Raw genomic sequence first — 144179 nt, 5'->3', positions numbered from 1 at the left:
CAAAGTGAGGGTGGTCGTGAGACCTGGACGACTCACTGCACAGCAGTGAGACTAAAGCAAGTCTGAGCTGCTACAGTGGGAACACAAGGCATTCCCATACCATGTGGATGGGTCACGTTTCTCATCTGCTGTCTTCAGAAAAGCTAAGTATAAAAGCAAGGCAGGAACAGCCCTGGATGGGAATGCAGTACACACGACCTTTGAGGCCCTGTCAGATCTGCAACCACAACCCTGAGCCAAACTCCTTATGCTTGACTTCCCAAATTAAAACACATTTGGCAGACCAAGGACCACCTAGCAATTAGGTGAGAAAACTGTTCAACATATTAACAGAGTGGATCTGTAGATTAATTGAGATCTGAATCTAGTATACTCCCTTTTTTTTGGAAAATAATAGAAAAAAAGCAGAGTTCCTATGATTTTTTTTTTTAAGGCCCAGAGTGGAACAATTTTTTTTTTTCTTTTTTTCTACACAGGATTTCTCTGTGTAGCTTTGGAGCCTGTCCTGGCACTCGCTCTGTAGACTAGGCTGGCCTCGAACTCACAGAGATCCACCTGCCTCTGCCTCCCGAGTGCTGGGATTAAAGGCGTGGGCCACCAAGAGTGGAACAATTTTTTAAACATAGTTTTGTTTTTTTTTTTTTTTTTTTTTTTTGTGTGTGTGTGTGTTCGTTCACATGTGAGCATGCATGCCAACTCACATGTGCAGATCAGAGGACAATTTGAGGGAGTTGGTGAGTCCTATGGCGCAAACTCAGGTCATTAAACTTGGTGGTAAAAGCCTTTACCCACTGAGCCATTTTATGAGCCCTGCCTAAGCAAACTTTTTTTTTTTGCAAATCTTTTTATTTGAATTACAAACAAGATTATTTTACATGACAATCCCAGTTCCCTCTCCCTCCTGTCCTCTCCTACCAGCCCCTCCCAACTAAAACCCTACCTATTACATATCCTTTCTGCTCCCCCTGGATGGTGAGGCCTTCCATAGGTTGTCATCAAAGTCTATTATATCCTTTGGGATAGGGCCTAGGCCCACCCCTGTGTGTTAACTCAGGGAGTATTCCTCTATGTGGAATGGGCTCCCAAATTCCACACCTATGCTAGGGATAAGTACTGAGCTACTACAGGAGGTCCCATAGATTTCCGAGGTCTCCTCACAAAAACCCATGTTCCTGGGGTCTGGATCAGTCCCATGCTGGTATCCCAGCTATCAGTCTGGGGAGCAAGAGTTCCCCGATGTTCAGGTCAGCTGTTTCTGTGGGTTTCACCAGCCTGGTCTGGGCCCCTTTTCTCTTCACTCGTCCCTCTCTGCATCTGGATTCCAGTTCTGTTCAGTGATTAGTTGTGGGTGTCTGCTTCTACTTCCACCAGCTGATGGACGAGGGCTATCGGGTGGCATATAAGTCAGTCATCAATCTCATTATCATGGGAGGGCATTTAAGGTAGCCTCTCCTCTGTTACTTATATTATGTATCTCACAGAGATCCACCTGCCTCTGCCAGATTGTTAGCTGGTGTCATCTTTGTAGATCTCCAGACCTTTCCCTAGTGCCTGATTTCTCTGTAAACCTAAAATGTCTTCCTCTATTATGGTATCTCCATTCTTGTTATCTTCTATTCTTCCCCTGACTCAACCTTTTTGCTCCCTCATGTCCTCTGCATCCCTCCTCTTCTCCCCTTCTCATTCTCCTAGCTCCCCCCCCACCCCCCGCCTGAGCAAACTTTTAAATTACTGTTATATGACATTGTGATATTTTGATTGTGTTCAGACAAATAAAGCTTGTTTGGAATCAGATGGTGGAGCTAACCACTAGCTGACCAAAACTAACCATAGAGACTGGGAGGACCGTAGACAGAGAGGAGAAAGGAAATAGTAAGGCAGGGTGGAGGGAGGATCTTGGCCTTTTTGGAGGAAGAAACAAACAAGGTAGGAGGCAACTGGTGGCTGTTCCCCTGCTTCTCTGCTCTTTCAGGATCTTACTCCCGATTTTTTATTGATAAAGAATAATTAGTTAAGCCTTAAAATTTCCATTTTACTAAGATCCACTCTGGTGAACTTCATGATGCAGAAAATGGGGCCTATCACAGAAGAGGACTCTCTAGGAAACCAGACAGAATTGAGAACTGATGATCAGAAGCAGATGGAGGAATGGGCCATAAAGAATAAAATGAAAAGTGAGAGATTCTAAGGAAGAAATTAAATCTCCCAGATTAATTCTGAGTCTGGTAAGGAACTCATGGGCTGAAGGGATACTCATAACCACCTACACAGATAAGGAATTTGATTTCATTTCTGTTCTTCCAGCCCCGGGTTTATGAACAGCTCACAGTGGCACAAACGTAATTTAGAATGAGTGGTGGGTAAATCAGCACTTGCTTTGTGGTTGCTGATCTAGGAAAACTGGCTGCTCAGAAAGTGGTACCCTCTGGGTCTCAGCTGTTGGTCCAGGCTTCAACAACTTCTCACCTGCCCTTTCTCTCTGGGTTGTCACTTTTGCTCTCTCCATCACTCACTCTACCCACCCAGTGGGCTTCAGACTCACACCACCAAAAGTCTGCCCATTGTAGTATAACCAGGTATGTCCAGGAATTAGTAGGTCTCCAAGTTTAGGACTTTTCTGTGGAGGAGAGGTTAAGATGGTTTTGTATAGCCCAACCTTTCCTTGAGCTTGAATTCACTCTGTAAATCACAATTGCCTCAAACCCCTCAATCCTCCTGCCTCTACCTGGAAAGACCTGGGATTACAGATATGTGCTCCCAAGGCAGTGTTAGGTCACAGACTTTCAACACTAACACAAAAAGAAGCACAAACAAACTGGGACAAGTTTGTCACTTTGCCCCAAACCGCCACTCTGCCTGTATACTCATGAGGCACCTGGCATCTAACATGTCCAAACCAGTTCATCTCTTTCCTTTGACATGGCTTCTTCCCCCCACCCCCAAACACACACAACAGTGCTGCCTACACATCTGCATGTGAAAGACCTTGAAATTGTCCCAGGTCCCTCCTCATGCTCATTCACATCAGTAGCTTGTCTTCAGTATGCCTCTTTTGAAGTGCGTCCTTTAGTTCCCTGTATTCTCTTGCAAGAACTATTGCAAACAATGAAACGTTTAAAATATCATTAACATGGTGGAACTGGAGACATGGCTCAGTGGTTAAGAGCACTGGCTGCCCTTGCAGAGGATCCAGGTTTGGCTCCACAGCATCCACACGGCAGTTCACAACCTTGTACAACAGGCGCATAATACTGAAGGAACCGGCTTCCCTTTTGGCAGCCATAACAGCCGAACATGTGCTTGCCATAAACCTGCCTTGGTCACTTAGAGGTCAGATGCCTGTCTTGTGACAAGGAACCAATCAGAAGTTAGCTGGTGGCGCTATGCTTTACGACCCTGGGTGTGCTTTACGGACAAGCGCACGACAATGACGTAGAGAGCATAGCAACCACCCTGGGAGGGCCTATGAGCCATAACAACCAGTTGACCAATCAACACAGGGCAAGTCCTCCAAGCCTGGAGGCACACCAATCATGAGCCTGTGCGTACCCCTAGACACTCCCCTTACGCTGCCCTATAAGATCTTTGGGGAGACCTTAGGAGCCGTCTTTTCTAGCCGTCAGCCATGGCGGGTGGGTGAAAGACCCGAGCTAACATGGGGTTAGTTCGTTAAATTACAATAAAGCCTCGTGCAGTTTGCAGCAAGCTCTCGAATCCGCCTGGTGATTGGGGTGACCGCGAACCTGGCCTGAGACCCCGGATACTTGAGTTTTCGGGGGTCTAACATTTTGGGGGCTCGTCCGCGATTTGCGACCACCCTTCACCTGAGTGGATTCGATCTTGGAGGTAAGATGATTCGAGCTCGAAACTTGTATATGTTCAATGTTCTATGTTTCTTGTTTTGTCTCTTGCTGTTTTGTTTGGTGCCATGATTTGTATTTGATCTGCGCAGAATTTGTATTTGTAATTCGGACTTCTGGGGAAGACCCTGAAGTCCTGCCCTGGATGAAAGTCCGAGGGTTGCTTGATTTGATCTGCGCAGAATTTGTAATTTGTATTTGATCTGCGCAGAATTTGTAATTGAACCATAGGGTAAGCAGACTTGCGAGAACCTTGGTTCCACCCTGGATGAAAGTCCAAGGTTTGGTTGTAATTTTGGTTTGGGGCACCATTTCTTTGCCGCGGTTTGTCCTGTCTAATGTTTGTGCTGTCTAATGTGCTGTCATTTGTGTTATGTGTTTCTTAAGCATCTCTTTCTGTCCCACATTGCCCATGCACGTGGCATGCATGGGTCAGGGGGTCAGGGGTCTTTTCTTCTCTGAGCACATGGCGCCACCTCAACTGTGATCGGCAGATGCGCCGGAGGACAGACTGCCACTCTGAGGACACCCAGGACCCAGGAGGTATGGACTCGGGCCAAGGACACTTGGACCCGCCTCAGTTAGCTGCCGAGTTCTGCCGCCGTCTTCCCGGCGCCATTGCCTTATGAGCAGCATGGGCGGATTGGGTTGGCGTCTGTTCTTTCCTGTCTATTCTGTGTTATCATCATTGGTTTTCAATTCAGGATCCACCACAACACCCCCTTTCTATCTAAATGGCCTTAAAGTTATTAAAAACTATAAAAGGGACTTTGACAAAATTTTTATGTTAACTGAAAAAAAAATGTAAAAGACTTAAATAATAAAAAAAAAAAGAAAATTTGTCTAAGAATGTCTAAGAAAGTCAGAGAAATAAAATAAAAGATTATAGAGAGTTAAAACAAATGGTAAAAGTTATAGAGGGTTAAAGCAAGTTGTTGGAGGTCAGAGAAAAAGATTGTTACAGAAAGTTATAAAGGGTTAAAATAAGTTGTAAAAGGTCAGAGGAAAGTTATTAAAGGTCAGAGAAAAGGTTGTTACAAGTAAAAAAAAAATTGTAAACTGTGCTATGGTTTCTCATGTCTACAAACAGTAAATTTTAAAAATGGTAATATAAGTTAAAATTTTAACCATATTAAGCTAATTCTGTTTTAAAAAGTCCTGTTTATTTCTCAAGTAATTTATATATATTTGTTTTAAAATGTTCTGTTTCCTGGTTTAGCCAGCACATGGCCAACTGGTCACATGACTTGACTAGTCGCCATTTTGCTAAAGTTAAAAAAGAATACTTAAACCGCCATCTTGACTAAAGATGACCGCATGGAAATTAGAGGTACCATCTTAAAAACAAGTTTTTCAATTAAGATTTAAAATGTTAATGCTTCTATATATTACAGAAAGACCTTAAGGGAATTTAAATTTCTTTTTAAAACCAGTTTTCAAATGTTTGTTTTTATTAATGTTTGTACTTAAAGAGCTTCAATTTAGAATTATTTTTAAGCAAAGCCTGACAATGTAAAGTTCTTGTTTTATAAAAGATGCTAATCTGTTACAGTTTGTGTTTTCAGAAGTTAAGTTTAGGGTGTTGGTAGCACACACCTTTAAGCTCAGGGTGTAGATGGCACACGCCTTTAATCCCACCATTCGGGAGGAAGAGGCAGATGGATCTTTATGAGTTCAAGGCCTGCCTGGTCCGGCAGATAGAATTCTAGAACAGGCTCCAAAGTCACAGAAAAACCCTGCCTCAGAAAGAAGTTAAGCTACTGTTTAAGAAATATAAGATAGCTCTATATAGTTTTAAGTTCAGCTGTATTACAGAAGTAAGACTTTACCTAGCCACCTGTGTGCTTCTTGTATGCTTAAGGCAAGTAATTAAAACAGACCTCTAATGCTTCAGAGATCTTCAGAATATGGCATTTAAATTGTTATCTTTAAAGTTTATAATGTCAGACAGACCGCCAGATCCGGACAGTGACCCAAAGTCTCCAAAGAAGATTATGAGGCAACCCAGTTCCTGCACCTGGACCAGTGAGCAAGATGCTCAGATGTGATACCTGCCGCCTGCCAGAACCTAGCCGAGACTGTGGACAAAGCTGCTGGACACTGGAAAATTGATTGCACCCCTTTGCCTAGACAAAACAAGGTCAGTCTTTTCCATGTCCCTCTTCCACAGAGAGGAAAAAACTCTCACAGTATAGGCCTGGCGAGGATTGCTGGTCTTTGAGACACCTGCCTCCAGCGGTAATGGAGAAACTTGGGTTTGGCTAACTGTATATAGACTGGCTTCTGTCACTTTTTAGTAGATTCGGACAAGATATACCCTTCTCAGATCTCTGAAATATTACTGGTTGTCAGCTTGACAGCATCAGGCAGTCAGGTCCACTATAGACTAGTCAGTATGTTAGCTAATAAAATAGTAACTATCTACTGTTCAGGCACGAGCTCAAAGTTTTTAAGTTTATTTTGGTTGTCATCTAAGTACAAACTTAAAGGGCTTTTCATCAGGCCAAAGGCACCTCTGTCCAATCCATACCTGGCTCTCTGGACAGAAGAAAAATGTACATGCTTATATCCCAAATCTGCAGTTTTTGCTAGGACTCAAAGTTATAAATATGTTCTTGCTGTTTAAACAGATATCCAAATATCTGCTTTTTCTACACTGTGGGCTTCAGTAAATAAGTTTTAACCTCTGTTCCTAGTTTAAACATGTCTTAAACAGGTTTCTGCTTCTGGCAGACATCTGAATATCAGTTGCTGACTACAGACTGTTCTAAGACTGCGAGCCCTAGACTTGCTGTGGATGTGAACCAGTTCAGCTGATATGGACACCCCCTGTCTCTGCAACAGTGTCTGCTACCCAGAAGCCCCTGATGAATTCCCCATTGCCTAAATCCCTTTTTGCTTTTGACTAGCATTTCAACCTTCTGGGGTCCCTAACTTCGTCCCAAAGTCAGCAGGAAGCAGTTTAGAAAAGAATTTCGGCGTCCATTTTCCCTGGTTAAAATGCTAAGTCAAAAGGAACTCCCTTACATGGGGATGCCAATATCTATCACTCCCTGATGGGGATGCTAGAGAGACAGCAATTCCATGATTGGAATTTACAAAAAAGAAAATGGGGGAATGAAGGAACCGGCTTCCCTTTTGGCAGCCATAACAGCCGAACATGTGCTTGCCATAAACCTGCCTTGGTCACTTAGAGGTCAGATGCCTGTCTTGTGACAAGGAACCAATCAGAAGTTAGCTGGTGGCGCTATGCTTTACGACCCTGGGTGTGCTTTACGGACAAGCGCACGACAATGACGTAGAGAGCATAGCAACCACCCTGGGAGGGCCTATGAGCCATAACAACCAGTTGACCAATCAACACAGGGCAAGCCCTCCAAGCCTGGAGGCACACCAATCGTGAGCCTGTGCGTACCCCTAGACACTCCCCTTACGCTGCCCTATAAGATCTTTGGGGAGACCTTAGGAGCCGTCTTTTTCTAGCCGTCTGCCATGGCGGGTGGGTGAAAGACCCGAGCTAACATGGGGTTAGTTCGTTAAATTACAATAAAGCCTCGTGCAGTTTGCAGCAAGCTCTCGAATCCGCCTGGTGATTGGGGTGACCGCGAACCTGGCCTGAGACCCCGGATACTTGAGTTTTCGGGGGTCTAACAATACAATGCATGTCTATATGGGAAGGCAAAATTATCATACATATAAAATAAATCCTTTTTCTTTGGCTTTTTTTTTCTTTTTCAAAAAGAACGAAATATTTCAAAGTACTCCTCCTCACTACTTATAATCAAATTTCGTTTTCTGGTTAATAAAAATTATTAGAGATAGGTGTAGTAGCACATACCTTTTATCCCAGCACAGCACTCAGGAGGCAGAGGCAGGAGGATCTCTGTGAATTCAAGGACAACCAGTGTTACATGCAAAGATATTGTCTCAGAGAGAGAGAGAGAGAGAGAGAGAGAGAAAAGAAAAGACAATTGCATGGATAAATATGGTCTTTGATCTTTGCACCCTCAAAATTTCAATAACAACAAAACATTGACAAAGTAAGACTAGAATTGGGTAGGTAGCTTAGTTGATAGAGTATTTGCCTAGTATGCATGAAGTCCTTGGCTCATTTCCCAGCATCACATAAACTGGATGAAGTAATTTAGTCCTATAATCCCAGTACTTGGGAGGTGGAGGCAGGAGGATCAGTTGTTTAATCCTTGACTACATAGTTGTGAGTTGGAAGCCAACATAGGCTATATGAGGTCTCAAAAAAAAGAAAAGGAAAGGAAAAAGAAAAGACAGAAAGTAAGAAAGGGGAGAAAAGGAAAGAAGGGATTAAAAACAAATAATAAACCAGGCAGTGGGTTGGTGGTGGCACACACCTTTAATCCCAGCACTTGAGAGGCAGAGGCAGGCAGATCTTTGTGAGTTCCAGACCAGCCTGCTCTACAAAGAGCTGGTTCCAGGACAGGCTCCAAATCTACACAGGGAAACCCTGTCTTGAAGAAACAAAAAGAAAGAAAGAAAGGAAGGAAGGAAGAAAGAAAGAAAGAAAGAAAGAAAGAAAGAAAGAAAGAAAGAAAGAAAGAAGGAAACCAGGCAGTGGTGGTGCACACTTTTAATCCCAGCACTTGGGAGGCAGAGGCAAGTGAATCTCTGAGTTTAAGGCCAGCCTGAGAGAGAACAGCCAGCGCTATACAGAGAAACTCTTGTCTTCAAAACAAACAAACAAAAACCAAATAATAAAATAGCTGGCAGTGTTAGGTAGAATGTGATCAGCATGTATGAGGCACTATCCCCAGCACCCAGAAAAACAAAGAAAAATAACAATGAAAGAGGAATCAAATGAAAATCAAGCAAAGGGCAGACATTTGGGTGTCTATAAGCACTGGTAACAATTGGTGAAACATTAACTGGTGACTGAGAACTCAGGTCCTAATTGTCCACATCAGGCAGTGTGCTCAAAGGTCCCTTTCATCCAATGCCCAACACAAAGAGGTGCTGTGGGGGACCATTCAAGGCAAAGCAATTAAGATCTAAAGTCCAGTGTCCAGTCAACATTCAGTTACAATGCTAAAGGCTTTGCAGAAAGCCCCTTTCTGGGATTGGGAGGTAGTTCAGTGGAGATGCACTTGTTCAGCAAATTCAAGGCTTTTCCCTAATATCAGGGAAAAAAATGTATGCAATAGCCAGAATGCATGATGATCACACACACACACACACACACACACACACACACACACACACACACACACACACACACACACACACTAATTCACTCTGTAGAAGAATCTGACCTTAAACTTGTGCTGATCCTACTGGCTCTGCCTCTTGAGTGCTGGGATTACAGGTGTGCTCAGCCCTAGCCAGTTTATGCCTCCTTGTCTTTGCTTGTAAATTGCTTCCTCTGGATTCACTCTTAACTATGAAGCAAATGAAAAACATCACTTCAAGTTTATCCCAGATGTCCTCTGACTTTTAAAACCTTAGCTGTACTCTTTTCTCTTGCTTCCTCCTAAGTGCTGGGATTAAAGGTGTGCACCAGCACTGCCTGGCTGCTTCCTAATACAGGACTTTTTGATTTTGGCTTTGGAGACATGGTCTCCTGTATCCCAGATTGGGCTACAACTTTCTATTTTGTTTGAATCTAGCCTTGAACTCCTCATCTTCCTGATTCTACCTCAAGAGTGCTGGGATGACAAGCATATGCCAGCATACCTGATTTCATATAAGACATTATGAAAAATTTTAATATAGTTTTATTTTTGTTTCATAATATGGTTAGTTGTTATCCTTGCTATCCTTGACAATCTGGCTATGGTGGTTTGAATAAGAATGGCCCCCACAGGCTCGTGTAGAGGCACTATTTGAAAGGATTACAAGGTGTGGCCTTCTTGGAGGAAGTGGGAGGGGGAAGGGGGTGGACTTTGAAATTTCAAAAGCCCAGGCCAGGCCCAGTAGCTCTCTATCTTCTTGCTGCCTACAGATCCAGGTGTAGCACTCTCAGCTATCATGTCTGCCTGCATGCCTCCATGCCGATAGTGGACTAAACATCTGAAACTGTAAAGAAACAAAAAAACAATTAAATGTTTTCTCTTTACAAGAGTTACCTTGATCATGGTGTCTCTTCACAGCAACTGAATTGTTCTCCTCTCTGAGGTTTGTGCTACATTTTCTGCTGATGGTGCTCTGAAAGACTTAAAAATTAGCAAAGAAATTTAGCCCAGAAACTGACCAAGGCTACTACTATGACTTAGTGCCTGTAATTTACCAGCCACCAGCAATTACTCCCTTACAAGGCCATAAGATAACTGGGTACCAAGAATTCCCAGATGGCCACCCTCCCTGAGGGACTCATGAAGGAAACAGATTGTTCCACTGGCCAATGTGTCAATAATTAACAATTAAGGGTCCCTGTGAAACAAAGAGATAGCTACCATTAGTTAGCATATCCTGAGGTCTGCAGGTTTTACAACTGGTGGGGTCAGGAGGCTATCTGATTCCCAGGCCTCCCCTCAAGACAAAGAGCCTGCTAGGAACCCATGACTCATGGGTTCAACGGACAGAGAGTCAAGGCCCCTCCCTAAGCTTATGGTTTTTGCCTTTAAAAACGCCTGTGCCTGGGGGACCGGACTGCTCTCTAGCCTGCATGCTGGGAGAGCCCGTTTGTACAAACGTCCACCTTTCATTAAAGCCTCTTGCTGTTTGCATCAAGTTTCCACCCCCTCATGGTGATTGGAGTGACCTGGGAAAAGATTCTGGAGGCCTGAGCTTGGGGGGGGGGGGGGATCTTATACTCGAATCCCTTACAGCTCTGCCCTCAGCTCTGCAAAATGTCTTGTCTTCTCATCTTCAGCGTGTAGTTTTATGTAGTGGCCCGGGCCGTCTCAGCCCTAAGCCATGGAAGCCATGAGGTTCGGCCTGAGTGGAAGAGTGTGGACTTGGAAACTCCTAGCAACCCAACGGTGATAAAGACCAAACACAGGCATCTTGTCACCTCAGGAGGGCTCTCAGCTGATGCTGAGAAGCCATGGTTTTTTGAGAAATCCATTTAAATAGTTTTCCAAGGGCAGGGGCAGCATCAGGAAGCATCTATTATGATGTATATAGCCAATATCAAGTGATTCTACTAATTCAAGCATTACCTAAACAGTTCCTAGTTCTGTAGACAGAGTTCTCAGCTCAGGAGCATCACCTAAACAGTTCTTAGTCATGCAGAGTTCTCAGCCCATGCGTGGGCCTATTCAATGCTTAGGCCCATAGAGATGCAAACTAGGAGGCATTCTACACTGAGGCCATGGTAAACAATAGCAGACCTGCTGGCATTAGCAATACAATAGTGGGTCAGAGTTCCTGGTGCTCCTGTTTACTGAACCCGGAGGCTGGACATTCCATAATGGAACTATTTTGGTCCCCAACAGTTTTACTAGCTTCCTACCCCTGTGTCTTAGTCATTGTTCTATAGCTGTAATGCGACCCCCATGAATAAGACAACTTTTACAAAAACAAAAAACAAAAAACAAAAAAAAAACACATTTATTTGGGGCTGCTTTCAAGTTCAGAGGTTTAGTCCATTATTGTTATGGCGGGAAGCATGGTGGCATGCAAGCAGACATGGTGCTCGAAAGCTTGCTGAGAGTTCTACATCCAAATCAGCAGGCAGCAGGAAGGGAAAGACACTGGGCCTGGCTTCAGCTTATGAAACCACAAAGCCCATCCTCATTGACACATTTCCTCCAACAAGGCCATTCCTCCTAATAGTGCCACTCCCTTTAGGCCTATGAGGGCCATAAAGATCACAATTCAGACATCAAACCCTGAATCACATAGACAGTTGGGGAGGAAGCAGGTAGCTTCATAATTCCCTAGGGGCTGTTTATAGCACAGCCAGGGGTACCCAGAATGGCATCCTTAGCTTTGACTCACTCAGCCCAGTGATTATTTTAAAACTTACTTGTTCACACATATACAAATGCAAGACATATTTCTCAGTGGCATAGCTGTTGGTATGCCACATGCACATTTGCCCTTGCACAAATAAATAATAGACACCAATACTGTCACTCAAACACCTCTAATTAAATACAGGGGGAAACACCAAAGAAAGACACGAAAATAGAAAGCATATAGGAAAGAGTTTGGTGGGAGGAGAACAGGAATAATACATGGGGTGGGGGGAGGACTGGAGAAATGACTCCATGGTTAAGAGCACCAATCTTGCTGGGCAGTGATGATGCACAACTTTAATCCTGGCATAAGCAGGTGGATCTCTGTGATTTGGGGACTAGTTTGGTCTACAGAGCAAGTTCCAGGACAGCCAGGGCCACACAGAGAAACCCTGTGTCAAAAAAATCAAAAAACAAATAAACAAGAGCACCACCATCCAAAGGACTTGGTTTGATTCCCAGCACCCACATGGTGGCTCACAAACATGTTAACCCCATTGCCAGAGGATCTGACATCCTCTTCTGGCCTCTTCAGGCCCTGCATCACATGGTGCATATGAAGGAACCGGCTTCCCTTTTGGCAGCCATAACAGGCGAACACGTGCTTGCCATATATCTGCCTTGGTCACTTAGAGGTCAGATGCCTGTCTTGTGACAAGGAACCAATCAGAAGTTAGCTGGTGGCGCTATGCTTTACGACCCTGGGTGTGCTTTACGGACAAGCGCACGACAATGACATAGAGAGCATAGCAACCACCCTGGGAGGGCCTATGGGCCATAACAACCAGTTGACCAATCAACACAGGGCAAGCCCTCCAAGCCTGGAAGCACACCAATCGTGAGCCTGTGCGTACCCCTAGACACTCCCCTTATGCTGCCCTATAAGATCTTTTGGGAGACCCAAGGAGCCGTCTTTCTGGCCATCCACCATGGCGGGTGGGTGAAAGACCCGAGCTAACATGAGGTTAGCTCGTTAAATTACAATAAAGCCTCATGCAGTTTGCATCAAGCTTTCGCCTCCATTCTGTGTTTGGGGTGGCCGCCGTCCTGGGCTAAGATTCTGGAAGCCTCAGCTTTCTGAGGGTCTTACACATAGACATATATACAGTTTAATACCCAGGAGCATAAGTAAATATTTAAAGTGTTTGATGTGTATCCTTTCATTTAAAGGAGATAATGGGGTGATTGTGATCAAATCATATTATGTGTGTGAATGAAATGGGCAGGAATTAGTAAATAATGAGGGAGGGGTAAACATGATCAAAGTGAAAATGTCATAATAAAACATATTATATAATAAGCTAATAACTCAAACCGTACAGGATTTTGGTAGAATAAAGAATGTGTTGGTGCTTGGGTAAAGGCACTTGCCACCAAAACTGCTTGAGTGAACCTATTGATGCTTCCCTACTTCACTGTGCAGTGACCACCCACTTCCAGTGGTCAGGTGATAAATACCTGCTGATTAATGAACGAGTTGTGATTGGCTATCTTTGAGGTTGTTGTATGTCACAGTGATTTGGGAATTAGATTTGGATTTCAATATTCATTCAGGTTGACTGTTTCTAATTCATTGCAGACAGTTAATGAATTGGCTTAAGATTTACTTCCCACATTTGTGAAATAGAAACAATTCGTGGTTTTGTGGGGCTCCTGAGGATTCAGTCAGATAACAAACACAAAGGGTCTGGAACAGTTTAAGAATTTAATAAACAACAGAAAGTGCTTTCGTTCAATGGCTAGGAAAAGTGGCTATCCACTACTCCCAGGGCAGAGTTGTTCCTTGGGCCCCCCACCCCCAAACTCAAACACTCCTTCAATTGTAACTGTGCAAATATCCATGCATTCCATTCCATAGGACCTCATTTCTGACCTTTTGTAGAGAAAATTCCTACATCACAATGAGCCTTGTAGACCACCTTGCTAGTGACTGCAAGGGAGAGAGATGAGCAGAAGCCAAAAACCAGAATTTAACTCCAGTCTCTACTTTTTAAAATTTTTATATACATCTATTATTTATTTATTTATCGTTTGTTTGTTTGTATATGCTTACATCCACACATGCAAACCTCTGTGAGTGTTTGTGTGTTAAAGTATCTGTGTGTGTGTATTGAGAGACCCCCGGAAGCTCAGGCCCTTGAGAGACACCCCCCCCCCAAGTTCAGGACCCAAGGATTTCAGCCCAGGACCTCAGAGACCCCAATCACCAGGCAGAGGTGAAAGCTTGATGCAAACAGCAAGAGGTTTTATTGCAGTTGTTTAACGAGCTAACCCCATGTTAGCTTGGGCCTTTCATCCATCCACCATGGCGGATGTCTGGAGAAAGACACCGAGAAACCACAGGACAAAGATCTTATAAGACAGTGTAAGGGAAGTATCTAAGGGTATGCACAGGCTTAGGATTGGTGTGCCTCCAGGCTTGTAGGACTTGCCCAGGGCAACCGCACTAGGAGGACCTATGGGCCATAACAACCAGTTGACAATCAACACAGGGCAAGTCCTCCAAGCCTGGAGGCACACCAGTCCTGAGCCTGTGTGTGCCTCTAGACACTCCCCTTATGCTGCCCTATAAGATCCCTGTCTCAAGGTTTCTCAGGGTCTTTTCTCCAGCCACCCACCGTGGTGGACTTGAAAGGCCCCGGCTAATGGGGTTAGCTTGATAAACAACTGCAATAAAAGACTCTTTGCTTTTGCATAGAAACGGGCCTCTTGGTGATTTTGGGGTTCAGAATTTGGGTTAATTCAGCAAATGGGAAAACTGTCTCAGTCAGAGGAAACGGTAGGTTCTGGGACCTTGTTTAAGTATGGAGCACTGAAGAGATATCTCAAGAGGTAAGAGTTCTTTCTGCACGAGTTTGAGGGTCTGAGTTCAGATTCCAGCACCTATGTAAAAAGCTGGTCATGGTCACACACACCTGTTACCCTAGCACTGTGAGGAACAGACAGGAGGACCACTAAGAATTGCTAGGCACCAGTCAGCTCCAGATTCAGGGAGAAACCCTTCTAAGATGTGATGGAGAGAGTGGTGGAGCAAGACACCCAGCATCCTCCTTTGGCCTCTCAGAGTGTGTGAACAGACACAGGTATGCACACCTGCAGGTGCACACACGCACATACACCACACATACACAATCTCTTACACACACAATCAACCAATCAATCAAAATTGGAATTTTAGATGACCGAATTTTAGCAACTAAAGCCAGGAGTTGGTGGTGCGTGCCTTTAATTCCAGCACTCGGGAGGCAGAGGCAGGCGGATGTGAGTTCAAGGCCAGCCTGGTCTTAAAAGAGAGTTCCAGGACAGTCTCCAAACTTAGAGAAACCCTGTCTCAAAAAACAAAAACAAAACACACACACACAGAGAGAGACAGAGACAGAGACAGAGACAGAGACAGAGAGAGGATTTTAGCAACTAAAAATAACCATATGGCTATGGAATCTAACCAAGGTATTGAAGATGGACTGAAAATCGAGATCCAAAGGACAGCCTCCAAAGCCAGAGAGAAACCATTTCTTGAAAAAAAAAAAAGAAAGAAAAGAAAATTGAGATCCAAGACCACCACCTTTACTCTCCACCACCAACATAAGATGATTCAGAAAAAAAAGGTATAAATAAAAGCATGGTAGCACACCTCTATAACTCTGGACCTTGAGAGGTAGGGGCAGAAGAATCAGGAGTTCTAGGTCATCTTTAGCTATATAAAAAATCTGAGGGTAGTCAAAAAAAAAAAAAAAGTCTATGTGTTAGTATTCAGGCATTATACTGGCCTGCACCCAGTCACCTAGCAGGATGCTCTTGTCAGTACTCAGGCAGTTCTCTGACATGCTCAGGGTCCTGACGATGGCATCAGCTACATTGCTACAGCTACACCCCTTTTAAAAAGTGGGGCCCTGTAACCAGAACTCTCTCTCTCTCTCTCTCTCTCTCTCTCTCTCTCTCTCTCTCTCTCTCTCTCTGCCTCTTGGTGTCTGTCTCTCTGCCTGTCTCTTTGCATCTCTGTATCTCTCTTCCCAGGAGACTGCTCTGCACTCCCTGTCTCTCCCCCTGCCCCTCATTAAACTCTCCACATAAGCACTGTCTGTATGGCTTTGGTCTCTCTCAAGCTGTTTTACAACACTGTGAATATATTCAAAGGGGCACAATTAGGGAAGAGCATCGCTGCTCTTCCAGGAAGCCTGTGTTTGATTCCAGCACCTGGGTTGGGTGGCTCATGACACTGCTAGTCCTGCTCCAAGGGATCTGTTGCCCTCTTCTGGCCTCTATGGGCACCTACATATGACATATACTCACACAAAACAATTTTTAAAAAAGTTAGCTGGACAGTGGTGGTGCACACCTTTAATCCCAGCATTTGGGAGGCAGAGCTCCAGGCCAACCTGGGCTACAGAGATGAGTTCCAGGACATGCAGAGCTACACAGAGAAACCCTGTCTCCAAAAACAACAAAACAGTAAGTAAACAATAATAAAGTAAATCTTATTTCTATATTGTACTATCTAGAAGTTGTAGATGTGGGGTAGCCCACACACAGAGAGAAATGTAACTTGGGTGTCAAGTGCTTGAAGAAACTGTCCTTGAGACCTGAACTTGAGCTGCACTCTCGAATGTTAACAAGAAGTAACTTCCAAGCCTAGGAGTGGTGGCCTGTGCCCTTAATTCATTCCAGCTCTTGGGAGGCAGAGGCAGGCAGAACTCTTAAGTTCAAGGCCAGCCTGGTCTACAGAGTAAGTTCCAGGGCTATCCAGAGAAACCCTGTTTTGAAAAACCACACACACACACACACACACACACACACACACACACACGCACGCACGCACGCACGCACGCACGTATGCATGCACATAGGCACAAAGAAGAAGAAGAAGAGGAAGAGAGAAAAAGAAAGAAGGAACTTGGCAGTCATCCACCCTTCTGAGTCTCTGCCACCTTTCTCTTCAAGACCTGAAGCACCTTCCTGCTCACTGTTAGCCTGGCCCCCATATTCTCCTTAGTCCTTCTTGAAGAGTTTCTGCCTCTCCACCACAGCGATTCAAATCAGACCAAATCAAACTGAATTAGAAAAAGCCTACATTTCATGGGCACAACACTCCCAGATGGCCTACCAGTCTCCCTTCCCCACCCCCAGAGGAGATGGGAAAGAGAGACCAGAAAACCACATGTCTGTTTCTGGGGGACAATTGAAATACCCTATGGGAGTGGTCTTGAGCATCTCTGGGGGAGGGGTCATCATTTGGTGGGCTTTCTGAGAAGCAGCAGGGTTTGGAGACAGATTAAGTGGGGGAGGTTCCCGTCGAACTTCCACCAGAACACTCCAGACTCTTTGGGTATATGGGGCTGGGGTGAAGCTTCCACAAGAACACTCCTGTTTGGGATGTCACTTTTTGCTTTCTGTTAAAAGCGAAATGAAGAGAAAGTATCCTGCCCACCCCATGTGGGTTTCTGCTTGCTGGGTGGGGAGGTCCCATTATTTCCTTATCTCCCTCAGACACATTTAGAGATGAAGCTGCTGAAAGGGAGGTTAGTCTGCCCACCTTACAGGAGGCTTTTGACCTGGTACCACCTGAAAGCCAGCCCAAACCCACAGTCATGGCTTGAGATGGAGTGTGAACTCGGCCTGTGTGAGGTTCCCAGTTCAAAGTCGGTACCAAAAGTAAACAAACAAACAAATAAATGCACATAACAAACACCAGACCAGTTTGCAAACCTTCCCTGGCATCGAAATAATTTACTAAAACCCTCACAAATGCACCAAGATATTTATTGTAGCCAAAATAGAATGAACTCAATTTTAAATTTGTGGCACTAATTTATATTCCTTCACAATTCAGTAATTACTACCTATTTTCCCACCCCACACAACCACGTGTCCCCCCTTATTCTTTCACTGAATTTATACTACAAAATAAACATAATTAATGTGTATTTGACACATTTCTTCTGTTGTTTGAATGAGCAGCTGTAAATGTAGAAGAAAACAGTAGTTAATTGATATAAAACCCTTTCCAGGCTGAGTTTTCCAAAAATAACCCCCTGACAGAAGTTAGCAGCAGGGTCTTTGTTGTCGAGTGTTCTCAGGACTAACACCTGAGGGAGACAGGGCTGAGAAGCAGGAGACTAGGACCTGCCATACAGATTCAGCCAGGACCTCAGCTGACACTGGGAGCTATCATTCAGGTAGATCAACTCCAGAATTGTCAAAGCTGAGGACAAGGAGTCTGGACTTTATCTTCCAACATTTGTCAGTCACTAGTGGCAAACCAGCCCCCATAGGACAGGGACATAGGAGAGGCAGTTCTTTCCAGTACAGAGGTCAAAAAGAGATCGGCCCTCAGAGTTCCTGGCCATCAGGGGGATTGGAGAGGCACCTAAGATCTTCATTCCTGACCCAGGATCTAGGCAGAACATGACTGTCCCCCATAGCAGCTACAGGCAGAACATGACTGTCCCCGATAGCTGTTCCTCAAATGTAACTCATTTAGTTTCCAAAATCTAAGAAAGGTCCCATCACTGCCTCTCCTAAGCCACACATGTCACTCTTCAAGTCAAAGGACCTCCCCCCATCCCTACTAAATTATTCTGAGATGGAGGGGGGGCGCAAATACTAAAATGCAGCTCATCCCTGAAGCAGAAAGAAACATTTGACTTGGGCTTAGCACAGGCCAATGAAAGAACCACAGAAGAGTGGACAGAGGGTCTGACAGGACTGGACATACACTGTCCCAGTTAGCTCAGGCTGCTACAGAAAAGGTGAACTGGAATTCTGGGAAGAAGCAGAGTCCACACTGAAACCCCTGCAGGGCATTAACAGGACACAAAGGCTGGAGAGCATGGTTCTCAACCTTCCTAGTGCTGTGACCCTTCAATACAGTTCTTCACGTGTGGTGACCCCCAACCGTAAAGTTATTTTTGTTGCTACTTCATCACTATAACTTTACTTCCGTTAGGAATCGTAACAGAAATATCTGATACACAGGACTGAAAAACATTGCTATAGAGAAATGGAGTATTGTAGGTTGAAAACCAAAATTACCTTGGGATATCACAGACCCTTTAAAATAGTCATTTACCTTAACTTTCATATAACCTTGAAGTCTCCTGACTATTATATAAACTTCTCCGATTTCACTTAGTTTAGCATCTGTACTCTCCACCAACTCAAAAGCTAAAATGCTGTATAGATTTGGTGGCCAGCACCAAGTTCACAACCTTCTGTAAGTTCAGTTCCAGGGGATCTGATGCCTTCTTCTGGCCTCCTCAGGGACCATATGCACATAGTGAACAGATATACATGTGGACTAGTATTCATACACATAAAGTTTAAAAAATCTTAAAAAAAAAACTTCAAAAGAAAATAAATAAAGCCCATGAAAAAGATGTCATCGTGTAGCTAGCTTTAGCCCACCTGTTCAATGACCTCCCCAAGTAACCTGGTAAGGATATTGATCTACGACTTTTTGACTTTTTTTTTTTTTTTTTTTGCCATATGACAATAAATCACATAACATCTTCCTAGTGACACTTGTCAATAAGGATAACTGGAAGCTATGCACTAGAGCCATGTTCACTTGTACTTTGCTCAGAATGAGTGGGGCAGGGGAGAGACGGAGACAGGGTCTCACTGTGTGTAGCTCTGACTGTCCTGGAACTCACTATGTAGATTAGGCGTGCGCGCGCGCGCACACACACACACACACACACACACACACACACACACACACACACCTTGTCAAGGTATGTTAAAACAAGTGTCCTGCTCTATCACACTTCACTCTAGTCCCTTGATACAGGCTCTTTCATTAAACCTAAACCTTCAGTTAAATTGACTGGCCACGGCAGCTTAGCATCTGCCTGTCTCCCTTGGCCCCATGCACTAGGGATACTGGCACCACAGGCCATGCTTGACTTTTTGTTTGTTTGTTTGTTTTGTTTTTTCAAGACAGGGTTTCTCCGTATAACAGCCCTAGCTGTCCTGGATCTTATGTTGTAGACCAGGCTGGCCTCGAACTCACAGAGATCTTCCTGCTTCTGCCTCCCGAGTGCTGGGATTAAAGGCCTGTGCCACCACAGCCGGGCCATGTCTGGCTTTTTTGACACAAGCGCTGGAAATTCTAACTCAGGTCCTCATGTTTGCCGAGCAAGTGGCCTTACCTACTGAGCAACTTCCCCCAACCCGTCAAAATTACTTCTCAGTAGGCCAGAGGAAGCAAATGAAAAGAAGACCCTGGAGAAAGGGGGTCAGACTGAGCAGAGCCTAGTCTAAATCCTCAGGCTGCCATCCCTGAGGCTGTCTGCAATCTTCTTCCTCAAACAGGTGGGGGCTTTTTTTTTTTTTTTTTTTTTTCTTTACCAAAAATTCATTCTGCTGTAATGAGAATCACTGGATGTAAGAAGGGCCGGGCACTGTTGGCGTACGCCTTTAATCCCAGCACTCCGGAGGCAGAGGCAGGCGGATCTCTGTGAGTTCGAGGCCAGCCTGGTCTCCAGAGCGAGTGCCAGGATAGGCTCCAAAGCTCCACAAAGAAACCCTATCTCGAAAGACCAAAAAAAAAAAAAAGAATGTGTATAAAGGTGTGAGTAATTCCCCATAAAATTTAGAAGCTGACTAGGAGCAGGGGCAAAGGTGCCTTCCGAGGTCTTCAGTTAGGGTCCATCTGCAGAGACAACATCATTGTTTTTCCAGGAGCCCTGTCCTTGCTCTTATCTGGGAGGCCAGCAATCTCCTTCCCAGCTGTAAACCCTGGTGTTTATCCACCCCCCACCCCCTACCCTGTGTTCCCAACCTTGCCCTTTTAACTCAACCTTTAACACTAACAATTTAGACAACGGAGCATGACTTTTCACAGTTCTGGATGCCAGAAGGCTGAGCTCAGCAAGGCAAGCTTCTTCTTCAGACACGCCTGTCCTTGGCTTATAGACCGCCTTTTTTTTCTTTTTTTCTGTCTTCATATCACCTCTACATCTGTGTCCAAAGTTCCTTGGCTAACAAGGACATCAGCCATGTTGGATTAGAACCTGTCCTAATGACTTCAACTGAATCACGGCTTTAAAAATGTCGGGGGGCGTTGGTGGCGCATGCCTTTAATCCCAGCACTCAGGAAGCAGAGGCTGAGTTCCAGGCCAGCCTGGTCTACAGAGCGAGTTCCAGGATAGGTCCCAAAAGCAATACAGAGAAACCCTGTCTCGAAAAAAGGAAGGAAGGAAGGAAGGAAGGAAGGAAGGAAGGAAGGAAGGAAGGAAGGAAGGAAGGAAGGAAGGAAGGAAGGAAGGAAGGAAGGAAGGAAGGAAGGGGGGCTGGAGAGATGGCTCAGAGGTTAAGAGTACTGACTGTTCTTCCAGAGGTCCTGAGTTCAATTCCCAGCAACCACAGGTTGGCTCACAACCATTTGTTATAAGATCTGGTGCCCTCTTCTGGTGTGCAGATATACATGGAAGCAGGATGTTGTATACATAATAAATAAAATCTTTAAAAAAAAAAAGAAAGAAAGAAAAATTTGGTCTCCAGCTAACACTTCAATTTGCAATTATTTGTGTGTTTTATTTTGTTTTGTTGAGACAGGGTCTCAAACTGACTAGAACTCTCAATACATAGCCGAGGGTGACCCAGAACCACCTTCTTCTTCTTCTTCTTCTTCTTCTTCTTCTTCTTCTTCTTATTATTATTATTATTATTATTACTATTATTATTGGTTTTTTGAAACAGGGTTTCTCTGTGGCTTTGGAGGCTGTCCTGCAACTAGCTCTTGTAGACCAGGCTGGTCTTGAACTCACAGAGATCCTACTGCCTCTGCCTTCTGAGTGCTGGGATTATAGGTGTGAGCCACCACTGCCAGTATTTTATTTTATTTTTTTATTATTATTCTTTTTGTGTGTGTGTGTTTTGGTTTTTCAAGACAGGGTTTCTTTGTGTAGCCTTGGCTGTCCACACATGACTGATTGGTTGCTAAGATAGAACCCAAGGCTTTGTGTATGCTTGGCAAATATTCTACCAATGTAGATCTACATTACCAACCCTATTTGGAGGGTTTTGTTTTTGATTTTTTGAAACAAAACAGAGTAGCCCAGGCTGCCCTTAAACTTGATGTGTAGCTGGACTAGCCTTGAAGTCCTAATCCTAATCCTCCAGCCTCTGCTTAAGTGCTGGGATTACAGGCTAGTGACACCACTCCCAGATATATGTTTTGTGGGAGCAAAATTCATGCCATAGCAGTGACTTTAACCCAGGTGCCTTCAATACGAAACTCTTTGGTGTGCCAAAGTGGAGAAGTCAGTCTTAGGACGGAGGTCCAGCTGACATCTTTCCCTGCCCCACCTGTGCTCAACTGGTTTCTTTCTTTTTCACAAATATGCAGAGAATGTATTTGCAAATATATTGTATATGTTCAAATACAAAAGAAGCTTCCCCTACCTTTATTTCTGCCTTTCTTTTGTTAAACAAGCTCTTACATAGTAGCCAAGGCTAGCCTTGAACTCATGGTGATTATCCTGCCTTAGCATTTTGGAGTACTGGTATTACAGGTGTGAGCCATCATATGCTCCCCCCACACACACTTTTATGCCTAATAGTGGATCTGCCAGAGAAAGCACAGCCTGTGATCTATCTCAGAAGACTGAGACATGTCACCATGCCTGACAGAGTCCTCTGAGTTTCCAGTTCATCAGAACACCATTATAAATGTACATCGGTAGTAATTATGACTACTGTCTGTCCCCTGGTGGTCTTTTCCCTCATAACCACTGAAATCCCTTAAAACAACTGACTTCATAACTGCTTGGAACCCCACCTCCAGGGGATCTGATACCCTCTTCTAGACTCCTCCAGCACCTGCATTTACACATGCACACATACAACATAAACACAGGCTTTAAAAATAAAAATAAATCTTATTCTTAAAAGCCTGCCTGCATTCCATCAACCCTGCCTCATTAAGAAGACTACACGGGTGAACACACACTCACAGGGATACCCAGTGTAATTTTCTTCTTATTAATTTTGTCTATTGTCAGTTCATCACAGTGACTTTTCAGAAGGGAAAAGGTAAGCTGTTGCCTTGCCTTTACAGTAGAATAGGTTTACCTAATATCAGGTGAGTATTAGAACACACACAAAAGTTAAGGTAAATTGCCATTTAAAGGCTGGAAAAAGCCCAAGAGAATTTGAGTTCTCAACCTACAACATTCTCTTTCCCCAGAATTGTGATGCTCTGGGCAACCAAGGGCAATAATCTTCAGGCTTCTTAACACAAATGTAGCTTCTCCAGAGACCTTTAGGTCATAGCAGACTCCCAAGATACCAATTTTATTTTTTTAAGATTTAATTTCATTATTTTTTAATTATGTGTATGTACGTCTGCATGTGGCTGTGTGCACTTGAGTGTCTGTGAGGTCAGAACCTCTGAAGCTGGAGTTGTAGACAGTTGTGAGCCATCTGATGTGGGTACTGGGAGTCAAACTCAGGACCTCTGTAAGATCAGCACATGCTCTTAACTGCTGAGCCATCTCTGCAGCGCCAAAGTGCCTATCTTGAGTGACAAATATAACTTCCAAATGGAGTAGGCATTAACACTGTTTTGTCAGAGTGCACTGGGTCTTGAAAAAATACATGTGTATGAGTAAAATCAGAAATTAACCACAGAGTGAATGTGGAATTAGAGCAAGAGACATTAGATGGTTTTAGAAGATACAACCATCTATAAAAAAGGCACGTATCTATCAAAGGCACAGGCATCTAACTGAATTTTACAAGTCCCCTTAGTGGGGTGTGCCCTTTATGCTGCTCAGAAATGATAACACAGTATCCATGTTAGTCCCCAAGAAGACAAATATGTCTGCACCCTAACCCCGAGCCTCATGGGTTCAGTGTCTGAACAGTTTTTTCCATTAAGGCAATTAGCAGTTACTTGTCAAACATTTCAACCGGTTCTAACATTAACTACCTGGGTTCTGGTGATCCAGACTTGGATCCTCTGCTTGTGTGCCAGACACTTTGCTCATGGGTCCATCTCCCTCACCTTTATTTTTTTGCATTTATTTATTTTATGCATATGCATATTTTGCCTGCATGCACCACATGCATCCCTAGTGCCTGCAGAGGTCAGGAGTTATCAGATCCCCTGGAGCTACATGGTTTTGAGCCATCATGTGTGTGCTGGAAACCAAACCTGGGTTCTCTGCAAGGGAAACAAGTGTTCTTAACCACTGAGCCTCTCTAGTCCCCTCTTTTTATTATAGCAATTCCACTATACAGAAGAGAAGGAATATATGAGAAACTGGGTACAATTACCTGGACTCTGTAGTTAGCAACATTTTGCTCATCTTTGCGTTATTTACTTTTTAAAAATCTGATTTTTAAAATTTAGTGTGTGCGTGCGTGCGTACATGTGTGTGTGTGTCTGTGTATGTGTGTGTGTCTGTGTGTGTGTTGTGCCCAAGTCACAAGGATCCCCCAAGAGACTAGGGAGACAGACCACTGGTGCAAATGCACGAGGTTTATTGATTGTTCTGTCCTACCTCGGGAGGGACCCATCTAGCAAACTGAAGCAGCAGCCTCCAGAGGGGGTGAAGTTCCCTGTCTATTGCTAGGTTTTAAAGACAAAAGTTACAGGATTACATCAGTAGGTACGGGCTGTTTTCTGATTGGTTGACATTTGGGAACAATCAGAAGATTTTCTCAAAGTCATATTTTGGCATGAAATACCTGTGCATCAATTATTTTCATTGGTCAGTGCTGAGAGAGAACATTCTGTGGTTTCTATGGCTTTGTCTTGTACTTGCAGATGGCCTGTTGTGCATTATATACCAATAGTTTTCAGAACTGTATCCTGGAGACTACAGGGGAGGTTTTGGTCTCCCCTGGAGTTCCTTTTGTGGCCAAACAGTTCCCAGGAACCACGTACCTAGGAGGCTGCAGGGGAGTGTGTGTGTGTGGGGGGGGTGTCTGGTGTGTGGAGTTTCTTTGTGTTCAGTTTTGGCCCCAGGCTCTGAGAGGCCAGAGGATCTTGAGTTTCCTTGTGTCAGAGGCCTACATGTCTTTTCTGTAGTGGCTGCTAAAGCAGGGGCTGATTGAGGTCTGGCCCCTTCATTTCTAAATTATTAGAAGTGAAGCCTTTGAGTTTAGTTTACCCCTTTCAGTATGTCCATGTCTTGTCTGTTTGTGTATGTCTGTCTGTCTGTCCGAGTGTACATATACATTAACACTGTGGCACTGGTATGGAGGTCAGAGGGCAACTCCATGGAGTCAATTCTCTCTTTCCACTTTTACACAGGTTCAGGCTTGCACAGCAGCCACCTTCACCCTATGAACCACCTTGCCAACCCCGCACGAAGTGTTTTTCAATATTTGTATTAATTGTTAATAATTAAGTGTCAGGAACATTTAAAGAGGCTTCATATTTAAGGAAACATACAGAACTGGTCAAAGTGATGAGAATAAGCGACTGTTTACCACTCAGCCGTAAATGGGACATCTGTATCATCCTCTCCGAGGCTCAGGGAACAACATAACAGAGCAGAAGGAATGTAAGAAGAAGAGTGCTGTGAAATATTTTTTTCTGGCTATCACACGGCTGTGATTATCCACATAAGGCCTGCACAAGATGGCCCCCAATAACATTGCATCATGGAGTGAAGGGATTCACGAGGCCCAGTCTGTACTTGCTGTAGTCAGCTAAGGGTTGAAGGTCGAGGGAGGGACATTTTCTTCAGTGGTGTAGCAACTGAAAAATGCCCAGACTGATGCAGACTGCCCATCACCCATGACATGCAAACAACCTTAAGGAAGTCAACGGGCCAATTTAAAAAAAGATATGAAACTAGAAAGATGATTATCAGGGAAGAAAAAAAAATGAAGGAGACAAAAGAGAGTAATGGGAAGATACTGTGATAAAAGACACATGCCAGGCAGTGGCGGCGCACATCTTTAATCCCAGCACTTGGAAGGCAGAGGCAGGCGGATCTCTGTGAGTTCAAGGCCAGCCTAGTCTACAAGAGCTAGTTCCAGGTCAGACTCCAAAGCTATGCATAGAAATCCTTTCTCAAAAAAACAAAACAAAACAAAAAACCCAAAAAGACAAAAAGAAAAAAGAAAAGAAACCCTGTTTCAAGGGAAAACAAAACAGCCAAAAAAAATTATATACATGTGAAGATAATGAAACCCATTATATGTAATTAATATATGCTTGAAATTTTTTTTAAAAAAGCACAGAACACTGAGCAGTACTGAATGGCAATTACTGGTGAAACGAAGAAACTTCTAGCAGCTCAGCTAATTCTAAGAAATAAGATGATTACTCTCTGAGCTCTCCATTTGCTCCTTCCATGGAAGTCAAAGCATGAATCCTGTTATGGGGATCTGGATCACCTGTTCACAAAAGAAGTAAAAGTAAGGGCTCACACAGAGTTTCTAAAGACCAAGTTAATTTTATTCAGAGCAAAGTGAAAGTTTAGATTGTGGAAGGATGTGCTCTCAAGAATGACAGAAGGTTGTCTTAGTTATGGTTTCTATTGTGATGAAACAGCATGACCAAAAAGCAAGTTGGGGAGGGAAAAGTTTGTTTGGCTGACACTTCCACATCACTGTTCATCACTGAAGGAAGGGACTCACACAGGGCGGGAACCTGGAGGCAGCAGCTGATGCAGAGGCCATGGAGGGTGCTGCTTACTGAATTGCTTCACTTGGCTTGCTCAGTCTGTTTTCTTATAGAACGCAGGACCACCAGCCCAGGAATGGCACCACCCACAATGAGGTGGGCCCTCTCCCATCAATCACTAATTCAGAAAACACCCTACAGGCTTGCTTATAACATGATCTTGTGGAGGTGTTTTCTCAACTGAAGTCTGTCCCTGAACAGCAGGGAGCCAAGAATAATTTAAAATGACAACATAAGAAAACAACCAAGTGGATCCCCCAAGACACACTGGGGCTGTCTCTTTTAATTGTGACAGCAAAGTCATGTAAACCTTGAGTCACTAAAAAATATCAGCCTTTGAAATGAAATCCAGTATCTCTAACTTAAAGATCTCTTTCCCCTTGGAGGGGGAGGTTCTCAGATGCATTCTAGATACCATCACACCACTTGCATTCAAGATTGACTTCAAATGAAGGTTTTAGTGCCCCCAAGAGCCTCCTTGGGTCCCCTGGAAGGCCACACTCCTCAGGGTCAGGGCCGACTTTGAAATGCTCACTCTAGGCTGGCTGGCAATCCTCTGCATTAAATAGTAAGCTCACTCCTCATCAGCATGCTATAGGGACCATTTTTGGACACTGGGAATGCTAAAGATGTCCTTTACCCAGGTCAGGACCTGTCAACACTTAAAAGAGACAATAGACAGGTAGAAAAATAGACAGACAGACGGTCAAAGCCAACTGTGGTGGCACATGCCATTAACCCCAGCACTCTGGAGGCAAAGGCAGATGGATCTTCTTGAGTTCCAGGCCAGCCAGGACTACATAATGGAGACACTGTCTTAAAAAAAAAAAAAAAAAAAAAAAAAAAAAAAAAAAAACTAGAAAATCTACATATGAATTAAATGTTCTTTCTTAGATTTGAGTTAAAATAACCACACACAGCCATGCATCAATGCATGCATACCTTCTGTTTCAAATTCTGTTAACCAATATGAAATCACAGATATGCTCTGACATGTCTTCTGGAGACCTGAATCTCTTAGATTTTCTACCAACTAGTGCATTCTGGATGGAAACGGGGTATGAGTTGCCTTTTCAGGGTCAAATGGCTTCTTAGAGTTGGGGCTAATCGTCTAAAGTCGGACATAGCTGGATTCAAATCCTACTCAGTAATTGACAGCTCCTGTGACCGTGGGCATGGTACTTAACTAGTGTGAAGTTTGGTGCCTCCTCTTAAGCCAGGACTAGAAATGATTCCTGCCTCACAGATTCATGAGTGGAATTTTGATTATAGATGACTACATGAAAAATTTCCTACAAACCTAGTGACTCCAAACAGTTTATTTACTCACAGTTCTGTGTTCTGGGCTGGTGTAGGTTGGGTGATTCCACTCAGCTTGGGGTTCCTAGGCAGCTGCAGGCATGAGCAAACTCAGCAGCTAGCTTGATGATTCTGGTTTACTCACAGCTGGACTGGCCAGAATACTTTGGCACTGGCTGGTTCAGCCTCTTTCCAACTGGTTTTTCCAGTGGGGTAGCTAGATTGCTTACACAGAAGATTAGGGTTTTTCCAGTGGGATAGCTAGATTGCTTACACACAAGTTTAGGGCTCCCTTGAATGGAAAGCTTCTGGGTCTTTGAGTTCTGAGCTCTGGAATCTACACGTTACTTTTGCTCTAATTTATTGGTCTATGGGTCATAGTTTTGTCTGACTTCCTGTTTGTCAAAATGACTGAATGTGGCATCGAGCACAGCACTCACCATTGCAATGCAGCATTGCAATCAATTATAATGACACAGTAAAGGGGAAGTTCTGCCTGGCACTGCACCATGACCATTGGACTTTCAGACTTCAAATTTATGTTGATTTGTGTGTGTGTGTGTGTGTGTGTGTGTGTGTGTGTGTGTGTGTGTAGTACAGTATTATTTGGTTTTTCAAGACAGCATTTCCCTGTGGCTTTGGAGGCTGTCCTGGAACTAACTCTTGTAGACTAGGCTGGTCTCTGAACTCACAGAGATCCACCTGCCTCTGCCTCCTGAGTGCTGGGATCAAGGTGTAGTGTGCACCACCAATGCCTAACTTAGATTCTATCTCTAATTATGTGCACATGTGTGTGGGAGTGAGGTATGTGTATGTGTGAGTACTGGTGCCAGAGAAGTCCAGAAGAGGACATCAGATCTCATATTGCTGGAGTTATAGGCGGTTGTGAGCCACCAAACACAGGTGCTAGGAACCAAACTTAGGTCCTCTGCAGGAGCAATGTGAGCTCTGAACCAGAGCTATCTCTTCTCTTCAGTTCATTAAAAAAAAAAAAAAGTACCTTTTATCCATTGTACTCACTGAGCAAACTCCCTTTTTATTATTATTAGTTTTTTTTTTTTTTAATTGTGGTTCTGGGGATTAAATCTACAGCCTTGTGTATGCTGGGCCCTTGTTCTACCACTAAGTCAAGTCCTTCAAATACAAATTTTTATTCCTTATATAAAACATAGAAGCCCTTTTTTAAAGATTTTATTTATTTATTATGTATACAACATTCTGCTTCCGTGTATATCCATACACCAGAAGAGGGCACCAGATCTCATAACAGATGGTTGTGAGCTACCATGTGGTTGCTGGGAATTGAACTCAGGACCTCTGGAAGAGCAGTCAATGCTCTTAACCTCTGAGCCATCTCTCCAGCCCAAACATAGTAGCTCTTGTTGGAGCCCATTTCCAACCTAAAGTCCAGATCCAAGTTTGCATATTCAAATCCACACAAATGTTCAACAAGACACAAAAGCTTTTGTTTCTTAGTCTTTATACAGACTCCTTCAAAAGTCATTGTGATTGACAGCTTTTTGATTGACAGCTTCGGGCTGATGGACTGGGGTAGGACTCAATAGTAAAGTATTTGTGAAGGCCTAGGTTGGATTCCCAACACACACACACACACACACACACACACCTCTCTTCAATGTACAAGATAGGCAAAGTGAGATTTATAGGAAGCTACCATGAAGAACGCAAACTGGAGAGTAGGGCATCCCAGGGCATGGGTTTACATTTGTAGATCAAGTGTCTGGTAGTTTCCATCTGGGGGCTTCAAATTTAGACAAATCCAGTTTCTAAGGAGTGTGGCATATCCAAAGCAAACACTGGGACAGAGTGTGTGGATGCTTCTGCTCTATGACACAGGGTAAAGAGAAAGGGTTCATTCTGGATTACTGTTTCAGAGGCTTCCGTCCATGGTTGCTTGGCCCCATCTCTCTGGGCCTGTGGTGATACAGTACATCATGGATGTCTGTTACAGTAAAGAATGCAATCTGCCTCTAGGAGACATGCTATTGTCTTCTTTCTTAAAAATTAATCCAGGTGCCCCATAGGACCACCTGTCAGGAAGTCAGGTCCACCTTAAATTATGTTACAGAGATGGGAGCAACAGTTAGCCTTTTAATGAGATAATGTGCTTTTCTTTCCCAGAATTCCCACCCCTAGAGCAATCTCTCCAAAACCCCATGAGCTTCTGCTCTGTCTGACTGTCTTGTCTTTCAGGGTCCGGACGAACAGCACCTTTCCCATTTCTTCTCCTTTGTCCTTTTCTTCTAGATGCTGGCCAGAGCTTAGCGTGCTTTCCCTAACACTGGGGGTCTTTATTCCTTCTCTAAAGAATGCGGCTGCTTGTGCTCCGTGTGGCTAACCTCCATTCCTGCTTAATTCAAACGCCATGCCAATTTCTCTTCCTTATTTCCAGCTTCCTCCTTGGAGCAGCTGCTGAGATTTACAGCTTATTGCCCTGGGGGTTTTCTTTTTAATTTAAATTTAATTTTATTTTATGTGTATGGGTGTTTTGTCAGCATGTATGTCTGTGCAGCACTTGCATGCCTAGTACCCATGGATGCCAAAGGAAGCCATTGGATCCCCTGAAACCAGGCATTGCTTTCTGTCTTTGTTCCTTTTTCAATTTTTTAAAAAAACTTTTCATTTGTATGAGTATGTCTGTGTACCAGTTGCTTGCCTGGTGCCTGCACAGGCCAGAACAGAGCATCGGATCCCCAGGTACTGGAGTTATAGACAGATGTGAGCCACCATTTGGGAGCTGAGGGTTGAACCCTAGTTCTCCCTCCGGAAGAGCAGCCTCTTAACTGTTAAATCACCTTTCCAATAAGCTTCATATACACTCACACACGTGTGTGTGCTCGAGGCTGCTTAGAGATGGCTCCACAGTTAAGAGTGCATGCTGTGGGGGCAAGGAGGGGAGGTGTTAAGTTTTCTGCAGTGGAGTGTCACTGAGTGTGACAGCCACACTCCAGGCCACACCCCATATGCCCCATGCCTGGCAATTGTTGGCCAACACAAAATGAACCCGTGGTTCTTCATTGTTGTTCTAGACTTTTAGTTGTGTGTAGATCTTTTGTTTTTGTTTTGTTTTGTTTTTCTCTTATTGGTCTTTTGCTTGTTCCAATTTTCATTATTTTTAGTATGTATTTTGTTTGGGTTTTTTTTTTTTTTTTTTGAAACAGGGAAAGAGAATTAAGTTTGGGTGGGTGAGGAGATGGGCCAATTCTTGGAGGAACACATCCACACACCTTGGCACTCCCCAGTAGTTTAGGATATTGAGCTTCCCTTTAATCTCATACTAGCCAGGTTGCTGTCTAGCCTCCTTTTTTTTTTTTTTCCCTGAGTGCTGGGACTAAAGGCGTGCAGCACCACCTCCGGGCCTCTGCTAACTTTCATTCTTTCCTTAGCAAGTCTGATTTCTTCAGTTCCCATTCTGGTCTCTGTAGAACTGTCCCCATGGGCAAGCAGCCTTCCCATAATCATGATTGACTGACTTGTCTGTGGCTTTTCTTAACAATGCAGGCAGCTCTTGGTTGCCCTCTTTTGGGGTTAGGTCCCCAAGCCAGCCAGCCCTGTTGACCAGCCAACCCTGAGTTCCAAGGGCCCAGTGTTCAAGCGTGGTGTCTTAGGGGTTGCTCTTTATTGCTTCTGTGGGATCCAGGCAGGGCTATTTTACCATGTCTGTTGTTTCATATCTCTCTGGGTTTTTGTTTGTCTCTGTTTGGAGACAGGGTCTTGGTTTGTAACCAAGACTAGACAAACTCTGGATCGTCCTGTCTCAGACTCCGACCGGCTGGTATTACAGGCATTCACTCATGCCAGGTATTTTTTTTTTTTAACCTCATAAATGTTGTAGTTATTTTTACCCACAAGAAACAATTGAGGAGGGAAGCAATGCTAATGCCTTTCAGATAATAAAACTTGAAGTGGATTCAATAAAAACAGATAACAGGCAGGTGTACACATCAGTGGACCCATGGTATCCAAGGCTAAGTAGGAGGCTAAGGATTTGAGGCCAGGCTTGGCTACAAAGTCAATTCAAGAACAGCCTGGGAAGAGACCTTATCTTAAAAACAGAAACAAAAAAACCGCAGAATAGCAGCCACAGCTAAGGAACAGATAACACTTGGCCCTGTTGGCTAAATTGCCTTTTCTGAAAATGTGAGGAAATTAAATGAGCTGGGTACAGTTTGGGGGTGGAGGCAGGAAGACCAGGATTTCAAGGCCTTCCTGGCTCCTTGACACCTTGTCTCAATCTCTTCCACCACTACCCTCAAAAACAAAAAATAAATGTAGGGGAAATGGGGATAAAGTGTATCATTATCAGGGGTTTCTTTGTTTGTTTGTTTGTTTTGAGACAGTGTCTCCCTAACCAGGCTGGCCTCAAACTCATGAAGATCTACCTGCCTGTGCCTCCTAGTGTTGAGATTAAAGGAGTGTACCTACATGCCTAGCCTTGGCATCTTTAATAAAAGAATAACAGACTTAGAAGGAAGCAATCTTATTAGAGCTTTAATAGAGTGGGCAAGCTTTTACCTTGCCGGGGGGAGGAAGGTGGGAAAAGCAAAGAGAAAAAGTCGTGCTGCTCCAGTTAAACTGGCATGGAGGTCAGCCACCAGGCAGACAAGCGGCTACACAGGGAGAGCATTAGACAAGTAGTATTAAAAAAAAAAAAAAAAAAAAAAAAGGCCCAGATACAGCATACTGAGGTGTGTGCCAGCATCTGAAAGAAAAAGACAAGAGAGAACAAGAGAGAAGAGAACGGAAAGTTATCCCTTCCTGAGCCAGGCCCTAGAAAGATGGGCAGAACCAATAGAACCTCCTGGCATGGAGTAGGAGTTGCACCATTGCACAGGAATCGTGAGACTGAAAAACACATTATCTCATTACAAGGCTAATCATTGCTCTCTTAAGTATGGCATTCTAAGGGGTGGTCCCTGAGACAGAGCATTGACCTGTCCAACTAGACTATTAGGTCCCCAGCTTTAAGCCGGGTCTGGTGAAACCAACAAACTAGACCACACCAGGAGTAAAAAGAAAGTTTATTTTATTGAGGGTCAAACTGCCAAGGCTATGGGCGGGAAGCAGGAAGAATATCAAAATGGTGGACAAGCAAATAAATTTTATGACAGTCAACAGGATGGGGGTCTTTGAACTGATTCAGGATTTTTGGATTGACCTGGGGCTAGAAATTCTTGCCCAAGGTAGCTGACCTTTGAGTTTGGATTAAGGAAGGCTCATAGTAAACAGAAACCCACCTTAGGCCTCTGTTTGTTCAATAACAATCCTTTTGTTTACCCAGCCAAAGTCCTTCTGTTTAGGACTTTGTCACCAGCACGGTCATGGGGGGCCTTTTTGGACCGAGCGCTAGCCCTGCCAGAGATCACATCTTCTTGACCAGAGGAGTTCTTCCATAGTAGGCCTTTACAGCTACTTTCTTCAAAAAAGAAAGAAATTAAAATAAAAACACTCCATATAGGTTGCATTCTTTAACCATTAATAAATATATTAAATGGTTTGTCTACGGGTTGGAGAGATGGCTCAGCAGTTAAGAGCACTTGCTGCTCCTGGAGAGGATTGGAGTTCAATTCCTAGAATCCATGTCTGGTGGATCTGACACATTCTTCTAGCCTCCAGAGATACCCACATGCATCTGCATATAGGTACCCACAAATATACACAATTAAAAATAAAGTGGATTAATAAAACCACAATTAACATACTTTCCAAAAAAAAAACTAGAATCTTTATGTAGTAAGAAACAGCCTTATGTTCACAAGGTAGATGTTTTTCTTAGAAGCCCACAAGTAGTTAAACATTTTTCTTTGTATTAATTTTCCTACCATAACATCTTCACCCCCAGAGCAATGATTCTTTTATTACTGATTAACAAAGTTTTAAGCAAGCCAAGTGTATTCCAGCCAGTTCTTTTGTATCGGCAGGCAGCTGTTTGTGGTTTCAGTGTAGCAGATTCCTAAAAACTTTACTCAAGTGGTCTAGCTATCTATTTTTCTTTACACACAATAGGGTCATTTAATTTCTTTTCACATCTTCGTTTTTTCATGGTGCATACCGAAATCTGTGATTAATTCTGTAAGCTACATGACCAAGGAAGTCAGGCCTATCCTTGGGTGTAGGGACATAATTGCTTTCTTTGATCATCAGCCTGTTTTTCCACAGGCAAAATTCATGCATCTATAATTCATGAAACTTCCTTGTTCTTATTTTCCATCTTCTGCAAATCTTACATCTAACTAAGGGACAGGTAACTTTTAAACTATTTTTGCCTTTTTTGTATCTCTCTTTCTTTTCTTTTTCAAGACAAGGTTTCTCTATAACAGCTCTGGCTATGCTGAAACTCACTCTGTAGACCAGGTTGGCCTCGAACTCACTGAGATCCACTTGCCTCTGCATCCCCAGTGCTGGGATTACAGGTGTGTGCCATCACCGCCCAGCTTTTGTATCTCTTATTAGAGCAATTGGCAGAATAACCTAAACCATTTTCCCTAATCATCTTTACTCTCTTAACCACCTGTATCTTTTAGGCTAATTCAGAAAGTTCAATTAAATCACAAATCTAACAAATCATCATTGAGCTATAAAAATCATCTTCATTATGATCTGCAAGTAAATTGCCCTGTGGGGGGGGGGGGTTTCTCATGGAACAGTCACACTATCCTAGATCCTTTCACAGAATAATCACACCATGCCAAACACAGCAGGAACAAGGCAGCAGCAAGCAGGAGGAAGCAGGTCAGAAGCAATGGGAATTCTGAAGACAGTCCCCCTCAGGGCTGGGGCTTTGCCTCTCCAGTATTTAGCTTTGCTTTTTGGTGAATTGAACTCCATAAGCTCCATTGCTGACTGGGGCTCCCCTGACTTGGCCACCGACACTGACTTGAAATGAAAAGGACTGCCAGAGGTAGAAGGGTACAAGGAGATGAGGAAAGAATCAACAAAAAAAGTTATGTGTGGAAAACAACTGCAAAAAAAAACCTATTACGAAAGAAAGAAAGAAAGAAAGAAAGAAGGAAGGAAAGAAAAGAAGGAAAGAAAAAAGGAGTTAAAAAGTGAAGGATGCTGGCTGTGGTAGTGCACACTTTTTTTTTTTTTTTTTTTTTTTTTTTTAGGTTTTTCGAGACAGGGTTTCTCTGAAATAGTCCTGGAACTAGCTCTGTAGACCAGGCTGGCCTCAAACTCACAGAGATCCACCTGCCTCTGCCTCCAGAGTGCTGGGATTAAAGTCGTGTGCCACCACCACCCAGTTTAATAAAATACATCTTTTCCTTTCCATCTTTTCTTGATACAGGGTTTCTCTGTAGCTTTGGAGTTTGTCCTAGAACTCAGATCAGTAGACCAGAGATCCATCTGTCTCTGCCTTCCCAGAACCCTCAAAGCCCGACCTCATAGCAACACACTTTCTCCAACAAGGCTACACCTCCTAATAGCGCCACTCCCTGTGAATTTATGGGGATTCATACATTCAAACTACCACACAGTTAAAGCTCACCAGCAAGAGCATCTCCCTAGTGTTTCACAGTCATCACTTAACCTGAGTGACTTACTCTCTAGACAGAAGTAATCCTAGCTGTAAGGTTGAGAAGAGGGGCGAGTGTTATTGGATGTGTACCGCCATCCTTAACTAAGAAGTTGTAGTTTCTTCTTCTTTTTTTTTTTTCTTGTAGTACTGGGGAACCAGACCTGTGGCCTGTTCGGCAGGTGCACCACTACTCAGCTATCCTAGTCACATGTTTAGCAGTATTAAAAGAGACTGCAATGTATGTCAGTGATAAAGTGCTTGGTTGGCTACTTGTATACATGAATACCACCCTGGGTTTGCCTTCCAAACACCCAGAGACATACATGAACTCAAATAGAAAGTTTTAATATAAAGATCTATTTTGTTTTTTTAAAAAAATTATTTATCTTTACTATTTTATATGTGTCGGTGTTTTGTCTACATGTATTTGTGAGGGTGTCCAGATTCTGAAGTTACAGACTGTTGTGAGTTGCCATGTGGGTGCTGGGATTTGAAGCCAGGTTCTCTGGAAGAGCAGTCAGTGCTCTTAAATCACCGAGCCATTTCTCCAACCCCTCTATTTTGCTTTTATTTGTGACCCTAGAGTTAGGCCACACACCATTCTTCAAAAGAGTGTGGGTGCCAAGAGGTGGTGGCAGCGATGCACACCTTTGATCTCAGCACTCAGGAGGCAGAGGCAGGTGGATCTCTGTGAGCTCAAGGCCAGTCTGGTCTACAAGAGTGAGTTTCAGGAAAGCCAGGACTACTCAGGGAAACTCTGTCTCAAAAAGCAAACTAATAAATAAATAAATGGATTTGGGGGTCTGTCGAGATCGTTCAGTGTGTAAGGACACCTACCACCAAGCCTGACTACTTGAGTTTAATCCCTGGGAACTAGATAGAGGAAGGAGAGACCAATTCTTACAAACTGCCCTCTGTACCATGGTAAATGCCCTGGTCATATACACATAATCAGACAAGTAGTTATATTGTGGGTCAGTATAATACATTCAGTTTTACATCTGCTGTTTTTCAATGATTGCAAGATGTCTAACCATCCCATGTGCTTTCTGATGAAACTGGCTAAGCATGTTAACCTAGTTTACTAGTCACCTCTGGTTTATCATAGTATTAATACCCATAGAATGGGTATTAAAGGGAGCATTGGATCTGTAGACTTGAGACCCACTGATCCAAAGTAAAAATGTTTTGAACCAGCCTAATGAGTGGTATATACCTGTAAATCCCCACACTCCGGAGGCTGAGGCAGGAGGATTGTGAGTTTCAGGCCATTCTGTGAGACACTGTTTAACAAAGGAAGCAAAGAAACAAACAAAACAAAATGGCTTTTTTGTTTGTTTTTTCTTTTGTTTGTTTTTTGAAACAAGATCTCATGCATCCCCTTGATATTGGCCTTGAACTCAAGATGTAGACTTTTAAGCAGGGCGGTGGTGGCACATGCCTTTAGTCCCAGCACTAGGGAGGCAGAGGCAGATGGATCTCTGTGAGTTCGAGACCAGCTTGGTCTATAAGAGCTAGTTCTATGACAGCCTCCAAAAGCCACAGAGAAACCCTGTCTCTACCCGCCCCCCCCCAAAAAAAGATATAAACATTTAACCTGGGTTACCTTAAAGTTCTGTTTGTCTTCTCTCTACTTGCTGAGTGCCACTGTGACCTGTGTAGACGATTCTGGGAATGGAACTCAAGGACTTCACTAATAGTAGGCAAGCACTTTACTGGCTGATCTATATCCCAGGAACACCTCCTTTTATACATTAAATATGATTATATTTAATCATAAATATTTTTGTAAGTAGCCCATGCTTGTACTGTAGCCTCACTCAGGAAGGCTAAGTAGAAGATGAGGTCAACTTTACTCTTCCATTGTGTCTATTTAAACCCCTGTGTAGAATGGCTCCTATCTGCCTGGGACAAACAACTGAGTATAGTCCACAGTATTTGCTGCCACTTTCAGACAGTCTGGGAATAAGATCTGTCAGGTGGGTGATCTGTATTCAGTTGCTCACTGTCTCCCATTCTCCCCTCTTGAGTCCAGATATTCTGTTTCAATCTTTTTGTTTTTTCAAGACAGGGTTTCTTTGTGTAGCCCTGGCTATCCTGGAACTCCCTCTGTAGACCAGGCTGGCCTTGATCTCACAGATCTGTCTCCCTCTGCCTCCTGAGTGCTGGGATTAAAGGCTTGTTCCACCTGTTTCAGGCCTTTAAGGCTTGGCAAGGGAAAGAGATTTTTTTACCCATTTTTCTGTCCCATTCCCACTCCCAACGTCAAGGTCATATTGGCTCCTAACGTTTCACTGAGAGGAGGATGCAGAGAAAGAGAATTGTGAGAAGAGACATAAAGCTTCACAGAGTTTTAGCCTGCTTCTGGTGCCCTCCAGATCCTTTCTTTTTTTTTTTTTAATCTACACAGGGTTTCTCTGTGTATCTTTGGAGCCTGTCCTGGCATTCACTCTGTAAGCCAGACTAGCCTAGAACTCAAATAGATCCGCCTGCCTCTGCACTGGGATTAAAGGTGTGCACCACCACCACCCAGTTTTTTTATTTATTATGTCTACAGTGTTCTGTCTGCATGTATCCAGGACAGCCAGGACTGTTACACAAAGAAAATCAGTCTCTAAAAAGCATTAAAAAAAAAGAAAGAAAGAAAGAAAGAAAGAAAGAAAGAAAGAAAGAAAGCAGGTTGAGTAAGCCATATGAAGCAAGCCAGTAAGCAATACCCCTCCATGGTCTCTGTACCAGCTTCAGGTTCCTCCTATTTGGGTTCCTGTCCTGATTTCCTTTAGTGATGGACAGCAATATGGAAGTGTCAGACAAATAAACCCTTTACTCCCCAACTTACTTTTTGGTCATGATGTTCCACTGCAGCAATAGAAACACTAACTAAGACAAAGCAGACATCATTCAAGGACAGGCTGACACTCCACACAAGACCCCTTCTCCAAAAGCCGAAACTAAGCAGCAGAGAAACTATTTGAACAGCAATGGCTTTGAGAACTGCATGCCTGATCTTTCACTGGCCCCTGGTCTTCAGTAGTTCTAGTGTCCACTGTATGCTGGAGTCACCACATCCTTGTAAGTGGTCATCTTGGAATAAAATAAAAACTTGTTTCAAAAAATAAAACAGCCAGGCGGTGGTGGTGCACGTCTTTAATCCCAGCACTGAAGAGGCAGAGGCAAGCAGATTTCTATGAGTTCGAGGCCAACCTGGTCTATTGATCGAGTTCCAGGACAGGCTCCAAAGCTACAGAGAAACCAGTCTTGAAAAGCCAATAATAACAATAAAATAAAAAACCCAAAAGTATTCATTGAAAGGGGGAAAAAAAAACCCAGCATGCATCCTCTAAATCAACTTTTTGGTGTAAGTCAAAACAAGTCACTACAGCCTTGAGAATTCCAAGAATAAATTATGAGTCTTGTATTCTCAAAGCTCCAGAAATGTGGAGCTCTCTGAGTTGTCCTGTTAACACCCTTTGCATTGGTTTGAGGACAACTCGGTGTTGTTCCTTCTTACTCACCAAGAATGTGTGGGTAGAGGAGAGGTGATCTGTATATTAGTTATTTTTATATTGCTGGGGTAAAAGTATCATAACCAGAAGCAACTTAAGAAAGAAAGTTTATTTTTGCTTATGGTTCTGGGGGTAGAGTCTGCAAGGGGTGGAGATGGGGGAGACATTGCAATAGCAGGAATCTGAGATCAGATCTCAACTAGTTTAGGAGGCAGAGAAGAGAAAGCCATAGGCACTCAAAGACTGACCAGGGGAACATGCTTCCTCCAGCAAGGCTCCATACCAGAAAGGTTTCATAACCTCCCCAAACAGCATCACCAACAAGGGACCAAGGGTTTGAAGATGTGAGCCCATGGGAGGCATTTCTCATTCAAGCCATCATCAGAATACTATTGTTGATATTTAATAGTTATCTCTCTTTCCCCTCTAGAATCAGACTTTTACTTTTATAAACATTGATGGAGATGTAAATACCTTTTTTTCCCCGTCAAGACAGGGTTTCTCTGTGTAGCTTTGGAGCCTATCCTGGCACTCGCTCTTAGACCAGGCTAGCCTCGAACTCACAGAGATCTGCCTGCCTCTGCCTCCTGAGTACTGGGACTAAAGGCATGCGCCAACAACACCTGGCTTAGATGTAAATATCTTTAACTCCCTGTTGAATTCCCAGTATTTGCTCTGGCCCCCAAATCAGAGTAGACCATCAGTCAGTGTAATGGGTAGATGAATGACTATAACATCACCAAATGAGTCATCTGTATATTAAGTTAAAGCAAGAAACAACAGAGAATCTGAAGAAGATTCTTGGGGCTAAGGTTTCTCCTCCTAACCCTCCCATTTTAATTTCTCATTCTTGCTCTCCTCTCAACCTTTAACTCACAACTTCTTTTGCCATCAAAGCAATTGTTGTTTCAAAGTGATTGTTGTTTTCACTGATTCATTTTCCACTTCTAGAAGTTCAGTTGAATTTGTCCTGTGCAGCAGAGAAGGGGGTGAGGCAAAGGGAGATTTCCAGAGGTCTCACTCAGATATTCTCCACTCTGCTAAAGTGAAAGAGCTTGCGCCCTGGAAGACGGGAAAATTTTGGAGGAGAAATTGTTTCCTTTTCAATTTCCTTTCCACAAAAGGCAGCCTGCTTTGAGGAGAAACTTCTTTACACACAGAATAAGTGAATTGGCTTCTCCTTAAGGTAGCCATATAGCTGACACAAAAAGGGAGAAATTCCAGAGGAGTTGCACACACCTTCCGTTGTCTCAGGTGACCAGACCCTTTACCAAAAGCTCAAGGTCTTCCTGGATTCACTCTGGATGTCACAGAGGAAAGAAAACATTGCACAGTGTCAGTCACCCTCAAACAAGCTCTGTGTTCACAGGCACTCCCTGGAATGAGGGTGACAGAAACTTAACACAAACAACAAAGCAGACTTTGTTTGCTTGGATCACTGTGAAGTCCAGAGGTCCCTGTATCAGGAGGGACTCCATCCAGTTGCTAAGAAGATGTTAAGGCTCTGACGGTGTCTGAGGATTGCACAATGGCAGAAAGAAAAATTCCAGTTTTTTTTTTTTTTCCCTACTGGAATTTCCAGATTTTTTTTTTTCTACTTTAGTGACTATTTCTTTTGGTAGCAAAAGAATGGCTCCTCAATGGTCTATATGGCAAAGCAATAGAAAAAGTTTTGATTGGTGTAGCCCAAGTCATGTGCCTCCAAACCAACATTGGTGCTGTGGAGATGTCCTGTTTTGGTTAGCTGTTCTAATGCCCCTTTCTACACCTGGATCAGTCAGATGTGGGAAGTCCCACTGACAACTCTCAAAACGAGCTCCTCAAGAATCAAGCATGCTAGTGCCTGGGAAGATGGCTCGGCTGTCGAGAGGGCTTTCTTTCTGTCCTTCCAGATGTTCTGGGTTCTGTTCCTAGCACCCAGTCAGACAGCTCACAACTGTCTGCAACTTCAACATCTTTATTCATGTGTTCCCACATGCACACCCCCCCCACACACACACTCAGGAATGCACGCGCGTATGCACACACACACACACACACACACACACACACACACACACACACAGAGTAGAAAAATAAAAATAAATCTTTAAAAACATTCTAAAGTCATGCATGTGGTACACACATAATCACAGAGGCAGAGGCTCCCTGCAAATTACCTCCAGCTGTACTGAGAGTACAACTTAGTGGTAGAGAGCTTGCTTAGCGTATGTAAAGCACTGGGTTTGATACCATTGGGGGTGTTGGAAGAAGAGGAGGAAGGGAGAGAGAAGAGGAGGAAGGGAGAAAGAGGAGAGGAGGAAGGGAGAGAGAGAGGAGGAAGGGAGAGAAAGAAAGGAGAAGAGGGGGAAGGGATAGAGAGAGTTCATATTTTTATTTCTAATCAGAAACTCTAATGTATTTCCTTTAGTTGGAATCTTGACAGGGTTGTAGAGGCACCAGGCTATCTGCCCTGTGATACAGATGTTAGACTTTGCTTTAATAATGGTATGGCTTGGAAAGAGAAAACTAGAGAGAAAAGGGAATAAAAAAAAAAGAAGAAACACAAATAATTAGATATGAAATAGCTGTACAAATGAAGTGTGGTCCTGAGGCAACCTCAGTTACCTCTGGGGTGAACACTGACGTCCACGGTAACTGAGTCCTGTTGGAGGCATTGCCTAATTTTCCCTGAAACAAGAAACAAGATATCGGAAATGCACAGACAATGCAAGCATTCCAGTCCCCTTGTGCTTCCCACTGCTTTCTCAAGCGTTTCATCAACACCGTTGATAAGTAATAACATTATTTTGGTTGAATTCAATTCCTGTTCTTGTCAATTTTGAAACAGAATTGCTAATAAAACCTGAAGTGTCTGGAAGTTGGGCAAACAAAGCAAGTAACAGCCAAGAAATTTAAGTCTTCATCAAATGGCTTATTGTTGAAAGAAAAAAAAAATCAGTAGAGTATATCCCCAGAACATTCATAAAGAAAGAAAACTCAACTGCACAAGGTTGTCTACTGACCTTCTTCATGAACACCTGTATAACACACACACACTTTTAAAAGGCAAAGGCTCTACCCCCTATATCATGCCAAGCATGCACACTATAGTAAGTAATTGATAAGGTAAAAAAAAGAAAGAGTATGTATGGTAACATTCTTCAAGGAGAATTATGGTTTTTAGGAGAAATGGAGATATGGTCCCAGCTTGGATTGTTTTTCGTCTTGTTTACTGAAACTCTTACATTCTTTCTCTTTCTTATCTCTTGTCAGAGGATCACAAGAAAGCCCTTCCTAAAGTAGGAATCCAAAGCACAAGGCTAAGCAGCTAATCTCCCCAGCAGTGTCAGCTCAGGATATGATCTCTGTCCTCCAGTCTTGGTTCCGGGAGGTCAGGAACCTTGGTGTGGGCAATTGCTTCTTTTCATCCGGGGAAGGCCTTTGCTCTAGCTTGTTTTTATCTTTGCATCTTTAGTTGTGCAACAACCTCTATTGGGAAGGAAGGCCCTTCCCCTGGAATTCTTTTCAAACTGCCAGCCTCAACTTTACTGGCTTCCTCTTAACTACTACTACTTTTTTTTTTTTTTTTTTTTTTTTTTTTTTTGGTTTTTCGAGACAGGGTTTCCCTGTGTAGCTTTAGAGCCTATCCTGGCACTCGCTCTGGAGACCAGGCTGGCCTCGAACTCACAGAGATCTGCCTGCCTCTACCTCCCGAGTGCTGGGATTAAAGGTGTGCGCCACCGACGCCCGGCCGTGCTACTACTTCTTAAGGGTTCCAGTGAAGGATCTTTGGATTAATAAAAACAGTGGGTCACTCTTGAAAGAAGAATGCCAATTTTATTTAGAGGGGAGTTGACTTATATACCATCAGCAGGACCCTAGGAAATAACTCAGATCAAAGTTCAGGCTCTTAAGCCCCTGGCAATATGCAGATAATCTACAGATTTGTAAACAGGTCTTGTTGGCAGGAGGGAAAATGAGGAAATAGCACCTATCAGCCAGTAGCTCCCCAAGGGTACTGTGGATCAACCCTAGATAAGAGAAGAAAAGCAGACTCCCATGGGTCCCCCACACTTGGGCTCTAGTCATTTGGAGGGTGGGACCTATGTCTCCATCATTTCTATATCTCCAACAGCTAGCGCAGCAACAGCATCTAAGTCTGAACTGAATTGAGCTAAAATTCAAGCTCAGGTTTATCTGCTTCGAAGTCCATGATCTTTCTATATATCTATATCTAAATTAAGATGTGTGTATCTAAATTAAGATGAGTCCATTAAAGTGAAAAAATGGTAACATATTAGTTGGGCAAAGGGGGCACACACTTGTAATCCATCATTAGAGTGGCTGGAGCAGGATTTAGGGTTGTAGGCCAGCCTGGGTCACATAGTGAGGCCTTTTCCAAAATAACAAAGGTAACCCAGTAGCTTGGTATGGGTATTACAACAGTATTTCAGAGGTGGAGAGAGGACTAGGAGCTCAAGGTTATATTCTGCTATGCAGGCAGTTAGAGCCCAGCCTGACATACAACACATAAGCAAACAAGCAAGCTAGGTATGTGGCTCATGGCTGTAATCCCAAAGCCAAGGTGAGAGAGAAAGGCAGTTTGCCACGGGTTGGAGGCCAGCCAACCTGATGAGTTCTAGATCTGTCTGGGTTACAGAGTGAGGCCCTATCTCAAAAAATCAAATAAAAACAAAACAGGGAGGATGGGATTATTAAGAAAAATGAAAGCTTGGAAACAATTTCATTCATAACTACTATAAAACAAAACAAACTGTATAATAAAGTGAGAACATGACTGCTCCAAGTTGTGGTTGAGGAGAAGGTTTTTGTTGTAGGTATGAGGGAGAGTATTTTTGCTTATGTTTGGGTATGGGGCACATGCTGTGATGTTTGTATGGAATTCAGAGAAGGTTTATGGGAGTAACTTTTCTGCTTTCACCATGTAGGGACAGTGATTAAGTTCAGGTTGTCAGGCTAACGGCAAGAGCCTTCCTTGCCTTTCTGCCTGCTGAGCCATCTCATCTCCCCTTCAAAGCAATTGCTATCAAAATGGCATTCTATACACACATACACACACACACACACACACACACACACACACACACGCACGCACGCACATACACACCTTCCCACAGTGTGTATATAATCACAAGGACTGGCTAGCAAGAGCAAAATGAACAAAGCTAGGCACAGTGGCACACATCTTTAATCCCAGCACTTGGGAGGCAGAGGGAGATGGATCTCTTTGAGTTTTAGGACAGCCAAGGCTATATAGAGAGACTCCGGATCAAGCAAAACAAAACAGAAGGTACTGCTCTGAATGTATAAATATAGCTTACTTCCATACAAAATAATAATAATAATAATAATAATAATAATAATAATAATAAAATATAACATTGAACTTCAGAATAAGCTACAAAAGTAAACATAGGCTGCAATAGTTTAACTTTGTGGTTGAGTATATGTTTAACATGTGTGAGGGTCTAAGTTTAATCTCCTACACTATATACACACTCAAACAATCGTACATACACACATATGAATACATATACACATACATACACATATACATACATAGGTACATACAGATATACACATAATACATACATACACACATACAAATATACACACATATGCACACATACATACATACATACATACATACATACATACATACACACACACACACACACACATACACACACACAGACAGGTGAAAAAAAAGCTATAAAACTGAAACAGTGGGAGTTGGGTGATGGCATTGGGAAAACAGGAATAGGTGCTTTTCAGTTCAGTCTGAGTTTCATCTCTGGGACCCACAAGGTAAAAGGAGAGAAATAACTCCATAGGTTTTTCTCTGACCTCCATATGTCATATGTGTGTCCCCCAATAAATAAATGTAATAAAAAATTAATACCTGAAATAGCATGGCACTGGAATAAAAATACACGCAGAAACTGAGGGAACAGAACAGAAAACCATGAAATAAATCCATTTATTTACAGCCAATTAAGATAGCAGCAAAACCCTTTAGAGAAGGAAGATCCCTCTAATAAATGGTGTTGGGGGTGGGCGGTATGTGTGGCAGATGACTCAGCTGGCAAAGGGCTTGCTGCACCAGCATGCAGACCTGAGTTCCCAATACCCACAGAACAAAACGCCAGAGGCGAGGGCCATGGCCTCTGCCTACAATCCAGATAGTGGGAGGTAGAGATAAGGAGGGGCTTTGGGTCTCACCGAGCACCCAGCAAGCTCCAGCTTCAGTGGGAGACTCTAACTCAAAAATCAATTCGGAGGATGACTGAGGAAGACTCGGGGTAGCAATCTCTGGCTTCCTCATGCACAGGCACCTGTACGTACATTTCATGCACGCGAATACGTATGCACATGCACACAAGTATATAGACACATAGACACAATATAAATAAAAAATGATAAATCGTGCTGAGAAGACTGGATACCAGTATGTAGAGGAAGTCAGAGCTCTCTTATCACATTAAAAAAAATCAGCTCAAAATGGATAGAAGGTGTAACTGCAAGACTAGAAACCATGAAGCTATAAAAAGAAACAAAGGGGGTGCTTCTGGCCATTGGTCTGGACAAGGTTTTCTGGGGAAGAGTCCAAAGCACAAGTAATGAAAACAGGCATTGACAAATGGGATTATATCAGCTAAAAAGCATCAGCTTGTTGTCACCATGACAAAATACCCCACAGAACAACTAAGGGAGGAGATTTTGTGGGTTCAGGGTTACAGAGGTTCGTCACTGCAGGGAGGACAGGGCTGAGCAGAACAGTTTGCATCCTGGCAGCTGAGGAGCAGGGAAAGGGAGCTAGAGAGACTGCTCAGCAGTTAAGAGCACTAACTGCTCTTCCATAGGACCCTGGTTCGATTCCCAGCTCCCCACATGGGATTCCCAGCACGCACATGGCAACTCACAACTATCCGTGACTCCAGTTTTAGGGGATCCAACATGTTCAGGCAAGGCAAAACACAAATGTACCATGAAATAAAAATAAGTAATAATAATAAAAAGGCAGCTGGATATGGTGGATATGCATGTAATCCTAATCCCAACAGTTTGGAAGCTAAGGCATGAATTTTATGAGTCCAAGGCTAGTCTGGGGTATAGAGTGAGACCCTTCCTCAAAAGAGAAAGACTTCCAGAAGGCCAGAGGAGTGAAGGGACACACGCTAGTGATTCTGCTGCATCCATCTCCACAGTAAGTGCCCCTCAGGAGTGAAGATGCAGCATGCCAAACTGGACATGAGTAAGAGCCTGCATAGATGAAGGGAAGGAAAAAAGAAGGCAGGAAGGCTCCAGACCCTTTGATTAGATTTGGGAGTAGTTGGGAAACAGAGCTATTCTGTAAGAAAGCAAAGAAGCTGAATATGAAGTCTCCTCCAAGGGGGAAAGATCCGAAGGGCATCTAGAGCTATCCAGAGTCTCTGTCAAAGGGGCATAAAGAAGTGGTTGTTTCCACATGTGCATGAGACTGCAGGATTCTGGACAATTCCTCGGAACGAAGGGAAACCCAGGAATGGAGGACCCCTTGATTTGTCCTTAGGGAGACACTCTGCACAGATTCTGGGGACAGTGACTTCCCAGGTCTCCTCTGTGATGGTCCTGTGTACCAGACCCAGGACTGTGGAAGCCTCATTCTCTTTGGGGATAGGCAATGAGCCTATCACTTATGCTCATCATGGAGGATCCTCGCTTCCCAGGCAGTTCCGCACTTGCTTCATGCCATTGACCCAGGAGACTCCAACCTCCAGCAGCACAGTTCAGCCTGTTACTGTCATCAGGCACCTCAATAATGACAATATAAGACTCAATATAAGACTTATAATGACAATATAAGACTTCAACAGACTCACTGTTGAAGACAACAGACTCATTCAGTGTTGTAACATGTGGCTCCTTTTCCCACCTCATCTGAGTGTGAAATGTGAAATTAAATGAATGGCCCTGGAGAGAGGTCGGGGGAGGGGAATAGGATTAGGGTTGTAGCTCAGCAGTACAGCACTACTAGTTCAAACACTCCAGGCCCAGGGTTCAATCCTTGGCACCCCACCAAGAAGAAGTAAATAAATAATAAATTCTGGTGAGGGGAGCTCTAATGCTATAGTATTTTTGTAGATTTATTTATTTTTTATTTATTTATTTTTTGTGTGTATAGCAGTATTTTGCCTGCTTGCATGTATGTGCACTGCATGTGTCCTTGGAAGTCAGGAGATGATGTCAGATCACCCGAAACTGGGGTTATGGAAGGTTGGATGGTTGTAAGCCACTGTGTGGGTGCTGGGCAACAAACCCACATCCTCTGCAAGAGCAGTTAAGTATTCTCTCAACTGCTAAGTCAACCCCACAGCCCTTCTCGTACGTTTTTGATAATCATGTACATTAGTATCATTATTCTGGAAAATGGTATGGAAGTTGAAGAAACTGAAAGAGATGAGGAAAGTCTCCAGCCTACAGCCCCAGTGCTTGGGAGGTACAAATGGGAGAATCTAGAGCACAGTGTTCTCTTTCACTGCTTAGTCAGTTCAAGGCTAGGCTGGACCACTGGGAACCTTATCTGAAAAACAAACCACACCAAAACACAGCAAAACTCTAGAAACAGAACAGCTATATATCTAGTAATTCTACTCCAGGATATACATCCAGTAAAAATGAAATGAGTATGCTAAAGAAACACTAGCATATATGAGTTTACTGAAGTGTGATTCACAATGGCCAGAAAGTGAAACAGCCTATGTGTCAATCAACCGAAGAATGGATAAAGAAAATGTGCACATATACAACGTAATACAATTCAGCCAGGAGGAGCGAAGTCCTGTCACTTGTTGCAACATGGTTGGAGACAGTCCATCAGTGAAATAGGCCAGGCACAGAAAGACATGTGACATCTCTCCCTTACGGGAGCCATGGAAGTTGATCTCACATAAGTAGAAGGTACAGGGGAATGAGAAGTTCTGGTGTGGCAGCTCACAGTGCAGTGGGCATACAGAACTATGTAGTACATATTACAAAGGGTAGAATGGTTCCATCAGGAAATGATGGCAGTGGCTCATACTGGAGAGGTGCTTGCTGCACAAATCTGGTAGCCTGAGCTTGCTACACACATACAGATGGCTATCCTCTGACCTTCACACATGGACTTTGGCCCTTTCTCTCTTTCTCATTCATAAAAGTATGAAGTTTAAAAGAAAGAAAAAAGGAAACAACAAAGGTTGCGAGGAGATATTGCCATGTTTTGAGTAGTGCTGTGTGTGCATGTATTGTAATGCCACTGTACAATTGCCACATGCCACTTTTAAAATATATACATTTTATATTTATATATAATATTTATATTAACAAACACACACGTACACGTGATTAGAGAAATGGCTCAGGGGTTAAGATCACTGGCTGCTCTTCCAGAGGATCCAAGTCCCGTAGTAGCACCCAGGTCAGGCAGCTCACAACTGCCTAGAATTCCAGCTTCAGGGGATCTGATGCCCTCTCTTGGCATCTATTGGCACCTAAACAAAGTGGTAGATATACAAACACAAAACGTAAACTAAAATAAAAATAAACACTAAAAGCATAAATATGGAAAAGACAAATTGCAAAGTATTTATTGTATATACTATATCACAATCTTCCTGAAATATACTTCTATGTGTGGATGACACATACCTGCTTGAGGAAAAAAAATCTAGAAGGGTCACAACGAATCTATAGAAATTTAATTCTGAAGCATATACTAAGACATTACTTTCCTACACATTTTTTTTTTCTTTGAGCCAGGGTCTCATGTAGCCGGGGCTGTCCTGAAACTTTTTACTGTTCTGCATCCCAAGGGCTGGGATTATAGATGTCCCTACAACACCCAACACATTTATTTTGTTTGTTTGTTTTTCTTCGAGACAGGGTTTCTCTGTGGCTTTGGAGGCTGTCCTGGAACTAGCTCTTGTAGCCCAGGCTGACATCGAACTCACAGAGATCCGCCTGCATGTGCCACCAATGCCCAGCCTCAAGTAATAAATTTTAAAACTTATTTTAAAAAGGAAAGAATAATGATGGGGAATGTACTGCTGTGTATGTTTATCTTATTGATTGTTAAATAAAATACTGTTTGGCCAATGAGACAACAAGTTAGACGGAACTAGGAGTCAAAGAGGATTCTGGGAAATGTAGTAGAGAAGTGCTGATCCAGACAGGAAGTGACATAACAAGGAGACTCATATTTAAGCGAAGGAGAAACAGGAAGCGTCCCTTTTTCCCCCGTTCGCCTCCTCCAGCGGCAAGATGTGATCCACCGACAAGGAGGGACGCCAATAAGGTGTCCGATAAGATAAGTCTTATAAAATATATAGATTTATGATAATTAAGACTGAGCTAACAGATGAGAATCCTAGTCATTGGCCAAGCAGCTTTGCACCTAATACAAGTTTCTGTGTATTTATTTGGGCCTAACTCGGGCAGGCTGCTGGCATAAAGCGTACACATGGCGGTGGGGCTCAGCGGCTTTTGGCGGAAAGATTTATTGTAACAGAATAACAATTATTTAACCAAATTTCATATGCTAGAAGCTTTCAGAAATGAAAATCCAAAGACCTGGGGAAATTGTATTTTTTCCTTTATGTTTTATGTGTTTTGCTTGCATGTGTGGGCAGTGGAAGCAAGAAGAAATCATCAGATCCCCTGGACCTGGAGTCACAGAGTTGTGAGCTGCCATGTGGGTGCTGGGAACTGAACCCGGGTCCTCTAGAAGTTCAGTTGGTGCTCTTAACCACTGAGCCATCTCTTTAGCCTCCTAATAATGATAGTTAAAATGAAACCCCCAAACCACAACACCTCATTCCTGAAATCATTTTCTTAAAAAAATCTTAAATTGGGTTTGGAATACAAATTAGTACTAAAGTATTTGCCGAGTATGCATCAACCCCCAGAACTGCTAAATAATAACACTTTTAAACCATTCACTCTTTTTTTTTTTTCCCTTCTCAAGACAGGGTTTCTCTGTAGCCTTGGAGCCTGTCCTGGCACTCGCTCTGTAGACCAGGCTGGCCTCAAACTCACAGGGATCTGCCTGTCTCTGCCTCATGAGTTCTGGGACTAAAGGTGTGCGCCACCACCACCTGGCCAACCATTCACTCCTTAGAGTAATGCTTACTTCAGACCAGCCTTGGGCTGGGTGCTGGGCATGGATACTGGAGTAGGCAAAGCATGATAATTCACTTGTGAGGTCCTTTGAGGGGAGAGACTCATTAACTAGCAGCACATATCTGTGAAACTTGCCAGGAAGCAAGAGGGATGTGACTACACCAAGGAGAAACTATGTTTCTGATTTTTCTCCAAGTAAAACATTTGAGCTTCAATTTGAATTAACTGTGGAGAGGTAGAACCCTCAATAGTGATAAGATGGGGAGACTTCTTTGTATTGCACCTTGGCAGTGACCTCAGAGACTGGTCTGCTAGTGACAGAAGAGCTGTGTGGGCACCATGGCTTCTGTCACCTGACTAGTAATATCATACTAAGGGTGCGCCAAGCCTCAATAAGTAATAAAAGTCATTAGTCAGGAATGGGCAGGCGGGTCATGCTTATAATCCTGGCACTTTGGATTGCCTAGTAAGATCATGTCTCAAGAAACAATTTCATTTTATGGAATTCTACTATGGGCTGAACCCTGGCAGGGCAAGGGGGTGAACAGAACAATGTCCCCGAAAGCTGGACATAATGAAACATGTCTATAATCTCAGCACTTGGGAGGCAGAGGCAGGATTGTGACGAAGGATAGCCACAGCTACATAGCAAGAGCTTATCTCCACAAACAAACAAATAAAAAAGGGTATGGGGGAGGCCAAGAGATTAAAAAAAAAGTAAAAAATAAAAGAACAGTGTCCCAGAGACTTGTCTATCAGGAAAGGTTGCAAAAGAGGACAGATAAAACATGCCTAGTTTCAGAGGACAGTCAAGCTTTATCTTAAGCAGTATTGCTTCAGCTGGGTCTTTGAAGATAGTAAGACTTTGAGAATGAGAGCCGGCAAAGAATGGAAACAATTCTTGGTTAGACCTTTCAAGGGTAAAAGAAATCCTGAGGGAAGATAGTAGGCAGTTAACACAAAGACGAAAGGCAGGTGTGTCAGTTTCTGCTGTTACCATTGCTGGGCAGGAAAAGGGAAATCTTTATTTGGGCTTCTAATTTCATCACTGAAGGGGGCAGGCAAAGCACAGCAGTTTATCATATTGGCTGCGAAGCTAAGCAGGAGAGACAGGAAAGGGATAGGGCAAAATGCAGCACACTGGGACATGTCCCTATTTCCTACCTTTCACCACCTCCCAAGAATGGCGCTTATCCTATTCAGAAAACCATCAATGGTTAATCCATTCATTAGGTCAGAGCCCTCTTGATCTCCCTAATTGCCCTTACAGACATCCTCAGAGGTGTGCTTCATTAATCTTGTAGGCGGTCTTCAGTTCAATCAAGTTGGCAATTAAAGTTAATCTTCACAGTGGGAAGCCATGCATTCAACAAACATTCCTGGGGAACTGGTGGCACGACTGAAATTGTACTGGTTGCTGTGGATAACACTGAGAGGTAATACTGTTTCTAAAGGTCTTTGAGTCCAAGTGATAAGGACAGGTAAAAACTCAGCAATTAGGAGCTGGAGAGATGGCTGGAGCTTCAGATCCCTTACTGCTCTTGGAGGGGACCCAGTTTCCAGCCCCCCCCCTTTTTAAAACCATGTCTACATATGAAAGTAGACAAGGAATTTACAATGAGAGCACAGAAGAGGAATACCAGATTAAAAGGATTTTTTTTTTTCCCCCTGAGACAGGGTTTCTCTGTGTAGCTTTGGAGCCTATCCTGGCACTTGCTCTGGAGACCAGGCTGGCCTCAAACTCACAGAGACCCGCCTGCCTCTGCCTCCCGAGTGCTGGGATTAAAGGTGTGTGCCACCAACACCTGGTGCAATTTCAAGTATTTTTAAAAGGTTTCCCATACAAATGTTTATATCAAATATATATTTTATTCCTTTTAGTTGTTGCACACTTTAGGACATTTTAATTACTTTTATTGTGTGTGTGTGCATGAGTGAGAGAATTTGTGTGTTGGTTAGAAGACAACCTGTAAGAGTTGGCTTCTTTTCTTCCACAACATGGGTTTCAGGGGTTGAACTCAGGTTGGCTGCAGGAACCTTTATCTGCTAAGCCATTTCACCAGCATGGCAATTAAGCTTTAAGCATTAATTATAAAATAGCATATTCAAATATATACTACTTCATGTATTCAAATATATGCACAGCAATGTATAATGCAAAAAAGCCCCCCCTTTTTTTGTGGGGCTGGGGATCATACTGATACAGTGACTGCAAAGTTCCATTAAGACAATTAGTTTTTCATGGTCAAGGAGAAAGGTTCTGGACTGGGGATGGTGGTGCAAGCCTTTAATCCCAACACCCAGGAGGCAGAGGCATCTCTATGAGTTTAAGGCCAGCATGGGCTACAAAGCTAGTTCCAGGACAGCCAGGGCTACACAGACAAACTCTGTCTCAAAAAAAAAACCAAAACAAAATAAAGAAAAACAAAACAAAACAAAACAAAACCAACCAACCAACCAACCAAACCAACAATAAAAAAGAAAGGTTCTGGTAAAGAATCTCTGGCTTCATTGGAGACCTAACATTTTAAACTACTCACAACATGGTAGTTACTTCAGCTATGAAACCACGGGAGAGTGAGACAACCACTAGGATGGGCTCAGTTTAAACCATGCTGAAGACACCGGTGGGATACTTACCCCTTTAATGAGTTACTGCCCTTTACTTTTTTTACCCAGGATTTACCCAGAATCCCTACCCCCTAGAACTCTTCCTAGGAGCCATGCTTTTTCTGGTTTTCTGAGCTTTCTTATTCTTTCCCTGGAGTTTCCTCTCCACCATGTGTTTGACTTCCATGTTGGCTTAATTGAAAAAGCATTCCTTTTTTCTTTTCAGTTCTATTTTCCTCCAGGCAGCTGCTGAGATTTACACTTTACCTTCCTGGAGGTCTTTCTCTAAACCCTAATAAAATTGTCCTCTGAATAAATGTTGGCTTTGCTTGACTTCCAAATTTCTGCCTTTTAAACCTGTGATTAGAGGAAAAAACAAACCCATTTTGTGGCCCTTCAGAGTACCAGTCCCCAGGTCTTGGATGTGCTAGGCAAGTGCTGATGCACATTTTTTATTTTTTAAAACCAGTTCTCAGTGAGTGGACATTTCGGTTTCTCAGTTTTCACTCATACCTGTAAGTTGGGGAAAAATTTATCATAGCCTATACAGCATAGCATACTTGGGCTATATTAGTTGATGTATGAGGCTAATTTCTATAAAGTTGCTGAAAGAGCTAATTAAAATTTTTTCTTTTTCTTTTTTTTTTTCGAGACAGGGTTTCTCTGTGTAGTTTTGTGGTTGTCCTGGAACTCACTCAGTAGACCAGGCTGGCCTTGAACTCACAGAAATCTGCCAGCCTCTGTCTCCCGAGTGCTGGGATTAAAGGTGTGCACCACCAACGCTCAGTCTAATTAAAATTTCTTGCAAACAAAAGAAAAAAATTCTTGTAGAGAGCTTGGTTACAGAAGTGCATGTTCTCTTCCCTCAGATGGTATAATGTTATGCTCATGTATAGCTTAATCTAGTATGTGATGTGCCTTGTGTAGACTTCATTAAAAAAAAAAGTAAAAGAAAACAATGGCAAGTCTGGTATAACTGGTAATGGGTTCTTGTATTTAACTTTTTTCTCTTTTTTTTGTGATTAAAAGTGCTCTTACCGGGTATAAAGAATAATTTAAAAAGCTTTTATTAGTCTGACATCCAGAAAAGTACTTTGTTTTCCCTTAAACATTTGCAACTCTTTTATCATTTTGATGCTTTGAAACAGGGTCTTATGGCCTTGAACTACAGATGTGCACCATCAAATCTCAAACTTTAAAACTTAGCTCTTTTGGTTTCTGCCAGAACTGCAGTGGCAAGCTGACTAAGAGATAGCCTGTACTGCAATAGTAGCCAGAGTAACTCTCTGTAGGGACTCCCTTATGGGTAATGCTGGCACCTCTGCCTCACTCCAGAAAGAATTTCAGGACAAGACAATATGAAGTGGAGTTAGAGTATACATTTATTTTGTTTATTTGCTTGTTTGTTTATTTTTGTATAGATTTGCTCACAGGGGTGGGTAAAAAGAGAGGACTCAGAGAAAGAAAAACACACTCAGGAGCAGGGGTAGTCTCATTATTGTCTTTACAGGTTCTCTATATAAGATTTTGGTGTGTTTTGAGGTTAAGCTTAAAGACTTGCTACGGAATTTAAATAAGATCACAGAGTGGTTCTTTGTTTTTCGAGACCGGTTTTCTCTGTGTAGCTTTGGAGCCTATCCTGGCACTTGCTCTATAGACCAGGCTGGCCTCAAACTCACAGAGATCTGCCTGCCTCTGTCTTCTGAGTTCTAGGATTAAAGGCATGTGCCACCACTGCTCAGTCCACAGAGTGGTTCTTGAGATGCACTGGGCAGTTGAAAAGTTAAAACGTCAAATCACTAGAGTTGTAAGGGAAGTTAGGGAGTTATCACTAAGAAAAAAGTAAGCTTTGTTTCAAATTTTTAGAAAATATCTGGGAAAGGAGTAAGACCACACCCAACGTTACCAGCACTGAGCCCTTACACATTCATAGTTCATTGCTATTTTAATTTTCTTCTTTTAAGTCTGAGACAGGGTCTTATTTGTAGCCCTGGCAGGCCTGGAATTTAACTATGTTGACCAGGCTAGCTTGGAACTCATAGTGATCTGCTTACAAAATGCTGGGAGTACAGGTGTGACCCATGACTCCAGGATACTTTTCTCTTTTGGTTTTTGGAGACAGGGTCTCTCTGTGTAGCTCTGACTGTCTGGGAACTCACTCTGTGGACCAGGCCTGCCTCCACCTCCCCAGTGTTGGAATTAAGGCATATGCCACCATCACCCTGCTGACTCCAGAGTATTTTAACTTTCTTGGGATAGTTTTCTATAAAAAGGTAAACTTCAAGGCTAGTGATGTTCCTTGCACTGCAATTCTTGGCTCTCAGTGAGAGAGGCTCCTTTTTCTTCTCATGTCCCCATAATTTCCACCTTTTTTTCTATTCTGTCCAGAACCAGGAACATAAAAACCAGGTGTTGTGGCTTCAAAGGGATAAGGAGAATTCCGGCCACACCTTAGACATTGGTACAAGATTAAACCAGATAGAATTCAGTAAGTTTTAAATCCTTTCCCAGTGTATGCAGGGGACATTTATTAATTGCCCAAGGTGGCAATCTCAATGATGAATAAAGGTTGAAGTGCAAATTAGGGTGAGTTTACATTGCAGCAGCCTTTTGGCGAACTTTTGGGAGCATTGTACCAAACTACAAACCCCATAATGTATATAAAAACTTAGTTTCTACGATATGACGCTCCCGTGGCTCGGGCGAAGGTAGAGGCAGATATTTCTCTCGTTAAGACGCTCCCCCTACCCTCTTGTTTCTTTTAAACACATGTTTCTTCTCTTGGAATGAGAACGTCACCTTTTTCAAAGTGAACAACCTTCAGTTACCACGTTTAGGGAAGCTTAATGCCATAACCTTTAATTTTTCTCCTCCACTTTTTTTTTTTTTTTGTCTGAGACATGGTTTTTCTGTACCTTTGGAGTCTATCTATCTATCTATCTATCTATCTATCTATCTATCTATCTATCTATCTATCTACCTACCTACCTACCTACCTACTTAAAACAGCAATGGTTTGTGCTATGCGGATTCCCAGGATAACTGCTGGAAAGAGCCACCTACTGAAACTGTTAGAAAACACGAGTATTAGTGCGACGCCACCTAGCAGCCCGCTCGCACTCCAGGGAGAGCCGGGCTCCGGCCAAGCCTCGCGTCCCTAACTCGGCTTCCGCGTGTTAACGTCCGGCACGCTCCGCGCGGCGCCCAATCACTCGGGCCCTGGCTGGGCCGGCTCCGCCCACGCCGCGTGAGTGCCCGTGCCGAGCGAGGGGCGAGCTTGTGGCCGAGCGAGCGCGGCTCGCCACGGCCGTTCTGGGTTCCGCCGCCCGGCAGACGCAGGAGCGCCGCGCACCCAGCGGGCTCCCTCGCTCGCTGGCTCCCTCGCTGGTTCGCTCGTGCCCTCCCCACCCCACCGTCCCGAGCTCGGGGAGGGCCCGCGGCTGGAGAGGGGCGCTCCTCGGGGAACGGCCGGGAATTCCCCCTTCCTCCGAACGTTCGGGATTGTTCACCGTCCTCACGTCAGCAGCAGGGGGTAATCCCCGGCTCCAGCTGCTCCTGACGTCACCGCGCCGAGCCTCCGCCCCCCGCGCGGCCCAGCCTCCGGGTCTTCCTCAAAGCCCCGCCCCCGAGCCGGCCACGCCCATCCCCTCCCCCAGGCGCCCGACGTAGAGGGCGGAGCTTCTCTGACCGGGGCGTGAGCGGTTACTTGGGCCAGAAGGTTCTGTAGTGGAGGCCCTCCTCCTGCTGCCCCGCCCAGTGGGTTCGTTTGCACGGCTCCTTCCACACCCTTTCTTCCTCCTCTTTCCCCCTCGCCCCGCCTTCCTTCTCTTTACTTCTCAACCTCTCCAGTTCCTTCCCCGCCTCGCCACCTTCCACGATCTCGCGAGACTTGGCCCAGAACATTGCGGATCGGGTCGGCGCCATTTTGGGACTGAGACTGGTTGTGGGGGAGGGAAAAGCGGCAAAAGGGGATTATTCAAAGTACCGAAAACCTCCTCCCGGGATCGAGCGCAGCGGCACCCCCAGGCCAGGGGCACCTCTGGTGGGGCAGAAGGTAACGCGGTCCCCGGGGCCCCGTGGCGGAGTCCCGGGGACGACGGGGGGGTGCCCGTGTCGGCGTTGGGGCTGGAGGGGTCGGGAGCGGCGTTGGTGGCGCGAGGCGTGAGGCTGCGGGCGGCCGGGGGGCGGCGTGGGGCGCGGGGCGCCCGCCCTCGGCGTTGACTCAGCCCGGCGGAGCGGAGGCGGCCGTGGGGAGAGGTGGGCGGCGGGCCTCGGGGGCCGCGGGGTGCTCGGCGGAGGCCGGGAGCGGCCGGGGCGCCCGCGGCGTCGGGCTGCCTCAGGCCCCGGCACGCGCCGGCCCGGGCCCCAGCGAGCCGGCCCGGGGGCCGGGGGAGTCGCGGCCGAGCCGGGGCCTGCGGCGGTCCGCTCGCCCGAGCTTCGCCCTCCCCGCCGCGCCCGGCGCCCGGCGCCGTGGCAGTTGCTGCCGCGGTAGTCAGGCGCACTCCGAGGCAAGCAAGCAAGCAAGCAAGCCAGCAAGCCAGCAAGCAAGCAAGCGCTCCCTGCGCTCCCAAGTCGTGTGGGCTCCGGGTCCGACGGGAACCCGGGGGTTTTCGGGGAGAACACCGTCCCTAACGCGGTGTCCGAGTGGGGTGCCGAGTCTCCCACACCTGGAGTTCGGACCGAAACCTGTTTGCTTAATTCAAGGAAATGGGGATTTTGCACCTTTATCCCCCTGCTGCTCCCTGAGGCCCGGAAGTCGCCTCTCAGGCGAATTTTAGGGATCTCTTTGCCCCTTCCTAGCCAGCCTTGGAGGGGAAATCCAGGTGCCCCGTTCTCTCAGACCTTGCGTCTTGGAAGGAGCGTCACGCTGGCTCTCTCTGCCTCTCCTCGGAGTTACGTTTACTAACGCTCCGTGGCAGCACCACCTGTCCATTTGTTTTCCTTCCGCACATGGGGTAGAATTGGGAAGATCAATGGTGAGATGGTGGTGTGCCAGTTTCACAGGTTTGATATTTGCTCGAAAAGTTTTGAAGTTTTGCACATAGCAACCTCCAGTGCTCTGCCTGCACCCAGTCTCCAGTTCAGATCAGAACTTTGCTCAGTGGTTCACCCACCGTTTTCTGCCCCTCGGCTTGGAAGTCCTTTCCATTCAGTAGTAGGCTTTTGCCGAGGGTTAGGAAAAGGCTCTTTACCAAGCTGTTTTTAGGACTGTACAGACATGAGTTCGAGACAGAGGTTGATTTTTTTTTTTCCCAAAGTGGGGGTTGATTTTTATTTGAAAAATCAAAATTGTGATTTACTTTTTTTTTTTTATAACTTACAGGTGATTGAATTAAACAGATATGAAGATTCATCTTCTAGGTTTTGTTTAAAAGGCCCCGGGTATTTCAAGAGGCCATTTTGGAATTACAGTTTTGTTTTGTTTTTCTTTTCTTTTTTTTTTTTTTTTTGGGTAATTTTGCCCCAGAAGTTTATTAAAATTGACAAGAATCATCTCCGAAGTGAATTGATAGTAGTGAACAAATTCAACGAGCTACTAAAGACCCAGTCATTTCTTCAGTATTTTGGTTCAAACGGATTATATAAGTGGTTAAAGTATTTCATCTGGTGTTATTTTTGCCTCTTCCCCCCCTTTCCTGTTGGTGTTCTTCAGCCAAAACTGTAAGATATGTTTGATTTGTGTACTGAGTAGTTACAAATTACTGTTGAAATATTGCTGAAGTTTCGTGGCAGTTCTTTTTACCTTTATTGAAAGTTTTAGTAATTTTTGACTTCAGCTCTTTTCATATTACGATGGGACAGCTTTTCTAAATGAAGACATTGAAAAAATACAGTGTTTTTCTTTTTATCTTTTATTTACTTGGGAATGTAAGATGTTCCAGTTTCACACCAGCATGGTAGTATTGAGATAGCTATTTGTGTCTCTGTACATGCTGATGTTTAGAAGTAATCTTCAGATGTGAAATTTTCTTTTTGTTTCTGCTTTTTGCACATAAATTGGATATTTCATCTGGAGTGGATAAGTACAGTGACAAATACATGGAATAGTAAAGAAGACCTTGCTCTTGAATCCAAGGAACCTTGGCTAATTCTGGATATAGCCATATGAAAACTTCAAAACAAATATGGGTAGCTGACTTCAAATAACTCTATGTCAAATAGTCATAGGTTAAGTATCTTCAAAGAACTTGGATATTTCAGAGGATACAAAATAAAAAAACAAACTGGAAAACATAAAGCTTATAGAGAAAAAAACAACACCTTCCTGTGCAGTCCTCTTGGAATTTGTAAGTACTCTTATGGTGAGCAAATTAGATATTCATTTGTAAACTGTAATATGAGTCAAATTGATCCTGTGTTATTCTTAGAAACCTTTCAGTTCTTGAAAAAAAATTTGCTTTAGATTCAGTTTCTGGATATTTGAGAATAGTCATTACCTATATAGTAAATGGAAATAGAGATTTTAAGGCTTACAAATGTTTCAAACTTACTACAATTTTAAGTCAGAAGTTTTTTGTGTTTTTAAAGCTAAAGACAGATGCATCTGGTCAGTATTTACTTTAAGACTGAATAACAGAATAGTAGAAACCTAGAAAAAAATATACATTTCACATACCTGGTTGGTTTTACATTTTAAACGTCTGTGTCTTGATTCCTAGTTTAATTCCTAAATGTGAGGTTAGACAACATTACTACACACGTGGTTTAGTGATCTAGTTTAGAATAAGGTAAAACAAAATCATACAAACTTGGTTTTAAAGCTGATATCTTCTGAAATAGCTTGTTTTAAGGCACAACTGTTCCTATTATTTTAACCCTTTATAGACATTAAGTTTTTGAAACAATTTATTGAAGCAATTTGTGTTTCATACTCCTCAGTTTCCTAAACATTTTTGGGAAAGAAGCAAAGAAAGCAAGTTGGCTTAAAAACCTTTAAACTAGCATAATGATTACATAGTCCCCTCCCCCCAGGAATGTTGTGCTGGCTTAAGTTCATAGTTTTTTAATTCTTTTAACAAATGTAAGAATTTTTAGTGATAACTGAATTTTTTAGGGCTGAATGGTTTTTATTTACTATTATAATTTTTCAGTGTGTTGGCATTCTGGAGTATATTTTAAAAATTCACTTAAGTGAATGATCTTAAGTTAGAAGATCTTTAGTAGTTCTTAAAAATAAAAAGAAAATTGAGACAGTTAATACACAATTAGTAAATGATTAATATGGCTGCATTTAATTTATTTCACCTAATAACCTGTTCTGAGATAGAAGATTGTCATTTTTCAACATTCATCCAAAGACATGCTAACTTTAGTAAGTTGTTCATTTATTTCTAAGCAGTTTCCTCCCCTTACTAACCTGTTGAGTTCTGTTAGTTCCTTTAAAGCAAAAGAAGGAGTGTAGCTGGCTGGTGGTGGTGTATGCCCTTAATCCTTGTGCTCTGAGGCAGAGGATCTCTGAGTTTGAGGCCAACCTGGTCTACAGAGCTAGTTCTAGGACAGCCAAAGCTACACAAAAAACCCTGTCTCTGAAAAAAGGAAGAAGCAGTAGACTCTATGAATTATTTTCTGCTCTGAAGTTGGGATTAGAGTTCAATCCCCTATGTTCTAACAAACTGGATTATATGTGTTTTCTGTGTTAGAAGATCTTTAGTAGTTCTTAAAAATTAAAAGAAAATTGAGACAGTTAATCATTGAGGTTGGCTTGGAACTTGGTCTTCCTGACTTCAATTTCAGGGCTGAAATTCATCTGTGTGCTGCCACACCAGGCCATTTTATGCAGTATTTTAACAAACTGATGAGAACATTCATTTATCACTTGGGATCCAACAGCCTGTATTCCATGCATTCCTATTAATTGGCTTTTGAAATTTTTTTGTATAAAGTGTGTACCTTTAATTGAACTTGGTCTGATGTGGTGGCGTGAGCCTTTTTTATCTCCGCATTCAGGAGGCAGAGGTAGGTCTACATCATCAGTTTCTGACCAGCCAAACAGAAAGTACTGGGTGGGTGGGAACAAAACAAAACAACAAAAAAACCCCAGCAGAAATTAAATTATTGCCTGACTTTTTTTTTTTTTTTTCTTCTAGACAGGGTTTCTCTGTGTAGCTTGGAGCCTATCCTGGCACTGCTCTGGAGGCCAGGCTGGCCTTGAACTCACAGACATCCACCTGTTTCTGCCTCCCAGTGCTGGGATTAAAGGGGTGTGCCACCAATGCCCGGCTATTGCCTGACTTTTATTCATAGAAAACCACATTTGATTTCTTCTTGGGGGGGCAGGTTTCTAGACAGATTCTCTGTGGCTTTGGAGGCTGTCCTGGAACTAGCTTTTGTAGACCACGCTGGTGTTGAACTCACAGAGATCCGCTTGCCTCTGCCTCCCCAGTACTGGGACTAAAGGCATGTGCCACCACTACCTGGCTCACATTTGGTTTCTTGTGATCTTGAAATTTCCAGTATTTCCAAGCAACAATATCAAGAACCAGCTTTGGACACTTGACTCCTTGGTGGTTTATTGGGATTTTTGTTTATAGGACTTGGTCAACAACTGATTGTACTCTGGATGGGCTTGGTAGTGCACCCCTTTAATCCCAGCAGAGGCAGGTGATCTCTTGACTTCTAGGCCACCAGGGTCTACAGAACTGATTTCCAGGACAGTCAGGACTGCACATATAAACCTAGTTAGGAAGAACAAGAACAATGCCTTTAATCCCAGCATTTAGGAGGCAGAGGCAGGTGAATCTCTTTGATTCAAGGCCAGCCTGGTCTACAGAACTAGTTCCAGGACAGGTAGGGCTATTAGAGAAAACCTGTCTCAAAAAAACAAAACAAAACAAAACAAAAAAACAAAAATGAAATAAAATGAAACCCCCAAAATAAAACAAAAAAACCACATGTACACCAGAAAATGTAAAGTGTGTGTCAGTGCCTGTCAAGGCCAGAAGAGGATGTCACTCCCCTGGAATTATAGGCAGTTATGAGCCGATCTAAAATGGGTGCTGGAAACTAAATCGAGGTCCTCTGGAAGAGCAGCCAGTGCTCTTAATCCCAGAGCCATCTCTCCAGCCCCAGGTAGTCCAGGGTGGCTTCAAAGCCAAAATGACTTTAAACTTCTGATCGCTTGCCTCTGCATCTTCCAGGGCTGGAATTACAGGTATGCCTCTCTACTCCCACAGGTTTGAACCTATGGCTTTGTGCAAGTTAAAGCAAGCATTCTGCCAATTAAGCTACATCTCCATCCCATCTAATTTTGACAGGTTTCCAATATTTTACTTTCTGGAAATTGAACTTTATAGTATCACTCCTGAGTACTTAGCACTGCTTGGACCAATCCCCCCCTTTCAGTTTCTATTACTCATGTTCTAAATGAGGTGTTTTAATAATTGAAGTTATAGATTATGGTGCTGTCTTTTGCTGCCTACTTTTTTTGTGATTTTGCTTTTTTGAGACTGGGTTTCTCTGTCTACCCCTGGCTGTCTTGGAATACACTCTGTAGGCCAGGCTGTCCTCCAACTCATAGGGCCACCTGCTTCTGCCTCCTGAGTGCTGGGAACAATCCCCCCCCCCCCCCCCTGTTTCTCTGTGTATCTTTGGAGCCTGTCCTGGCACTCACTCTGGAGACCAGGCTGGCCTTGAACTCACAGAGATTCGCCTGCCTCTGTCTCCCAAGTGCTGGGATTAAAGGTGTGCGCCACCAATGGCTGGCTCGGTATCCATTCTTAATACTATGAGGATAGTATAATTATAGAGGAGTAAGTAAGGAAATTAATATTTAGGAGAGTTGAGGCTGGAACAGAGTTGCTTGCTTAGAATTAGAATCCAAGTGATCTGACTGTGCTCATACTCTTAAGCTCCCTGCCCCTATTTTATGTATTAGGGATGGGTTTCTTTCATGCTAGACAAAGCTCTAGTCGTGAGTGGTATTCTCAAGTCTGCACTCATTTTTTTTTTTCTCTAGAGACAGGGTTTGGAGCCTGTCCTGGAACTAGCTCTGTAGACCAGGCTGGCAAGTTCCAAGTTCTGGGATTAAAAGTGTTCAGTCCTGAAAGCCTTCGTTCTTTTTTTTTTTTTTTTTTCTTTCAAGAGAGGACTTCTGTAGCTTTGGAGGCTGTCTTGAAAATCAGACCAGGCTGTGATCCATCTGTCTCTGCCTTCCCAGTGCTAGGATTAAAATCGTGCTAACCCCCTCTCCCCACGTGCACTCATAATAATGCTTTTAAACTCATTCATACTAGCTTTACCCAGCATGGTCTATACTCTGAATGTTCTGATTTACCAACTATCTTCTTGTGGACACCACTTTTAATTCATTCTACTTGAACATCATCTACCCCCCCCCCCCACAAACACACATACACACACTTTGGTTCACCCTGATTGTATTAATAGAGGTTGTTTAGTTTTGCTATTTGTTAATAGCTATTTGGATGATAACTTTGCTTGGTTACAATTTAAAATGTGACTTTAACCATAGTCTCTTACCAATATGGATCTAAATATTTGTTGTGCTTTACTTTCTCTGTGATTTTGGCCTGATATTACTACATAGGTTTTGATTTTAAAGCTGCTGGTGAGTTGGATATACAACAGAAGGTAAAAAAACAAAACATTTAAGGAGAAAGACCGAAAGATGGGACAGTTTAATTTGAAAGTGAAGTGAGAGATATTTGAGTACAGGTCAGATGATCCTGTGTTTTGACCATATTGTTTTGATTTTTTTTGTGTGTGTGTACATTTGTGAAACAGCATCTTACTATCTCAATGTTTAACCTTTGCTGGTCTGGAATTTGTTGTGCAGTTCAGACAGATCTTAAACTTGTGATGATCCTCTTGCTTCTGCCTCCTCAGGAAGCAGCTAATCTAATTTTTTTGCTTTTCACCTTACTCTTTTTGAAAAAAATCTCAGAAACCTCCCTAAAATATATTAGGAGCAGCTTAGCTGATGTTCTGGCTTCCTTTAGGTCTTTCATTAAATATCTGTTGATGCCAGATAGAGCCACAATCAATGTGGATCTCCTAGAGCAGGTGATCTAAGATGAAGGAAAGGTATATCTTTAATTACCAAGTTTCAAACACTTTGTCTTTTTAGATGCATGTCTCTAAGTTTATGAAATTAAGACAAAAAGGAATCCAATCCATACTTGATCAAAAGATTTGTGGAAGTCTTTTCACATAGTCAAAATCTTTGTCCCACAAAAGTAGAGTGGGTGTTACATAGTTTTGGGGAGAGTATATTCTGTATTTTTATGGACTCAGTAGGCTTAATAACTTTCCCTCTGCTGTGTGACTTGTGGAAGTAAGGTGTTTTCTTTTCTTTTAGGGGCCATATTAAGGGATGAACCTAGAGATTTTACATTCTAGACAAGTAATTTGTTGCCCAGCTATAACCCCAGTCTTGTTTATTGCTTATGCTCTTCACTGGTTTTTCAGTTAGCATAGTAAATGAATTGAAAGGAAAGATTTTACTTTTTTTTTTTTTAATATGTGAGTTTTGCCTGTATAATTGTATGTGCACATGTTTGTGCCTGATGAGAAGAAGGTATTGGATCTCCTGGAATTAGAGTTACAGACACTTGTGAACTGGCATGTGGGTACTGGGAACTTAGTGCACAGGTCTTCTAGAAGTGCATCCAGTGCTCTTAATCTCATACTCTCTCCAGCAACCCCCCCATTAAATTTTTTTTTTTATAATTTGTTTTTCTGTAAGTGCATGCTAGAGGCCAAAGGTCTCATCCCATGGAGCTGGAGTTACAGGCAGTTGTGGGTTCTGGGAACCTGTCCTTTGCAGAAGCAAGGGCTCTTATAACCACTAGTTGTCTCTCTAGCCTCTAGTTGTCCAATTTAGAAACAGTAGTTTTGATATGCTTTTTCCAATGTGTATCTTCAGAGAAATATTTAAATGTGAGGAAGACAGTCAGTGTCATCCTTCACTCCCTTGCTTTGTAGCCTAGTCTGGCTTGGAATTTATAATCCTCCTGCCTAGCCTCCCTAGTGCTGAGATTAAAGGTATATTTTACCACACCTGGTATATTTGCCCATTAAAACTTAGTTGCTATAGGCAGTCACATATTTTAGATAGTAACCTTCATCTTAGTGAGTGAATCATTTGAGACAGGATTTTAGCGCATATCTCAGGCTGACTAACTGTAACTCAGGCTGACCTCTGATATCTTGCCTCAGATGGGCAGATGCTGAGATCACAGGGTGTTCTACCATCTTCAACAATGAATAAATCTTAACTAATTGATAAGTACTGCTTATTTTTAATAACTAGTAAGTACTGTTTATTGGTGTTAATAGCATGTCCTAGGGTATTCCCAAATCTTTTAAATTTTAGTCCTGTAGACACCTCTGTGGGAAGGTCTGCTTACTCTCACTTCACAGTTGAGAAAATGTAGGCACAGGGATTTCAGGCACTATGCCAAGGTTGAACAACTAGTTTTTCTTCTGAACCCATGTGTCTCTGTACTTGTTAGTTTTTAAGGTGTTAATGAGAAAAGCAAAATGCTATTCTGTTTTAGAAGATACTTTCATCTTGGGCAGCAAATAAATTTTATTTTCCTAGGTGAATATGATAACAGTTTGTAGGTTGATAGTCATCATTCATGAACATATGGGTCCTGGGAATCAAACCCAAGTCCTCTGTAAGGGCAGTAAGTGCTCTTAACTTGTAAATCATTCCTCCTGTCCAACCATAACTAATTCTTGTGAACATTAACTAAAATGAGATACCTAAAATCAGTCATACAAAGAAATTCAGAGCCCGGCGTTGGTGGACGCCTTTAATCCCAGCACTTGGGAGGTAGAGGCAGGTGGATCTCTGTGAGTTCGAGGCCAGCCTGGTCTCCAGAGCGAGTGCCAGGATAGGCTTCAAAGCTACACAGAGAAAAAAAAAAAAAAAAAAAAAAAAAAAAAAAAAAAGGAAATTCAGGTCAAGATTAAATAATTCACTTAAGGGGTTAGGTGACAAAACCAGAATTTGAATTGGTTTTTGTTTTCTTTTTTCCTTTCTTTTTTGAGGTGGTGCTGGGGACTAATTTCTGCCAAGTGTAATTTCTGTTCCAGTAGAAACAATGTCCTAATAGTGGCAATTATCCCTTTAGTTTTCCCGTCCACTAGAAGTTGTGATAAGGTGGAAACCTCTGTTTGGACCCCCCCCCCTTCTCTCTTCTCTTTTCTTCTCCTTCCCTCCTCCCTTCTCTCTCCTGCATCCTTTCCCTTCATCCCTCCCCTCTGAGACAGGGTTCCACTTTATAGCTCAGGCTAGGCCAGAATTTGTAAGCATCAGCTTTCCAAGTTCTAGGTGTACAAGTGTTACCATACTTCATGTAATTTTGGAGCTGGAGATAGAGCCTAGGGCAAGACAAAAAGAAAGAGCATCTGAGGAAGCATACACCACTGACCAAACCATAGCTCATTAACTCCTTTTAAGAGTCCTCTGTTAGACTTTTGTAGTGATTAAAAACCTCAAAGAAACCATGTCAAATAGGGAAAGGTTTATTTTAGCCTTCAGTTCATCATGATGCAAGGGTAGAACAGAATGGCTTAAATCTCAGCAGAGAGAATATTTGCACTATCAACCAAGTCCACTGGCTCTCTTCTTTTCTCCTTTAATTCTATTCTGGCACCACTTATATTCAGGGTAAAGCCTTCCCTTAAAATCACTGTGGAAGTGTACACTAGGCACACACAGATTAACTGTCTCTTTTGAAGCAAAATGCCCTCTTTCATATTAGATCAAAATAACATATACTTGTAATAAAGGTAAATGAAAGTAGTTTATAATAAAGTAACACATTTAAATATGTAATGTCATAAGTATGACCAATCTAGAATATGAAACACCCTTTACTCATTTCTTAGTGTGTGTATGTATATGTGTATTGCCATGTACCTCTGGCTGGCCTGGAACTCACTATGTAGAACAGGCTGATCTTGAACTTGGATGATCCTCTTGCTTCTTGGTTCTGGCTTTCCAGTGCTGAGGTTGAAGGAAGGTGTTTGCCTCCCTAGTCAGCTCGTCTTCATATCTTTTTAAAAAAAACCAAAACCTAATGTCCTTGCACTTTTTCTTTTTAAAAAAATATTTTAAGTTTTTTTTTAATTGTTCTTATTTGATGTATGAGTGCTTTGCCTGCATGTCCATGTATGTGTGAACATGGGCATGCCGGTGTTGGTGGACGTCAGAGAAAAGGTGTATCAGATCCCCTGGAACTAACTGGAGTTATATACAAACAGCTGTGGTCTGCCACGAAGTCTTGGGATTTGAACCTGGGTCCTCTGGAAGAAGAGCCCTCCATTTTTTTACCCCCACTCTCTTTTTTTGTTTGTAGTATCTCAGTGTAGCTCAGTCTGGCCTGGAACTTGACATCTTTGTATTTCAGCTGTGTAGTACTGGGGTTATAGATACATTGTCTAGGTTACCATACCAACTTCTAATTTTTTTTACAAATAGTTTCTTACATATTGAACAGTATATTGAACACAGGGCCTGATGCATGGTAGGTACCTTGGAAACAGTTGAAGATCAGCCTATTCTACATAGCAAGTTCAGGCCAACCAGGAAACCTTGTCTTAACAGTAACCCCCCCAAAACAAAACAAACAAACCAACCCGAAACTAAAGACACACAATTTCCCAAAATGGGAAATTGACGACCATGGAATCAGCCAAGAGGGAGAGAGAGAATTGGAGGTAAATATATAGGTAAATATAAAAAGAAAGGACTGAAATGAGCAGTTTGTGTCATATGTGTGGTGTTTTACACACCTTGTATATACATGGAACATTTAAAATTAAGACAGTGTATTATACTTTTGGATCATACTTAGGTATGATTACTTGGGTAGTCTATGGTATGGCATCATAGCTTTAAATGGTATATTTATACATGCAAGTTTGTATTTTGAGACAGCATCTGGTTGGCCTGCAAACAAGATATGTCATCAGACCTGGAATTTGTGGCAGTCCCTCTCTGAATTTTGGGATTATAGGTGTGGATCACCGTGCCTGGCCCTATCTAGGTAATCTTAAATGCCCAGCCCATATTTTCATATCATGTAACCATCCTTTTGAATTCTTCACATGTTAAACTGTGTTCTTATTTACACTTACAAGGCAACCACAAGTCAGTGTGGTTTTTTGTTTTGTTTTGTTTTGTTTTTTTTCTTAGTCCTGGAGATTGAACCTGGGGCTGGAGGTGGGGTCTCAGATATGCTAGGCAAGCACAACACTACCATTGAGCTACAGCTTTTGTCTTTTGAGGGGAGTCTTCTGCATGCAAGGCAAATTGTCTGCCTTACTTTCTACTCTTTTTTCCTGTTCATTTTTGTCTCAGTAAATGACTTCCTGATCTACTTTATCAAACTGAAACACCTGGGAATCATCTTTGGCTTCCATTCCCCATGGACTCTATTAGCAATTCTATTTGTTCCACTTCAAATCTCTTATGTCCTTTTCTATCGAATTGCTTCTACACTTGTTGAATACACACCTTATTTTCATTTGACTGACTGCATTAGCCTCCTTTCTTTACCATTTGTATTGTATAGCTAATTCACAGCATAATAATACTTTAGAAGTACTAATAATTGGGACTATAGAGATGGCTTAGAGGTGGACTTTTGCAGAGGACTTAAGTTTGGTTGCAACTACCCTAGGTACCTCTATTTTCTGGGTACCTGTGTTGAACATGGTGGTGGACACACACAATTAAAAACAAAGAAGGCAAATTTTTTGCTTAAAAGCCTTCAGTGTCTTGTTTTTTGGAACTAAACATACTATTATGTAAATCTTTACATTTTTTATTTTCTCTTGCAACTTTGTGGTCTTAGTTTTCATAGGCCTCTAGTTATCTTTTTTTCCCCTTGGAAAACACCAGTTACCTTGCCTTTAGGTTGTCTCTTCAGTAGTTTTTCATTAGCCCATCTACCTCTGCTCCCTTTCTCTCCATTTTCTTTCCTTACAGGGAGAGGACTGACTTGGAAACTCTTGGGCTCCAGGGATCACCCTACTTTAGTCTCAACAAGTTGTGGCTGTTTTTGTGCAGTATTGCACCTGACGAGTTCAGTTGTAACTCCGACGTTACCTGATAAGATAGATTTTCTCTGACTATCCTTTGTCTGACTACTGTATATAGTGATCAACTTGCTTTCTATATTCTTACATTTCTTTTAGTCCATATGATGTTCTATCTAGTTCATCAGAGCCTGAAATCGCCATTTTTTTCCCCCTCCTGAGATAGGGCTTCTTTGTATTGTTTTGGAGTCTATCCTGGCACTCGCTTTGTAGACCAGGCTGGCCTCGAACTCACAGAGAACCACCTGCCCCTGCTTCCAGAGTGCTGGGATTAAAGGTGTGAGTCACCAATGCCTGGCCACCACTTAATTTCTTAAGCCCATCTTCATGTAAACTAGGAGGGCAAGGTGCTTTTCTCGTTTTTTACTGTTTCACAGTATTATTGAAAGTCAGAATTACTCACATTATAGATAATTTATCCTTTTTTGAGGTTTAAATTTGGTGTATTAACTGCTTGGAGACTAGTGAAACTTGTTTGTAAAGGGTTACTTATAGCTTGATTGACTTATTTGATCATTTAGAAGTTGTTTTATTTGCTTAGATTTATGTGTTGAATGAACTTCTAATTTACCTGATAAATACTTAGCTACTGTGAGGCTTTTTTTCTTTTTCTTTTTCAAGACAGGTTTTCTCTGTATAGCTCTGGAGACCAGGCTAGCCTCGAATTCACAGAGATCTGCCTGCCTCTGCCTCCCAGTGCTGGGATTAAAGGCGTGCGCCACCAACGCCCGGCTACTGTGAGGCTTTTAAGTTTTTTTTCTCTAATTTTGAATTGAGCCATAAGGATCAAACAAAGGTATTTTGCTATTAGTCTCTATAATTTAAAACCGGAATCCACTTATTTCCAAGTCTTTAAAATGGAATGGTAAGCACAATTTCCAGCTAAGAATTTTTGAGACTTAGGGAGGCTGACATTTTTTTGTGTGTGTGTGTGTACATGGTATGTGTGTATAGAAGTTGGAAGAAAAGTATGTTCTCTCCTTCTACATTTTTTGTGGCTTCTGAAAAATGAACTTGAATCTCTAAGCTTATATAGCAAGTGGCTTTTCTTTTTTTTTTTTTTTTTTAAACCTGTTTTACCACCTGGGTAGCCCAGCTATGACTGTTTATACCAAATACTGTCTCTTGTATTGATTTAATGATTTAATTGATAGGAAGGAATGGAAGAAGGTAATGCAGATTTGTGACAGCCGGTCTTGCCCCGCCTCCCCCCTCCAATGGTTTCTCTGTAGCCATGGCTGTTCTGGAACTAACTCACTCTGTATAGACTAGGCTGGCCTCGAAATCTTGAGATCTTCCTTGATCTGTCTTCTGAGTGCTGGGATTAAAGGCCTGTGCTACCATGCCTGGCAGTGACTGAAGCTTGATCATTCGGTATTTTAAGTTTCTTAGTTTAATCTTTGGTTATGTGTAAGAGTGTTACAGATCCCTTTCAGGACTTTACTAAACAGAACTCTGGAAAAATGTTAAGGTTAGGCTCTGACAATATTAGGAGGTCAGTGCTGAAATGATTTTGGAACCCGAAGTTCCAAATTCAAGTAGTTTTTAAAGACTTTTATTTGAGTAAATTAGATGTCTCACCCCTGCCCCCCAAAGGGGGGAGCATAAAAGTGACTGCAAATGTTTTGATCTTAGTCCTGTTAAGGTAGAACCTTCCAAATAATTGATTTGCTAAGAAGACAATAGTGTATTTGGAAACTTGGGGTCCTGAGTTGAGAGGAACAAATTTTGACTATATTACTGATTTTTCCCAGTATAGGTTATTAAGACCTGTATTATGGTTTGATATAACTAGTTCTAAGTCTGAAGATTTTGTGATTCTAGAAAGTTGAACATACAATTGTGAGGCTTGTTATTTTGTTGTAAATAGTTAGGAAAATTACCTTTAAAACAGTTAGGACTGGTGAGATGGTTCAGTACATAATGGTTCAAGTTTGGCAGCTTGAGTTTGATCTCTAGAGGTCCTATAGCCTGAAGGAGAGAATCACAAGTCTGTCATTTCTACACACATGCTGTGGCAAATGTGTCTCCTGCTCCTCCTCCCATCATATGTGTGCCTTTAAGGCAGGGAGAAATAATGATAAATTCTATTATTTTTCTGTATTAGATTTTGAAGGTAGTTTTATTTTCTGCTTAATTAAAAGTAACTTCAAGTATTGTAGTCTTGTGTTTTGGACTAATGAGAGTTTGAAAATGTTAAAGTAACAGTGACTACTCTCATTTTAAAGGATAGCTTATTAGCCAGCTACTTGATAATTATGGATCATAGTATAAAAGCCCTGTTCTAAAAAGTGAAATTTTATAAGGTAATTTCAAGTTTTTCCAGAATGTTGTTTTTGGTCCATTGCCATAAACACATTCAATTTTATTCATGATGTTGTTACATTGAACTAAGTCATCTGTAGGATTTAAAGAGCCTAGTAGTGTTATGTGTAAGAAATAAGGATAAACTAAGCATCTCCTAAGAGGCTTCATAATTACTTCATTTAGATAAAACACTGAGAGTTTTAAAAACAACATTAAAACTATGCCTGTATTGTAGTGTAAACCAGAAATTTTATATATCTTTGTGGATATATAAAAGGACTCAAGGAGAAGTCACTTGAGAGTAGGTAACAGTTTGTATATTTATTTAGTAAATCCTTTGGGAAAGTTGGAGAGAGATTGGTGTTCTTTTTCTTTTTTCTTAGAGCTGTGAAGAAGGGAGAGGGAGAGATTAAGTTTGAGATAGGCTCCTGCTTTGTAAAAACCCAAGCTGACTTTAAGCTTGTGATCTTCTGCCTCAGCCTCCCCTGTCAGTGCTTCAGTGCTGAGATTATACATATACATTACTCACTTGGCCTTAAGCAGGGTTAAAGACCTGGAGTCCTATTTTCTAGGTTCTGTCATTTATTGACTAGTTCAGGGATAGACTATTTTTAATTTTATTTTTTTGAGACAGAGTTTCTCTGTGTAGCCCTGACTTCCTTGGAACTTGCTCTGTAGACCGACCAGGCTGGCCTTGAACTCAGATCAGCCTCTTCTGCCTCCTGAGTGCTGGGACTAAATGTGTGTCCACCACTGCCCTTTTTATTATTCTGTTTCCTCCCCTCTGTTTCCTTTATCTGAACCTTTATAATGTTGGTGTTTGTGTTTTTGATACAGGATCTTACATAGCTAAGGTTGGCCTATAATTCTCAATACAGCAATGAATGGCTTGATTTTTGTAATCCTTTGCCTCACTTCGAAAGTGCTCAGATTACAGATAAAGGACACCATTCCTGATTGCTTTTTGGCTTTTTCAGCAGTTGTGCTCTGTATCCCAGGGAGGCCATGAACTTTAGCAGTAGCATCCTGAGTGCTGAAATTACAGAGCATGTGACCACTGTACCTTACTGGGACTTTTTCTAATAGTAAATACTTGTGAGAAAAGTTATATTTTAAAGTTTCTTGAAAGGATCTTTTGTCTTTAACCTAGTTTTAGGGTTATTTATTAGCTTGTTGTTAAAGTCAGAACTGACTGCTCACTGTGCCTTGTGTCTTCCACTGCTTAGCCCAATAGTTTATGTTGGCCATTCAGTGAATGAGTTGACTTGAATTAAATTTTGTCTCAATTAGTCCATCCTGTTTGCAGTACAATTCTAGTTTAAAATTTACCTTTACCAACCCTTAAAACACAAAAAAGACCCTGTGTACTGAGTTGTTGAATAGCCCCCTTAAATTTTGTGAGGAAACCCAGTATGTATAAATTGGTATGCTTCACTTTTTTTTTTTTATCTTTTGTGATTATGATTATGTCATTTCCCTCTTCTCTTTCCTCTCTCTAAACCCTCCCACTCACAACCCTTCCCCATTGTCCCTTTAAGTTCATGGCCTCCTTTTATTATTTAACACGTGTATGTGTGTGTATATATATCTATAAAAGTATGTATATGTATGTATATACTTAGAAGGGAGAAAGTTCATGAGGCTTCAACTTTTAAATTTGTGTACATTAAGTGGCCTGGGGATGTAGCTTAGTTGATAATGGCTTGTCTACCATTTATCAAACTTGAGATTCCAAGATGATCTCCATCACCAAATAACCTGGCTGTGGTGGTACAAGAATGTAATTGCAATACTTGGGAAGCAGAGGGAGGAAGATCAGGAATTCATCAAGCTCTGATGGTCCCTTAGCTAGTTTGAGGCCAGGTTGTGGTAAATGAGACCTTGTCTTGAAACCAAAGCATGAGTAATGTTATTTCTTGATACTGAATTAATTAAAAGAATAATCATTTGTTTTGTTTATGTATATGCATTTGTGTGAATATTTGCCACAAGTGTGAGTGCTTGTGAAGTCAGAAGAGGACTTTGGATTCCTTCCATATGTGGCAGCAGGCAGCTACCAGGTGCCCAATGTGGGTTCTGAGTCCTCTGGAAGAGTATGTAGTGCTCTTAACCATGGAGACATCATCTCTTTAGCTCAGTATCAGTTCTTTATAAGATTTTGGCTTTGTATGTGTGTGAATTACTAGTTGAAGATCTCACATAGTATGTATACATAGTACTACTTTAAGCTGTATTTTCAGCCCTGTAAAGTGTTTCAGTTGTGTGTTTTTATTGTATGTATATTAGTAGTCTTATTAAAACAATTTGTTTCCAGAATATAATGTTTTTGGAGGGGATAACATTTATGCAACTCTTTTTTTTTTTTTTTTTTTTTTTTTTTTTTTTTTTCCTCGAGACAGGGTTTCTCTGTGTAGTTTTGGAGCCTATCCTGGCACTCGCTCTGGAGACCAGGCTGGCCTCCAACTCACAGAGATCCGGCTGCCTCTGCCTCCCGAGTGCTGGGACTAAAGGCATGTGCCACCAATGCCCGGCTTATGCAACTCTTAACAAGTATCAATTTCTTGGGAGGCAGAGGCAGGCGTATCTCTGAGTTTGAGGCCAGCCTGGTCTACAGAGTGAATTTCAGGACAGCCAGCCAACTGCTGTTACACAGAGCAACCCTTTCTCAAGCGCCCCCCCCCCCCCAAACCCAAATAACAATTTTATTTTTGTTGTTTTTTTGAGACAGGGTTTCTCTGTGGCTTTGGAGGCTGTCCTGGAACTAGCTCTTGTAGACCAGGCTGGTCTCGAACTCACAGAGATCCGCCTGCCTCTGTCTCCCGAATGCTGGGACTAAAGGCGTGTGCCACCAACACCTACCTTATAATTTCTTTTCCATGTAAGTAAAGATTCTGGTAAGAGGTAAACTGAGGAGGATATGTCTTTTCAAAATGGGGTTTTTCTGTAGCCCTGGCTGGCCTGGAACTCACTTTGTAGACCAGGTTGGCCTGGAACTCAGATCCGCCTGTCTCTGCCACTCGAGTGCTGGGATTAAAGGCTTGAATCACCACTGCTCTGCTCTCTTTTAACCTCTTAATTACAACCATACATAGCTTTAGCACTCTTTAATAGTGTCCCAGTTACATGATTTTTTTTTTCTTTCCAAAATCAGTTCAGTACTCTATCCATTCTACTTTTCCCAACCCCTATCTTAGCAACTAAAATCCCAGTATTCACCATACTATCCTTGATTGGTTAAATTCTTAACATGTATTGAGGTCAAAGGGGACACTGTTGTTAATTGGCAAACATGACATTTGCATAGTGGCATTATCTAGTAGCTGTGGTTGGTCTCATGGTTAATAGTCTACTCTGAGATAATATAGAGACCTATAAGGCAACCTGGGACTGGGGAATTATTTTCTGAACTATGTACTTAAACTCTATTGCACCCTAGTACCATTTGAAGAGTGCAAATGTGTTGACTTAAAGAATATAGCTGGCAAAATGTCAAGCAGTGAAACAAAAATCCAGATTTGTAAATCTCAAAACAGTAACATAAGAAACACAAAAAACCCAAGGCAACATAACCCTATTCCCAAATTACTAATCATACAGTAATGGCATCTAGCAAGAGTGAGTTAGATGGAATTCCAGGCAGATAATTTAAAAGAATGATTTTTTTTTTTAAAGTGTGTTTAAAGAGATGAACGAAGAAAGTAAGATCCTGATTGGGGATACAGGAGAACCACAGAAAAAGAAAGGGAAGCAATTCGAAATTGGAAAGGGGGATTGGTGTTTTTTTTTTTTTTTTTTTTTTTTTTGTTCAAGACAGGGTTTTTCTGTATTGCTTGGTGGCTGTCCTGGAACTTGATCAGTATACCAGGTTGGCCTCAAACTCACAGAGATCTGCCTGTCGATGCCTACCGAGTGCTGGGATTAAAGGTGTGCGCCACCAACACCTGACTGGGGAATTGGTTTTTAAAGAGATAGAAATATTGGAGGAAAAAATCTGAAATTCTGTGAGTGAAAAACATAAGTCAATAAAAAAGTTTGTGTAATAGAATAAAAATGAATGAGTCAAGGAGAGGATAAAATATCTGAGCTTGAAGACAAGCTCAGCAGTCAGACACAAAGATAAAACAATGAGAAGTTACTGGTGGGAATTACAATATCACGTTTTATCTTCAGAAAACCATATCTGTGAGTGGCTATGGAGGTTCAACTATAATTCCATTGGTAGAGACAGTATTCCCAGGAGCAATCTGGTTTTGGCGACTAGCTGAATTCATGAGATTCAGGTTCAAACCCTTGCTCAGTAAATGCCTTGAGAGTTGTTGAGAAAGACTTCTGGTCTCTACATGCATGTGAATATACCTACACACCCGTGCTGAGCACACATGCACATATGTTAAAAAAATGGACATTTAACAGCTTGACTAGTTTATAAAAAATATATTCTTTAAAGTTTTGTACCCTGATTGCTGTTTTTAATTTTTAAATTGAGTTTTACTCTTTTGTTTGTGCACGTATGTACTATGGTGAATGCGGGGAGGTCAGAGAACAACTGGAGGTCTCTTCTTTATTTATTGTGGGCCTTGGGAATTGGACTCATTTCATCAGATGAGGCAGAAGACACCTTTTTACCCACTGAGCTTTCTCTCCAGCCTTGTAACATTATATTGTCTAAGGGGTTTTTGAACTAGTTATTTTGTCTTTCTCTTAAAACAAGAAAAACAACCCTCCCCCAAACATTGATTTGATTGATTGAAGATTGCCTTTTTGTAGGTGTGGTGGAGGTGGGACATGTTGATGTCCAGACCAGAGTTTTGTTTTTTTGTTTTTTTTTTTTTTTGAAAGTCGCCTCTTCTACCATGTAGGTTCTAGAATTTGAACTTAGGTTGTCCTGGTTGGCAGCTAGTACCCTTGTTGAGCCATCCACCTGCCTAAGTTGAATTTTTTTGTGTTTATATAGAAGGTAGGCATCTTTGGGGGTAGAATAAGGAGAGAAGCTTGGTTTTGTTTATTGCTTTCTGCCCCATGGCACAGATTGTCAAATTGTTCATTACTAGTGATGTTCACATTGATCTGTTTATTAATGTGCTATTTGTAAGGCTGTTTTACTACAGAGCTGTAATTAATACATTTTGGATGTGGGAGTACTTAAAATTGCATAGATAAGCAATTCCCATACACAATGTGTGTGTATTATGTGCCTGTGTCTAGATTTATAGTTTATTGAATGTTTATAATACTGTGTTCTTGTCACTTATTTTCATTGAGGTAAAAGTCATACGTAATTAACATTTAAGAAGTACGGATTTATTGACATTTAGTTGAACATCCATGATGTACTTAGATGAAATTATACAATGTGTTTATCTTCCTAAAAGAAAATTTTGGGAGCTAGAGAGAAGACTCAGCGGTTAAGAGCTCTGGTTGCTCTTCCAGAGGACTTGGGTTCAATTCCCAGAACCCATAAGGCAGCTCACAACTGTGTAACTCCAGTTCCAGGGGATCTGATACCCTCAAAAAGACATACATGAAGGAGAAAATAAACAAATGCACATAAAGTAAGAAACAATACATTAAAAGAAGTTAAACAAAACATGTATGCCACGTTTAGCTTATTTTGTGTGTTTATGGACATTTGGGATGTTTCTACCTTTTGATGATTGTGATAAGTGCTGATGCAAACATTGGTATACACATTTTAAAGTATGATTTTTCAATTCTTTGAGCATACTGAATAAAGGTATTGTGGATAATAGGGTAATTATGTGTTTTAGCTTTTTGAAGGATTGCCAAATTGTAGTCTATAGTGATACAATTTTATCTTAACAGTAACACACAAGGGTTCCAATTTCTTAATATCTTCAATATCCCTTTTTTTTTTCTGTTTTAAAAAAGATATAGCTACCTAGTGGGTGTGAACTAGTGTCTCATGGTAGTTTTGACTTACATTTCTCTAATGGCCTTTTTTCTAGTGATGCTGAGGGCATATTTATATGTGTATTGAGTATTTATAGATTTTAGGGGGAAATATCTAGTTGTAGTTTCCTTTTTTTTTTTTTTTTTTTTTTTGGTTTTCAAGGCAGAATTTCTATGTGTAAACAGCCCTAGCTATCCTGGTGCTACCTCTTCATCTTTAGACTGTGCTGGCCTTGGACTCTGCCTGCCTCTGCCTCCCAAGTGCTGGTATTAAACACGTGTACCACATTCTTTCTAATGTCAAAGTCAGCAGTCACCAGGCACTTTTATAGGCCAAAGTGGATGGTTGGTGGCATTAATTGATTTAAGAACTACCTTCAAGTTGCTACAAACCTGATGAGGCAGCTGTTACCATCCTGAATGGCTTGTCAGAGATAATCATGTATAGCAAAGTAAATAAGACTATTGCTTAGCTACGTGACCTTAATATTGGCCATAAAAAAGCAAGTGACGAAAAGCAAGTGAAGCTAGAGGGATGGATTAATCAGGTTTTTTCTTTTAGTTTCAGGATCCTTACAATATCCTGTCATTTGGAGTTCTTGTATTACTTCCTACATATATCCCTTTTTTAAATTTAAAATCTCTGCCCCTGGCTGTCCTGAAACTTGCTCTGTAGGCCAGGCTGCATTCTGCCTGTCTCTGCCTCCTCAGTGCTGGAATCAAAGGTGTGCATCACCGCCACCCAGCTATTCCTGTAATTGTTTTGCGTTTTCTGAAAATTGGCAGTTAATTATATTTAAAATTCTTTTTGGGGTGTGGATAAGAATATTTCACAGAGCTGTGGGGAAGCCTTTGTAATTAAGTGCACTTGCTGCACTTCAGAGGAATTTACAAACTTAGAGATCTTACTTATTTGCTCTTCCAGAAATTGGGAAACCTTTTTCTATAAAATAGAGAACATGTTTTGATGGACTGAATGTAAATAGGTTTATAGATACAAGAGCTGAAGAAGCAAACAGAAGAAACAGTTTGATACTTTCAAAAATCTTTTTTTTTTTTTTGGTTTTTCGAGACCGGGTTTCTCTGTGTAGCTTTGGAGCCTATCCTGGCACTTGCTTTGTAGACCAGGCTGGCCTCGAACTCACAGAGATCCCCTGCCTCTGCCTCCCGAGAGCTGGGATTAAAAGGTGTACGCCACCAATGCCTGGCTTTCAAAGTTAATTTTTTAAAGAGGGGACAGGAAAACAGTAGTAGACAATCAATTGGTTAATTATCAGGTTACTTCAGGTTACTTTTTTGGGCAGGGATGAAAGTGAAAGAACATCATTATGTGTTTTGAAACTGGTCTGTTTAGAAAAGTTGGCTATTACCTTTCTTCCTTAATTTTTTTTTTTTTTAATTTTGGACAATAAGTAACTTTGAGATTGGTGATATGGAACTTTAGTATGAGAAACTTTGTTTTGAATTTTAGTTTGGTCTGTTGGGGTCTACTTCAGGAACTTAGTTCAAAACAATGGTCTCCTATAATTACGATTTAGCAATAGCAAATGCAATCTTACAATTTGGTCACTGTAATTCAGGTTTTTTTTTTTTTTGGAGACAGGGGGGGTCTCTCTGTAGCCACAGGTGTTATGGAACTTGCTCTGTTAATCAGGCTGACTTTGGGTGCTTGGCTGAAAGGCATGCACCGTTACGCCCAGCCAGTTGTAATTTAAAGGAGATACAGCATAAGGAAATAAATTTGTTCAGAAACCATAGATCTAATTTCTTCCATTTTTATATGACAGGGACTTGCCATGAGGTGTTGAAGCCTTGTTTCATTGAGTTGGAGAGACTGGACCTAAATGGCGCAGCATGACTTTGCTCCAGCCTGGCTTAATTTTCCTACTCCACCATCATCAACAAAGGTACTCACCCCTCCCCCTATTTCTGTGCCTTTCTGTCTGCCTTGATTTTTGCTTATGTTGTAGACAAATTTAACCAAATTGTGAAGACTTGGGCTGGGGTTGAGTATCGCTTCCTGGTAGAACACTTCCCTAACCTGTATAAGGCCCTGCCTTTAAGTCACAGTATAAGGAGAAAAGTAAAGGCAGTTGCTATGTTGTTTTTGTTGAAGGTGGTTTTTGTAGTGTTGAGTGTTCATACATATTAAATCATACTAGTCAGACACTTTTGTCTTACCTTTTTAAGATAATTTTTATTACTTTACTGCTAAGTAGTAATGATAACATACATAAGGTAAAGATTGCAGAGTATACTTTGGCAAATATTTAATTTGATCCTGATTTCATGAATGTTATATTTTAGACTTATTCCCACTTCTTGTTCCATGGATTTCAATTACTTACCTCATGTTTGGACAGGGAAAGTAAAATGACTGTATTCCAGATTAAAGGACATGGGAAGTGATGACTCTGTATAGCTGTCTGACTCATTTGGTATCACAACTCTCTGCTAGGCTCCATTAATTGCTGCTTGGTTGCTGTGCCTCCCCCCCCCCCAACATTGCCCTGGGGCATAAATTGCTCCTTGTTCTGACTCAGTTTAATTAGATAAAGGGTGGTTTTTGAGGCCAGTCTCTGAGGTTTGTTGACCCCCAGAAAGAAGGCTCTTAGTTGTTTCCCTGGTTCTCTCTGTGCTTGCTGCCTCATTGGTTTAGCTTACTGCTATTTGTTGAGAGTATCCACTGCCCTCCTGTGTCTTACTCCCACACCTCCCACTAAAAAATCTCCATTGTTTCTGAGGGTCCTTTAATCTTAAACTTTCTCATGCTCTGTTTTTGATTTCCTTTGAGCATGGCTTCTTACCATTGTAAAAGTCTATTAAGTAGGGAGCTAAACCAAGTGAAATGGACCTCAATATTCTTGGATGAAAAACCTGAAATTGTTCAGTTGTGAATGGGTGTTGGGCAGAGAAAATTATCACTTGGAATATAACCTCTTCAGTTGCAGTTGGACAGAATCCTTGTCTGCAGTTACAGAGGGACTGGAAAGTAGGTGGTGGCAGCGAAAGTGTTGTCATAAAACAGTGGAGAACTTGGTTAAAAGTGTTAAAAAAATAAACATGCAGTCTCTAAAATTTGTTCTAAGGGCACATAGGAAATGGAGAGACATTGACTCAAACATATTAGATTCATAAGAATGTCTGTACTTTTCTGATTACTGGCTTTACTTTCTACCTTTTCAGTCACCTTGAAGACTTTTAAACTGAGCAAGATTTTGAATTGTGACTAACATTTTGGGAATATGAAGAATTTACATAACTCACTAATATTCATTTAGTTAATAAAATGGTATAATGTTTGTTAACACTGGAGATTTAACTGGCATTGGAAGTAGCATCCCCCCCCAAAATATGATAAGAAAATTCTCCAGAGTGTTAGGAATTAAACTACCAAGTGCAGGGATTATAGGCACAAACCATCGCCCCTTTCTGTTCTTCCTGTTTGCTGTTCTCCCTTTTCTCTTCACCCATTCTATTCCCTTCCTCTCCTTTTTTGTGTTAAAAAGGGAGTGGAAAAAATATACCCCCTTGGTTCCTTTCTACTTTCAGTACAAAACATCTCTGACCAGTTCACTAGGCAATTTTTCAGTGCTCACCAATTGAATAGCCTACAATCCAATTTTGTTATTATTTGCCTAGTTTACAGAGGTAGTCAGCCTTGTAAGCTGCACTCATTACAGATAACACTAACTTGTCTAGGCCATCTATATTTAATTTTTTTTTTTAAACTATTGTTTGGTTGGCCATCTTACTCATTTGGGATGGCTTTGAGTTAGTTTTCAGTCTTGTTTCTTACTTCAAGTGGAGTTACTGGCTGGTACCACCACATACTCTCTGACTAACTGGTTATAAACCAGAACCCCCATAAACCTCCTCCTTAGATGAATTTGCTAGGATGGCTTATAGAACTCAGAGAAATACTTGTTTTGCCAGCCTTATAAAGGATATAGATGAATAGGGTGTATTATTGGGAAGGCCCTTCAGAACTTTCCTAGGCTGTCTTATGGGGCATCTTAATTACATTACCATCAACTCTGGAGTTATTAAAGAAGCTTGTTATGAGTAAGAAAAGGAATTCCTACTACTTAGGGATTTCCACAGCTTTTTTTTTTTGATTTTATTTATTTATTATGTATACAACATTCTCCCCCCATGTATATCTGCACACCAGAAGAGGGCACCAAATCTCATAACAGATGGTTGTGAACCAACATGTGGTTGCTGGGAATTGAACTCAGGACCTCTGGAAGAGCAGTCAGTGCTCTTAACCTCTGAGCCATCTCTCCAGCCCCCGATTTCCACAGCTTTTAAGAGGTCTGTGGCTCGGTACAAGGAGAGAGACCAAAAATACTTGATGTAGTAAATATGCTCAGAGTGGAGATCAAGTTTTATAATTTGTATTCTAATGTCCTTTATATTTCAAGCTATTCTAAGGATACCATATTTTACCTAGTTTAATGTACTCTTTTAAGTTCCACTCAGAAAGAAAGAATGAAGAATATTTTCAAATTAATTTTTAGCATTCTAGATTATAGAGATTGTAACTAGAAACAGTCCATTTGGCTTAATAGCTATATTCTACTTTGTTTCTTCTGTGGAAAGAGGAATTCAATGAGTCTTGATTGATCATCTGCTTGCCTGTTAATCTGAGCCTTTACCTCGGTGAGGCAGCCATGTAGTGATCAGTTTTATTAGGTGATCAGTTTATTAAAAATAGTTCTAATGAGAATGATTTTAGTTTGGAAATTTGTTCTGTTAAAATATATTGAGCTATTTCTCAACAACATAATTTAGTTTGAAGATGAATCTTAGAGATCATCAAAGCTTTACTGTCTTGTACAGTTATTTTGGGAAGGTTAACTTGCTCCTTTTTTTTTTTTTTTTTAAACGTAATTAATGTGAAACCAGACTAGAATCCAGATTTATTCTATGTTCTTGGCATACAATTAATTTTGGAATTAGAGAAAATGATTAAATGTACCATTTTGTAGACTGTAGGACTATTAACAAGAAGACTTGAAATTGTTAGGAAAAGAGACCCACTGGAGCTGACAGTATTTCCTTTTTTTTTTTTTTTTTTTTTTTTAACATTTTGAGGCAGGTTTCTTTTTTGTAATTTTGGCTTCCTTAAACTGACTCTGTAGACCAGGCTGGCCTTGAACTCAACAGAAATCCATCTGCCTCCCTTTGCCTTCTTGGTGCTGGGATTAAAGGTGTGGGCCACCACTGACTGGCAGAATTTTTATTTCTTTTATATGTGTGTGTGTGAACATGCATATCCACACATACAAATTTATTTCATGTTCGTTGGCATTTTGCTTGCATGTATATCTGTTATGAGGGTGTCAGCAACCCTGGAACTGCGTACAGGTATGAACTGCCAAGTGGGTGCTGGGAATTAAACGCAGGTCCTCTAGAAGAGCAGCAGATGCTCTTCACTGTTGAGCCATCTCTCCAGCCCCTTAGCTTTCATTTCTTAAGCCTAGGTGTCATGTATTTTTTTCTCCTCCCATCTGCTTCCCAAGGGTTGGGATTATAGGTGTGTTCTGTCACAGCCAACTTAATTTTTGTTACTGTTTTCCTGCTTGTTTCCCCATACATAGTTACTACAATTTGTGCCAGCCTTTCTCAGACCCCTAGTTGCTCTAACCTATCCAATTTATAGGCAGCCTCCCTTATGTCCCAAGGCCAATTTTAGAGTCCATGTGTATGGATTTCTTGCTTACCTTTCTATTTTTGTTAAAGTAATTTAAGGTTATTCTATTTGTAAAAGAGTCTTAAGACTGCCGAAAGCTATTTGGAAAGTGAAATTGCCATAACAAAAGTTTGTAAGCTTATCAGTATTTAAACATTAATAGCCCAGGATAAGGGCTGAAGACTGTTAGATTACAGTAAACTTTTAGTACTTTTCTAGAATGAGGAGTATCATTAATAAGTGACTAGTTCATTGTGATGAACTCTGCCACTGAGCTGGTGCTTTTTACTATCCATTCATTAAGTTTTTTTTTTTTTTTTTTTTTTTTTTTTTTTTTTAAAGAAAGATAGGGTCTTATGTAGTCCAGACTGACCTTCGAATCTCTGTGTGGTGGAGTATGACCTTTGAACTTTTGAACCTGCTTCTTCCAGCTTCAAGTTCTGGGATTTACAGGTGTGTGACACTGCACCTTGCTCTTTATTTTGGGACAGAACCTCACCATGTTGCTCAGACTAGCATCAATCATTCCCTTTAGTTTAGCTAGCCCTTGGATTTGTTTGATCCCCCTATTTGATCTCTCTAGTAGCAGAGTTTACAGCTCCAAATTTTCTAACCAAACTTATCACTTCTTGAGTGGTCAGTCTGAATTCTTAAGATTTAGGTTTTTGGTTTTGTAGTCTTAATCTAAAGCAATGGTTCTCAAACTTCCTAAAGGGACCCTTTAATACAGTTCCTCATGTTTTCATTGCTACTTTATAACTATTTGTGCTACCATTACGAATTATAGTTTAAATATTTTTTGGAGGTAGAGAGGTTTGACAAAAGGGGTCTTGATTTGACAGGTTGAGAATCGGTGTTCCAAAGAGACAACTACAAGTTTATGGATTTTGGGATGGGATGGGATGGGATGGGATGTGTGTGTGATGTGGTGTGTGTGTGTGTGTGTGTGTGTGTGTGTGTGTGTGTGTATACATACAATACAGTAATTGATTATTACTGTTAATATTAGTGTTAATATTACTTTTGGAGCCCTGGCTGTTTGGAACTTACTGTAGACTTGGCTGGATGTGGGCCTTGAACTCAAGAGAGATCTGCTTGCCTCTGCCTGTGCCAGCATTCCTGGCCCTAGTGATTTTTCTTTTTCTAGTTATAACATCTCAGCTTATTCTTTCATCTTAAAAACCACCAGTCTTAGATTTCTGTTTGTAATTAACTACTTGTTCTCTACTGAGACTTTCGTTTGTATTATGCATGTCTCTGCTTTTAATCTTGTCTCAAATAAATGGAACAAACATTATTATTGCACCCTTTAGTTCAGTATAATGATAGTCCTCAGCTTTTGTTTGGAATGATGTATAGATGAATTAAGGGTGATAATGCTATATTGCACTTTCATGCCTTTCTGGGATGTGTAGTATTTTAGCCCCATCATGTGGTCAAAATATAAACTACAGCATCTGATTATACCTGTGCCTTAGGTCAATTTACATAGTGCTTTTGCATTTGGACAGATCTAATTAAGTTTCATTCGCCTTTGTGCACTAGTACATATCTTGGGGTTTGTTTTTGTTTTTGTTTTTGTTTTGTTTTTTTTTTCCCCTTTTTGTTTTTCCTTTTTTCAAGACAGGATTTCTCTGTGAAACAGTCCTTGTTGTCCTGGAACTCACTCTGTAGACCAGGTTGGCCTTGAACTCAAAGATTCCCGGGTGTATGGCGTGTACTTCTTTTCTTGACCTTGTGTGTTGTGGATTTGTGGGTGTGGTCCTAGTATGGTCTATTAAACTGGGTCAGCCTGGTCATTTGTTCTTTCATGGCAACAATTAAAAAGCAGTGGTTTTAAAAACAATATAAGCAGTATAAACTTGCATTGTAAATGCATTCTAATTGCATTTTTTGTAGAATAAGCAGATCAAAATTCAGTCAGACTGGTAGAGTTCATTGAAGTATCTTTGTGGGACATATGTGCTATGTAGACTTTTTGATGTGTTTGTATAAACTTTTATTGAGGTATCCTGTAGTTTTCAGAGAAAATAGAAAAAACTATTTGTTTTTGAAGACAGAATGGCTTTATTCTCTATGTAGCTGAGGAGATGACATTTATTTCCTGGCCTTCTTTCTTCTACCTCCTCTGTCTGTCCTGGGACTAAAAGCATGCTTTAATGTGCCCATTTTGGGCATGCTAGGGATCATATATGGTGATAGGCAAGTACTCTACTGACTGACTTATACTCCCAGTTCCTAGTTTGAATGAGCCATTCATCCTTTAGTAGTAGTGTCCAGTTGCTGAGAATTTGTGGTTTTTGAAGTTGGTTTTATTTCTAGTTTTAGTCTATTTTTGGTCATCTAGAATATAATCAATTATTTTGATTTTTTCTTATTTATTAGGACTTGTTTTGTGTTCTACATTATGGTCTCATAGAGAACAGTGTTGGGCTGCTGAAAAGATTGTATTTTTCAATGTTTAGGTATTCTGTAGACTCCCTTTTATAAATAGGGAAACAGGTTGGGAGAAGAGAAATAATTTCTCCTAAACGGGATTAGAGCTGTATAAGTTCTTGTAGATACTTTAAGGTTTGGCTTTTTTTGTTTGTTTTTCCAAAGGGGTGGTGGTGCATGCCTTTAATCCCTGCACTCAGGAGGCAGAGGCAGAGGCAGAGGCAGAGGCTCTCTTGAGATTAAGGTCAGCAGGTCTACAGAGTGAGTTCCAGGACAGCCAGGACTTACATAGAGAAATTATGACTCCAAAAAAAAGAAGAAAAGGATTTGTCCTTTTGGAAGGGGTGGTTCTGGAGTTTGAAACCATGATCTTATGTATGCTAAGAAAGTCCTGTTGTAATGTTCTGAAAAATATTACGCAAAAGGTTTTAATGAAATGTGTAAGCTTATAATCACCTATGTGTCATATCCTAAATATTTTGCCTTATTTTGGAAATAGAGTATTACTGATATAGTCAACATGTCCTTACTATTTGCTTTACAGTACATTTCCCACCTTGTGTCTTGGACATTGGATTTATGCTTTATTTTTGTCTGTGTTACTTTTCTTAGTGTAGGTTGCAGAAATATATACACAAGCCTATCTGGTCCTGTATGTTATCTTCAGTGTTTTTAAAGTTAAATTACCATGAGACCAAAGAGTCTGTACATTTCCTGCTTAGCACACCCAAAGCACAAGGTCTTAATCATTTTATAGCCAAACCCCTTCTGACTTGTGCTTATGCCGAAACTTTCTCAAGAATAAAGAATAGTTTCTCAAAGAACAGATTAAAAACCTACTGGATATATACCCTTTCATCATTTACAGAGTGTCCCCCCCAAGAAAGAAAAAGTCCTCAAAACTGTGACAAGTGTCCACTACATAAGGTATTTGCATATGAGAATCATGGAATCAATCTCTTAATCCTTCCTCCTGCTCCCCTTCCCCTCCCAAAAATTATTCTAGATCCAAGTACTGGGCCTATAATATGAAAAATAGCACCAAATATTGGGTTACTTTAAGCATCCTTGAATTGGTAATACAGTCTGTAGTCTGTTCAGAAGGAGGAGGAGTGTATCACCTACATACACATCTCCACCATCCAACACTTTTCCAGAGTTTGGTGAATTCTGACCTCCTGTTGCTGCTGCTGCTGCTGCTGCTGCTGCTGCTAAGAATATTGGCAGTAGCCTTAATTACATGTTATATAAGACAAATTAAATGGATTTGGTTTCAGCATCTATCAATCAGCGTTTAATAAAAGTGGAAGGAACATCATTCTAAAATTCAGGTTCAGTCAAGAGTATGTAAGAGCTGAAGAGTAGAAGGGAGAGGAAATTTACCATGTGCTCACCCTGCGAATCACCAACAAAAATGCCAAAATGTGCCAAAATGCAATCCCACTACTGCTTTTTGCAAGTACCATTTCTTATAGTCATGTTTGCAACTTCTTCTGAAACAGTGCCTAAGTAACTCTAAAGCCAAAGCCAGATGTAGTGACAAACACCTAGGGAGTCTGAGGTAGACCAGCATGTGGTGAATTCAAAACCTGAATGGATTATACAGCAAAATCTTACCTGTTTTTCTTTTCACATCTCTTAGATCTTTGATAGTTAGTAGGACATAGATTCAGTAGTCACCCTTCCATGAGCCAGCTTACTTTAATATTAACTAATGAAGTTTAAGGTGAACTAAGGTTATTTCAATTGTTTAGTAGCTATATGTACCCAATAGCAGCATTGGAAAGTTTTGGACTTTTTTCTCTCACCTGAGACTGGGTTTCTTTAGCTCTTGCTGTCCTGGAACTCAGATCCCCCTGCCTTGCTAGTGTTGGGATATTATAGATATTAATAGATGATGTTAGAAAGTTTTTGTTGGAAAGTTGTGGTAGAGGTTTTCATTAATGGCTGTTAAGTATTCTATGGTTTTTATTTTTTATTATTTTTGCCTTGTTTTAGTCATGTATTAAGGAAATTGAGTAATTTTGAATTCATTTAAAAATATTTACATAAGAATTGGAGATGGTAGCTCAGTTGATAGAGTACATAGAGTACTTTTTAGCATGTAATATGTTCTGGTTGAGTTTCCCGTACCATATAGATGGGGTATCCCGTACCATATAGATGGGGTATTGTGGCCTACTCCTGTTGTTGTGGGTGGAGACAGGAGGATCAGAAAGAAGTTCAAAGTTATTTGTTTACTTACTGGTTCAAAACATCCAACTCAAGGACAACTCAAGAGGGGGGGAGGTAAGAAAAATTACTTGGAAAGCCTGCACACCAAGATATTGTTTGGATATGACCACTACCTATATTATATTACTGTAAGTGTCAAATTCCTATTCTTAGATAAGATGGAAAGCAGAAAGGATTGGCTGGAGACCTTAAAGCTTCACTTAGGTGGTTTGGGATGGGGTTTTATGAAACCTGGCAGCCAGAACATACACAAACACAGTTACGATGACCCTATGAACATTGCAAATGGTTTGGTTACTTTCCTCCTTATTAGTCTGAGGAGAAGAAAAGAGATGAGGGGGTTTCATTGTGCCAATCTAGATGTACAGCCAATTCAGGACAAACATTCCTTAAATGACCAACATATAGTAGATTAGAGATGCAGTTCAAATGTAAAGGTAGAGAAGGACAATGTAAAGGCAGAGATGCAAAGCCTTTTGTCCTGCTTAGTTACTCGTAGGCTGTCTTCAAGGCTAACTAGAGTTCTGCTTTTGCAAAAGAATCCTTCAGATCACTGGAAAGTCTATGCAGCCATTATAACTCATGTGTCAGAGGTGTTCTGTCAGCAAACATAATGAGATGGTCTTGTCAGTGGCATGGTCTCAATTAATGACTGTAAGTCATTTAAAATCAAGGCTTATTGCTGTTTTTTCTTCCTTAGAGAATATTTTTTTTCAGTCAGTTCTTTCTCATTTCTTCAGACCTAGACAAGCATTAAGCTTCTCTCTCTCTCTCTCTCTCTCTCTCTCTCTCTGTCTGTCTGTCTGTCTCTTTTTTTTTTTTTTTTGAGATATTTCACAGAAGTGAATTTTGGGCAATGACTTAAATTTCACTTAAACTGTTGTTTTAGATTGAATAAGTTTTACCACATTGGTGGACATTTAAATTGTTTGCAGCCTTGTTTTGTGCGCCCCCACCCCCCACCCCGTGTCTTCCTTCCTTCCCTCCCTCCTTCCTTCCTCCCTCCCTCCCTCCTCTCCCTCCCTCCCTCCCTTCCTTCCTTCCTTCCTTCCTTCCTTCCTTCCGTTTTTTTGAGACAGGGTTTTTCTGTGGCTTTGGAGGCTGTCCTGGAACGAGCTCTTGTAGTCCAGGCTGGTCTCTAACTCACAGACATCCGCCTGTCTCTGCCTCCCAAGTGCTGGGATTGATGGTGTGTGCCACCACCACCCGGCTCCTTTCTTTTCTTTTGAATATGGTTTGCAGCCTAGTTTTGTTTCTTTTCTTTTGGATATGGCTTTGATATTTAATTTATACTGGCTTCAAACTTCCAATTCTCCTGCCTCAGTTTACCAGCTACTGGCAGTAAAGGTGTATATCACCACAATTGGCTTGTTTATAGTTTATTTGCTGTATTGAATATTGCCATCTAAAACTTCAGTGCATTAATCTGTGAAGATACTTGAAAAGTCAGATAGATATGTATGTGTTTGCTGCTGTGTTCCTCCTTTCCCTTCCCCTTTCCCTCCTTCCCCTATTCCTTCCCTTCCCCTCCCTTCCCTTCCCTTCCCTCCTTCCTTTACTTCCCCCAACCTCAGTCCGTCCGTCCATCCATCCATGAAGGTATCTCATGTAGTCCAGGCTGGCCTTAAACTTAATGTGTAGCTGATGATGACGTTGAACTCCTAATCTTCATACCTCCATTTAACACCATCACTTGTGTCTTAAGCTCTTTTTGTTGTTGTTGCTGCTGCTTTTAAAGACAGTCTCTCTACATAACATAGTGTTAGCTGTCCTGTAACTAACTATGTAGACCAGGCTAGCCTCAAACTCACAGAGATCCACCTGCTTGTACCCCCTAAGTGCTGGAACTAATGGTGTATACCACCATACCGGGGTTTTTAAAAAAAGCCCTTAATCCCCGTACTTGGAAGAGGCAGGCTGGTCTACAGAATGAGTTCTAGGACAGCCAAGGCTACACCGAGAAACCCTGTCTTGAAAAACCTAACAAACCCTGCCAAACTGTCTGGGTAGTGGTGGTGTACAAGTTCCAGGACAGCCAGTGCTACACAGAGAAACTCTGATTGGGATCCCACCCCCTACCCTTCCCAAAACCCCTGCCACACTGGTGTGCAAAGTGTCTGTAGAACTTTACATTCCTCCTAGTAATATAAATAAGGTCGGAAGTAGAAAATATTTTTTTAAAGAAACTGAAAAATAAGTAATTTTTAAAATCCTATAATGTATATGTACACACACACACACACACACCTACCCACCCACCCACAGAAACACAAACATAAAACAGTTGAATTAACACTTTCCATTCCTTCTGTACTTTGCTACCTCTATGTATTTGAATTTCCTTTCAGGTTTTTTTTTTTTTCTATTTTTTTTTTCCTTTTTTAATAAGGTCAAAGGATGTTTTTCATTGTGTCATGTCATGTAATTTAGATTTACTGGTTATTCTATTTTTGTTATTTGGAAATGCCTTCACCTTTTTATCACACGTGCTTGTGATAAAACCTAAGGTGTTAATAGGTGCTGGGTAAGCCATTTAGCAAAAGACAATCCTTAGTTTTTGCTTTTTCAAAAATACTTATTATTTACACAGTGTCCTGTCTGCATGTTTGCCTGCATGTCAGAATAGGGCACCATAGTTGTGAACCACGATGTGGCTGCCGAGAACTGAACTCGGAACCTCTAGAAGAGCAGTTAGGGCTCTTTACCTCTGAGCTGCCTCTCCAGCCCCTAGTTCTTGCTTTTCCCCACATTGGAACTCCAAAAAGATTGTGTGTTCAAGTGTCTGTGTGTCCATGTCCATCCATCCATGTGTGTGTGGACTTGAGTGCAGGTGCTGACAGAGGCCAGAAGCATTGGATCTCTTGGAGCTTGCACAATAGGCACTTAAGAGTTGGGAATCAAACTCGTACTTTTAGGAATAGTAGTTTATGCTCTTAACCACTGAGTCAGCTTTCATTCAGCCCATTAATTTTTTAAAGTTAGCACACAAAATGTTACTACTTTTACTTTTCTGATTATGGTCTTAGAGATCACTTACACAGAAACATGAATGTGATGGTAGAGATAAGAGTGCTTAAAAGTACTTGATAAAAAAGTTCAATCCCTGGAACCATCATGAAAGTGGAAGGAGAGAACCTTGCCATAGGAGGTTGTTTCCCCACCCCCACCCAACAACAACAACAACAACCAGACTGACAGACATCAGTCTGTTACCACAGAGAATGCAGATCCAGGAATAAGATAATAATTGATAAAAGAATCTGAGTTATTCAGGTTGTTAGATGTGAGGTATAAACGAATGCATATAGAGTTATACAGTGAGTGTCCTTTTTGTGTATAGCTGAAAACCACATGTCCAGAAACAAACACAAGGAAGACCTTTCTTGTCTGTTTGATTGAATGATTGAGATAATGTCTTCTAATCCCTTCTAACACACTGTTGGTTTGCTTTCTTTTCTTTTTCCTTAGAGACAGGGTTTCTCAGTGTAGTCTTGGCTGTCCTGGAACTCACTCTGTAGTACAGACTGTCCTTGAACTCACAGAGATCTGCCTGGATTAATGCCTATGATTTGGTTTTATTTTATCCCCCAAATGCTACCAATTTAGGCCCTGTTTTCAGATATGTGTGACCACAGAATAATAACTGATAATTTGTTTTTATAGTCTTTGTGAATATTGAAGTCACACAAAAAAGTCATGATAAGGAATTACTCTCAAAGTAGGTAGAGGGTAATGTTACTTTAAATGCTTTGAGGTTTTGAGTTCTGTAATACTTCCTTGAGTTCATGTAATGTTCAAATTTGGAATAATAGGGATATTTATTTGTAGTTTTTTATACACCAATAATTAGAAATTGGCCATTTCACCCAGTTTGCTGTGCTAAAACATTGTTAAATTGCATGAAGCCTGTTACTAAGTTCATCATATTTGCAAGTAACTTTAGTCTATAAAGAGTGTTGCTGTTAAGTAAAAGAATGGATTGTATTGTATATCTGTTCCCAGACTAGTTCTTTACGATAAAGCATGATCAGATTTCAAACTTTGTCTGTAACCTGTAAAATGCTGGTTTCTTTTGTCACTTAAAAATGAGTATTTAACCCAGTTCTTCAATGGAAGTAGGAATTTAGATAGAAGTAAGGACAGTAAAAGAAGAGAACAGACAGAGAGAGTGCGTGCGCTTGTCAGAATTTTCTAATTCACTTATTACCTGATATCAGGCAAATTTAGTTGGACATGCATTTAAGAACCCCACTCTCTAAACTAATTAGGTATTTACTTATAGGTTAGTCTCATGTTTGCATTAATTGTAAAAATATTTGATTGTGTTTTTGAATATGATAGCTGGCCAATTCATAATTCTGTAGGCATGTCTTAATCTGTGTATACCCTTACCAGCCATATACAGAATGCCATGTTTACTTTATATCACTAAATTTTGTCTTTTTAAGTTTCATTTTGATGTACAAAAATAGTTTTGTTCTTGCCATTTTGTTGCATTTCTCTTATTTCTCTCCTTTATTTTGGTTTATGGTTTGTGGGAGTCATGGCAGTAGTAGTTGGAGACAGGCTGATAATAGTCCACGAGCAGACAGGAAACAGTGAATAGAGAATGAAGTAGAGTTCTATGAAATCTGAAGTGAGTTGTACCCGCCTCCCTCCTGCAGCAAGGCTTTACCTCCTTAAGGTTCCTTAACCTTCCAAACAGTGCCACCAACTGGCAATTTAAGTGTCTAAACGCATTCACACACAACATTCCCCTTCTGAACTTTGATGATGCAAAATGCATCTGTTTCACTTTCAGAGTTCCCATAGTCTTTAACAGTCCAACACGATTCAGAAAATCACTGTCTTTTCTGAGACTCGGGGTAATCTCCCTTTAAAATAAACAAGTTTCATGGTTCAGTATATAATAGCACAGAGTAAACATTTCCATTTTAAAAGAGAGGAATTGGAGGCATTGGCCTACCAAGGGAAAATCAGACCAAAGCTAGTCCCAAACCATAAGGGCAGTCCTGCAGCCCATGTGTTCAGCATCTGGGACTTAGGACACATCTAGACTCTAAAGGGACTAGGCCACTGACCACTCCAGCTTCCCTTTTAGCTCCTCATATTTTTTTTTTTCTCTCTCTCTCGAGACAGGGTTTCTCTGTGTAGCTTTGGAGCCTATCCTGGCACTGGCTCTGGAGACCAGGCTGGCCTCGAACTCACAGAGATCTGGCTGCCTCTGCCTCCTGAGTGCTGGGATTAAAGGCGTGCGCCACCAACACCCGGCTTAGTTCTTCATATTTGTAAGAATAGCATTTTGTAACCCTTGCTTACTTTATCCTTATTCTTTGTTTTATATAGCTTATTGTGTCTCTCAGTTTATGGATTTTCCTTTAAAAAATTTTTTTATTTCAAGGAGGCCCTTCCTCTTATGGCCAGCCTGGTCAGAGACAAAGAGGAAGAAAGACGTGGCACTGCTATATCTTTTTCTTTTCTGATGACACATAAATCCATTGTAATTGTTGAGAATTTTGATTGATTATATCATTAACATATGTATATTAAATAACCATTGTAAATAGCTTGTATTTTGTCGTTCTAATTTTTGAAATACTCTGTATTCTTTCCTCTTTTTTGCTTAACTATTTTATGAAGAGTCTAGGAAACTTAAACATGTTTCATATTTGACAATTTTTCTTATATCTTTTTTTTGTTTTTGTTTTTGGTTAGCGAGGGACAGAGTTTCTCTGTTATCTTTGGATGTCCTGGAACTCACTCTGTAGACCAGGCTGGCCTCTAGAGATTTGCTTGCCTCTGCCTCCCAAGTGCTGGGATTACAGGAATGTGCCCCCACCACCACCCTTCTTTGACATTTTTTTTCTTGATGTAGGAAGAAAACAGAATGAAAATGTTTACATCAAATAGAGTGTAGTACAGAATTTTATATTTTGTTAAGATGTAACATTTTAACTTGGTTTTCTTGGGATATTTTATTGCTACTATTGCTATTACTACTATTGGAAAAGTTGGTGCAGTTCTTGAATTCTTTCAGAAAGGTATGTTTTTTATTGTTTTTGTTTTTTGGTAAAGCAGAAGGAAAGAGACTAATAACGTTAATTTTGCATGTATTCTTAACTATTTAAACTCCTAGAAATATGTTGGTGTGCTATTGTTATTAAAGTTAAATTTAGGCTTAATAAATGTATTTGTATAATTTATTTCAGTCATCATTGAATTTTGAGAAGCATTCTGAAAATTTTTCATGGACAGAAAATCGTTATGATGTGAGTCGTCGACGACACAACTCTTCAGATGGCTTTGACTCTGGTATTGGACGTCCTAACGGAGGTAAAATTTGCTAAGGAATGATAGAATTCATGATCTTTTTAGGATTTTTTATTGCTATTCAGTCATTAAGTGTAACTATCTTTGAATTTATATTACTTTACTGTTATCAAATAAAGGTAATTTTGGGAGGAAAGAAAAAAATGGATGGCGTACGCATGGCAGAAATGGTACAGAAAACATAAATCATCGAGGGGGATACCATGGTGGAAATTCCCGTTCTCGTAGCAGTATTTTCCATTCTGGAAAAAGCCAAGGACTACATGAAAACAGCATCCCTGACAATGAAACTGGGAGGAAAGAAGACAAAAGAGAACGCAGACAGTTTGAGGCTGAGGATTTTGTAAGTTTCTCATAATTTTAATACAAATGATGTTTCTGTAAGTGCCATTTTAGTATCAAGGCACTCCTAGGTTTTTTTTGTTCTTTTTTATATTAGTACAGGTAATTTTCTGTAGGGTCAGGTGCTTGTCCAGTTGTAGTTGTTTTGTATGAGTCAGGGTTTCATGCTTCAGTCTAGGCTGAGTCGAAGTCAAGCATGAGCAACTATGTCTGGTTCTGTCTACTTTATTTTTAACTTCCTATTTTATAAGGAATATGTAATTCCTTATAAATGTGAATTTTTTATTACCTTTTAATTTTGTGTGTATGGTTGTAAATGTGTTGGTGCAGGCCACAGAGAGTTTGTGGGGGTCGCAGTAACTTGTCCTTTTGTTTTATTGAGACTGGGTCTTGCTATGTAGCTCTGTACTTCCTGGAACTTGTCATGTAGACCAGGCTCCCAGTTCCGGAGAGGATCTTAAAAGGGTCAAAACATTCTGAATGTGGGCAGCATGGGCTTGGGGTCAAAATGGAATAAAAAGGAATCCCTGCCCCCTTTTGTTTCCTACTCCTATGATGTGGATTTTTTTGTTGCACAGTGACTTTCCTACTCCAGTGAATTGAGCTTTCTGAAACCATGCACACTAAAATAAACATTTCCTCCTTTCTGTTAATTTTCTAGGTTATTTAGTCATGGCCACTAATGTAATAAAAAAGACAAATACAAACCTGGCTGTTGGTGGCACATGCATTTAATCCCAGCACTTGGGAGGCAAAGGCAGGCAGTTCTCTGGGAGTTCGAGGCCAGCCTGGTCTACAGACAAATACAATGTTTTGCTGTAGAATTAATGAAAGAAAGCATAGAGTGTGGCAAAACATTATTCTTAGTACTAATGTTTTGAGATAGGGTCTCACCATCTAGTTCTGGCTGCCCTAGAACCCACAGTATAGACCACACTGGCTTACAACTCACAGACCCTTTCAAGTGCTGAGATTAAAAGCATGAGCCACTTGACACAACCTCCAGAGGATAACTTCAGGGAGTGGTTCTCTTTTTACAGTGTGTGTCCAGGTGATAGAACTCAGGTTTTTGGGCTTGACAACAGACCTTTATCTCCTGGGCCATCTCCCCTGGCCACTCAAAGGGACTCTGCTTTAAAGCAGTTACCTTCTCCGAGTCCCTGCCTACTCCTTCCAGAATCTTATATTTGTGTTGTTTTCATTCCATATAGAAAATTGAATACTGTTCCTTAGAACTAGTAGCCTGATGAGTTTAATGGCTTATTTACAAATGCCTCACACACACACATTTTGAAAAGGTATTTTGCTGATTGATAAAGGTTTTACTGTGTTGCCTAGGCTTGTTTGGAACTTACGTGTTAATGTGATCCTCCTGAGTTTTCATCATTTCTTGTTCCTTGATCTCAGTATGTTTGTCTTCTCTAAACACTGTATTTCTTAAAGTTACAGAAAAGTGACCCAGTAAACATGCTTACTTTTGATTTTGCTGTTGTCTTGTTTGAGTTTAAGGTCTTGGGTTGCCTAGATTGTCCCCAAACTTATTATGTACCTGAGGATAGTCTTAACTCCTGATCCCTTTGTCTTCACTTTCCAAGTGCTAGGTATATATAGGTGTATTCCATTGTGCTTGGCTCTGATTCATTCATGGTAATTTAAAATTCATATTTTGTGCAAGTAGAGAATCAGCACTTTCTTTATTATTATTACTATTTCTTAGTATGTATTTGAGTGGCTGTATTAGTCTATGTTGTTCATGGTATGCAGAATATATAGTTTAATATCACAGGCAGAATCTTGTGTTCTCATTGAGCTATTCCTAGTGGGAAGACTCAACATCTAATGAAAAAAATAACTTGTTTTTGCAGAAAATTTGAAGAGGAAGTGACAGCGTAGGGAAGTCAAGAGAGGCTTATTTGTATCATTGAATCTGGGACTTAATTGATCAGAAGAACAAACCTGGTCAGCACTAACAAACTGGGAGTATGTGGCGCTCAGAGATAGGACATGTGCTTTGTATGTGTAAGGTCCTGGGTTCAATTCTCAGCACTATAAAAACTTAAGACAAAACCTGGGAGGAAGAAGGGATGAGTTTAGTGTAAAAGATTTTAGTTTCTAAATTATTCTAGTGAAAGACTAATGACAAAACAGTAATGCTGTGTTTGGGGAACTTTGATAACCGAAGTTAAGTATTTGTCTGTCTTTTGGCCCTATTTCAGGTAGTTCATGGGAAAGAATTTGACAGATTGGATTTAGGGGAGGGGAGTGGTTAAGAAAAAGGGGGGGAGTAAATAATTTGTTTTAGATACTATTATCAAGTAACATTGGACATTTCTGTACCTTAACATTTGAATGGTCTTTTTTTTCCACTTGATAGTCATTAGATAACACATAGTAAACTCATCGTAAGCTCTTTCTTTTTAAAATACATTTTTTAATTTTTGGGATTATAATAAAAGTATATCATTTCCTGTTTTCATACTTCCATGTAAACTGCCTTCTCTTTTTCAAATTCATGATCCTTTTGTTAGGAATGCATAAGAGGGAGGGAGAGAGAGGGAGGGAGGGCTCCTAAATATATACATACATATAATGTTATCTGTACCATTAGTTTATCCAGTACTAAATGGTCAACCCTGAGCATATATACAGTAAGCTCTTAATAAAAACTAATGACTGCCTGGTGTGTTAGCAGATACAGCCTGATCTCTGTGAGTTTGAGGCCAGGCGGGGATACAGAGTGAGACCCGGTTTTATTCCCCCCCCCCCAAAACCCTAATTGCTATTTTATTGTCCCTTAACTCCAGTCCTAAGATAGTAATAATCAGTTATTATAACTTTAGACTTAGAATATGGCTATTTTATATGTATATGTATATATACATACATTCTGTATGTACACGTATATACACTATTATATGTAATTTATACAGTTTATAATAGTACATTTAATACCATCATATAATAAGAAAAGCATATGTAGCCACCCAATAGACTAATTTTTATTTAGTTTTTTTTCTTGAGGGGATTAGTGCATATATATTTTTATGGGGCTTTATAGTAATGTTAGTTCCATGCTAATAATAATTTATTTCTGTGCATAATTAAAGTATTTGGTGGACACATTTTATTCATTGTAAGTATTGTGTCTTTTTTTAAGCAGGCTCTTTTGCCAGGTAATACAAAAAGTAACCTGGTATACTGTAAAGTTACTCTAAAGAAACTGTCTTAGGATTCTAGTTGCTTATATCTCTTGAATAATCCTTAGCAACCTTTGAAATGAATTTCGTGCTTTGCTTTGGGACTGTGTGTTTGTTTCTGTTTCTTTTTTGAGACAGGTTATATCTATGCAAGTTACAGAAAAAGTCAACTAGCATACAGTCCTATTTAGTTCTTTCTGTTGTTTCTTTGAGACAGGCTCTCACGTAGTCCAGAGTATGTACTTAGGCTCATGTACTTGAGATGGCATTCCAAATTCTCTTGCCTCATCCTCCCTAGTGCTGAGAATGAGTCCGTTAGCAGAAGCACCCCATTGATACAGCACCTTATAGAATTGGTAAAAAGTCTAATTTTCATCTCTTTGGTCATAACTGTATACTGGAGAAAACATTATACTTCTGACTGGTGTTTTCCATTTGCTGCTGTCTTGCTCTGCTCTGGACTACTTGACTAAAGCTGTTCCTTATCCTTTCTCAGTAGCAGCTACTATAGGGGCAAGTCTGCCTTGGCTCTGTGGGATTTTTGTCTTTTAGTAGGTAGTGTTAATTTAACTCAGTGCCTGCCTGGCATGTATTTAGACTGGTACTTTACCATTATGCTACATTCCTACTCTTGTGTCTACTTTCTCCACTTTAATCCAGTTATTCTTCAGATAGTTAGATGAAGATAAAGATTCTGTCTCCAACTAGCAGTGAGAATAAACAGTAGACATTTTGATGATTAGCAGAGGAAACTGAAAGCAAAGTTTATGGAGAATTAGTTATTATAACCAGGAGTTGATTGTACCATGTTCCTAAGTAAAAAAAAAGTATGATCTTGTGATTGTTTTAAAGGACCTTTCATGATGTGAAACACTTACATGCCTTGTTACATTTTTAAATTTAATTTTCTTTCAGCCATCTTTAAATCCTGAATATGAGAGAGAACCAAATCAGAATAAATCTTTAGCTGCAGGTGTATGGGGTAAGTAATGTTTTTCCTATTTCCTTGAGGGACAGAATATTTGTAGGTTGCCTTTTTTAAAAAGTGTAAAATAGGATATAGCAAAACTCTTTAATTGCATTTGATTTGCTAAGCTGCTGAAGTAATACCTTTAAAAGGAAGGAATTTGGGGTATACATTTGATTTGAAATACTTAGTTTACACATGCAAGTGACATTAAGTATTGTTCTTTTTGACAACGATTCTAGGTTAATGCAGTTTTGAGAGCAGCCTTGATAATTTTAAATAACTCAGTAATAGTTTAAATTTTTGGTTTGCTGGGAACATAAGTACTTTTAGTCATTGTAACATGAAATTAACCCTTTTCTGTATGAAAATGGTTATATGTAGACTGTTACACTAATTGTATAGATTTTCCTTTGATTAGTCTATATTTGAAATTATTTGATTTGATTTTTTAAAGTTTAATGGAAGTTTCTGGTAAATAAACTCCCTTTAAAACTGTTTAATTTGATAATATCTTACAGAAGAAACTGCACTCAGTACAAATTAGAAAGCTTTCAAAAGATTTAAGTGAAGTTTAAAATAATGGAATTTTTATAATATTTGTGAAAAATAAACTTGAATTTGATAACAATTTAAAAGTGCTATCCATTTAAAAGCTTGTACACATGTTCATTTGTAATTTTTAATTGAAAACCAACAACCTACTAAACAAAAGGATTGTGGCTTGCTTGCTAGTCCTAATGATAATGGCATTATTTTAAACTTTGCCACTTCCTGTGCTGGTCTTAATTGTATTTATGGGGTGAAATTGGGGAATTATTTTATTTTCTTTTGATCTCCCTTTTTATTTACTGTCTTTTGAGGGTGGGGGAAGGGCTGGTCAGAAATTTTTTGTTAGAACCATGTGAATGGCATTGTTTTTTCTGTATTGCAAATTAGTATTTCTACCACTCTCCCCAGGCCTACACGCCCAGACACACACATACCCAACCAAAAAAATCTCCCAAGCTCCTCTCTTAGGTATGTTTCCTTATTATTCAGTTTTTCTGGGAACAACTGATTGCATAAGAATATAGAATCTCCTGAAAAGTGTTAAATAGAAATAGAATCTTTAAGGAATTAGGGATGATTTGGATTTTAGTGGAATGAAAGTCAATTTTAAAAATCAAGAATGTCAGCATTTGTCATATAAACTATAAGATACAAATGTGGTAATGTCCTTTGTTGACTCAATCTTAGAAATGATTTAAAGACAAAGAGTTTTGAAAACTAGACTAAAATGTATTAGTGTAAAGATTTGGTTCTGCTATTTCAGAGTTGATTAAGGTAAACTATTTGTTTAGGTAAACTAAGATATGTGTCTGCATTAAAAACAAAACAAAAGGTTAATTGTGGAATGGTTAATTGTTAAATTTCTAGTACTTCCCATAGGAATACAATGAAACTCTTCATTGTATCACACTTCACTATTCCTTTCTCATTTTACCCCCTGGGTTCCCAAGTATGCTTTCCTCATAGCAACATTTAGAATAGCTATCTATGTTCCTGAGGAAGATGAGAGGATTTTAGCAAAGACTTCAGTAGAACTTTTCTAGTGATACTTCCAGGTAAGCAAAAATTTACTAACAAAAATTTAGTATGTGTAAAAGAAAAAAAGTTTGTTTCCCAAACTACGACTTTGTCAATCATACACGGTCCTCATACATGGTCCTATTCTTAACATAATACTCCATTTTAAAAAATAACTTGAGGGAAATTGATTAAGGCATTTAAAATAAGTTATTACCTAAGGTTTTTTTTTAGTTAGGATTTAGCTGGCTTTATTGGGAATGCCTTCATCCAAGCTTTTTATACCTAGGACTTCCACACTGTTTTTGCCTTAACCAGGTTCAAAGCCATTTGGTAAAAGATTAATGACTATAAAAAGTAATCTCTGTGTTCTTAGCAACATAATGCTAAAATAGCAATTCAAGATACTTGGCAGTATATAACTGAGAATTTTAAAATTGTGTTGGTATTTTATTTGGATAATGAATAAGGAGAAAGATGAGTGTTTATATAAGAAATCAAGGACATTGGCTATTGATGGACTTGGAAATTTTCAGAAGTACTAATGGACTATGCTATATGCATATCACTAACATTACTCTAACAGTGCTTATGATATGAAGTCATGAAAGAATAAGTTTTAATTAATATAGTCTTCTGGTCAGCATTTATATTTGTATGTATATGATAATATGATGACCTTCTGATTTTTTCTCATAGCTGATACAGTGCCTTTTAGTATAAGGTACATTATTAAAATACTTCTGTTTAGCCTTCTAAACCAAAGCTTATTAGTGACCAGTCCCCTACTGTCACTCTCCATCCCCCAATTTTTGTTAGCTAGAGAACTGTAACATAGCTAGCTTGAACCAATTGCACTAAATGAAGTATAATGAAAACCAATGAGGTAGGGGTGTGTGTGTGTGTGTGTGTGTGTGTGTGTGTGTCTGTGTCTGTGTCTGTGTCTGTGTCTGTGTCTGTGTCTGTGTCTGTGTCTGGATTAAGAGTATTGTGGTGGATCATTTTGCTTGAGTATTGAAATACTATGTCTTGTATAAAAACAATAAAAATTGTAGCATCATAAGAAAAGGGGAAGGCAACAGTTTTAAGACTGAGTAGGAGAAATTAATGGAGTATGAGTACAGCTTAAAGAAAATAAATTTTCAGTCAGGGACATGACTTGCTTAGGTGGGTGTGGTGGTACACAATTATAATTCTAATACCCAGGAAGCACAGACAGAAAGAAGGAGAAAATTTAAAGAGGGAAGACATTTAGTTCCACATCTTAGGAGTTGTTTATATTTATTTGCAAAGCCTCCCCCCCATCCATCTTGAGGCAGGGTCTTGAGCTTGAATTCTGGTTTTCCTGCCTTATTCGCCAAGTTCTGGAATTACAGGTTTGTGACATTACACATGGCTTGTAAAGTATCTTTAAGCCTGTTGTTTATACAGGAATAAAGCAGGAGATCTCACAAGGAAAGGAAGGCTTTGTGTTTGTTGATATGAATGTAAACAGTGTTAATTGAGTAGCCCAGATTACTGAAATAGCAAAATTCAGTGTCTGTTTTTTTTTTCCTCCAAGAGATTATTTTTTTTTTTAGTTCAAATTAGAAACAAGCTTGCTTCACATGTCAATCCCTTCTCCTTCTCCCTCCCCCTCCCCTCCCCCTTTCCCCAGCCCCAGATCTTGTCTCCCCCCTCCCCCCCCCAGGAAAGGTAAGGCCTCCCATGGGGGTTCCCCAAAGTTGGCTGATACCATTCTTGTCAGGGCCTAGGCCCTCCCCCATGTGTCCAGGCTGAGAGAACATCCCTCCATGTAGGATGGGCTCCCAAAGTCCCTTCTTATGCCAGGAATAAATGCTGATCCACATAGAGTGCTGGGGCCTCCACGTTTAGGTGTCTGGATCAGTCCCGTGCTGGCTTCCCAGACAGTAGTCTGGGGTCTATGCACTCCCTCTTGTTGAGGTCAGCTGTTTCTGTTTCACCATCCTGGTTCCTATCTCTTTGCTCTTCACTCCTCCCTCTCTGCAAATGGGTTCCAGAGTTCAGTTCATTGTTTAGCTATGGGTGTCTGCCTCTGCTTCCATCAGCCACTGGATGAGGGCTCTCACTAGAGGTCAGGGCCATCACTGTTTTTTTTTAAAAACAAGTTTTAGCACACTGGGTAAGTCTGAAAACTATGGTGGAAAACAGAAAAGAGATTGAATCAGTGAATTGAGGTGTTCGAGCTCTCTGTAGCCAGGTTGTCATCAAATTTTCAGTCTTCCTACCTGAGACCTTTCATTATTTATTTGTAGCATTATTCTAATTTTTCTCTGAAAAAAATCAAGCCAGTGTTCACCCTACTAGTAACTTTGATATTAAGGAAATTTAAAACTAATTCTTGAATTGGTAGGTAGGGCATACGTGACAAGATAGCAACAAAAAGTAACTTTTTGTAAGATGAGTTATTTCGGAGGCTAGAAGGAAATAATAATATGAAAATTTAAAACATTTACCTTTAGAGTTCTTGAATGGAGTTATTTAACAATTGATGAAAGATCTGAGATAATATTTGAATCTAGAAACTTACATGATCATAAATATGTATATGAAGTGGGAAATAATCTAAAGAGACAAATAATAACGCAGTATAAAGTGAATGTAAATAAATGAAGTGTGCAAATTAGTTTGCCCATCACTCATTCCATTACTTATAGGTCATTATGGCAATAAGAGCATCCCTTTCTCTGTGGGACTTTTTGACACAGGGTCTTACTATGTAGCCTAGGTTTGGCCTAGACTTGGCCACTGAGGGCAGAAGAAAATGTTGGGTTTCTTGCTTTGTCAGTTCTTCACATTATTTGTTTGAGATGTGTTATCTCACTAAACCTGGAGCAAAGCTAGCAGTCAATAAGAACCAATGGTTCTCCTATCTCAATGCTGGGATTACAGGCACAAATGGGGCCACAATAGCTTTTATGTAGGTGTTAGGGGTTTGAACTTTTGTCTTAATGGTTGCACAGTGAATATTCAGATCCACAGAGCCATCTTTTGAATCGCTAAGAAAACTTCCTTTAACAATTGTGTTTATTACTTTGTGATTGCATGTTTACAAATGGCAGTAGCATGTGTGTAGAGGTCAGAGGACAACTTGTGGAAGTCACTTTGCTCTTTCCAACATGTGGATCCCTGGGGATTGAACTCAGTTTGTCAGGTGTGGTGACAAGTGTCCTTACCTGCTGAGACATCTCACTGGCCTCAAGAAAATTTTCTTAACTGGTCAACTTTTGTATAGTTTATTCAGAATAGCTTTATAGGATATACATGTCAAGGTTTCTCTTATAATTTTTTTCTTTTTTCTTCTCTTACATGTTAATGTTAAGTTCTAGGGAAAGCATATCCCCCCCTTTTTTAAACTGGGTTGAAAGTAGCATATGCCTTTTCTGCATATTTTGAATAAGTTACTTAAATATCAAAAATTTATAATGATTATGAGAAAAGACTGCTTGTATAAAGTTATACAATAAGTAAGGTTAGAGCTACTTGGAAGTTAGTATTAGAGTTTGACAATCATGTACAAAATCCTATTTTCATGTATAATGATACTTGAAATGCTTAAAGCAGACACGGTATTTGCTTCTCTTCACTCTGAATTCCCTTCATCTTTTGGTACTTTCATCTCTTACTTTGGCTGCTTATTCTTCTGAGGGTGACTTCTTAGGCTTCACCTTTCTTCTTTAAAGGGCATTCCATCATTCTTTGCACCGAGGACCACACTGAAGAAACAGCTAGAATGTTTTTTTGCTTCAAGGAATCCAGTTTTAGGAAAGGTGAAATTTGTAGTCAGAATCTACTTGAGGCTCAAAGAAACAAATAATTTATCTATCTTCTGTCTTCTCTGCCTCCTGCTGTTCTTATCCCACATGCCCTTTTCTAGTTAGGGTCTCAGTATGTGATGAAGGCTGAGGTGAACCTTCTCAGGCATGCACCACCGTACATATCTTGTTTCTACTTTTAAAATTCAGAGTTCAATGTATAACAAATTGTATTTCTTCATATGTCTCAACCTATGTCAAAGCCATTTTCCTGCTGTTTAAACACATAGAATAGAGTGTGAATTACATAATTTTGCCTGGAAAAAACTCTTTTCTTCTCCTACCATATCTTGATGTTTTAATTTCACTTCATTGCTTCTGAGAGTCTGCAGGGCAGATTAGATCTTCTCAGCTGTGCACATTGTAAACTGAAACTTTTCCCTTTACGTCTTCATCTAGCAGTGTGTATTGATCACTGGTTTGTTGACAACTCTACTTCTACACATTATTTGGTTTCCTCCCCCATTACGATAACTTAATATAGAAGAAGAATCTATGAGGGAAGGAAGATGAACTTAGTTGCTTAGCCATATTGAACCAGAAGTCATCAGTCATACTCAGTTGTGGTATACTGATTGAAATGTTCCTGTTTCAAAGCCTTCAGTGATCCCTTTGAAGCTATTACCTTTTGTGTTTTATAAACATCAGTTGTGCCTCAGATTCCTTGGTGTTATTTAAAGGCTAAGATATGTCTTAACATTCATTTTTTAGCTCCCCCTTCCTGTTTGAAAACACTGAGCCCTAACCACTGTTTATTACCAGGGATTCTCTTCCCCCTGTTGGGACTGTAGTGGCATTATGACTGGCTCCGAGAACTTTTTGTGAGGAGGAATCAAACAGTGTCTCAGTTTTAGCACAAGCAGGCCTCAAACTCACTATATTCCTGCTTTAGCTGCCATATCCATAAGAGCTTGAGGTTTTATTTTTATTATATTTGTACTAAAAACAGTTAAAACAGTAGAGTTCTAGTGTACTTCATTGTTCTGTATTTGAGATCTTCATTCTTGGTTTCCTTGCCCTCACTGTATAATAATATCTTTAGTAAAACTATAAGTTAATGATATACTTTGTTCTTTTGTGCTTGAAGTTGTGTGTGCGCCTGCGTGCGTGTGTGCGTGCGTGTTTAAAGCTGTTAGGCCTTGTTAGATACCAAATCATGAAATATTTTCCCTAGTTACTCAACACACAGTTTTTTTGGTATGGTAACCTTTTTATTGGTTCTATGTCCTCATTCTTTTTTTAATATTTTTATTTTATTTATTATGTATACAACATTATGCTTCCATGTATATCTGCACATCAGCAGGAGGGAACCAGATCTCATAACGGATGGTTGTGAGCCACCATGTGGTTGCTGGGAATTGAACTCAGGACCTCTGGAAGAGCAGCCACTGCGCTTAACCTCTGAGCCATCTCTCCAGCCCTCTCCTCATTCTTTATTGTCAGTATGGCAGTAGATGATAAATTTGGAGTTGGTGTCTTAGGTGAACTGAATCTTTTCAGGTTTCCTTAGGAGTAGTTAGAGTTTTGTTAAGATGCTGTAGTAGGAAGTTGGTAGTTAGGAGCCCCAGGGTTTCAGCACAAACATCTAGTCAGGTTATTGATTCATAAAGTCTGCCATTAATATCCTGAGCTAACTTAAATTTAGAATTTTTTCAGAGATTTTGATCTGAGTTAACTATTATAAAATTTCTAATTATGTAACATGCTTTCAGAATTTTTTGTAAGGGATGAAGGATATACTTCTTTGTGACAATGATAAGTATGTCTAATACCTATTTGATTATGTTTCATATTTGTAGCAAGTACAGTAGTCTTGAAAAAATGTCTTCATTTAGCAGTTATTCCCAGGACTGCCTATAGAAAACTGATTGAGTTGGTTGTCCTGACCTCACATGATGCCTTAAGTTATAATTATATGGACCGTAAATATTTGAATGAATTGGTGTTATGAAAGCAATATTAATTTTTTACTAATAGTTGATTTAATAGACATTTAGAAGTATTGGGATTGTGGGTCCTTGCTCATTGATTACAAATTGGTTAGTATAATGAAAGGATTGAGAAAGAATAGGAAATTTTGGCTTTTAAAGACTGGCTTAAAGAAAAACTAGGATTGTCAGATTGGAATAAAAAATTTTTAAAGTTTTTTTTTAATAAGTGAAAAATGTATAGATTTTAATTCTTGTTTTCCAGTTACCTCTTTTAGCCTGCTGTCATCTGTATTAGTAGGCATTGCCCAAACTCTTATATTTTAGCTTTATTTCTTAAGCTGGAATTTGGCTATACTCAGATTATTTCACCCCAAACCAGCTGATACAATTTTTTAAAATGCATTTAAGGTTTTAGTGGGGTCATTTGTCCTAAAATTTGAAATTGTATGTAACATAAGTTTGTGCTTTATTTATATGCAGAATACCCCCCGAATCCTAAATCTAGAGCTCCAAGAATGCTGGTCATTAAGAAAGGTAATACAAAAGACTTACAGCTATCTGGATTCCCAGTAGCAGGAAACCTTCAGACACAACCAGTTAAGAATGGAACTGGTCCCAGTGTTTATAAAGGCTTAATCCCCAAACCTGCTGTTCCACCTACAAAAGTAAGTCCTTGTGTTTAAACTAAATGTTATAGATGTTCCATTTGTAAAGTGGCACCCCTACACTCAGTTATAACCTACACACACACTATTATTTTTTTGTTCCTCTGTGTTTTACTTTAGAAGTAGAGAATTAAATTTTTATAATTTGCTCTATTGGATGTAGTAGGATTTATTTGCTGGTACATGTATTAAACTGTTTACTTGGTGCTCAGTTTGGAGTTTTGAAATGCACATGAGTTTTATTGTAAGACAAAAAAGAAACCCCTAAATTGTGAAAGTAAGGGTGATTTAGATTTAAAAAATACATTGTATTAGTTTTAAAATCACATTATTTGTGTGTAGTTATGTGTGTGTGCAGATGTGCTACAATGTGCAGGTGGAGATCAGAGAATGACTCTTAGGGGTCTTCTACCTGTAGGCTACATGGATTGGACTTAGGTTTGGAGGCAGATGCCTTCATTCACTGAACCATATTACCAGTCTTCTTCTTCTTCTTCTTCTTCTTCTTCTTCTTCTTCTTCTTCTTCTTCTTCTTCTTCTTCTTCTTCTTCTTCTTCTTCTTCTTCTTCTTCTTCCTCCTCCTCCTCCTCCTCCTCCTCCTCCTCCTCCTCCTCCTCCTCCTCTTCTTCTCCTCCTCCTCCTTCTTCTTCTTCTTCTTCTTCCTTCTTCCTTCTTCCTTCCTCCTCCTCCTCCTCCTCCTCCTCCTCCTCCTCCTTCATCATCATCATCGTTTTGTGTTCTTGAGACAGGATGTCTATGAAATTCTGGCTGTTTAGACTTGCTGTGTAGAGCAGCCTGACCTCAAATTTACAGAGATCACTTGTTTCTGCTTCCAGAATTCTGGGATTAAAGGCATGTGCCAACACACCTGGGTTCCTTTTATTATCATTAAATGATATTTCTAGGTATGTTTGTATGTGGGTGTGTGCCTGAAGAGGCTAAAAGTTTTACAGGTGATTGTGAGCCACCTGACTTTGCTATTTGGGAGCTGAACTTGTATTGTCTGTAAGAGCTGCTGAGCCATCTCTTCAGCCCCAGATTTAGTGTTTTTATTGTATATTAAACCCCTTTTTTATTTGTAGAAAATGATAGAGAGCCATGTGTTTGTGGTTCACACCTGTAATCCTAACACTGAGGGGCTTGATGAGGATAGTAAGTAGCCCAGCTCCGGAGCTGTATAGATAAATGCTGCCTCTACAAAACAACAAGGAAAAAACCAGTAGTAAAAGTTATGAAGGTCAAAGAACCATGGAGAGATGATGAAAATAGTGTAAAATAACTTTTATGAGCCATTGTAATCATTGTTTAGTGTGTTCACTTATTCTTTGTTTTTGGTAACTATTGGTTCTTGTGTTTTTCTTTAGCCTACACAATGGAAAAGCCAAACTAAAGAAAACAAAGTTGGGACTTCTTTTCCTCATGAGTCTACATATGGTGTTGGCAACTTTAATACCTTTAAGTCAACAGCCAAGAGTATTAGTCCATCAACAAATTCAGTGAAGGAGGTATGCCACTGAACATTTCTTGAGGAATGTAATACACATTCACCCCACCATGAAACAGTGTTTTTCTGTTTCTAGCCCTGGCTGTTCTGGAACTTATAGAGTGCTATTCCCCCCCCCCCCCCACCCCCCCATTAAAGATGTGTGCCACCACCACCTGGCTGAGTGAGGAATGTACTGTTATGTGGCCCATGTGAGTCTGAAGCTCCTATTCATAAAAGATCATTCTTCCTTATGATAAAGGTTGTGCTGTGATGCCCACTTCACAAATCCTGATAGTATAGCAATATATTAAATACACAGATTCATTAAAGATGAGATACTTAAGATAATGTATTTTTTTTCAGTGAATTTAATTCAAATGCATGTTAAAATAATGGTTATGGGAGTTTCACTGTAGGAATTAACCTTGGCCATGAATGAGAATTTGTATAGTCTTGTTTTGGGATTGATGGACATTTTATTAGTAACATTAAACTAGAGAAGAGGAAAGAAAGGTATTTGTGAGTATGTGGTAGCTCAAATAGTAAGGAGTTCCTTGACTAATCTAGGATCAACTATTGTTGGACTAAAAATTGTTTTAGGTTGTATATTGGAATACGAAAACCATATATAATCTATGTCTTCATCTGCAGAATTTTTGAGTTAAAAATAAGACCAATATTTATAAATGCTTTGTTGTTTTTATGTTAATTCTAATACATACTTTAATGTCAGTAATTAAGCCTTATGATTTATTTCTAATAAAAAATTGTTATTAGACAAGTTCTAACATTCATATTATGTTTGTGTTCTACTACTAAAAACATCAAGAGAAAACAAAACGAAAAGTCAGTATCATTTTTCCCTTCTCTTCCTCACAGAAATCTCTGGGAAAATCCAATGCAATGACAAATTCTGTTTACATAAGTGATCATAAAATTTTATTGGAGGTGTTTCAGAACCTTAGCACTCTGTAGCATGGCCAGAAAAATTGCTTTCTTCATGTGTTGTGTAAATATTTAAAGTCAGTATTATCCTGATCTTATAAGTTTTATATTTTAAGTTCTGTTTGTTATCTGACCTTCATTACCTCCAGAATAAGAATGTTCTTGAGCTAAAAATGTACAAAATGTACATTGTTAGTTTACTGTGAGCTAGCGTTTGAAATCAATTTCACCGTATAACAGTATATGATAAAATGTTGTGGTAATTGTGAACTTCGTTTTGATTATCTAGTTACACGATGACTAGTATTTCTGAATTTCCCATTAGTGTAATCGTTCAAATTCTTCCTCGCCTGTTGACAAACTTAATCAGCAGCCTCGTTTAACTAAACTGACGAGAATGCGCAGTGATAAGAAGAGTGAATTTTTAAAAGCATTGAAAAGGGACAGAGTAGAAGAAGAACATGAAGATGAAAGCCATGCTGGCTCAGAGAAGGTAATTGAAATTATAGTGATTTTTTATTTGACACTAACATTTTAAACTGTGGGTAAATATTTAGAACTTTGATAGGGTATCTATTGATGATCTCCATGGTTTATTCTTTTTGTTGAGGCCTGTTGGTGATCTTCATCCTTAGAGGGTGCTCTTATATCCATCCATACAGATGTAAATAAGCCCCCAATAAACCTATTTTGGAATTGCAGTTAAAAAAGTCATCTCCCTATAAAGAACGCTAGCCTGCTTTTTTTTTTTCCCTCAAACTTTCTCATTTTGTATTTTTCATTTTCTATGCAAAATACATTGATTTTGTTTTTTTCTTTTTGGAGGACAAGGTCTTAAGTAGTTCTGGCGAACATGTAATTTACGATCCTTTGTCCTACCATCACAGTCAGATGCTGAAATTACAGTTGTGCAAGACCGTACCTGGACACAGATATTTTTTCTTTTGTAGGACTTTTTCTTTTTTAATCTTTTGCTGGTCACTCTGGTACATGCCTATAATTCCAGTACTCCGTAGACTGTAGGGGGAGCAGGGACTACAGCAAGCACTAGCTGAATTATTTCTTTCTTTTCCTTTGTCTTTATCTTTTTGGCCTTATGTATTTTTGTAAGAATGCCTTTGAAATTTAATAATGAATATTACAGATTTATGTAGTTTTCATGAGAATTAAGATAGGTTCTGTTAGTTGTCAGTAAACTGTTCTTTAGAACTCTTTATTTTTTTAAACTCCCTAAAAATCAGGACGACGACTCATTTAATTTGCATAACAGCAATAGTACTCACCAAGAAAGAGATATAAACAGAAACTTTGATGAAAATGAAATTCCACAAGAGAACGGCAATGCTTCGGTGATTTCTCAACAGATTATTCGATCGTCAACCTTTCCACAAACTGATGTTCTTTCCAGTTCACTAGAGGCAGAACACAGGTTAGTAGTTATTTTTACTTTTCAACTGGCATTATCTGTGTTCAAGATTTTTATCAAGTTTAAGTGATTGCTAGATCCATATTTTTGATCCTGGGTACTGGATCTAGGTTTTTACCTGTGCTATATTCTAAACTCTTCATTTATTTACTTGTTTTTTTCTTTTTTGATACTGAACCTTACCATATAATCTTGGCCAGCCTGGAATTCAGTATGTAGGCCAGTCTGGCCTTGAACTATGCCTGGCACTACCTGTTGAGTAATGGCATTAAAGGTGTGTGCCACTATATCTAGCCCTAATTTGTTTGCTTTTAACATGTTTATTAAAAATAAGTTTGACTTGTTTTTAAATGGACAATTATTATTACAGTCATAGTTGTGTTTCCATTGTGGTTTAATCATTTCACCCTGACTTACATAATCACTATAAGTTTTCCATGTTGGTTGACTTAGTATTATATCTCTGCCCTTTCATGCTGACTTTGAGTAAACTTATTATCATTCCTATTTTAGGGTATGTCAGCACTTCGTTCCTTTTATTGCTCAGTAGTATAGTGTATAGCTGCACTTTATATTCATTTTTAAGATTTATGTGTTAAGTGTTTGCTTACATTTATGTCTGTACCACCACGTGTACAGAAGAGGGCATTGGATACCCTGGATTTGGATGGAGTTAGAGATGGTTGTAAGGTGCCATGTGGATGCTGGGAATTGAACCCTGTTTTTCTAGAAGAGTAGCTGGTGTTTTCTGACTGCTGAACCTCTTTCTTCTCCCCCACTTAAGTGCTAACAAATTAATACATTTACAAGCCTTCATGTATAAGGTGTGTGTGTGTGTGTGTGTGTGTGCGCGCGCGCGCGCATTAAGCAAATATTTCTTATGGCACTTACGACTTTTGCCAAAATTCATTAGATATATGTAAAGAAACAAAAATAATGACTAGTACAAAGTGAGGTATATGAATTATATTCATAGGAAGATTGATGGGATATTGAAAATGAGAATATATAAATACTATTAATAGAAGAATGTGCACATCCTAGGTAACACTGGATAGAAAGTTATAAAAACTAAGCACATCTACTTATAAAGGTGGAGCAGAGCAGTCTTTACATGGGTGCAAGTTACATGTTAGTAAATACTGTATTGGGTATCATCACAGCATGTGAACGGTAAATGGAAAGTGCCTATTTTGATTAATTAAAACTTGTATTTGTGTGAATATGTATGCACATAAATCAATAAATGCATATATACATAGGCAGGGTTTCTTCTTTTAAAGATTATTAGTACTCTGTGTCTTTCATTGACTGCATTTCTGCCTCATAGAGGAGCCAACTCAGTAAATTGTGTAGTTAACATTTAAATCTAGGAAATCTAATTCTAGAGCAAATACCTTATGGTCATTCTTAACTTCATTTTGTGGAGGAGTTGGGGATTGAACCTGTCCTGGTAGCAAGGTTCCAACCACTACCTACATCGAGTCCTACATCGAAAGCCAATAAAACATTGTTTTCTCTAAGCTCATAAACTTATATTTCCTGTAGTTTACTTTAGATTTCAGGTTTGTTTATGAAAATGTGATTTCATGTGTGAAAAAAAATTTTATGGCTTCACTTTTCACTGCAATTCATAAGTACATATAACCTTATAGTAGATACATTATTAGTAACGAACAGTAGTTTGTAAAGGTAACTCTTTTTTTTTTAAATATAAACACTCATGTATATCTATCAGCTGGAGAGTTAAGAATACTTGTCCTTGTCTCCATTTTCTTTTAGTGTTGTTGATTCAACAAAAGGAATCATGATGTTTTGCCAGTTCTTACAAGTAAAAGAAAGAAAATGGTCATAGCAAAAGTAAACTTTAATTAGTCTTAGTTTATAAGCTGTGGATTCGATGATACTGAATGATTAGGCTGAGTAGAAATGCCATTTCTAAGGGCAGCCAATTATAGTTAAGACAGTGTACTGAAAAAGCAACTGAGGCAACAGTTCAGTGTGGAACATACTAATTCTGGAGGCAGAATACTAAAATTGTTTTTCTCCTTTGCTGCAAATCAAGCAAATTGTGTGTGTGTGTGTGTGTGTGTGTGTGTGTGTGTGTGTGTGTGTGTGTGTGTGTGTTTTAATTTACTTAACTTTATGTGCATTTTATGAAGGTATCAGATTCACTGGAATTTGAGTTGCTTGCAGACAGTTGTGAGCTGCCATGTGTGTGCTGGGAATTGAACCTGGGCCCTCTGGAAGAGCAGCCAGTGCTCTTAACCACTGAGCCATTTTTCTAGCCCCAAGCAAATTTTACTTAAATGATCGTAATTCTTCCTCTATAAAATATGGATAGCATGTTAGATATTTTTCAGGGCTCATGAGTACTGTTGTATTCTTTGAGACTGAAGTTATTTAATGCCTTGATGTGTAATAGATACAAGTTGAAAGATGTGCAAATAGAAGTAACACAGATATTTAAGGAGTACAGTTTTTAAAAATGTATTAAAGATAGATTTCCTTAAAAACATAGAAACTTCAGGGTTACTGCTTTATGTGCAACATGCTTGTCCAACAGATCAAAATGGTCAGTTCTCTGTCAGGCTTTTCTTGGCTCTGTTTTTCTATAAATGGGAGTTTTTTCTTTAAAAAAAATTGGAAAGAGTAAGCTGTTATTAGTCATTTTTCATTATATACAGCTCGGTTGAATTTGGAAATAGCATTTTTCTGTTATTATAGAACATAATGCCTCTTCAGATTGAATTGTATACTGAGGATAGTTTTCTACCAAGACATATTGATAGAAGAATAAGTTATATGAAAAGCAAAAGTGGCATCGTTACGACTTTTAGTACAAGGATTTGCTACTTTTTATTTTTGTCTCTTTCTCTTGCAAGTTTCCAGCATAAATAACCTTGACCCTGAAGATTAAGCAATGAAGCAGTTCATTTTTATTTACTACCAAATATGGTTTACTTGATCAATTACTCATTTGTAAGGAAAAAACTCAGAAGTCCCTTTGTATCTTGAGGACTGTGGATCATGTTTTCTTGTACATAGTATATAGGGAATAATTGCATTACCCAGGTGAAGCTCTAAATTAAATTTACATTCCTCCCTTTCAGACTATTAAAGGAGATGGGCTGGCAGGAAGACAGTGAAAATGATGAAACATGTGCTCCCTTAACTGAGGATGAAATGAGAGAATTCCAAGTTATTAGTGAACAGGTAAGGAATCTTGAGCCTTTTTGATTCACTCATAAAACAACCCTTCCATAAACACTGTGGTGGTAGGGGCAGCCTAATAATTTTATTTGTTTAGGAATTTACTAGCCATTATACCACAGGCCAGAATTCCCTTTGAGACAAGTCTGCAGTGTCTTACTGTGTATACAGTGTCTAGGTGAACGAAATACTTTTTTGTTATCCAGACATTTAATTTGGTTATTGATTTGACATGGGTGACAAGTTTTAATTAACTTTGGCTCTTGATGTTTTCCAAAAAGAGCATTTAATATTCTAAACCATCTTGTTTTAGGTCTGTATATTTTCCTTTCTAAAAGAGTACAAGGACATACTTGGTAGAGCATCAAGAAGTTATTTTTCTAAATCTATTACAGGTTTTAAAAACTAGTTCTGGTAAAAGTAAATTTTGTATTTTTGCTTGAAAACATACCACATAAAATTTATTTAACCATTTTTCCCACCCACATTCAGCTTAATGGCTTAAATGCATTCATATTGTTTAACAACCATTACCACCATCCATGGTGTGTGTGTGTTCGTGTTCCCAAACATTAACCTACTACCATTAAATGATAACTTTCTGATTCTCTAGTACTGGAAATTACTTATTCTGCTTTCTATATAAACATGGTGGTTTTCCATGCCTCATATCAATGCAATCATACACTATTTGTCTTTTTGTGATGGTCTTACTTCTGGCATCATAACTTCAAGTTTATGTATATATAGCACTTCTGGGATTAGGCTGAGTAGAATTTCATTATTTGCATCTATCATATATTGTTTATCTATTCATCTGTTTAACTTTTGGCTATTATGAATAATGCTGATTTGAAAAAATGTAGGTTTTTTGTTTGTTTTTGTTTTTTTAAATTTAAATTTCTGTGTGTGTGTGTGTGTGTGTGTGTGTGTGTGTGTGTGTGTGTGTGTGTAGAATGGCTACTGAACAAAAGTAGGGTTCAGGTGGTGATAGCGCAGCAGGTCCAGGCACTTAACACCAAACTTGACAACCTGACTTTGATCCTGAAAATCCACATGACACAGTGGAGAGGTGGCTCCACAGTTAAGATCACTGACTGTTCTTCCAGAGGACTTGGGTTCATTTCTCAGCACCCACATGGCAACTTTCTGTAACTCCAGTTCCAGGGGATCTGGCATCTTCATGCAGAAACATACAGACAAAACACCACATAAAGCAAATTTTTCACATGTTGAAAATAAATGTTTAAAAATCAAAAAGTTTTGATAGTTGAGCAAGTGTAAGAACAATACACCTGGATGACCTGACCCCGCCCCCTAACAACGGGGCACTCACCTGCCATGCATTGCAACCTGTGAGGTGCAAAACCCCAGTGCGCATATGCAACCTTTCCTTTAAAAGGTCCTGCCACCCATCCCTCGCTGTCTTCCTTTTGGCTCCTCTTGTGTTGGCTGACTACCCATCCCCATCTCCCCCCTTTTCTGGTAAATAAACTCCACGTGGGTTGTTTATCTGTTGTTCCTTTCTTTATATCAGCAGCTGCAGCTTAAACAAAAGAATAACAGCAAGTATCCTTCTTGTATGATGGAACATCATCCTAGTGTGTTCAGCATTATTCCCCACTTTATCTTCTATCAGGTTCAAGGTGATAGACGAGGAACAATTTGCATTCTTCTACATGCAGACATTCAGTTAGACCAGCACCATTTGTTGAAGATGCTTTCTTTTTCTTTTAAGAGAGTATTTCTCACACTGGTTGCTTTGACCAGCCTTAATATGGCAACTCAATATGCCATGTTTGGTTAATAACCATGGGAGCCCTGCACTTTTCTGAGCAGAAATAAAGGAGGAATGGATGGGGCTAGGAAGGAGGAGGTGAGGGGGAGGGACTGGGAGTAGAGATTGGAGGGGAAATTGATTGGGATGCTTAAAAGAATAATAGTCATTTTATAAACAAGTTTTGTGGCTCCCTTTTGTATTCCATGTAAATTTTAATACGGAATTTTCTTTTGTTTATCTTAAAGCCTTTTATATTAATGTATATTAATTGAACAAACTAATGGTTTCATTGTGAGATTTTATACATGTATATAGTGAATTTGTTCATATCTCTCACCCCCATATCTCTTTTCTTGTCTGCCCTTTTTTATTTTCTAAAAGGGTGGATTTTTTCCTCAAATTCCATTGTTATGTTAAATGGAATTGCATTGAATCTGTAAGTCATTTGGGGTAATATTAGCATCTTAGCAATATTAAATCTTTTAAACCATAAGCATGAGATAGATGTTTTTTTGGATATATATATATATATATATATATATATATATATATAATATATATAGAATTACAAACAAGATTGAATTACCTGACAATCCCAGTTCCCTTCTCCCTCCCTTCCTCCCCTACCACCCCCTCAACTAAAATCCTACCTATCATAAGTCCTTCCTTCTAATCTACACCTGACTCAACCTTTCTGCTCCCGAGATGGATGTTTTTCTATTGGTGTAGGTTTGTCTGTGTAATAGCTCCTGGAATTTGCTCTGTAGACCAGGTTGTCCTCAAACCACTTGTCTTTCTTGGAATTAAAGGTGTGTGCCACCACTGCCCAGCAATGGAATTGCTTTCTAAACAGTTTTTTTTTTTTTGAGTTGTTGTCAGTGTTCATTATCTTAGAAACAGCTGACTTTTCATGTTGATTTTTATGTACTGTAACCTTGGTGTATATTAAATTTACATTTTTTTTTTTTGGTGGCTTGGGGGTGTGAGCAGTGTTGTTGGGATTTTGTTTTCTGCAATAATTTTACTATTTCTTCCCATTTTTTTTTTTTAAAGTTCAAACTTTTTTTTCCTTTCTTGTTTTTTTTCGAGATAGGGTTTCTCTGTGTAGCTTTGGAGCCTATCCTGGCACTCGCTCTGGAGACCAGGCTGGCCTTGAACTCACAGAGATCCAGCCTCCCGAGTACTGGGATTAAAGGCGTGTGCCACCAACCCGGCTAAGTTCAAACTTTCTTAGTGCACCATGATTTTAACATGATTATGAAGTTGATGGCCATAGATACTAGTAGTTTTGAAAGACTTTTTTGTTGGGCATGTGCATAGTTTAAATATAAAATTTCACTTTAAATGGTTCAGTTAAACTGTTTTTTTACTCAGTTGTATAAACTGATCATAATTGAGAAGTTGTTCCATCTCCATCCAGAGTTTTTCATTTGCCTTTGTATTCAATGGTCTTTTTCACAATTCTGACTCTGGTGTCCATTTATCAGTCTGCTTTCTATCCACAGTAATTAGCTTTTCTGGAGTACATGCTATTAAGCAAGTGCTCTACCACTAAGGTGTCCCCAGCTTGAATGATTTATTTATTATTTGAAGAAAGGTGCCATTCAAAAAGTGCTAAGCACTATTGCTATAACAGTATTCCAAGGAAAACAGAATATTACATTACTAAGATAATAGACTTTAAAACCACTGGATGGTTGAAGCATATAGCTAAAACCTTATTATTAATAAAGTACCTGTCACAAAGGTATTATTTTTATACACTGTGAATTGGAAACTAGTGACATACATAAAGTCTATATATTCTGAACTAATGATAAAGGCATGGGTATATTTGTATTGAGTATCATAAAACATTTGATATTTAGGTACCAAAGAAATGATTAAAGATGTTTTAAAAGGGCTTGCATTGTACCTGGTAACATAGTTGGATCTTAATGGTTCTGCTTGTAAATTCTATCTCTCCAACAAACATGTACTGAGTGTTTAGATAATCCAGATATAAATGCTTACATATCCAGAGTTGAATTCTTTTTTCTTCTAGCTAACAGTATAGTGAGAGTATATAAGTTCTCATGTAAAGCAGATTGCTATAATAATAATTCTAAACATTGCAGGTGAGGACCAGAGATGGAATGAGTAGGTGGTAGAGAAATGCAAAATTAAGAATTTTCCTTTTAGAATTTACTCCCTACTGGTTAATGTGGAAAATTTGATTAAGGACATGGATTTGAAATGGTCTTTGACAGATGAAAGAATGATATTGTTGGAACAAGTTGTAAATCAGGAAAAAGTAAGAGATTTTTGCTAGGGATCATAGTAGCAGAAAGAATTAGGTGGAAAGCTTTTAAAGGTCTTAACGTGCGACTTCACACTGTAATGTTAACATTAGCTCATAATTCCTACTAGGTACCATGTTAAGTGCTTTCTTAAGGCATTATATGATATAGGTTTATTAATACTGCTGAGAGATGATAAAACTACAGCTTCTCTAACATAGTTAATTTGAGCTCTAAGTTTTGCTGAATTATTTGCCCTACTTTAATCATGGTAAAGGGGTATGTTGAAGAAAGTTACACTGAAGTCAGAATATGAAGGGCTTTGAATGTCATATCAGGAGTTTGTCTTTATTAGGTTCATTAGAGGTTTTTTTTTAAAAAGATATGAGGTACTTTTGAAAGTTTACATTATAGGTGTAGTTCTTAAGAGTAGACTTGTGCTGATAAATTAGGAATATGTTGCAGCAATTAGCATTGCAGCCTATACTGGAGAAAAGTTAGGTAAAGTGGTTTTGAGAATAAAAGATTTAAAATACAATCATTAGGATTTTGAAATACATGAATGTAATGGTAGTATACTTATAAGTAGTGTAGAAGTAGAGAGGAGCTGATTTTAAGAAAAGGCTTTAAAATGTTACTGAGGGATCGATGCACAGGCTTTTAGACATAGATTTGGAATGTTCTCAAATGTTACTTGGTTTTGTAACATGACCTTGCTGTGTAGCCACACACTAGTCTGAAACTCTTCTGTGTCGCTTGGGGATCACCTTGACTCTTAAGCTCTTCTTGCCTCTCAAGTGTTGGCATTAACAGATTAAGGCTACCATGATAGAAATTATATTGTTATAATTGGTTAATTACTCATGACTATTCAAATAGCTTATTTTGGGGCCATTGTGTAGTTTTATCTAGAATTTTCAGGGTAAAATACAATTCTAATTTTATTAGAATAATGGTTATACTTATTATTATAGTATTAACTCTTGGGACTTAACTTGCTTGTTTTTGACATTTTAGTTACAGAAGAATGGGCTGAGGAAAAATGGTATTTTGAAAAATGGCCTGATCTGTGACTTCAAGTTTGGACCTTGGAAAAACAGCACTTTCAAACCCACAATTGAGAATGATGACACAGAGACAAGTAGCAGTGACACATCAGATGACGACGATGTGTGAAGGATTTCCTAACAGCTTTAGAAATTTTAGTGTGATACATCTCTCATGCAGTTTGGGGTGAATTGTAAAAATGAAGAACTATAATTTATGTAGTGAACTACCCCATTAGAAGATGATTTTATTGGGGGACTTCAATATGAAGAAAACCAAGAATGTTGTGTTGGGCTGTGTTGAACATTATTTCTTTGTAAATGAATGTTGTAGAAATGAGGACTTTGGTTGATCCAACATTGACTTTCTTCATCACTGCAGCATTTCTCTGACTAGCAATGTGACGATGTAACAAATGAGATTTTCTCATTTAATAATAAAAAATTGTGTAATGTTTTGCAAAGCTTCTGTCTTAAAATGTTCAGGTCTTAAGGTAAAAGGCAGCTTACAGTTTTGCTTGCAGAGTCATATCTTCTTTGAACAGTGGAAATCTTCAACTCTACTTTGTGCACCTCCTCACCCCACTTCCCCCTAAAACAAAACAAAACAGCAAAAAGGAAAATGTAGTAGCATGTTGGCTAAAACTGGAGCAAAGTGCACTAAAACATTAACTTCTTGAACTCAAGTCTTGTATTAAGTCACTTATCAGAACAAATGCTCTTTATCCCTTCCTAGTGCAGTGGATGTGAGAGAGGAGACTTGCCAGGTGTTGTCCCAAGCTTCAGGAGTTGCTTGTCAGGAGCTTTATTTGGTGTATTGTCAGATCAGGGTTTTCAGAGCTGATTGGAAGAGATGTAGGAAAACTTATTTTGATAAATTATTACACATTCAGAAAACCTGATCACCCTGACTGGATCTGTCCATGACATGGAAAATAAACTGGATTTTCAGAATATTGTTGTTCTCTGTAGTGTTCAAGGTACCGATCTTCAAGTGCAACATGCTGTATTAATTTCTTAACTTTATACTTTTCTTCATTAAAAATGCAATTCCTTTGAGGTTAGAAAGCTTAATTTTTTTTTAATCAGATTCACAAAGCTACTGAATGAATGTCGACTTTTCATTTACAAGGAAAATTCATAATCTTTTTTTTTTGGTGGTATATTAGACTATCATGGTTCTGTATATTTGTTACCAATTTTCAAGCTTTGTTTTACTCTCATTTGCTTTTGTTGCTCTATCCCAACCCCATTCATATCCATATATTCTATTTTTAAAAATACTTATTTATTTATGTGTATGTATATATGTCTGTGTATGAGGAGGACAGAGGGGTGTCAGATCCCCTGCAGCTGAAGTTACAGGCAGTTTTAAGCTGACTGATATATTGGTATGGGTCTAGATATTGAACTTGACTTGAGTCCTCGGCAGAGCTATATCTCCAGCCCCAGTATATTCTTCTGTAGAGAGAAGTCTTAGACCAGAAGTGTTAATGTCAGACTAGTCTTTTTGTTTTCTTAAAAGGCAGCAATATTTTATTTATTTCTGTGTCAGTCCCCAGCTTTCACCAGAACCTAGGTTTTACATTTTTCTTGTTTTGGTTCTCATGGAGACTGGGGTAATGGAGAATTTAAACCAGAAAAACCCCACATTTTTACCTCCATAAAAATTTTGAGACAAAATGTTAAATACCCTTTAAAAAGGGAAAAGTTTAATGTATCAGCCACAAGAATACCTAAGGGATAGTATTACAAAGCTTCCAGTGTAACATTGAGTGTCTTTGGATTGTGCTATTATTTGCATAAAAGGATAATGATTAATTGTTTTGGGGCATCTTTATGTTCAGGCAGTTTTTGCCTTAATTCCAATCCAGACAGTATTTAGCTAGTGTTTATTTATTATTATACTTTAATAGAATTATTTTATATAAAAGTGGTGAGTTACAGCAATATAGTTCTATCCATCAAGTGACAGCATGAATACATTTGATTATTAAGGGGATGGAAATACATACTTACCAATTTTAATTTGCTAAAAGTTTGGATCATATTGAAAGGAGGGTCTATAAATGCAGATTGGTTAAATTGCAGATCTAGTGTGTAATTATTGAACAGAATTAGCCCATGGTTGTTTGGGGGAGCACAATTTGAATACTTGAAACTCATTTCATTTTCTGCATAGCAAGTATTTAAGCAAATATTTTATTGAGGTATACATTGCCATACCAAGGTATACAGTCACCATGACCAAGGTAGTGAACCATTGCCCCGAATTTCTTGGGACTTAATTCTTCATAAGATCTTGGACTCAGTTCACTCCCAAACTTCTTGTATAAGTTGTAATTAATGAACAAAATCTTTCAGTAATGATTTAGAGTAGCTTCTTAAAAATTTATCTTGTTTGAAATTAAGATGATTTAGAATGAATTTAATTTCCATAAGTATTTTAAGTTTACCCCAAAACTAAATTTATTTGAAAAGAATACAAATTTTACTTTAAACATCTTAGTTTCCTAATTTCTTACTAAATTATATCTTAAAACTGCTTTTATGAAGTTTTGACGAGATTTATGGAATATCCAAAGAAATTCTGATGTTGGAAGAAGCCATTTTATTTTTAAGGTTTCCAGATTTTTCCAATTTATTTTTGGGTGTACAAGGTTTCATGATGTAGGATAGTCTTTGCTCAAGATCATGATCCTTCTGCCTCAGCACTCTGAGGGCTGAGATTACAAATAACTGCCACTGTGTGCGGTGCATCCACAGTTTTAAGTTTATGAGCCATTCCTTGTCACTTAGGAAACCCAGCTTTATCTTGATGCATCATTTTTTAAGTGTCACATTTGTTTTGTTAATATTAAAGTTCTTTGTATTTGTATTCATATGTGAGATTGTCTCACTTTGCTTTATACAACCTTTTTCTGGCTTAGTCTCAAGGTCTTCCAGGCCTCCTACATTGGAAAGTATTGCCTTTCGTGTTGTATTTTGTGACCCACAATGATTTGACAGTTTACACAGAGTCACTCGAGAGGCCATCTGGATTTTTGGGGATGGGTATCAGCTTTAATTCAAGTTCTTTGGTGATCAGAGAAGTATAGTTTCCCCTTTTGTCTCTGCGGATATTTGGATGGTGCTCTTGTCAGTGTTATTTATCTCCCAGACTTTATATTATTGGGAAGCCATTTTTTTTAAGTACCCCGCCCCCCCCAATCATTTGGCATATCCCTAAATTTTAAATGTTTATATAATAGCCTAACAAATAATGTTAGTCAAGAAAACTGAAGTTTAAAAACATAATGTCCAGCAGTCTAAATTTTAACATATAACTGGTATCATAAAGCATTCTGGTAATGTTTGGGTTGATACTTAATATATTTGAGTCTGTTATGTTTATGGTAATCAGAAGTACCAGCAGTTGCAAACTGGATGCTTGACTTTGGGGAAGTTAGGATTTCCTGAACTCAAAATGGCAACTGGGAAAGGTGATGATGGGCAGAGGACTTTTCAATCAGTAGCAAAATCTGTAAAAGTCCCAAGTGGTGCAGAGGCTGCATTTCTTTCTGTTGCTTAATGTGTTTCCATGGGTGAGGCTGAATACTGGGATTTAACCATAGCTATAATTTCAAGGAGAGCTCTGATTGTTTTAACCTAGAATTCTTAGTTTAGCATTTGAGAATGTATAGTTCAGTACTTAGCCTAGTTTTACAGGCTTTATTGTGGTTTTGTTTATTTACTGCATATAACTTATACACTTAGAATATTTTGTGATATTCAGTACCTTTTATTGGAGTATATTATACATAATTGATTTTATTATGACATTTCTTTCATGGAATACAGTATTTTAGTCATATTCCCTACCCCTTTCCAATATTCCCCCCAGTCTTGTTAGTTTCACTTCCCAAATAACACCTGCATCTATTAGCTTTCATCTGTCTTTAATTATTATTGTGGGATTTGTGTTGAGCTTTGTTGTTTTGGATTTGTTTTATTGATCCAGTAAATTTGTTATTGTTTACTGAAGCATTGTTTACTGTAGCCATCCTACCAGTAGCTACAACACTGAAAAGTCTCTTGAGAGCCTCCTCCCTCTACCATTACTGGGTCCAATTACTTGGCCCAATCTTTACAGCCCTTACATAGATAACCACAGTGTCCGTGTGATCCTCTGTGGCGTTGTATTCTGTAGAAATGATTAATCTGGCAGGATGGCATTAGGACACTGCCATGGTGTGTTCTGTACAGCAGATCCCTGACTGTTAGGATGTGTAAGAATGCTTTAGTAGTGGTTCTCAAAACCCTGCATGGTGGTGTACTGACTAGTTAAAAATAACAGTTAATGGTTGTGTCACCCTTCTCAACCTTGTTAGCTGATTGTGACTTGGGCTGTTGATACCTAACTCTGGATATGAATCTCTGTTCTATATGGGGTTATTGTGAGAATAAGAAGAATCATGTACTTGGTTTGACTTCTAAGCCATATTAAGCACTTCATAAGTTCTAGCTGTTTGTTTGAAACAACACTGGCTGTCCTGGAACTCTGTAGACCTTACTGGTCTCTCGAACTCAAAGAGATCCACCTGCCTCTGCCTGTGGGGTACTGGGGTTAAAGCTGTACACTAGCAAAGCTGTTGTTTTGCAAACAACCTTGTTGCTCTGCATTTAAAATTACATTTTAAACAGGCAGTATTATAATGCTATGAAGTGTCTTGAGTTCTCAGTTAAAATAGCTGTCATTTTTGCTTCATTTATTTGACATGCTCAGTTGTAAGTTGGCAGTTTGATTTTATTCAGTCTTTAAAAAGGCCGTTTTGACAAAGTGTGATCATTGGACTTCAGTCCACACACATTGTGTTTGTTGGAGATGTAATTGAAAGGTTAGGTTTCCATCCTTGGAAATGAAGCTATTTCTGTTAGTCATACCACTTCAAACTTTGTGGAAATAAGGTAAGTTTGGTTTGACTTGCCAACCCATGTCTTTGAAGGTTCATTGCTTTCTGGAATGCTAAAGGTATAAAGATAAATAGCTGGAGAATCCATTTGTACTGGATACTTTGGTATCTAGGTGACGTGCATATTTTGAGGAAATTAGGTTGTAGGTGTCAGGTGTTGAGGCTTGCTCTCTGTATATTTAAAAATAAACTCAGATTCTAGTGTGTTGTTTCTTAGTGGGGCAGCATGTGCTGCTCGGTTTTCTAAGTAAGTGTGTGTGTGTGTGTGTATGTATGTATGTGTATGAAGGTATTCGTGCTCATACCATGTGGGTGTCTGCAGAGACCAGGTGACTGTTTCAGATCCCTTGGAGCTTGAGCTTCAAGTGGTTGTGAGCTGTCTGATGGGTGCTGGGAACCCAGCTCAAGTTCTCTACAGGAACAGCAAGTACTCTTAACTTAGTCATCCGTCTAGTTTCCTGGATTTTTAAACTTTTATTTAATTTTAGCACAGTAACCCAAAACTGGCTTTGAACTCATTGTGAAACTCAGAGTGGATTTGAGCTTAAGCTACCCTCCTGTCTTGGTATGTAATGTATGGAGAGATTACAGAGTGTATGCCACTATGCCTAGCACCTTACTGCCATGTTAATAGTTTTTCCAGTCTCAGAAGGGGGAAACTCATGAGTAAATGAATTCTTTAGTAAGTTAACACAGTGAGGTAAATATGTATTTGAGTTTAGTAGCTTTCCCCAAGTCTGAATCTCTTGGAATGTATTCAACTGTGCCATTGTATCTCCAAAGCAGCTGGATTTGTATGTCAGTTCCAGTGGAGTGTCTAATTGTGGGCAGTAGGCTCCTGGTCCCTGTTGGAAATCTTACAATTTAGGCCTCTTTGTAAAGTCTTCCTTAAGCTTTTAAGGAAACTTCCCGTTTATAAAGCATCTGTAATGCTGTGATTACCTAAGGTAAAGTATATCCCATTCTAAATTAGTGAAATTCCGCATAACATAAATCAAGATTTTCTGAGAAAATGAGAAAACTGGTGGAATGTGGGGAACAATTTTAAAAGACAGACCCTCCCATTCTCTAAAAGGGAGATTTTTATTTATTTTAAGATACAGTCTTACCATGTAACTCCAACTAGCCTGAATTCTATGTTAGACTAGGTTGGCCTTGAGCTCACAGAAATCCGCCTGTGTCTGCATCTAGATTGCTGGGATTTAAGGGCATATACCACCACACCCTGCTTCAAGATAATTTCTTGGCTTTCTGCAGTAAATGTTTTATAGGGAACACAATAGTATATGGTCTGGGGATACAAAAGCATAGGTTACGTGTTCCACCCTGGAAGTTGAATGAATTTTTATAGTCAAAGTCATAGATTTTGAGTCACAGCATCAGTTAGGTAATGCGTTGTAGTGAGAAAATAGTTTACTATGTTACAGCATTTGGGGTTTAATGAATGAATAATAAGGGGATGCAAGAATGGAAAAATTTGTAGGCAAAAGAAGTGTCTGCAAAGGCATGTTACATAGGGCTTTTGGGTTCAGGAGAATTCATGGTGTTCAGAAAAGTATAAGGGAATGAGACTGGTGAAACTAAATAGGTGTGGTCTATTGTAATCCTAGCATTTGGGAGGTACAAGCCAGTATTGGCTACATGAGAACAAACAGAAAAAGGAGAGGGACAAGGTTGGTGAGCCACATACAGCAAGGAGTCATCAGATGTTAAAACTGGGATGCTAGACTTACTGTACGTTCCATTTATCTTTGAGCAACTTTATTTCGAAGTCTGTATTCTTGCTCAAAACTTGAAATTACTTGAAATTACTCCCTTCACACATGACTCAAGTAAAGTCATCTAGAGGAGCAGTTTAACCATGAAAGACTTCCTGAATACTGAGAACTAAAGAAGTTGATGTAGCATTCATAGGACATTCCTATAGTCCCAGCTCTTGAGGTGAAGTAGGAGACTCGGAAAGTCCATGGTCAACTTCTGCTATATGTTGAGTTTAAGGCTATCCTGGGAGTCATCAAAAAAAAAAAAAAAAAAAAAAAAAGTTGGCCAAGGCAGTTTATCAATAGTACCCTTGCACAATGATGATGATGATGATGATAATGATTATAATGATAGTAATAATGATAATGATATAACAACAATAGCAATGATTTAAAAACAATTTGCCTTTAATGGTACACACCTTTAGTCTCAGCACTTGGGAATAGAGACAGGTGGGTCCTTTTGTGAGTTTAAGGCCAGCTTGGTCTGCACAATGAGTTCCAGGACCAGTAGTGTTACATAGTGAGACCTTGTCTTGAACTAACAAAAAATTACTTTTTGTCCATAAGATAACAGTGCTTACTGAAAGGGTAATGTGTGTGTGTGTGTGTATCTGTCGGTCAGTGTGTCTCAAACTTGCTACATGGAAAGGATGACCTTGAACTCTCGGCTTCGACCTGTCAAATGTCAGGATTACAGAATTTGGGGTGGGGGTGAGGAAAGTAAGTTGGTAAAAAGCATGGAGCTCTGGTGCCCTCAAGTGGCATACTGTTGCAAAACATCCCAGAAAGACCACTGTATGCTTTATTAAATTTTGAGCACACTTTAGACTTGGGTTGCTATTTTGTATTATATATATATAAGACTTTTTTAAACGATAAACTATATGAATTCTATCTCCACATCCTCTTTCATTTTGATATAAAATAGCACTATTGATTATGAGATAGTTTCACAACTTGACAAGAGTACAATATTTGTGCATTACTTATTCCTCAGGAAAAGTTAGTGACTTGTACTATTGCAGTTAGTGCCCTTGCTAAGAGGAGTGAGTGGGTTCTGTACTTGGCAGGGCTCTTGAGCTAGTTTGGACCTTTCATCTTACCCATTTGCCATTTTATTCCTCATGACTCTGCCTTTCTTTTGAAAGTAGATACCTCATTTAGAATGGTAAGCCCAGTTTTCCATTTTCTATTTTTTTGTTATGCCTCTTTCAAAATTCATAAACCTTTGTGTCAATTTGTGGGTTCATGAACTTCAAACTGTAAGTGAAGGAGACTATTTACATGGAACTCACAGGTATAGGATAATGTGGGTCCTTGTCCCTATTATTGTTTGGAATCTGACAAATTTGAGAGCATGCTACAGGAATAATGAGCTTTCAGATCACTTGGTCCTGATGGTCAGTATAGTCAGCCCTCTCTATCTGCATGTTTTTCATGTATAGGTTCAACCAACCACGACTTATCAGAATACTCAAAATCTTACCATTATTTAAATGCTGCAATATGTTAATTTATATGACATTCACTCTGTGTTGGTATAATAAGTCTGTAGTGTGTGTGTTAAATATTTGGGAGGATGTGTGTAGTTTACACAATTATATAAGGGTCCTGAGGGTCTGGACTTGGGTATCTTAAGGGACCCTTAAACCAATGCACACAAACGAGGGTGTGTGCATTGAGTGTGTGTGTGTGTGTGAGTGTGTGCATGTGTGCGCGTGTGTGTGTGTTACAAAGGGCCACAGTACATGTGTGAAGGAAGGCCCGAGGATAACTTGTGGAGTTCTCTCCCTTTATATGGATTCTGGTGAGCAGACTGGGTTTCAAACTTCTGCTTTAACTGCTAAGTCATCTTACCTACCCTGTTACAATTTTTCTCTCTTTGCCCCTCCTTCCACCTTCCTCTCTCTTGCCCTGTCTCTTCTTCTCAGGGTCTTTTTAGGTAGCCTTGGCTGTCCTAGAGCTGCCTGGAACTTGCTATACAGATTAGATTGGCATTGAACTCCAGGTCCATCTGCCTGTGCCTTCTCTGTGTTGGGAAGTAAAAGAATGCTGGCACACCTGGCTTATATTTTTAAGAGAATACCTTTTATTTATTCTTTGACAATTTTTGCATATGCATACAGTGTATCTTGATCACCCATGCTAACACACCTGGCTTATATTTTTAAGGGAATACCTTTTATTTATTCTTTGACAATTTTTGCACATGCATACAATGTATCTTGATCACCCGCCACTGTCCCTTCCCTTACTATTCTCCTGATTCCCTCAACACATCTCCTTCCCACCTTCGTTATTTCTCCTCCTTCCCTTCTACACCTGGTCTCCTTTTCCTGCTGACATGTTGACCTTGCCAGCTTGATCTTGCACAGGTAACCATAGCTGCTGGAAATTCATGAGTATAGCCTGCATGTTATGTCCAGGAGGCAGCACTCCACAGCATCTTAGTTTCTCCCGTTTTATTTATGTGTATGAGTGCTTTGCTGCATGTTTGTATGTACTGTTTGTATGTATGTGTATGCTGCATGTATGCTGCATGTGTAGCACATTCATGCCTCGTGACACAGAAGCCAAAAGAGTGTTAGATCCCCTTGGACTGGAGTTACAGGTGAGTACAGGTGAGTTGTGAACTGCCATGTGAGTGCTGGCAACCAAACCTGGATCTTCTGTAAGAGCATCATGTGTTCTTAAACACAGCCATTTCTGTAGCCCTCTTGTTTTTGTTTATTTTTGATTAATACACTTTTTTTTTTTTTGACTGGGTCTGGTAGCACAGCCCTAAAGTCCCAGCCATTAGTGTCTTACCTACCTCCCCACCAGACAGTTGATTTTCCTCATATTGTAATCTGTCTTTTGTTTTTAGTTCATAAGAATATCTTCCAGTTTAATTTTTTTCTCTTTTTAAAACATTTTGTTTATATTTTTAGGTACCAGGGCTCTGTCCAGAAGATGGCATCAGATCCTATTATAGATGGTTGTGAGTCACCATGTGGTTGCTGGGAATTGAACTCAGGACTTCTGGAACAGTAGTCAGTGCTCTTAACCTCTGGGCTGTCTCTCCAACCCCAATATCTACCAGTTTTACAGCTTATAAATTTCTAAAATTCTTAAAGTTGAGAAAAAATTCCACCACATACAAATGAGTTTCTGATTTTAGGTAATTCCATTTTCCCCCCTAGTTCAATGGGTGTTAGGCAACCTTTGATGTAATGATGCTTGTAGTTTGAATAAGAATGGCTCCCCAAAACTCCTATGTTTGAATGCATAGTGACTCAGGAGGGACACTATTTGAGAAGGATTGGAAGGATTAGGAGGTGTGACTTTGATGCAGTAAGTGTGTCCTTGATGGAGAAGTGTGTCACTGGGGAGTGGGCTTGGAGGTTTCCAGAAGCTTACACCAGGCCATGTTTCACTCTCTGCCTATGGATCAGGATGTAGTTCTCAGCTACTGTTCCGGCCTTTGCCTGCCTGCTGCCATGCTCCTTGCCATGATGATAATGGACTAAACCTCTGCAACTGTAAGGCAGCCTCAGTTAAATGCTTTCTCTTATGAGTTGCCTTGGTCCTGGTGTCTCTTCACAGACAAAGAACAATAAATAACAATACTCATTCACCAATTTGGGTCTATTCTTGCTGAAATGGCATATTATAAATTGTTTTCTCTGTTTAAATTGTTATCACAATTAAGATCAGCAAGATATTAACAACAACAGAAATTCTAGGTGAATGAAAGCTGGGGAGGAGCCTGCCCAGAGATGTTAGCTGGAAGAGTCAAGGACTGAAGTGGCCAGGAAGGTGGAAAAGTATATTGGAACTAGAAAGGGAGGTGGAAAAAGGTGAACATCATGGAGAATGTTATGTCATTGATATTACAACTGGAAAAATTAGTTTGGATTCCAACTCTACAACTTAACTAACCTAGGGAAGCAGGAAGAAATTGCTTGTGGCAATTGACCCATATATGGAAAAGTCAGTGAATTTCATACAGAATTAAGTAAATCCACATCAGTAACAACTATATGCCACTCACACCTAACCTAGGTTAAATGTATTCATAACTCATCCTCCTCTTTATCAGATCTGTCCAACTGTCTCTTGATGAGATGATGCTCCAGATGTGATAGGTTGCCATGGAAACCAGATTCTTGACACATACATTCTACTAACTTTTGCTAATTTGTCTTTAAATGCAGGAAGCTTAGCAGCCCTGGGGGGTTCTGCTTCTGCCTTTTATGACTCAATTATAGTGAACAAGAGCAGAGGAAAGAGGAGGCACTGAATAGGTCAGGTTTGGGTCATGTGCCCAAGGTGGGTGAGGAGTGGCACCTTGGTCAGGGTTTTGAATTCTAGGGGATGGGTGGAGACCAGATACAGCTTCTAAAAGAAGATAGGAGTTGTGGTAAGCAGAATATGCTGATCCACAGTAACAAAGAAACAATAAGGGCTTTTTCAGTGCACCCTGCAGAACCACCCCACATCATTGTGTGTTTTTGTTCTTTTGGCTTTTTGACATTTTTGACTAGCCAGCTTTTCTCTCTCTCTCTCTCTCTCTCTCTCTCTCTCTCTCTCTCTCTCTCTTCTTCTTTTGTTTTTCGAGACAGGGTTTCTCTGTGTGGCTTTGGAGCCTATCCTGGCACTCACTCTGGAGACCAGGCTGGCCTTGAACTCAGAGATCTGCCTGCCTCTGCCTCCCGAGTGCTGGGATTAAAGGCATGCACCACCAATGCCCGGCCTAGCCAGCTTTTCTTAACTTTAATCAACCCATCTACTTTTCCCTCTGGGCTTTTATCTTTCTTACTTCTATATATCTTACTTTCCTTCTTACTCTGGGTGGCTGGCCTCTGCTGTTCTCCTCTCCTTGTTCTCTTGCTCCTCCCTCTCTTCCTGGTTTTTCCTTCTCTTTATCCTCTCTGCCTGACAGTCCCCCCTATCCTTGCTCCTGCCTTGCTATTGGCCATTCAGCTCTTTAAATAATATTTTCCAACACATAATAATAATAATAATAAACTTGATCACAATTTAGCCAAGACACACCCTGCCCCAATTCTTTATTTAGACATTCAGGTCGTTACCTTAAATATGGGCTAAAACACTTCATTTTCAAAATGGCCATTTTTAATTAAAAGCTTTTTCTTCATACTTTTGTCTGCTTTGTTAATGGGGGTTGTTATGTGACAGGACTTTCCCTGGGGAGACATAACCTACATGTCTACTCACCCCAGACAGGGATCTCTTAACAGGACCAAAGAACAGATATAACCAAAGTGAAGCAATGAGTTTTAGTGGGGTTACTTAGAGGAATATGTGTGAAGGGTTACTTACAGGAACAGAAATGGCTCAAAGACAGCTGCAAGGCCCTACCCCAGCATAGGTGGCAGTTTCCAAAAGCTGAGAGAGCTGGGGCATATTGCACAAGCTGCAGGCATTTCAAGCCAGTCCCAGTTTCTCTAGTCTTCCTGCTGCCTGCAGATCCAGAAGTAGAACTCTCAGCTACTTCTGTAGCACCATGTCTGCCTGCATGCCACTATGCTCCCATCATGATAATGTACTAAATTTAGCTGTAGGCAATCCCCAATTAAACACTTTCTTTCATAAGAGTTTCCATGGCCACGATGTCTCTTCACAGCAATAGAACACTGACTAAGACTGAGGCAAAGCTGATCCCTTTGAGTGAAATTCCTAGTTTTATTCCTCTGTCTTGTTCTCATGTAATCTTCATGTGTTTTCTGTTCATTTATAAGGATGTGTATGTTCATAGAATTTATGCATTTAACAATGTATAAAACCACATTGTAAGGATTCTTCTATGATATATTTTTCTACTCCAAAGCGTCACAATTTTAAAAATTGTATTTGTTTACTTAATTTGTGTGTTTGTGTATAGGTGTGTGTCTGTATGCAACATTGTGAATGTGTGGAGGTCAGAGGACAACTTGCATGAGTTCTCTCCACCAAGAATCCTGAGGATTGAACTCAGGCCATCAAGCTTGGGTAGGTATCCTTCCCCTCTGAATCATCTTACCAGCCTGCCCTTTTTAAAAGAAGAGTCACAGTCATAAAATTTGTTAATTCTGAGTCATAGAGAATAAACATTTTAAAGTGATTTTAAAAACAGATTTAATTTTTTAATTAATTTTAATTTAATTTTTAATTTTATGGAATTGCTTTTAAAAGAAGCTATACCAACTTATATTTCATAATTCAAAGGATGTCTTTAGATTTTTATTTACATGTGTGCGTGTGTGTGTGTGTGTGTGTGTGTGTGTGTGTGTGTGTGTGTGTATGTGTGTGTCCATGCGCGCACATGTGAGCGCACGTAAACCTGCATACATGCAGGTGCATGTTCCCTACATATACCTGTGGGGGGGGTAGAGGTCAATGCCAGCTGTCTTCCTCTAACTTCCCACATTGTTTTTTTTTTTTTTTTTTTTTTTTTAAGCAGGGTGTCTTAGTTACTGTTCTGTTGCTGTGAAGAGATACCATGACCAAGGCAACTTAACTAAATAAAGTATTTAATTGGAGGCTGGCTTACAGTTTTGCAGGGTAAGTCCATGAAAGAAAAATGCCCCCCAACGGGAATGGCACCATTAAAAGGTGTGGCCTTGTTGGAGGGAGTGTGTCATTGTGGAGGTGGGCTTTGAGGTCTCATATATGCTCAAGCCACCTCCCAGTGTCCCAGACCACTTCCTATTGCCTGCAAGATGTAGGACTCTCAGCTACTTCTCCAGCACCATGCATATTACCATGCTCCCTTCCACTATGATAATAGATTGAACCTCTGAACTGTAAGTGAGCTACACTAATTAAATGTTTTCCTTTATAAGAGTTGCCATGGTCATGGTATCTCTTCATGGTAATAGAAACCGTAAGACAGAAGTTGGTAGCAGGGACTGAGATATTGTTGTGATAGGCCTGACCATGTTTTTGTTTGAAGGAATATGGATGTTTGGACTGTGAATTAGAAAAGCAGTGGAACAATTTAAGTGCTGCTTAATGGGCCATACTGGTAGGAGCATGGAAGACAGTGATACTGAATGTGGTTTGATGAACCGTGGGGGGGGGGCTGGCTCAAGAGGTTTCAGAGGAGAAATGTGGCCTAAAGCTTATTCTTATAATATTTTTGTGAAGAATGTGGCTGCCTTTTGATCTTTTCTGAAGAGTCTGCCTGAGGCTAAAAGTGAAGAGTTTTGGATTAATTTTATCTGCAGAGGAAATCTTCAAACAGCCTAGTATAGACTCTGTCTTGTGTTTATTAGTCTTTTTTTTTTTTTAAAGATTTTATTTATTTATTTATTATGTATACAGTCTTCTGCCTGCATGCAGGCAGAAGGCACCAGATCTCATTCAAGGTGGTTGTGAGCCAACATGTGGTTGCTGGGAATTGAACTCAGGACCTCTGGAAGAACAGTCAGTGCTCTTAACCTCTGAGCCATCTCTCCAGCCCTTTTTTTTTTTTTTTTTTTTTTTTAGAGACAGGGTTTCTCTGTGTAGCTTTGGAGCCTCTCCTGGCACTCACTTTTGAGACCAGAACCCCGAACACTCCCCCCCCCCTATAGTAATTTTTTTTTGTTTGTTTTTTTGTTTGTTTGTTTTTTGAGACAGGGTTTCTCTGTGGCTTTGGAGGCTGTCCGGAACTAGCTCTTGTGTTTATTAGTTTTAACTCTGATAAAGATTTATAATGAAAAGGAGCAAGCTGAGCAGGGTAAATTACAAAATGTTAAATTTAAGGTGAAAAGGAGTACCAAAAAGTAGAATGGAGTTAAGTCCTGTGTTTAAGGGGATAAATAGGTTAAGAAATGGAATAAAGGGAATGGTGACTTCAGGGAGAGATCCCAACCTGTTAAGTTTCCAATTTGTGAAAAGGACTTAAAGAAAAACTCAGAGCTGGATATGGTGGCACACACCTTTAATCCCAGCACTCAGATGTCAGAGGCTGGTGGATATGTGAGTTTGAGGCCAGATTGGTCTTCAGATCCAGTTTAGGATATGAAGGAAACCATGTTTAGGCAGTGAAGGAAATCATGGAAAACAGAAAATTGGTGAAGTTGTAATTGAACAAGGGGGCCATAAAATATTGTTTAGCTTTAAAGACCAGTGTATAGTATATATAATTCCAAACAGTGAGAATCCATAGGGACCTTGGAGCAACCTGTGCCCTCAGATACATGAGAGACACCAGCTAGGTAGGTTTTAACCAGTCCTGGTTCTTTGTCAGGAGTGTCCTCTGCTGAGCAGGAGTTGGAGAAGGTAGCTTTAGACTGTCTTTTTTTTTTTTTTTTTTTTTTTTTTGAGTAGAGAGGGGGTGACTGGGTATTTCAAGACAAGGTTTGTCTGTGTAATCATGACTGGCCTGAACCTCAGGCATTCACCTGCCTCTGCCTCCTGAGTGCTGGGATTAAAGGTATGTGCCATCACTGCTCAGCCCTCAGTATCTTTAGACAGTAAATACTCTTGAATCCCTGAAAGTTTCTGTTTGTACAGCCCCTTGAACTTAACTGAAAAGCAAGCAAAGGTCATAAACAAATTTTTGTTTGGAGCTTTGTGAAATTATTGTTTGAGAAAAATTTTAGATTCACAGAAATGGAAAGAAACAATTCCTTTTGTGACATGGCAGCAAATGTCAAGTGTCTGCAGTTAATGGGTCATCTATATTTATGTCATCTGTCTGTCTGTCTGTCTGTCTGTCTGTCTGTCTGTCTGTTTTCTCTCAGAAATTTCAACTAATGAATTTTCTAGCTTCAAATTGGCTTCTTAGACTCTGGTGTTTTTGAAAACAAAAACAAAGCACAAAACAAAAATCCCCCAAAGAAAAACATATATATATATATCATTGATCAGCAGAGGGGGCCAAAGAGCTACCAAGGCACTCAATGCTTAAACTTTATATACAAGATGTATCACAACTTTGATTTTTTCAGAAGGGAGAGAGGTTAATTTATGCATATAACTGCACAGGCGTGTTGTTGCAGGAATCCCAAGAGTTGAGAAGGGAAATCCTTCAGAAGACATTGTCCCTCCTCCGCATCCTCTCCATTTCCAAGCTCCAGTCATTTTTTGGGAAAATGACTTGAGAAAAATCATGTATGAACCAGCAATTTTGACCACTGATGGGAAAACCAATATGTATTTTTTAAAATAATTTGACCACAAAGTGCACATTTAAAAAACTGAAGAGATTTAGTGAAGACAGTTTTCTCTCCCACTGTATCTTTAGCTTTTAGCTAATGTCTACCTTTGTAAGGTAGGTTTTTTTTTAAATTTTATTATTATTTTTTAATCCTGACAAAGAGATTTCATGTGACAAGCTTTTAACAAATATAATAATGTTAAAAAAATGACTGAAAATCCAAAAGCCTTTCAATAGGACTTTAGGAGTCCCATCTTTGCTCCTCGGAGGTGGTGTATGAATCATTTGTATGTGTTTATCAACTGGAGGCATTGGCTACTGGTGGCTGACGGTGATAAGTACAGGGACAGGCAGATGTTCCTATTTCCATTATGATAGATGAGGCTTGGCTTGCAGGCTCCATCCTCACTTTTTAAATTTTCTCATAGTTGAGCTCCCCTCCCCCCAGTCAAGGCTGAGCAAGATATCCCATCATAGGGGATGGGCTCCAAAAAGCCAGTTCATGCACCTGGGATAGGTCCTGGTGCCACTGCCAGGCCTTGCCCCCCAACAGATCAAGCCACATAACTGTCACCCACATTCAGAGGGTCTAGTTCTGCCCTATGCAGGTTCCCCAGCTGTCCATAGTCTGTGAGCTCCCAATAGTTCAGGTCAGCTGTCTCTGTGGTTTTCCCCATTATGCTCTTAGCCCCCCTTGTTCATATGACCCCTCTTCCCTTTCTTCAACTGAACTCCAGGAGCTCAACTCAGTGCTTGGCTGTGGATCTCAGCATCTGCTTCCATCAATTACTGGATAGGTTCTATGATGACAATTAGGGTGGTCACTAATCTGATTACAGAGGAAGTCCCATTCAGACTCCCTCTCTATTATTGCTAGGAGTCTTAGCTGGGGTCATCCTCATGGATTCCTGAGAATTTCTCTAACACCAGGTTTCTCCTTAACCCCATAATGGCTCCCTCTATCAAGATATCTCTTTCATTGCTCTCCCCCTCCATCCCTCCCTCTTCTCAGTCTTCTTCATCCCTCATTTTCCCATCCTCTTCCTTCTACCCCCTCCCAGTTTACCCAGGAGATCTTAACTGTTTTCCCTTCCTGGGGCTCTCCATGTGTGTCCCTCTTAGGGTCCCCCTTTTTACCTAGCTTATCTGAGGTTGTGGACTGTAGTCTGGTTATGCTTTGCTTTTCATCTAATATCCACTTATGAGTGGATACATATCATATTTGTCTTTCTGGGTCTGGGTTACCTCATTCAGGATGTTTTTTTTCTAGTTCCATCCACTTGCCTGCAAATTTCAAGATGTCATCGTTTTTTACCACTGAGTTTCTGCTCGTTACAAATAATTCTTCTATGAACATAGTTGAGCAAATGTCCTTGTGGTATGATTGTGCATCCTTTGGGTTTATGCCCAAGAGCAGTATTGCTGGGTCTTGAGGTAGATTAATTCCCAATTTTCTGAGAAATGGCCATACTGATTTCCAAAGTGGCTGTACAGATTTGCACTCCCACCAGCAATGGAGGAGTGTTTCTACCCTCTTCTCTTCTCTTCTCTTCTCTTCTCTTCTCTTCTCTTCTCTTCTCTTCTCTTCTCTTTTCTCTCCTCTCCTCTCCTCTCCTCTCCTTCTTCTCTCTCCTCCCCTCTCCTCCCCTCCCCTCTCCTCTCCTCTTTTTTCTCCTCTCTCTCTCTCTCTCTCTCTCTCTCTCTCTCTCTCTCTCTCTCTCTCTCTCTCTTTCCAGACGGGTTTCTCTGTGTAACAGTTCTGACCGTCTTCATAGACCAGGTTGGCCTCGAACTCATAGAGATCCACCTGCCTTTACCTCCTCAGTGTTGGGACTTAAGGCGTGTGCCACCATCACCCGGCTTAGGAATCTTTCTTATTACATCCCTTGGTACTACTTTTTCAGAAGCTCTGGGGCTAAGACTCTATGCATAAATCACTAGTCTTTAGATGCCAACTGTGATTTGGAAGCCACAGGGGCACTCTCCCTCTTCGTAGAGAGACCCTATCAGAGTAACCCAAATAGTGACTTGTAGTCTGGCTTTATCATGTAGTCCTTCATGTTTCCTTCCTACTTGTGGGAATCACCTTGTAGTTCAGCTTCATGGGTGGTACATAAAGGAGAAAGAAAGCATGTTTGTAAAATTTTCTTTTAAAGTGCATAACACAGTATTAATTGCAGAGAGGTTATACATGGGATCTCAAGAATGCATAACCAAACCCATAACCAAAATTCTCTATCCAGGAAGGATATCATGTGCCAAGAAGTTGTCATGTAATTGTTAGATTCTTTTTTGAGGCGGTGTTTCTCTGTGTGACTTTGGAGCCTGTCTTGGAACTAGCTCTTGCAGACTAGGCTGGTCTCGAACTCAGAGATCCTCCTGCCTCTGCCTCCTGAGTGCTGGGATTAAAGGTGTGTGCCACCACTGCCCGGCTGTAATTGTTAGAATTTTAAAAGCTAATATTTTTAAATTGACATGCACATTTTTACATATTTGTCAGTAGCACATGATGTGTTGCTATTGATAAATGTCTATTTTATGTAATTTTTCTCAAACAGTTGTCTTTTCTGGTGAAAGAATTAAAAACCTTTCATTCCTGCTTTGTTTGGAACTGTAAGTCATTATTGCTAACAGAGTTCACTCAGATGTGTATGTTACATTTTCATACAAATATCCAGGCATGGTGGCTCATGCCTGTTCCAGCATTTGGAAGACCAAGGTAGCAAGATTGTGAGTTCAAGGCTGGGCTGAGCTACACATTAAGATCCTGTCTCAATCAACAGCAAAACTTGACTTGAACTGAAAATAGTTGTGATTTAATCTGGTGATTGCAATGACAGTCAAGAAATCATTAACTTCTGGGAGACTGGCAGGGACAGAAAGGTCAAACTACTTCAGTTTTGTTAAACTCCTTTTTAAAAATAAAAACAACACCAGGGGGCAGCAAAACACTGCCGGCAAAAAATTCATTCCAACTCCAAGACTGTTTTCCTGAAGAAATGGTGTCTGTTAACTAGCTCCTAGAAAGGGTTGCCCTGAATTTGGAAATGCTTCTTTCTACACGATCTCACTCAAATCTTTGTGCTTTCCTCCACATCACCTCCGTGGCACCATGATTTTCTCATGAAGTACAATGCACTTGCTGTAGTCAGGGTTTCTCAACAATGACCCCTTCAGGGACTCTCCCAGTTCTTCTCCAGAGACTTCGAGCTTTTGTCCTCTAGGGGCACACTGTGTCTTCTATAGAAAGGCAGCCTCTCCACTCTCTGTGTCTCTGTTAATGCAGAGTCTACCAAGACCCTTCCTTCTCTCAGGTGGTAGACCCTGGGGGTCATGTGAGGGGTCATAGCAAAGACCCTGTAGTGTCTTGAAGGATGTCAAAAAGCTCGGCTGTGTTTGGCTTTATTTTTTTTAATGCTTTATTCTAACACTCTTTCATTTGCATAAGACAGGACCCAGGATATCTTCTCAGTTAACTCTTGCAATCCCCCATCCAGGTTGTGGGAGAAAAGATGTGCTACTCTTGGCTGTGTAAGATGGTCAAATGCAGTCATTGCAGGCAGAGAGTGGAGCTTTCTATTTGGACTCACATGGCTTCGATGCTGGGTGATGTTCTCTGGTAAGAACTTCTAATGGAGGTGCTGACAAAGCCTGGAGTACTGGGTTGGGTCTCTCATGAGTTGTCCAACCTTGAGTGAGCCCCATAACCTTTTTTTTGCCTCATATTAAGTGAAATCATTCTAGGTATTGGTTCTTAAGCAAAATTGTGTCCCTGCATCTGATTTTAAGTAAATCTCTAACTTCACCTTCTCTTACAGAATCACACATTTGGTGCTGTAGGTCTGTGTTATATATTTGATTATTGTGGCAGAGAAGTGTAATTGTGGTGTGCTTCACAGGACATGAATATCTATGTTAAAGCATTGCTAGTATTCACTGTTTATCCATCTATCCATCCATCCATTTACCAACAATGTATTAAAAATTTTGAATTCTGGAACAGTAATAAAATTTCCAAGATTATTTAAAAGAGGCTGACTCTCTCTCTCTCTTTCTCTCTCTCTCTCTCTCTCTCTCTCTCTCTCTCTCTCTCTCTCTTTCTCTCTCTGGCTCCTGGGAGTCTGGCATCCTGACTCAAAGGAAACAGGAGGCACAGACAAGATCTTCAGGGTTACTTGTATTGCTGGCATTTTAAGGAAGGTAAAACCCTGCAGCACAAACAGGCTAAGAATGACTGTTTTAACACTACTCTATTCACCTGGCCTTATGCTTACATTGGAGTTTTCCTAAAATCCAACAGTGGGGTGAGAAGTTTCTGTTCACATCGTGAGTCTTGTTCCTCTACTGGCTTCTGATGTAAGAGTTGTTTCCGAGGGTGCCTTGATTTGAGCATGACATAAGGCTGGGCGGTGCTTTGTTTAAGTGTCACCTTCTGTCCTTCAGGCTCAACTGATCCTGGTCTCTCTGTGAACCTAAAGGAATAAACAAACCAGCCAAATGAACAACAGCATGGAGATCTTACTTTGGGTGGGAATTCACGAGTGTCTTACTTGAATGTTGCTGGGTTCCATCCATTCCTAAGCCACACAAGGAATGTGAACTCAGCATGCAGAGTTGGGTGTCCACTGCAGATGCTGATGAGTGCCCGTTTCATCAGGGCCCCTGCCTCAGCCAGGGCTCTGTCCTTCCTAAGTTTCTGCTTGACTACTCCATTCCCCAGAGTCCTGACTGAGTAATTGGAAGCTATGATCCTTGTACTGGGGACTGCCACACTGCCACTCTGAGCAGTTTTGTCTCATATATGTCAGGGCACTCTACAGTTTCTTTTGCTTCTGTCAAAATTTTAGTATAGTGCTCATTATGTACTAAAGTCTTATTATGAGGTCAGTGGGTGAAAGATACTACTGTCTCCTTCTCTGGACCCCTTGAGACAGGGTTTCTCTGTGTAGCAGCTCTGGCCATCCTAGATCTTACTCTGTAGACCAGGCTGGCCTTCGACTCACAGAGATCCACCTGCCTCTGCCTCCTGGGGGCTGGGATTAGTGGTCAGCTAGTTTTTCTGTTTGAACAATGTAGTAACTTACCACTGGTGTTGAATTTGTGTTTTGACATAGGCAAAAGGGAAGGATTTAAATATTGAATCACTTCAGTTGTACTGACTGAAAAGTCCTTATTTGAAGTGGGTAAATGTTCCATTTTAACTTCCTTCAGTAATGAAGTGTGTCACAAGGTCTGCTGTGATGTGTAGGGTCACTTTCAAGACTGTCATAAAAATGATAACCTTGTCTGACTGCGAAGGGAGGTTACCTGAGGACGGGTGTGTGTCTGGGCTACTCTCTTTGCAGTTTTCTGGGTATCCTGACAATCACATTTGGTGTTTTCACTGTGTCCTTGATATATTTATGTACTCCTTCTACATTGCATACTTTTCATTCCTTTTGTTCATTCTGTTTCTTCTGAAAGATCTTCTAGTCCACTATGTCTTTCTTCACTCTGACAGTAATCCAGTCACTGGTGTTTATTTTGATCATTTTATTCACCAGTTTCTGAATTTCAGTTTCCTCTCTGAAGGCTGTATTGTTACTGTCTGCCTTTTCTAACTCCTTAGTGAATTGTTTAGTTTCGTTTTGATCTCTTTGAATACAGTGATCATAATTTCAAAGTCTTGTCTGGAAATGTCATCATCTGGACTACATAACTACACATTTTATCATTTTTGCTTGCTCACATTTCCCTGTCTCCTTGACGCCTGCTTGTAATCATATTATTTTGTATATTTTTCTAATGAGCTCTTACTTAACTCAGTCTAGTTTGGAATGTGTTGTATAGTCTAGGTTGGCCTTGAACTTATCATTCTCCTGCTTCTGCTTCCCAAGGGCTGGAATAGAAGCTGGTGTCGCCACACTTACTGAGGTCTGACTTTACCATATGCCGGTGTGCTGGACACTGGATTTGAAAATCTTGCAAACACGATTTGAGACTTAATACAATATCTTTTTTGGAGAGGAGTGCTTTCACGGGGTGCCTGGAGGTGTTTGGACATAGAATCCAGTATCATGTTAATTGAGTTGAGAAATGGAGACCTGCAGGCAAGCAGGCAAGAACAGGTTGAAGTGTAATCTGTGCTTGTTTCCAGAATGCGGCTCTTACTCAGGAAGCCAACCCCAGCACTTCTACCTCCCTGGAGGCTCTGGACTTAGACTACCTTTTCTTCCTGTTATTCTCATAAAATGTCAAAAGCTCTGCTCTGTCTTTTGTCTGCCTCTTAGGGGCAACAACAACCCCAGATGTGGGTCCCATGTCTCTGAATTTCCAATTTTCACTAGATCTCTGCTAAGCAATTCTTCACTCTCTCGATAGCTATTAGATCCTTTTATGAAAATATTTTTGTATGTTTCATCTGACTTTAAAAGTTGTCTTCAGAATTCTCTTGTTTGCCATAAATGGTAATAGAGTTTGGGAGAAGGTCTGTGGAAGTTGGCTTGTGTTTGTTTCCACAGGGAAAAACTTCTGGTTGCTTTCTCTGCTTCTAAGCCTATCACAAGTCAGCTCTGAGTTCACCAGAAGCCCCTTAACGACCCAGAGCCTTGCTGTAACACAGAAAGCCTGTCACCTAGGACCTGTGATGCTGGGGTCCTGTGTCACATAGGCAAAATAAAACTCAGGTGAGAACATTGCGTCTTAGCAGTTCACTACAGTCTCACCATGGTGCCCAAACTGTCACCCTGTCAGATGTGAGGAAAAGACCTGCTGGGGCTCACACACAAGCACATACTCTCACACTGCACCTCTCCAGACCTGAGTTGGGGCTCACACACAAGCACATACTCTCACACTGCACCCCCTCCAGACCTGAGCTGGGTCTCACACATAACAAGCATACACTCTCATGCTGCTTCATGCTATAGACAATGGGTGGTTATTTTTGAGTCCTTGCAAGTGTTTCTTCCACTGACTTCCACTTTCAATTTTAGCATACCTTGGGGTCAGAGCAGAGGCTGTTACAGTGTGGACTGTTGGTCTCACCTGGGCTGAATACATATGAGCTGGAGCCTGGAATTTGCATGTCATACAAGTTCCTAGGTGGCACTGATGGACTGAGGCCCACACTTAGACAATATCCAGCTTACTCTGGTCTTTTGGGGGTAGGAAATTATAATACACCCACCTTGGTTTTTCACATTAACCAGATGCTCAGTACAGTGAGTCACACTTATGTAATATTCATAGTTTTAATAACATAGATTTTGTTGTTGTTCTCTCTCCCTCTCTTGTGTTGGGAATTGAACCCAAAGCTTCACACACACCAGGTTAGAACTCTGCCACTGAGCTACATACCTAGCCCTTTATTGCTTTCAATATACTATTTACTTATTTTTGACAGCTTCATCTGTGTATAGTGTGTTTTTATCCTACTCGCCTACCATTGTTCTCTCTTATCCCTCCCACTCCTGCTGTATTGTCGTTTTAGACATTGGAAGTTACCATAGTGCACTGGGTGCCTCTGCTACTCAGTCAGAATCACAGAACCCTCAGCCTATAGTTTCTTCTTGTCGCAGTCACGAAAGAGGAGGGTTCCAGGTCCCATAACTGCTGTTGAGACATTCCCTCTTGAGGATGATTCTTTACTTTGGCCTTGAGAAATGAGCACACTTTCTTTGGGCAACAAGCAGAGGTAGAGGCCAGCCCTTAACTGAAGACTACTAGAACTTAGAGTGGTATATTTAGTTTAATTTAATCACAGAGGTGAAGCATGCTGTCTCAATTAGGGTTACTACTGCTGTGATGAAACATCATGGTCAAAGGCAACTTGGGGAAGAAAGAGTTTATTTCCCTCCCAGTTCCATATTGCAATTCATTATCAAAAGCAGTGAGGGTGGGAACTCAAGCAGGGCTGGAACCTGGAGGCAGGAGCTGATGCAGAGCCCATGGAGGTGTGCTGCTTACTGGCTTGCTCGCTCAGCTTGCTTTCTTATAGAACCCAGGACTACCTGCCCAGAGGTTGTTCCACCCACAATGGGCTGGCCATCCCTCATTGATCACTAATTAAGAAAAATAAGGTTTGCCCTCAGCCTGATTTCTCAATTGAGGCTCCCTCCTCCCTGGCGGTTCTAGCTTGTGTCAAGTTGATATAAAACTAGCCAGCACACTTGGAGCCAAGTTGCCATACAAAATGATCAGGAAAATAAGTTTAAAAAAATCACCAAAGTAAAAAAATAAGAGGAGAAAGAGCCCTCAGAGTCTGAAGCAAGTGGCCACATAAGACCCCAGGCTCTAGTTGAGTGTGTCTGAATAAATACCCACAGGGGATCTGCTGTTCACTGTCTACAGCTGGGAGAAGGGAAAGCACTCCTCATTGGTAGTATGGGGAATAGGCAAAGCCTTTATGTGGCACTGCTGACTGGTCTTGTGTGTGGGACCCATATTCACAACCTTGTATTCTCCTGATGCAGAGAGGGTCCTTTCTGTCTGGTGAGATGCTGGGTGAGAAATGAGGGCCTTACATGGCTGCCTGACATCTCTAGTGGAAGAGGAGAAAGAAATGAAACACAGTTTGTGTCATTGCATTCTGTTTGGGAGATACAAGGCAACGGCAGGGGCGAGCAGAGGGCAAGGATGAATACGGAAATGGACTGAGAACTTTTAAATATACATGGGGACACTTAGTGAGTCAGAGAAGATGCTGAACAATTACAGTGGGATAGTGGAAAGAAGACTATAGGGTCACTCCATCTTATAAAGGGCTACAAAAGCAATGGCAAAGAACTATTTAATGTATCCTAACCTGGTCAGTAAGTTATGACTAGGACCTTGGAACAGAACTCCAACAGGTTGCTACTTAGTGGATGATTGCTTGGTTGAATCTTTTTTGAATTTTTTTTCAAGACATGGTTTCTCTGTGTAGCCATGACTGTCCTGAAACTTGCTCTGTAGACCAGGCTGGCCTCGAACTCACAGAGATCAGCTTGCCTCTGCTTCCCGAATGCTGGGATCAAAGGCGTGCACAACTGTGCCCAGTTTGCTTGATTGAATCTTGAAGTCTTTCTTAATTGTTGCTGTAAAAAAATCAGGATTGTGTAAAAAAGAAGCAGCATTTTTTTTCTCAAATGACCCTATTAGTGGATGGAAGGTGCCCTGACCTTCAGGTGTGTCCAAAAACCCCCAGTTCATCGAATTCAAGTTGCACTTTGCTTAAGTTGTAGTCATTATTTGCAGAGTGCCATTGTTAGTTTTTGTCAACCTAATGTGAATCTATTCATACATGGAAAGATGGAATCTCAGTGAGGAATCGCTTCTATTGGATTGGTTTGTGGGCTTATCTGTGGGGCAGTTTCTCAACTGTTGATTGAACCCACTGTGGGCATTGCCATATCTGGCTAGATTCGTGGGCTACATAAGAAAGCAGACTGAGCAAGCCTCAGGCAGCAGTTCTGTAAACAACATTCCCACCTGGTCCCTGCTGTGGCTCTGCCTCCAGGTTTCTGCATAGCTCTGGTTTTCCCTGATGATGGATTGTCATGTGAACCATGAAATTGTTGTAGTCGGTGCTTTATCACAGCAACAGAGAAAGCAAACTAAGGCACAGAGGCAACAAAAAGTCACCTGCAAGTTCAGAATTCTCTGTATGAGGAGAATTAAAGGTCAGTTGATTCTATCGGAACCCTTAGTAACTCGTTCTGAGCCAAGTTCATAATTAATTCAACTCCCTGCTAGAGGACAACTAATCTCCTTGCATACCTCTAAATATTTAGACAAAGTTAAATTAATATGCACTGGAACTAAATGCTGTCTGCATGGAATTGGCCTCCCCTCACTCTGCCTTTGCCTTGAGTTTCTTCTTTATTGCTAGCTTTCCTTCCTAATTGCCATGTCTGTGTTTACTTCCTCACCTGCGGAGAGCGTGTCCTCATGGTAGCAGAGCTGCACAGTGATGGCTTATATTTTGCTAGCATCTTGGGTACAGTTTGCTGCCAATAAGGACATTTACAATCTTTGGGAGATGTGGAAGTAGTCCCCAAATAGCAGACACACAAACTCTTTGCCTGATTAGCTGAAAACTGATTAAAACATATGGTTTAAGGACTGAGTTGTCAATTTTATGCTTGCAAGAAGTACTGTATGGT

General features: G+C 40.4%; 1 protein-coding gene across 7 annotated transcripts; it reads left to right on the top strand.

Moving 5' to 3' along the window:
• Positions 1 to 56304: 56304 nt before the first annotated feature.
• Positions 56305 to 119164, top strand: Gpbp1 (GC-rich promoter binding protein 1). Of its 7 annotated transcripts, none has more exons than XM_027401485.2 (14): positions 56314 to 56589; positions 57859 to 58822; positions 76289 to 76468; positions 78614 to 78733; positions 93405 to 93528; positions 93645 to 93868; positions 97980 to 98046; positions 98992 to 99051; positions 105851 to 106035; positions 107400 to 107540; positions 108792 to 108959; positions 109708 to 109895; positions 113006 to 113108; positions 118182 to 119164. In XM_027401485.2, the coding sequence occupies exons 4-14, from the start codon at positions 78671 to 78673 to the stop codon at positions 118338 to 118340; spliced, it is 1482 nt and encodes a 493-aa protein (XP_027257286.1). In that variant the 5' UTR covers positions 56314 to 56589; positions 57859 to 58822; positions 76289 to 76468; positions 78614 to 78670; the 3' UTR covers positions 118341 to 119164. The 7 variants fall into 7 exon arrangements, with proteins under 7 accessions (XP_035296457.1, XP_027257286.1, XP_027257287.1 ...); XM_027401486.2 differs by lacking the exon at positions 76289 to 76468 and adding an exon at positions 67447 to 67555; XM_027401487.2 differs by lacking the exon at positions 76289 to 76468 and having other exon boundaries at positions 57859 to 58837.
• Positions 119165 to 144179: the final 25015 nt, after the last annotated feature.

This window comes from Cricetulus griseus, chromosome 2 (genome assembly GCF_003668045.3).
Source record: "Cricetulus griseus strain 17A/GY chromosome 2, alternate assembly CriGri-PICRH-1.0, whole genome shotgun sequence".
NCBI classification, from domain to species: Eukaryota; Metazoa; Chordata; class Mammalia; order Rodentia; family Cricetidae; genus Cricetulus; species Cricetulus griseus.
Note: the sequence above shows the minus strand (reverse complement) of the source record. Positions and strands in the feature narration are given on the sequence as shown.

Bases quoted from the DNA above. Each gene is read 5' to 3' on its own strand.
- Gpbp1 (XM_027401488.2), top strand. From the start codon at position 78,671: ATGGCGCAGCATGACTTTGCTCCAGCCTGGCTTAATTTTCCTACTCCA. The intron at 93,529-93,644 runs GTAAAATTTGCT...TATCAAATAAAG, and splicing joins TATTGGACGTCCTAACGGAG to GTAATTTTGGGAGGAAAGAA. The intron at 113,109-118,181 runs GTAAGGAATCTT...TTGACATTTTAG, and splicing joins TCCAAGTTATTAGTGAACAG to TTACAGAAGAATGGGCTGAG.